The sequence below is a fragment of the Drosophila eugracilis genome, unplaced genomic scaffold, assembly GCF_018153835.1.
Source record: "Drosophila eugracilis isolate 14026-0451.02 unplaced genomic scaffold, ASM1815383v1 contig_1, whole genome shotgun sequence".
Lineage (NCBI taxonomy): Eukaryota > Metazoa > Arthropoda > Insecta > Diptera > Drosophilidae > Drosophila > Drosophila eugracilis.
Genome location: NW_024571763.1, coordinates 3752 through 147930, shown reverse-complemented (window position 1 = coordinate 147930; position 144179 = coordinate 3752). Strand labels below are relative to the sequence as shown.

Genomic DNA, 144179 nt, shown 5'->3' with positions numbered 1-144179 from the left:
CGTGCGTGAAATCATGGTAATAGGTCTTTTATTTTTGGATAGTACCGCGCCTTTTCCACTCGCTGAGGCATCGGTGGTTAAGTCAAACGGTAATTTAAAATCAGGGTATGTCAAAATGACGTCTTCCGATGCCAAAATGTTACGAAGGTGGTCGAATGCATTTCGCTGGGTTTCATTAAACCTGACAGCTACTTTTTTCGACATATTCTTGCTGACCGTCCCGTTTTCCCCTTTGAGGATGGCGGTCAGAGGTCTAGCAATGCAAGCAAAGTTTTTTAAAAAGCTCCTGTAATAGCTCGCCAGGCCTAGGAAGGACCTGAGGCTAAACAGATTTTTTGGTTCTGGGAACTCTTTTATTGCCCTAACTTTTCCTGGGTCTGTTCTTGTTCCTCCCCTGGTGACAATGAACCCTAGGAACTCAACGCTTTCTTTAAAGAACTTAGTTTTTTCCGTGCCACCGTCATGTTGGCATCGAGTAGGCACTTAAGCACCGTGTCTATATGCTTGACATGTTCCGTCTCATTCTCGGAAAAGATGATAACGTCGTCGACGTAGACGTAGCATATTTTGCCGATTTCTTTCCGCAGCACATCGTCGATGGCTCTTTGGAAAATGCTCCCTGCATTTTTTAGGCCGAAGGGTAATCGGCAGAATTCGTATTTCCCACCATTGACTGAGAACGAGGTCCTCTCTCGGTCCTTTTCAGCCAGGTATATTTGGTGGTACCCTGACTTCAGGTCTAGGGTGGTAAAGAATTTGGCTTTCCCCAAGTTCGCTAGAATCATGGGTATGCTCGGCATAGGGTAGCGGTCGGCTATTGTTCACTCGTTCAGCTTCCTGAAGTCGATTACTAATCGCTTCTTCTTGCTGCCATTGTCATCGGTCCCTTTTTTGTCAACCACCCAGGTAGGGCTATTGTATGGGGATCTGGACGGCCTGATTATGCCATTTTGCAGCAGCTCTTTGATTTCATTGTTTACAAAGTCTGCTGCCCCCATAGGGTAGGGGTATAACTTGGAGTAGACAGGTTCGTCACTCGTAGTTCGAATACTAGCGATGACCGATGTGTTGAAGGTGAGCGCCTCGTTAGAGGTCGAAAACACCTTGTTAGAGGTCGAAAACACCTTGATTCTTTTCAGAATAATTTTTTTGAAGTCGGCTTTAGCCGACTTGTAGTCCAAAAATGCGCATTATACACTTGTTTTTGACATCACTGGAGCCGTGAATAGAGCTCGACGAACGGAAGTCGGGAACGCTCCCTAAAAAATGTAGGAGGTCGTTAAGCTCGGCTGTGTCGCTATCTTCCTCAATGGTGGCGACCTCTGCCTCAGCTTTGGTGTCATAATCTGTTAGTTCCTGTTGGGGTTGGGCTATATTGTTGACGCGTTGGCGTCTTTGGCCCGATTGACGCTGGGACGAGTTCTGCCTTTTGTAATTGTTGTTACTTTGAGGCTTTCCCCAGTTTGTTCCCTGTCTGAACTTAGCCGTTGAGGGGTCTACCTCCATGGGCTGAACCGTATTGTGGTCTAAGGACTCGGGATCTCCGCACTTCGGCCAGTGATTGTCCTCATGAGGCTTACTTTGGTTCTGCTTAGAAACAAAGTGCGGATTCTTATCCTCACCTCTCCACTGCTTTCCCTGACCCTTATTATTGCGCCTATTGCCCTCATTGAAATGGGACTTGTCTTCTAAAGCTTTCGCGTAGGATGCCGCGAACGCACTTCTTTCAATGCTTTTCTCGGCTTCCCGCGCTAATGCCAGTGCAGATGGAAGGTCTTTGGGTTGTGCTGGTAGCACGAGTGTCTTGAATGGCCTCTTACGCCCTGCAATGAATGCATGAAGTGCATCATCCCTAACCTCCTTATTCAGGATTGCTGCTGTGTGCCTGCCTCCACGAAACGTACTCGTAGTGGCTTCCATTTAACGTCGGAAGGGATTTTACTATGTCCAACTTGACATCGCATCTTACTGCAGGGTCCGGTACTACTCTTTGGTAGACCTCCACCTGCGGCGCTTGCACTGACAGCGCACTAAACTGTGCTCTAACCGCTCTTAACTCTGTGGCAAAATCGTTTCTTAAGCGTGCTTCCTGCTCGACAAGAGCGGCGCTGACCGCATTTGCGACAAGCGCTTGGACCATTTCTGCGTTGTTTTCTGGTTGATCTATGTCCCTAACTTCGGGGCGAAATGCTACCTCTTCGCTATCGTCGCTATCGTCACTACGGATTTCCTGTTTTACTTCCCTATACTCCCAACTCATTGGCAGTTAAAGGGCGCTGGGTAGATACGAGGTATTTGACGATTGGGGCTCAAGACAAAAGGTTTCGGCGGGCCACTTGGTGATATAAAAGGCGAAGAGAAAAAAACAAAATGGATCGTCACCTAAAACACAAAAATGTTGGATTAATTTGTCTCAAAAACAAAATTAAAATACAGAACGGTGACAACAAGCATAGGTCAATTCGACTGGGTGTATTATTAGCACAGATACACTGGATAACCTTAGTTAAAAATTAAATACAAGCACAGTGGAAAAAATTGTAGCAAAATACAAGAAGAAAAACGACTGGCAACCTCTGCATGCGTACAGAGACCAACCGAAACAAAGAAATAAAATATTCCTTTGCATAATTAATTCATGCAAATGTTGACTGCCTTGGCACCAATGTGCGTTATATGAGATATATGTTTTTTTTACTGTTATTTTTTATTTATGGCCGCGCGGAAAGTGTAATAATAATAATAATATAATATTAATAAGGGGAATAAGAATTTGCCTGCTCAGCCTAAGCTGGGAGTTGGTTGTTAACTTACATTGTTAGAAGAAACAGAGAAGCGCAATAACGAGTACAGAATGCAGAGGGAAAAAATTTTCGCGTTAAACGTGAGCGCGTTAAAGGAGCAATTATCACTGCTTAAGTTTGCTACAAGCGGTAGGAAGCAGACACTGCAGGACAGACTTCTCGACCACACAACTTGTCAGCTGAGGTATTTAAGGATGAGGAATCTTATTACATGTATGCAACTTCATTGCATGGCTCAAGATCTACACCAGGCGGAGGCCGCAGTTTATTTACATTGCGCGACATAGAAGACTCCCTGTCTCGGTTCAATGGTTCGATAGCGCCGTCTGTACACAGCCGTATCCAGGAGTTTGAAGATAATGCGGCAGCAGTCCAGTGGAATAATCTTCAAATGTTTATTTATTCGAAGCAATTGTTAAATGGCGCAGCTAAAATATTCGTTCGAAGTCATCCAGGCATTTCCAACTGGTCATCACTTAAGCGAGCACTAAAAGCTGAGTTCGGATCAGACGTATCGGCAGACGTATCGGATCAGACGTATCGGATCAGACGTATCAGGGCATGCTGAAAAATCGACGAAAAAGCCCAAATGAGGATTACAAGGAATATCTGTGAACGAATATGGAAATAGGAAAGCCTGTTAATTTAGATGATGCCAGTCTAATAGAGTACTTCATCGAAGGTATACCCGACTCGAGAGGCATCAAAAGCAACTTGTATCAGGCCAGGACTCTGCGAGAACTTAAGGAGCAAATAAAGGTGTATGAGAAAATTCGTAGCAGTCGCCCTTACACGGCTAAATCTTATATTACCAACGAAGACAAAAACCAGATGTGAAAAAACAGCATTTCAAAAAATTTTTTAAGTGTGGAGATCTTTTACATTTCGCAAAAGAGTGTAACAAGCCCATCAAATGCTACAAGTGCGAACAGTCGGGGCACAAGGCATCGAATTGCACAGGTACTAGGGTAGCTAAAAGAGAGGAGGGAAAAAATTCCAACACAATGACGACCCATATTAGCAGCAGTGGCAAATGCATTTTTAAGGACATTTTCTGTAATGGTGTTCGATTTTCCGCTTTGATCGATACAGGCTGTGATATCCGCCTTGTCCGTGATGACGTGGTTGAGATGCTAGGAAATATCGAGCTTGTTAACGAAAAGCACTGTCTGGTCGGTATTTGTAACAGTATGTTAAATACGCTTGGCAGTTTTGTAACCCAAGTTGCGGTAGATAACATTTGTTTGGACGTAGACTTTCATGTTGCTAGTATAAATAATATCAAGTATTCAGCAGTCATCAGGAATATCATTTTGAATCAAGTGGACTTGATTTTCTCGGAGAAGCCGGTAAAATTTCAAGCAAAAGAGAACCAGAACAGCCACGAGTCCTTTAGCCGTTGAGTCAGAGCTACAGATACTCCAGGAATACCCTCAAGTGTGTCTTTTTGCTGAAAGCGAGAAGCTTGAGGTCGACATCGTTCATTTGGAGAGACCAATTGCAAAAACTGTGAAAATGGACTGTCGCATAGATATGAACATTTTGCTAAATGACGAATAACCAGTCTATGAACGCCCTCGACGCATTTCACATGCAGACAAGTCTATCGAAGATAACCAGGTTGAGAAATGGTTATCAGAGAAGATTATCCAGACAAGTTCATCTGAGTATGCGTCACCTGTTGCCTTGGTACCGAAAAAGGATGGCATGAAACGGCTTTGTTGCGACTATAGACGGATAAACGCGGAGATTGCCAAGGATCATTTTCCGATGCCACTTTTAGATGATGTCATTGAAAGACTTAGCAAATTGATTTTTCCATGTACCAGTTAAGCAGAATTCGAGACACATGCAGGGCAATTTAAGTTCCTATATGTCCCGTTTGGAATATCTAACTCACCAGCCGTATTTTCCAGATTCATTTATGCAATTCTACTGGATATGGTTCCAGACGTACAGTCGTAACATACATGGATATCATCTAAGGATGTAAGCGAAGGAATCCACAAGCTAGAGCGTGTCCTTAACCGAGCTTCAGAGTTTAATTTGAAAATTATGTAGAGCAAATGTCAGTTTCTCAAGGAAAAGGTTGACTTTAGGTTATATTGTCGAAGGAGGAACTATAAGACCGTAAAAAGCCAAATCGCATTCAGTCAAAAACTTTTCGCTTCCACATGATCGAAAGATTGTTCTGCGTTTCCTCGGATTAACATCCTACCTTAGGCGATTCATTGCAGACTACGCGTTAAAAGCCAAAACCCTTTGTGATTTGCTTGGTAAGGACATTCCATTCCGATTCGCCGAAGAACAATAGCTCTGATATCTGCACCGGTGTTACGTTTATATAATCCAAAAGCCCAGACAGAGATACACACAGACGCTTCTATGCACGGCTACGGAGGAGTTCTAATGCAAAAGGATCCGGTCGATCAACAGTTGCACCCTATACAATACTTAAGCTGAAAGACGAAGCCAGCTGAAGAAAAATACCACTCTTACGAACTCGAAGTGTTGGCTATAGTCGAAGCTTAAAAAAAAGGGGGGGGGCTATTTACTTGGGATAAAATTTAAGATCATTACCGACTGCAATCCATTCGCTTTAACGATGAAAAAGAGAGGCGAAATCCCTTTAAGAATTTCACGTTGGGTATTGTTTCTCCAGGATTACGACTATGTCATCATGCATCGAAGTGGCAGCAAAATGAGGCACGTGGACGCCTTGAGTCGAGTTTCATGTCTAATGCTGACAGTTGCAGGATGAATGGGTTCGGGCAGTAATGGCGGTCCTTGAGAACAGTACGTATGATGACTTCTTCGTTAAGCATGGCATACTGTACAAGGATCCCATCAAAGAGTTGAACTAAAGAGGCAGTTGAGAAGACATTTTTCATACCGGATTTATCGAAGGAAGTAATAAGAGTTGTCAAGAGATGCGTTGAATGTATTATTTCCGAGGTCAAGGCAGTTAAAAAGGCAGGTTACTTGACACCCATCAGTAGGGACGGGAGGCCGTTGGAAACATATCATGTTGACCATGTGGGACCAATAGAGCAGACCAGCAAGAACTACAATTACATATTCGTTTTGATTGATGCGTTTTTCAAGTTTGTCTGGCTCCACCCGACAAAAAATACAACGGCTGAAGGAGTTATTGATCGACTAACTCGTCAAGCGGCAGTGTTTGGAAACCCGTATAATATCGGTCACAGGAGTCCGTCGGTATGAACGCTGAGATCTCCGGAACTATAACAGATACAAAGTTGGGATTAGGCATGAATATTCTTGATATCCCTACTCAGCGCAAGTTTATTTCAGCATCCTGCCACGCCCACTCTTACGCCAACCAAGCTCAAGAGACGATTTTCGCATTTTCTAGGAAGCCTGACATCTCGGTAACTAGCCCCAAATGCAAACTAATATTTTCCCATCTAGCCACGTTGACCCTAACGCCCACAAAACCCGGAAAACCAAAAATGCAAAAATCTTGGGACCTATACGAGCTAGGCTTAAAAACACGTATTTAAGAGATGCCACTGCAACTTGCCACAAACCACGAAAACCTTTGGCATCTATAATATTATTATAAAATCCTTCGTTTGACCTTGTATAACTTATTTCTGTCAATATCTATGGATATACGAACAATTTTTAAAATCGGAACATTATTTCGCTATTAATGAAGAAATTTAAGTTATAAGGCCTCTCATGAGTCGTGACATCACTATCAGTTACTCAACATGCTTTCTCCGAAACTAGGTGGCGCTTTGGGAATTTCTCCAAGCAAAATAAATATTTTAAAATTGTGTAAAACAGTAAAGGGTATATTTTAGTCGCGGCACTCGACTATAGCGTTTCCTCTTGTTTTTAGATTATTTTCTGCGAATACGAACTGCACAGATTTTCTAGAACGGATCTTGATTTTTAATTTTTGTATGCTCTAGGAAAACTTGTTTGTCCTCAAGCCATTAATAAAAACTATTACTTAAGTATGTAATGCAAAAGAGATCTTTTTCTGGGATGTTCTCAACTCAACTCAAGAGGGAGAAGCTTTGACCTTTTACGCTCCGCCTTGAGGATGGGGATTTTTATATTATCAGTCATCCTTGGCTTGGATAAAATTGTTTTCTTCATTGTTTTCAAGCCATATTATCTACATCAATAGGGACGAAACTCGTTGCAGCGGTATCTTTTTTTCATCACTCTTGAACACAATGAAAAAATAAAATAAACTTGTTGAATTAAAAGGTGTTCGCCTGTTATTCTCATTCCATTATTATCCTCGCATTTTACGGCTTATCATGTGAAAGCGGCACATCACAAAAAGAGCCGTGGAGTGCCCAATGCCCGTCCCCCGACCCCAATGATCTGCTTATTATTACAACGACCAGCACAATGCCCTCGTTTAAAACGTCGGCTTCGACATTAACGACGACAACAACCACCAACCACATCAACTGCAGTTTCTGTTTAGTCAGCTTTTACTGACAAAGTTCCCCTATCCAACCCAGAAATACAAAGAATAACGGACCACTAATGCAATCGATCAGTACGTGCAAATCAAAAGAAAATTAAGCCCACAATCAAAACAAATACATTAAAAGTTAACAAGAAAATTGTAGCCACTGCAAACACACAATTGCCTAACGGCCAAGAAGCAATGCTGGTAACTATAACTAACACAATGAAAGCAATTCAGCAAACTCTGCAGGAACTTACGCGCTCCCTAAATCTCCTTTTGGAGCTATTAATATGTTTCTGGAATGCGAATGGCATCTCACGTCACAAATACGAGCTCTCGAAGTTCCTAGATGACATTGACGTCCTGCTTATATCAGAGACACAACCAACAAACAAAAACTATTTGAAACTTAATGGATATACATTTTATAAAACAAACCATCCTGATGGAAGGCTCATGGCGATACTGGAATACTGATCAAGAAACGTATCAGACACTATGAGTTGCCATCATTTGCAACAGCCTGTATACAAGCTACATAAAAACACATCGATACCAGAAGCCGTATACTGCCCACCACGCTTTCTCATTTCCGAATTTCCCAGTTCTTCGACCTATTAGGTGACCGTTTTCTAGCGGCTGGTGATTACAACGCAAAACACACCCACTGGAACTCTCGACTCACCAACCCCAAAGGAAGACAGATACGCTATAATTACACCAAGAAACAAGCTTGGCCTTATGTCTCCTGGTAAGCCTACATATTGGCTAACAGATCCTAATATGAAGCCTGACTTAATAGATTTTGCCGTCACAAGAAGAGTGGCTAGAGAGCATGTCCCCGTGGAACACTGAAGAGATCTGTCATCGGATCACTCGCCTGTTTTACTTCACCTCTACGACCATCCTCAGCTGCCAGAATGCATACATGCTCTAACCTCCTGTAAAACAAATTGGCTTAAATACAGAAAGTACGTAAGTACGCACATTGATGGCTTCCCAAACATGTAAAAAAAAGAAGGGATTGACAGCTCAGTTGAAGAACTAGTGTCTGTTATGTCGCTAGCTGCACAACACTCCACCCCTATTACACCGGCTTGTAATCCTGATAATACTGGCGGGCTTTAGCGTATATTAACGATCTGCTACGGAATATAAGAAGGCTTAAGAGGAAGTGGCAAGCCCATAGAACGCCTTCTGCAAAGAAAGAAACAGTAATCTAACTTCTACGCAAAGGCTTAAAAGATTAAATCGATCTCAATTATCCTATTTGCAGCATCTCTCCCCAAACAGCAAACGATATCCACTATGGAAAGCTAGATCAGGTTAATGACCACCAATCGAAAGTGAGTCGCCACTAAATACAGAAACAGGAGAATGGGCTCGCTGCAACGAAGAGAGGGCAAATGTATTCGCCGCACTTCTAGAAAACGTTTTCAAACCACTCCCATCAATAAATAGCTTTGTGCTCCCAACAAACATCTTTTCAGAGGCTACCGTGCCTATCATATTCCAATCAAGAAAAGTGATGAGAGTGACAGGGCTCATGAAAAAAATAAAGCACCATGACAGACTTTATCTCCCCTAAAATAATTATAGAATTGCCGAACTGTGCTTTAAATCTTCTCACCACAATATTCAACAGCATAATAAAATTGAGTTATTATCCGCAACAAAGGAAAAAGTCTGTCATCACTATGATTCACAAAGCTTAAAAGGCCAAGTATCAGCCTTCATCATATAGGCCAATCAGTCTCCTGCCGTGCCTGTCAAAGATATTAGAAAAGCTACTCCTGAGTCGTATAAAGCAACACCTACAGTCCCATAATGCCATTCCAAGCCACCAATTTGGTTTTAGCGAGAAACACGGAACCATTGAACAAGTAAATCAAATTAACTCCGAGATACAAAATACATTTGAAATTCAAGAGTATTGCCCCGCAGTCTTTCTGGATGTCGCCCAGGACTTCGACCAAGTCTGGCTGGACGGCTTAATTAAGAACACCCATAAAAAATTGGAATCATATCTTGTACATACAACTATCGCAGTACGATGTAAGTACTTCTTCTCCGAATAACATATAATAATAATGCCCAGCAATACCTCTGAACAATATGTATATGCCACAAGCAACTGATGTGACATATCTTGGAGTTCACCTTGACAGACGACTTACTTGGCGAAAGCACATCGAAGCTAAGAAAACAACTTAAATTAAAAGCAAAAAGCCTACATTGGTTAATAAATGCCCGTTCTCCGCTAAAATTGTAGTACGAGGTACTTCTATACAATGCAGTTCTCAAGCCAATTTGGAAATATGGCTCCGAGCTATGGGATAACGCATGCGTTAGTGACCTAGAAGTAAATCAGCGAGCTCAATCAAGGGTACTGAGAACTATAACTGGTGCACTGTGGTACATACGGAATGGAAACATTCACAGAGATTTAAATGTGGCATCTGTTAAAGTCGAAATCGAAAGCGACATATACGACCATACTACAGGCTCATCCAAAAATGCTTGCGGAGTCTTTGATCTGGAACATTAGCCATTTACGACTCCTAAAAAACCTAATTTTTAAATTTTTGTATTGGGTCTAGATTTGAGTACTTGTCGTCAGTCTCCAAAAGAGAAGAAGGGATAAATAAATACCCTTTTCGCATTTTCTAAAAAAGCTTATATTTCGGTAACTATTAAAGAAAGTACGAATTCCCATCTACCCACTCCCACTTTAACGCCCACTTTTAATATATATCGATTTACAAAGATTTTTTAAATCGTAACAATATTTCGCTATGAAAAAATTAGGTTATAAGGCCCCACATGATTTGTGACGTTACTATCAGTTACTTAACATGCTTTCTCTGACAATAGGTGGCGCATTGTGAATTTCCACTAGCAAAATTAACATTTTAAAATTGTGTATAACGGTATCTTATAGTCGCGGCACTCGACTATAGCGTTTCCTTTTTTTTTAAGCTAATTTCGCACAGTTTGCAAAACTTGTGGTGGCTTTAGTTGCTTCGCCTTAGATGTTTGAGCGTTATTATTATTATCATCTTTAGGGTCAGTAAGAATAGAAAATCGGTTTCCTGTCAGCGCATTGTTTGGCATAGTGGCTACAGTTAACTTTCTTGTTAACTTTTGGTGCATTTGTTTTATTTAGGTGATTGTGGGCTTAAATTCTTTTTATTTGCACGCACCGCTCGATTCCTGTTTGTGTTAGTGTTCCGTTAGTTTTTGTATTTCAGGGTTAGGTAGGGGCTACTTTGTCAGTAAGAGCTGACGAAACAGAAACTGCAGTTGATGTGGTTGTTGTAGTGGTTGTTGTCGTCGATAGTGTCTAAGTCACTTTTTTAAACCAGGGCATTGTGCTGGTCGTTGTTGTAATTAGCGATCATTGGTTGTGTTGTAGGGGTCGGGGGACGGGCATTGGGCACTTCACGGCTATTTTTGTGACGTGCCGCTTGCACTTAATAAGCCGGGAGAGAGTGAGCGTGCTCTCTCTGTATTCGCTTTAGTGTTGCTGTTATTGTTGGTTCAGTTAATTCTTTCGCTCTTATGGAGAAGTAAGCGTTATTTCTGATTGACGAGAGCTGACGTTCGACTTGTTGCTTGCTGCCGAGACAGTCTCGGCGAGACTTCCTCATTATGGTTTTTCTAAAGAGATTTGAAACAAAATTTATTATCGCTTGTATTAGTAATTGGAACACTTTATATTGGACATTTCTAATGCACATGAGCACAAGTAGTTGTACACTCTAAGCGTCTTTTCTCGAAATCGGCTTTTGTGGTGTGTCTTAATTATACGGCAGAGCGAAATAAAAACACGTCTGTTGTCATTGACTGTCATTCAATCTGAATCTGATCTAATCAACATTATATTTCATACTTGTTGATTTGGTGTCCCCTTGATCAATTTCTTTTTTTTTTCATTAGGGGACAAGCATTCAAACCCTTTGTGTGTAGGGGGATATTAATAAGAATGCTTCTTTTGTTGAATCATAATCTGTTAAGTACTTATTATTTGCTTTTGTATATTTATGGCAACATTGTACTAAACAATGGTATTTTGAATAAATATCTACTAATAATTTTAGTTGAATATTTGTTGTTCTTAACAGGGCTGCCCAGACCTACACCTAATATAGTGAAAAACTGAGAATTTTCCAAAATTTCTCAAAAGTAAAACATCAGTTTTTAAATATAACTCCATTTAATCCCTTAGACTTGTGCGGGAAAATTGTAACCAGACGTTATGCGCGTGTTTGTAATGATCTTGAGAGCATACCTTTTCCGCCAAGTACTATAGAATGATGCTTTTGATGGTTGGGAAGTTTCCTTAAGTTGACTAGGTGAATCTAAATATTCATAAGTAAAGATACGCACTTTACGCATAAGTCTGAATATTTTTTCATTAAAAAAAAAGATTTTACCGTATTTGTCGGATCATCAATTAATTTAGAAGCAAGGGTATCTAAACTTGATGCCATAAATCTGAATGTGTTAAGAAATCAAATTCAAAAATTATTTCCGTTTGAAGTTTTTATGCTATTAAATAACGAATGTTGTGTTCTTTATTTACTGGAATTGCAGTAATACTACATACCGTATGTTTCGGCCAAGTCTTCAATAAATTACAATCATATTTAGAATTGTTATAGAAAAAACTTTGTTATTAATTTACATAGTATAAAACTTATATAATGGTGTAACAGTGGTCCCACGCTGCACTATGTCGTCGTGGCGCCGAGGTCAATGTCCGGTGAACAGCGGGTTATAACAGGGCCGGCGGATCCTGCGACACACATCGTCTCCTGGCCGATGCTCGCCAGGTGCAGTGTGACTTCTTGGTCAGCGGAAGGCGGTCCGGGTTGCGGCGCTTTCGAAGGTGACCGGCGTCAGTTAGCCGTCTTTCAAGAATATGATGAAAGGCTCTCAAGGCGCGATAACCAAAATCAGAAAATATAACGGGAGAAACTTTATCGAGCACTTCATTGGAATACAAAAGTACTGACTGAAAACTAATAGCCAAAGCACACCAAATTTCGGCCAAGCGGTACGTTACATCGATTTATCTACATATGTCAGGGCCCGAAAACAAAGCTTAAGCAATTCTGCATGTCGGAAAGCCGACACTTACATCTACTCTAGGGTGAACCACGAACCACAATGGAAAGGTACGACCTTCTGTTACCTCTAAACTTATACTGTTAGTTGCATTTGGAATGAGCTGAATCCCTAAAGAAATCTTTTAAATGACAATGATCCCCACCTCTATCATTTAATAATATTTTTTATAAATATGATAATGTAACGAATCCTGAAATTTAAACTCATCTTGGATATATGATATATGGGTATATGATAGTTTAAATGAAATCATTTTCGGTTAGTTCAATATTTCTCAGCTCTAGTGCGCATCCAAAGTCGGCGTACACGACTAATGGAACCTAAAGCTCATAGCTATGTTTGGCAAACTCCAGAGTGCATTTGTGTAATTCCGGTAGTCGTTTCCGCTATAAACAGTTTTATATCTTAAAGTAACATCATCAGTTTAAAAATTTGTTTACACATTTTATTTCTATAGGGAAAATTAGATTGGTTTCAGCGGATATATCAATATTATATAAGCTACGAGTTGGGGATTTTCTTTACATTTATTAAAGCGATTTCAAGGCTCACTTAAAACAGTTAATAATAGTTTTTTTTCAAAGCAAGGAATTTTGGTAGAGGGATATATGATGAATGTTCATTATTATTTATATATGTACAGTTATTGAGTGGAAAAGAGAATAACAAAAATACTCGTAGTGGCCGATTCTTTTAATTTATCGGTTATCGGAACGTAAGCACTGGCCAAACTTCAACGTGAGGTAGTGAGAGAGAGCTAGGGAGTCAGTCGTCATATTGAGAGAGTTGTAAACGGTCATTGGGTGCAAGATCGCGATGAACGCATTTATGTTTGTAAATGGAGCAAATTAACTTAACTATTTTAACTTATAACATCTCTATAAACTACTTAATAACCAATAATAAAAAAATAAACAACTAATATATGAAAATGCCTACAAATGGGGGCTCATTCATCCAAAATAAATAATTTGCCATAGACTACAAGATAACTATTAGTGTGTGCGGTGAATTGCTATTAAAAGTTGAAAACACAGTAACTGGTGAAAATTCGTAAAGCTAAACGTCGATTGGTGAACTATACTAAAATTTGCTAAAAGTTGTTAACAATAATTGTTGAATTGTGGTTTTTAAAAGAAAAAGCATAAACAAAATTCGCAGAAATGGTTTGAATGATTGGCGCCAATAGTTGCTACCATAGGGTAGAATTCAAACGAAACGCACAAGACGATCAGCAGAAATCAGACGGCGATGAGATGAAAAGCAGCAAGAAGACATCCAGCACCAAACGAAACTAACGGAATTCCTCGGAATTCGGCGAGGCGACAAATTTTACGAGGAACGTAATTTAAGTTGGCTAAGGCGAAAAGTAAGCAGATAAGTGGCTACAGTGAGCTACAGACGAGCGTGTACGTTGCATAGTTTTGGTGGCTGCAAGGATTGACTTTGTGCGTCACATATACATACACACGCAAGTTGGCAAATTGACGGCGACGAGTTGGGGAGTTGTGCGAATCGACGGCGACGAGTTGACAACGCCGTGGTAAAACGCCAAAAGTAAAAGAGAGCTGCGGAAGCAGATCGAAGTCACGGACGGTGATTCGATCAGCTGAGTGAATGCAGAAAATGTAGGGTGTAATTAAGAAAGCTTTAAGCTGAACATTCTACTTTTATTTCATTTTTGATTCTTAATTTAATAATTTCATCTTACTATCGATTAAGAGCGTACCGAGATTTTGCAGCTGCGTGTGAAAGAGTTAAAAGAAAAGTTGCCCGACCACAGTTGAATACCCAGGGTAATAAAGTTATATTACAGGAGAGAATTTTTAATCATTATGGTGTTATGAAAGATGAGCAGAAAGAAAACTTTAGATCAGTTGACAGCTTGAACAGAAACAGTGTACGTTCGTGTTTCACCCTTAAAAATGTTAAGGCCACTGTCTCAAAATTTCACGTGTCAAGCCAAGTTGATATTGATCAGTGGATAATTTACAATTGTATATGTACGGAAAGAAACTTCTTAAAGGTGCAGCCAAGGCTTGTACTGTAGTCAGCGTGGAATTTCGAGTTGGAAAAGACTGAATGAATTAATAGAAGAATTCCAAGAGAAGTTATGATTGGAAGAATTACACAAGCGTTTAGGTAAACGTGAGCAGATGAAGAGAGAAAGCCTACATGAATTCTTATAAGATCTTTTAGAAATAGCCAAGCCAATTCTTTTGGAAGAGGAAAGCATTATTGAATATTTTGTGGAAGGCATACCGGATTCTAGATCCAATAAGATAATGCTCTATCAGGCAAAAACTATTAAAGAGTTGAAGGAGTATATAAGAACATATGAAAAAATAGAGTTGTAAGGAATTCAGAGAAAAATAAATGTTCAGTAACAGGCACAAAAGAATCTGTAGGTGGAAAAGATTCAATGTCGAATAAACAAATAAGGAAATGCAGCTCAGTGTAAAGGAGAAAATCTAGAAAATCAGAAGAAAACCTCGAACATCACACAGGACAGGAATCGGTTGATTATGCCATCAGGCACTTTCACAGTTTCTGGCCTTGAATTAAAAAATATCAAATGTGGTTCTCATTCTTCCAAAGGACTAGTAGATACCAGTGCGGATTTCTGCTCTGAATTTCGAATCTCCTTTGGCTGAAACAATGGTGGTGGGAAAATAGATTCAGATTCGGTTTGTGGTAGAACAAATGAACCAGTGGCAGGGTTCGGATGAAAGTCATTTCTGAGATGTAAAGCAAAAGTTTCGGCTCTATTCGCATCGCTGCGGACCCAGCTGCCAGATAAATTTCTTATCGGAGTGACTGTTTTGATTGCGGAGCTCAGATTCGGGGGAGCCCTCCACAGAGGATGTTTTGAACTGGTTGGCGAAAGTTATTTAATATACCGCAGCTGTGCCTTTTCTGTTTCTTCCTAAAGACGTTGTTTTGATGACAGCGATCTGTTGGTTTTCCAGGCACGTCGCAGGCAGGACTAGCCGTTCAATTTGCAGATTAGTTCCGAAGTGGTTGGTTTGCACCTCCCTGCCTTGTGGTATTGAGATAGTGGCTGCCTCCACGAATAAATTTACTTTGATGTGTGAGCTAACATATTTTTTGTATTTTAAGCAGTTGGTTCTGTGCGACGTCAACCTGTGGGGCTGATCTGTAGTTTTTTGCTTTGGAGCAAAGCTGTTTTTTGTCACCGCAAAGTCTATTAGGTCTGGAAATTTCCTGAGGGCTGTTGGCCAGTATGTGGGGCTGCCAGGGGAAACGAAGTTTAATTTGTTGTTTGGTTTTATGATTGGATTGTATAATTGCTTTCCTTTGGGAGTCACAAGGCGTGATCCCCAGTGCATGTGTTTGGCATTATAGTCTCCTGCGGCTATAAAGCGATCTCCAAGCAAGTTGTAGAAGTCAATGAATTGTCCTTCAGAAATTGTAAAGAGAGGTGGGCAGTAGGCAGCGGCTATGGTGAAGCTTCCATTGCTTGACTGCTCTTGATAGACGTAGCTAACATATCATATGTTGCAAAACTTCGGTGGAAGTGGTGCCTGATGCGTTCCCTGATTAGGATGCTGGTTCTATTATTTGGACTGCTTAGCTACAAGTAGCTGTAGCACCATGTTCTGGGTATGTTTGGTCATTTCCATGAATGACATGAATTCCATCATACTTTGTTGCATGGTGACCATCATAGATTCTAGAGTGCCTTGCGACTGAGCTTGGATCTGCTGGGCGTTTCCTTGATTAGACTGGAGTGATCGAAGGGCATCGGCGTATGAGATGCCCTTAACCAAGTGAGGATCTCGCAGTCGTGTCGAAAAATACTTCCGGCGTCGTACGCGAGTAATTGTACACATTTTGGGTATTCTGATGAAGCATTGCTGTCACTTTACGCATTCGGTCCTTTATTTCCGTGTAGATCAGAAAGCCCCTGTAGTTTGTCGTGTGGTTACCTTCGCAGTTAACGCATTTTTTCTTTTTGGGGTCTTCTTTGTTGGCAGCGCAGTTGGCCGAATTGTGGAAGTCTTTCTTTTTTGTGGCTCTTCAACATTAATTATTCGGAGCAATAAGTATTGCAGATTATAAATGGGGTGCACTTCATTTTTCTTCAGGACTTTGCTGTCTGGCTCAAGCTTGACCCTTGAGAGTGGTTGCGGCTCGTTTTTCCTCTTCACAATGTTACTAACGTTCTTTGCAGAGAACCCTTTTTCCTTGAGAGGATCGATAACTTCCTTGGCGGTTACGTCGGGCTCGATTCCTTTCAGTACCACTTGCTGGCCCTTGCTGCTTTTAAGTTGGTACGTGTAGTAGCTTTTCTTAGCTTCCTCCAGATATTTTAATACTGCTCGGAAATATTCTTCAGATTTGGTCTGAAGCCTGGTTTCATGCTACGGTATTCTGCGGGCTAAGCTTGATATGAACGTACCGATCAAGTCCGGTCTGTAAGGCCGAACCCGCTTGCGGAGTTTTGTTTAGGTTTTGATTTGTTGTCGTAGTTTTCGTTGCCTTTTTTACCGAAATAATAGCTTTAGCTGTTTTTGTTGTTGAATAAGCTTGCTCTGAGAGAATTCGCTGGAGAATCTACGACAACGTAGACGCAGTTGTTGTTGTATTTGCAGAAACGGTAGTAAGTGCGTCGATTGTGGAGAGGGGGGAAGGGCATTGTGAGCTCCAAGACTGAGAATCCGCAACGCTGTTTGGGGTTAGGAGTCGGGGCGAAAGAGAGCGGACGTCTTCGGTCGCGGTCAAAGATATTGCACTACTATTTGGCTCCGGAGAGACATACGAAAAATACGCGTTGTTTCGAGCAACAGAATGTCGGCGCTCGTCTTGTTGCTGTTGTTGTCTTTCGCGGCTTTGAGTCGTTTGTTTTCCGGGCATTTATTTATATATTTATATATATTTATTGCCGGCATTTATTAGGCATTACAGCGTTTCTTAGACTTAACATCGTATTTCCGTCAGTATGAGGAAGGGTTTGCACAAATAGCGAAATTGTTATCGAACATGTTGCGGAAACAAAATGACTTTAAGTTCACGGATTTGTAAAAAGTAGCATTCGAACAGTTGAAAATGGCTTAAACTTGTGGTTCCGTTTTAAGCTTGTATGATGCCAGTAAATTTGGATTTGGACCCAGATAGACCCCAATGATACCAAATGACACCGAGTTTAGTACATGAGTCGCAAAACAACTGAGATTAGTATGAGTTTGAATTATTGCTGCTGTGGAAGCAGTTGTTAAGTGGCGAGTTTATTTGTTGGGTATTAATTTCAAGATTGCTAGATTGGCAGTGTATTTGCAAGATTTTCGTTATACCATAGAACATCGTTTAGGTTAGAAAATGCGCAACGTAGATGCCCTGAGCCGTATGACTTGTCTGATCGTTTCTGATAGTGTTGTTCTTGGGTTAAAAAAACTCAGTAAAAGGACGACTGGACAAAAGTCAATCGTGACATTGTTAAAAAGAACGGTCTTTATAAGAATTTCAATATTTAAAACTAAATTTTGTATAAAAATCCCGATTTGAAGTTGTTGGTCGTACCCTGTCACATGAGATTATCCAAGTCGCACAAAAGCAAGGTCATTTCTTATCAAAAAAGACGCAAGAGTTGGTAAAAACATTTTAAGCTAAAAGGGAGTTAGTACGTCGTATTGAGAATTGTTTAGAGTGTGTTATTGCTTATAGCAAGGTCGGTAAACCTGAGGGGTTCTTATCGCCAAGAGATAAAGGGCATACCCCATTGTCCACATATCACATAGATCACGTTTTAAACTTGTATGCTGCCAGTAAATTTGGATTTGGACCCAGAAAGACCCCAATGATACCTTATGACACCGAGTTTAGTACATGAGTCGCAAAACAACTGAGATTAGTATGAGTTTGAATTATTGCTGCTGTGGAAGCAGTTGTTAAGTGGCGAGTTTATTTGTTGGGTATTAATTTCAAGATTGCTAGATTGGCAGTGTATTTGCAAGATTTTCGTTATACCATAGAACATCGTTTAGGTTAGAAAATGCGCAACGTAGATGCCCTGAGCCGTATGACTTGTCTGATCGTTTCTGATAGTGTTGTTCTTGGGTTAAAAAAACTCAGTAAAAGGACGACTGGACAAAAGTCAATCGTGACATTGTTAAAAAGAACGGTCTTTATAAGAATTTCAATATTTAAAACTAAATTTTGTATAAAAATCCCGATTTGAAGTTGTTGGTCGTACCCTGTCACATGAGATTATCCAAGTCGCACAAAAGCAAGGTCATTTCTTATCAAAAAAGACGCAAGAGTTGGTAAAAACATTTTAAGCTAAAAGGGAGTTAGTACGTCGTATTGAGAATTGTTTAGAGTGTGTTATTGCTTATAGCAAGGTCGGTAAACCTGAGGGGTTCTTATCGCCAAGAGATAAAGGGCATACCCCATTGTCCACATATCACATAGATCACGTTTTAAAATTGTATGCTGCCAGTAAATTTGGATTTGGACCCAGAAAGACCCCAATGATACCTTATGACACCGAGTTTAGTACATGAGTCGCAAAACAACTGAGATTAGTATGAGTTTGAATTATTGCTGCTGTGGAAGCAGTTGTTAAGTGGCGAGTTTATTTGTTGGGTATTAATTTCAAGATTGCTAGATTGGCAGTGTATTTTCAAGATTTTCGTTATACCACAGAACATCGTTTAGGTTAGAAAATGCGCAACGTAGATGCCCTGAGCCGTATGACTTGTCTGATCGTTTCTGATAGTGTTGTTGGGAGTTAGTACGTCTTATTGAGAATTGTTTAGAGGGTGTTATTTCTTATAGCAAGGTCGGTAAACCTTAGGGGTTCTTATCGCCAAGAGATAAAGGGCATACCCCATTGTCCACATATCACATAGATCACGTTGGGCCAATATAAGTAACCCACAAAGGCTATAACCATATCCTCGTTGTTGCTGACTCGTTTTCAAAGTTTATCTGGCTTTATCGGACTCAAAGCACAGGGGTGAATGAACTCATATTTTGATAGCTAAAGGTGTTCCAAGTTCCCAAGTTCCCAACCTGAGCTAAGTGGGTGAAATGCCAGCACCACTGGTATCCCCCTTCTTACAGCAGCAGATCAATTGGCTTCAGCTCCACACTCCATTATGAAATTTAAGTGCAAGGTTACTTCAACAAAAACAACGAGTTTCCGTGGCACTTTTAAACTGATCAAAAAGGGGTGCGATCACGTCGATTACCAAAATGTTGAGCAACTAAGAGTTCTTAATAGCTGTAGAATAAATAAGCCGGGGCAGTTCAATTTCCAACTTTTATTCCAAGTTAAAATCAAAACCAAATCAACTCCGAAACAAAACTACGACGAATTCAAGAAGCAAAGCTTAACAACAAAAGCTTCGAGCTACAGACTTCGTGGCTTGTGTATTGAAAGCGGGTTGCCGTATCGCCGCCATATGTTGTAGGCAACTCTCACGCGAATGACTACAGAAGCTTTTATTCGCAGTCAGGCGACTGGCGACATTGGAAGTGCACCCTGGTGAGAAGTGTCTGGACGAGATGATCCAGCAATCGCCCAGAGTGCAGGGACGTCGCAGGATCGCGGCCGAGGCATCTGCTCAGCCGGCAGGTACTGGAGCCGCCAAGAAACCAAAGACGGCCGACCTCTTGGAGAGCTTTGCCGAGCTGGAGAAGGATTTCGAGTGCGCTAATATGGAGCGTACCCATCCCGTTACGCTGCCATTTTCAATAGGCCTGACCGCCATTTTTAAGCGGATCTCAAACGGTACCATGCACAGAGCTGTACCACAAAGAACAGTAACTCATCGCCTTGGACTTATTTCCTGAATTATTAAAAACAATACTTCATACTAGAGAGTACCTCAGGATCTATTAACCATGCGGTATGAAAATAAGATAAAAATATTCTCTGATCAGCTGAAATGGTGCTCCGGGGAAAAAAAAATAAAGTATTCAATAATATCCAAAAAAGTGCAGTGACTGGTTTCGTTTCAGCGATGAAAATCGCTAATGTTTATATTGATTAATTAATTAATTAATATAAAACAAAACACTAATTCTAACAAGCTCAACCTCGACCGCAATGAGTTTAAACGACGTTCGCACACAACGTCAACGTGAGCAAGACGAGAGACGGCTCTCAGTACAAAGAAACAACGCTTACTTCTCTTTCAAACCATCCGAAAGTAATGCAAGCTCTTCCCAAACACGGTCAATTACCCCAAACTTGACCGAATTCTTAAACGTAGAGAGCGAGAGAGCGCGTTTTTGCTCCCCCTCGCTACCATCGATGTCTCTGCAGCCAAAGAGCGCAGCAACTAGCACCTCAATTTCTTTGACAACGTCAACCATGACAACAACAACAACCGCAACTGCAACGACAGCGCGATTAACGACGTCATCAGCTAGCAGCGCAAACATTAAGACTTCTGCCGCTGCGCTGCCCGAAAAAGAGAACAAAAACAAAGAAAACATTAAGCCGGCTGTGCAGACTGGTATGGATCGCTACATCCAAATCAAAAGGAAGCTAAGCCCCCTAAGCTCGCAACGCAAAATAACCCGTGGCAATGCTAACATAGCTGCAATAGAAACGCCCTCTATCTCAAACCGTTTTAAAATCTTGGCAGACTATGAGGATGATGCCGAATCTACTGAAGTCGAAAAATGGAAGACTAAGCCCCCGCCAATTTACATACGAGAAAAAAGTTTCAACGTTCTTGTCAAGAAAATTATAGAGCTTATTGGCAAGGACAACTTCCACATAATACCACTCGTAAAGGGCAACATCCAGGAAACAAAAACTCAAAAGAAGTCTGAAGCTCTATCAGCCAAAAAGCAGCAAGGGCCTGCAAGTCGTACTTAAGGGCGTAGAGTCCGAAGTATCGCCTGCAGAGATAACAAAGGCTCTACAAGAGAAGGGACTTAGCGCTAAGACAGTCTTCAATATGCTTAACAGGGCTAGAAGGGCTAAAAGACGCAGCAACTCTTTAAGGTTGAGTTCAAACCAGAAATTAAGCCCCTAAAGAAATACGAAATGCACCCTATATACAATCTTCAGTTCCTGCTGCACTGCAGAATTACAGTTGAGAAGCAGCACAAGCGCAATGGCCCGGTACAATGTGCGAACTGCCAAGAATATGGCCATACAAGGTCTTACTGTAAACTGCGCCCGGTGTGTGTAGTTTGTGGTGAGCTTCATGACTCCGCACACTGCCCAGCGAGCAAAGATGACCACAGCTCGAAACAGTGCGGCAACTGCGGTGAAAATCACACTGTTAACTATAGAGGTTGTTCAGTTTATAAGTCGTATCCACCAGAGGGGAATTACTGCCCGCACCCAAAATAAACAGTTGATAGCCTCCAGGTCAAGCCCTGAAGTCTTCTTCTCGACTGCAGCCAGATCCACACTAGAACCATAAACTCTGCCAAAAATGTCACATACGCAAGTGCTTTAAAATCAGGACTGGCTACCCCAGCCTCAAAAAGCTCATTACCGCAATCATCATACAATGACCGAACACGGGTCAGCAGCATCAACCGCCAGAGCAGCCAAAAAGTACCTTTGAAGCTATGATATGCAGTCTACAACAAAGCCTTACGGAGTTTATGTCGTTTATGCGTACAACAATGCAAGATGTGATGCGAATCCAAAATCTATTAATACAAATGCTGGTTTCACAACAATCCAAATAATGACTTCCCTACGAATATCTACGTGGAACGCTAACGGCGTTTCGCAGCATAAACTCGAGTTAGCGCAATTCCTACTAGACAATCAAATCGACGTAATGCTCCTTTCAGAAACACATCTTTTGCTAAAAACTACCTTCAGGCCACATCCATAAATATACACCGAAATACTGGCAAGCAATTAATGCTAGCCGCCGTATACTGACCCCCCACGCTTCACCATAGCCGAAGATGAGTTCATGCAGTTTTTCAACTCACTCGGAGACCACTTCATAGCAGCAGGAGACTACAATGCCAAGCACACACACTGGGGATCTCGTCTCGTGACTCCAAAAGGAAAGCAGCTCTATAATGCAATTATCAAAGCCAAGAACAAGCTCGACTATGTTTCTTCTGGCACACCAACATACTGGCCGGCAGACCCAAAGAAACTTCCGGATTTAATAGACTTTGCGATTACCAAAAACATTCCTAAAAACATGATAAGCGCCTAATGCCTTTCGGATCTTTCATCTGATCACTCGCCTGTCCTTTTTACTCTACTCCGACATCCAGGAACATGGGATCAACCATTAAAACTGACCTCATATAAAACAGATCGCCTTTTGCTAAGCAAAGCCTAAAACAGGCCTCACGTCACCTTGCTCAAGCTCTACAGCAAGAAGAAACATATGTCCACCGCCGCTACCTTGAGCAATTGTCAACTAATAGTACAAAACACTTACTATGGAGAGCTCACCCAACTCTGAGCTCACCGAAAGAAACCGTGATGCCTATTAGACAGAGCCAGCAAGTTTGCAAACCACCTTAAAAATGTCTTCCAACCAAATCCTGCCACTAATGCGTTTACATGCCCTAGCCTCAACATGAGCCAATTGAGTTTCGCCCAAACGAAATCGTAACCGTCATCAAAACACAGCTGAATCCGAAAAAATCCCCGGGCTGCGACCTCTTAACTCCCAAAATGATCATTGAGCTCCCATACTGCACCGTTTGCACTCTCACCCAGCTCTTTAATGCCATTACAAGACTTGGCCACTTTCCAGTGAGATGGAAAAAGTCAATTATAATAATGATAGCAAAACCGGGGAAGACCACACTATCCCCACGTCATATAGACCTATAAGACCTACTCTCTTGCCTATCTAAACTCTTTGAAAAATGCCTAATGACTCGGATAAACGCATACCTGAGAATCCAGGAAGGAATCCCGTCACACCAATTTGGGTTTCGTGAAAAGCAAGGAACAATTGAGCATGTCAACCGGATAACATCCGAAATTCGGAACGCTTTCGAAAAACGAGAGTACTGTACTGCCATATTTTTAGATGTCTCTCAAGCATTTGATAGAGTCGGGCTAGAAGGTGCAAGATCAAGACAATGCTCCCCTACAGCACCCACAAGATTTTAGAGTCTTACCTTCACGACAGAAAATTGGTTGTGAGGTGCAACACTGCTATATCTGTTGATTACACTGTTGGAGCTGGAGTTCCTCAAGGTAGCGTGCTAGGGCAACATTTTATGTCTTCTACACAGCAGACATCCTGACAAGCACACGACTAACAACATCTACGTTTGCCGATGACACAGCTATTCTTAGCAGCTCTAAATGCCCGATTCAAGCAACTGCCCAGCTAGCTCTTCATATGGTCGATGTTGAAAAATGGCTATCAGATTGGCGAATTAAAGTGAACGAACTAAAATGCAAGCACGTTATGTTCACTCTGAACAGGAAAAACTGCCCGCCGATTACGTTAAACAACACTCTACTCCCACAAGCAAACGAAGTAACTTACCTAGGAGTACATCTCGACAGAAGACTCACATGGCGCCGGCACATTGAAGCCAAAAAAATACACCTAAAGCTAAAAAAGCCAGCAGCCTTCATTGGCTTATCAACACCCGGTCACCTCTTAGCATTGAATATAAAATCATGCTGTACAACTCGGTACTAAAACCTATATGGATGTACGGCTCCCAGTTATGGGGGAACGCCAGCAATAGCAACATTGACATTGTTCAGAGAGTTCAGTCGAGGATCCTGAGAACAATCACCGGGGCACCGTGGTACGTTCGCAACGAAAACATACACCGCGACTTAAACATTCAACCAGTCAAAGAAGTGATCGCAGAACAAAAGGTAAAGTACTTCACCAAGCTATCGGTGCACCCTAACCACCTGGCGAGAGGTCTAACAAGGTTGAGCAACCAATCACGCCTTCGTCGCAATGACCTACCCACCCAGCGACCGACCTGAGGGACACGCAACCAGAATGCAGTCTTAGTATACTGTTAGTTAAATTTTAATGTTAAGATTCGTCAACTTATTGTTACTCTCAAAATTAAGAGTAGATTCAATAAATAAATACAAAGATATAAAAAAAAAAAAAAAAAAAAAGCTGAAATGGTTGATAGATTTGTCCATTTTGGTTAACGATTCAGCAAAACAAATGGTTTATATGGTTTATTGACTCAATAAATGAATCCGTTCATTTAATAAAGTTGATGTTGTTATTTTTGCACACATCATTATCCGAAAATTTAATATAGAAGCGGTTTAACTTTTTGAAACGAATGTAAAAGAAGAAGAAACGCTATAGTCGAGTGCCGCGAGTGTGAGGCCCGTTACTGTGAGGCCTTATAACCTATATATCTTCATAAATAGCGAAATAGTGTTCCGATTTGAAAAATGGATTGATGGATTTCTTGGAACAACGTTTTAGTTCTCTCAGGAGTAAAGGAAATCTTTTAAAAGAATGGTAAAAAACTCCGTAACTAAAAACTGTCTATTATGTAAAATAGATGGAGACTTACTAATTGTTATAAATTTAGATGAAACAACGTTTAAAAGATAGGTGTTTTAAGCATTTGTCGTTCAAGGGCAAGAAACCTCATCACACTATGCTCCACGACCCAACTGAAAAACGGGAAAGGGTAATTACTTGAGTCACAAAAAAGCAAGCGTTTCGAACCACAGAAACAAGAAGAAACGCTGTAATCGGGTCGAGTGACTATAAGATACCCGTTACTGTATTACACAATTTTAAAGTATTCATTTTGCTAGTGGAAACTGATAGTGACGTCACTGCCCATGTGAGGCCTTCTTCTTCTTTCTTCATAAATAGCGAATTGTTTTTATTTAAAAAATCTTTAGTTAAATAGACCAAAATATATTATTAAACAGTGTGCTACATGTGCAAGATACAAGTAAGTTACAGCAAAACAAATTATGGTAAATTTACTGATTCATAGAATTACTTTGGCAAATCAGGTTTAAAATACGGGGGTAGACTGAGCTCGGCCGTACAATATAAGACGCCCAAAAGGTCGAGGCCAAAAGTTTTTCAAGGGTTACATTGCTGTATTTTAATGCATGGGAAAGAAAGCTATCCAATTTATACAAGTTTTGTAAGTGCTTCCAAAAAAATTGGATGTCGAATTGCAAAAACCACGAGTAACACACTAATTTTATTTCCATATTAGAAAGCTAAGAAATTGAATGACATTTTATCCTCCGGCATGAAGATATGGTCACTCTATTATGCCAAATTGAAGCTGTAATAAAATCAAGACCTTTATATACAGTCGGACATTGACGATCTAAAAGTTTTAAACCCAGGACACTTTCTGATAGGAACGCCAACTATAAAACCTATTGAAATAAGTTCCGAAAAAAAAATTGGGACTTTAGAAAGATGGAAAATAATTAAAAAAAAATAGGAGAGAATTTTGGCCTAAATAGAAGAATGAACAACCTTAAACACTTTTCAAAAAATAAATAAATGGAAAATAGCAGGTCAAAATATTAATAAAGGCCAAGTAGTCCTAAGATAGAGACAACAAATTTTACACCGCTAGATGGCCCTTGGCAAAAGTAGAATAAGTACATAGGGGAAAAGATGTCCGAGTCTGAGTAGTGATCTAGAGGGTTCAATTTTAAGACCAATTACTAAAATGTTCCTCTTCCTGGAATTGAGTCTGAAGAAAACAAAGATCCAACTCCTCTCCACATTTTTTCGCGGCTTGTGGGCGTGGCTGGATGCTGTAATAATCTTGCCCTGCGTAGGGACCCCAAGAATCTTCATGGTTAATTTCAATTTTGTATCTCTTATAGTTCCTGAGATCTCAACGTTCATACGGACAGACGGACATGGCTCAATAGTCTTCGCTTTTCATCCTGATCAAGAATATATATTCTTTATAGGGTCGGAAACACTTCCTTTTACCTGTTACATACTTTCCAACGAATCTAGTATACCCTTTTACTCTACGCTTAACGGGTATAAAAGTCTGTTCCACAATCAACGATATACTGAAGAGTCAGTTAAAAAGCAAACATCAGTGGTGGAGTCAAAATTAAACATCCTTAACGAACAAAGGAGGAAGTAAATTAAAATTGTTATTCATGACTGAAGCAACTTTGAATAAATGTCGAAAATGGAAAGCCGATAACGTTATATGTGAAGGTACCTAGACTTGGAGTGGCGCGAGTGACAGCTACCCCTTTTGAGCTCAATAGTCACTCTTATTGCATTTATAAGAAAAGAGAACTGAAAAATCCATACTGGATAGCGTTGCAGAACAAAGGGCTATTCAAGGTTCCAGAGGCCAGGATAATAATTTACCGCAAGAAATAATAGATCTTCCTGATCAAGTAATTCTTACTATTGTGTCGGGGGTGCACTATAAGAACAGACAACCGGAAAGTTACGAGCCGATATCAGTTTCTTATGTAAGTAATATAAATAAGATTCCAAGTATTGTTTGAAACCCATTGTCATTACCTTTCATTGGTCATAAGGAAGAAATAAATGAATTTAAAAACAAGAGGAAACGCTATAGTCGAGTGCCGCGACTATAAGATACCCGTTACTGTTTTACAAAATTTTAAAATATTATTTTGCTAGTGGAAATTCACGAGGCGCCACCTATGGTCAGAGGAAGTATGTTGAGTATGCTTATAGTGACGTCACTGCCCATGTGAGGGCTTACAACCTTAATTTCTTTATAAATAGCGAAATAATGTTCCGATTTGAAAAATAAGTTATACAAGATCAAACGAAGGCATTCATAATAATATTATAGACGCCACAGTTTTCCGCGGTTTGTGGGCGTTAGAGTGGGCGTTGCCAGATGCAACTTCGTGACAATTTGCAGAAGCATCTCTTAAATACGTGTTCCTAAGCAAAATTTTGTAGCTCTTATAGTTTTTGAGATTTTTGCGTTTTTGTTTTTTCGGGTTTTTTGGGCGTTAGAGTGGGCGTGACTTGATCGAAAAAAAATCTACATGCTTAATCCGAACGTTCTATCTCTTACAGTTACCGAGATATCAGCTTTTCTAGAAAATCCGAAAACCGTCATTTGAGCCTTGTGGGCGTATGGGTGGGTGTGGCCGGATAGTAGTACCACTATAAGATGCGCTGGCACCTAAAGATTATAATTTCTGAATTTCAACTTTCTAGCTCCAATAGTTCTTGAGATTTCAGCACTTTTAGTTTTTTGCGATTTGTGGGCGTTTGAGTGGGCGTGGCAGGATGCTGTAATAAACTTGCACTGTCCCGGGACCTCAATAATCTTCATGGTTAATCTCAGCTTTGTATCTGTTATAGTTCCTGAGATCTCCGCGTTCATACGGACGGACGGACGGACGGACGGACGGACATGGCTTAATCGACTTCGCTATTGATCCTGATCAAGAATATATATACCTTATAGGGTCGCAAACGCTTCCTTCTATCTGTTACATAATTTTCAATTTACTCTATGAGTAACGGGTATAATTAGCTAAAAAAACTAAGATAAAATCATTATGAATTAAAGGCCCTTAATTTACGTCATTTATCAGGCCATGCGACTCTGAATAATCATGTTAATAATCATGTTAATATTAATTGTATATATTTTAAGACGAATAAAAATATTTAAACGCGGGAGTTACCGACCAGTCGGTAGGCAACGTACCCCCAGCCAAACCTCCCACAGCTACCCTAGAAAGAGTACGCTGACTGGGCAACCACTTGGACCCCCACATTTGGATGCAAGTATGTTGCAAGTATGTCCGAAACATTGTTTAGACCCGGCAACGACCCACTCGAGTCGTTGCCCCGCTAACATCTTGATGACATCGCAACAGGATGCCCCGACCCCTCGCCACAGGAAATATGACACAAGCGAACACTTCGAACGGATTGCTGCATAAACATTTCTTTATTTTATCTTGTATTAGTCTATAAGCCCTTATGTATAGTATATAAGATTTTTATGCACACTTTTGGCAGCGGCGGCTCCTCGGCCACCACTGAACAATATATGAATTCAGTCTAGAAATTTACTTCGAAACTTTAAGACGTTGTTTTTGATTTCACACAAACTAACTCCCAACGAAACTAAACCTTTGGTATCAAACCCTGAGGACAACTGGATCTAACTAATGACTAATCTGCAGGACTCGATACTATAACTGGCGCAGCCGCACAACGAACCAGGATGGATCCTATCTTCATAACTATGTTGTAAGAAAAGTACACACACAAAACTAAGGTGAAGTCTTGTGAGATATACATAACACAGATGCCAAGCTTTGTTTTGAAATTAAATAAAATATACAGCCGTGACAAACACAAAATGGGAAGCAAGCATAAAAACAGTCAAAGAAAATAAAACAAGAAGAATATAAGGGCAGTTTTTTTTGTCAAAAAAAAATATAAAAAGAATTTTAAAACAAAAAAATTAATAATAAAAATAAAAAAAAAAACGAGCACTCAGTGAAATAGTTCCACAATCCCATCGCGAGTTTTGTAAGAACGTCAGTTACAAGATTTATGGAAAATATTGTAAGCTAGTTTCATGTCGGAGTAACTCTAAATGATAATGAGAAGAAGTATGTGAAAAAATCAATTATTGAGAAAATTAGTACCCATTGAAATAGTTCTACAATCCCATCGCGTGTTTTTTAAGAACATCAGATACAAAATGGCAAATGTTGTAAGCTGGTTTTATGCCGCAGTAACTCTAATCGATAAAGAGACGAAGTATGTGAAAATAAAATTATGAAGAAAATGGGTATCCATTGAAATAGTTCTACAATCCCATTACGTGTTTTGTAAGAACATCAGTTACAAAATTTATGGCAAATGTTGTAAGCTGGATTCAAGTGATTTTCATTGAAGTTGGTTTCAATTGACACTTAAGTGTCAATTATATATATATTATATATGTAAATATATATAAAGGTAAGTAAGTGATATAGCAACACTACTTAAATACATACTAAATTTATACAAAAAAATGAGAATGAGAAATACTAATTTTTATATTCTCGCAGGTAAATTGCCACAAGAGTACAACACCTGAGAGACAATACACACCACAGACGCATCAACACATTAACTACTTAAGTATCTTACAAATATTTCAAAAGTTAAAAGCCTACTGCCAGCTAACAGAATTACTACTAAAGGCGGTAGCAAGAGACAGAACCCTATCGAACCAATACCCCAGGAAAGTTCTCTATCCCTAAGACCGATTATCACACCCTCACCCGTGACCATGGACAATAGTATCAATTCTTCGCCTTCCCACCTCAACAGGGCGGTGGTCAACCCTGTCGATTTATTTAATTCAATGAGGATCCCAGACGTAATTCACTTTTTGCCTCCATACTCAGGGGACCCATTTACACTTATCGAATTTGTCAACAACGTAGTGGAAATAATTCTGATGATCAGGGGTACGGATCAGACTCCGTACGGTCAGACGTTGCTTAGGGCTATTAGGCAGAAAATAGAAGGGAAAGCTAAGGAGGCAGTCATCGCGACGGGATTAAACCATTTGGGATGACATTAGATACGCGCTAATTAGACACTGTAGGGACAGGAGAGACAAAGAAACTCTGATGATGACTCTGTATAATTTAAAACAAAAACAGTTACCTTTGTAAAGAGAATCACGGACCCCTTGCAATTAGAGTTAGGCAGAGAGTTGTATCGCAAACTTGCTTGACAACTTTCCTTGGTGGACTTAGAGAAAATTTGAGCTGCATAGTTCGAGCTTCTAGGCCTACAGGATTAGAGGAAGCTTATGACATGGCAGTAAAAGAGAGGAGTTTATACTATGCGGAAAAAGCAAAAAATGGGTTGCAAAACAAACAGTCGAGTAGGCAGAGCGATCGCTTCCTGTCAAACCAATACCAATACCAAAATAGGGACAATAACCAGCACCAGAACAGGGACTATAATCGTTACAATCGAAGTAACGAGACTACTTATAACCGGTCGAATTACGATAGTAATTACCGTAATCAAAGATTCCCGGCTATCACGGCAAGCGATGACACAGCTAGTACATCGAATGCCGCAGCTAAAATAAGTCCGAATAATAACAGATTCCAGACTAACAGACAAAGAATGTTTAATATAGAAACAAAGGCAGACGAAACTGAGGCGACACATAACATTGACGAAGAAAATGTTTCAGTCAGAAACATAAACAAGATTCTTGACCAAATTTTCGATTGGACGCCCAACTACCATTTATAGAACTCTCATTTCAAGACAAAAATAATTTAAATTCCTGGTAAATTCCTATATACATAACAGACAGAGAAAAGATTAACGATCAAAAAAAAATTCCTTTTTCTACTATTTAAGCTTAACCAGTTCTTTGACGACTACTTGGCATGAACATACGTACTGAACTCCCGGCAATAAATGATATTTCCCGGCTAACCTTCACGACACCAACGGTGGAAATGCCCTTGCGTATTAGACCAAATTGTTCCTCTGAGATAATGGAAAGATAATTAAAGAGATAATTTACAGCGACATTAAAGCAAGATTTGACAATATTACGGATCATATTAATAAAGAACAACAAATAATTATTAATTTTTTGAACAATTATAAAAATACTATTTCCAAAACTGTTAACTCTAAACACCATATCCTACACACATTACAATATATATCCCGAATTAATATGAATATATAATGTCTAACTACTTAAGTAATATAGAGGGAAGCCTGTTATTTGCCAAACTAAATATTGTACCAAATTCCATTGTATCAAAAGTAAAATTTACTGTAATCAGACAAGAGTTGGATGACCCCCAATTACGTAACATGTCTGATGAACACATCCTCGAAATGTTAAAACTAGATAGTTTTATAAACGGATTTAAAATTAATTTTAGAACTAAGATACCCAAATTTAAACAAAATATTTACCAATTTCCGCATATTATTCCGCTATCTATAAATGGTTTAAATTTCTTAATCTTACCTAACTATATGGCATACTATAATGCGAAAGACATATATTATTTTATGAACAAATGTAATAAGGCTTATAAATATTTTATTTGCGAAAACTCTATATCAACCACGAATAATGTTGAAACTGATTGCCTCGATAATATATTGACGCTGACTACTGCAAATTGTAAAGTCAAAGATGTATGAATCCAACAAGTATTTACAGAAATAGAACCAGCACACATCCCAATTTTAAATACAATTAACTCTACCATTGAATCCAATTGTACGACTAAGATTTCCATAAAGGTTTCTGCTCTAATCACTTTTAAGCTCTAATCACTTTAATAAAATTAAGTTTATATCAACGGAATCCCTTATGATAAAGAACTATTACAATTTGAAGAGAAGATAGAAGCTGCAATTCCTATTATCCAAAACATTAACTTCACAGGTCACATTGAAGATATTAATTTATATAATCTAAATTTATGATCCATCAATGCTTCCAATTCAATTATATATTGGAAAAAGTTTACGACCACCAATTTCGGAGCTGTATATCTATTATTAATAGTTGGAGTCTTGACATCAATCCTATGGACCAACACGAAAAAGAAGAAAGAGCACGCTCCCTGGGCAACCACTTGGACCCTAACATTTGGATGCAAGTATGTTGCAATCCGAAACATTGTTTAGACCCGGCAACGACCCACTCAAGTCTTTGCCCCGCTGAACAATATATGAACTCAGTCTAGAAATTTACTTCGAAACTGTAAGACGTTGTTTTTGATTTCACACAAACTAACTCTCATCGAAACTAAACGTTTGGTATCAAGCCCAGAGGAAAACTGGAACTAGCTAAGAACTAACTGGAATCTCCCTTGGACCACATCCGCAGGACTCGATACTATAACTCGTGCAAGCTATAATTCTTCCTTCCTGAATGTTCACACTTGAACATGAATTCATATAAGATAATATTGTCACCTCACCTGTAAATCTATAATTATCAATTGAATTCTGTAGACCATAAATATGTCCACTTGACTCGCCCAAATAAGAAACTTGTTGCACCACCTATTAAAAGATAAGTGTTATTAAAGTAGCAACATAAAGTAGCCACCAAAGGGTCACAGCAGCGTGTCGGCCTAGAGATAATTAATTTTAAGAAGCTCATGTCAGAAACATATACTAAATAAAATCAGTTTGAAATTATAACTCAACAAATGTAGTCGTCTTTTATTTAGACTGATCTTTCTGCCTGTGATTACGTTGGAAAAGGCATGCAAATCGTAAAGGACGCGGCTGCAAACATATCATGCGGCAGTAGTGATCAGAACTTTAATGGTAATAGAATCGCCATGGGGTTCCGAGAAAATCACCGGCCGTGCCAGATATGGCTAAAATCTAAATTTCTGACTACTCCTCATGAATAAGACCAATGCCATATGCAGCGAATGGCAATCTTACCTATGGCGCTGTCTTCAGCTTTAAGTTGTGCTTTGCCCTCTTATTCCTGATCTGTCGCCGAAATGACATGAAGAACCGGAAAAATACTGAGAAACATTGAGGACAGCCTTAACTTAATACTGGGAGGAGTTATCCCAATTACGGTCATCAATATGGGGTCAACACCGCGTGCGTGTTTTTGGCACCACGGAGCTGTCGAAGAAGCCCATCATGCTGTCCGCCTTCTACTACTGCCCCGATATCACATACAGTCAATACTGTATCCAGCTACATAAACACTTTTGCATTTCATGTCAGTTTCTAAACATAGTTCTAACTGCTCAAACAACAGCTAGCAACAAATAAAGATCAAAGTATAAGAAATCAACATATATTTTTAATTTACATACATATAGTAAAACACACAGTTATTTTGGCCAAGTTTCCGTGCCCTTTGTAATGTTAACTTATTTACTATAAGCAAATTATTAAAAAAAATTATAAATTATTATTAATGCTACATAATTGGTTGTTATATTTTTCTTTGTAGAATCTAAAAAATCAGATTATGACTACAAATCTTTGGGTTGAGCAGGTAAGTAATGAACAATTCAACGAAAATAAAGGCCTTTGAAAGTTAAATTTTAAGATCAGGTTATTTTGTTAGCTCGTTAGTTGAATAAGGACAAGATATTCGGACGATTGCCATCTAAGCAGAACTCTACTGAGTCAAGCGTACTCAAAAGATTTGATGAATTGTGAAATTGAAAGGAAATCATTTCTTAATTAAGCCTTTCAACATACCAACATACCAAAATTCGAAAAAGTAAACTGCTCCGAAACAAAAGAATTCATCAAATCAAAGATAAACAAAATATATTTTCATTTTGTTCATTTGTAAGTTTTAAATTAAAAATTAATAGAAGCTTCATAGTAAGATACCTTGCCCTGATCTTAAAATAAACACTGTGTTCAAGAAGCATTTCAGATCCCTTAGTAAATTCGTTGAAAGGCATAAAATTCATTATCAGGACCAATATCAGAGCGATGCGTAGATAGAAGACAGGTTCTGTTCCATTCTAATATGTTTTTCTGCTTTTCGGGCCATACAAAGTTTGCCTTAATTTGTTTCAGAGTATATCTTCCGCTTGAAAACGAGAGCCTCACAGGAGAGCCTCAAGAGAGAATTTTGTTTTTTGCGAAAATCAGTGGGTATGTACGGACGAACTGTGTTCGTTGAAGCTGAATATGCGACGATCGGGGCAGGCATATTCAGCGATTCTTGAGACTCTTACGCCCACCAAGCTCAAAAGACAGTTTTCGCATTTTCTAGAAAAGCTGATATTTCGGTAACTATAAGTGAAAGAAAAGTCAAATTAAACGTGTATATTTTAATTATGCTCACAATGCGAATTGTTTTTTCCGATCAAGCCACGCCCACTCTAACGCTCACATAGTCCGAAAAACAAAAATGCAAAAATTACGGGAACTATAAGAGCTAGAAAGTTGTACTTAAGATTACATATTTAAGAGATGCCACTGCAACCTGCCAACATTTTTCATCAGGCCACGCCCACTCTAACGCATACAAGCCGCGGAAAACTGTTGCGGCTATAATATTACCTTGTATAACATATTTTTGTCCATATCTATCGATTTGCTATCGATTTCGCGGCACTCGATTATATCGATTCCTCTTGATTTAAATTGCTTCTACTCGATGACTCGGCGGCTTAATCCCATGCTCGTTGTTAATGTATCAGAAAAATTGCACCTCTACCTGGCCCAGTTGACACTTGCTGAGATTGATGGCGAGTCCATGGCTACGAAGGATCTCAAGATGGCACGAATGTGTTCCTTGGGTAGTGTCTAAAAAGAAATAATGAATATTCGTATATGTAGCAATAAACTAAATCGAAATCACGAAAGACTGCTTTCACCAAATTTTTCTTGTAGCTGTTCCAAAAAATCGTGGATGTGCGCAATTGGCTAACAGTTTGGAGCCGTTGTAGCATTCAGCTTTTCATAATCCAGGCAAGAACGCCAACCACCATCCTTTTTGGCAATCCTTGTAGTCTAGGCGTAGGGGAGAACGTGGACGTTATGTGTTTGCTTTTTTGTTCGTTGATTTTAACACGCCGGTCAGATAGCCACCACTCGGCTAAGACTAGGTGATTAGCTAGTTGCTCAAGTGAGTCTGCATTTTAAGCGACTCAAGCTGGCAGTGTCGTCAGCAAACGTTGATGTAGTTAGGGACTCGTTTGTGGGGAAGTCAGCTGAGAAAAAGACGTTCGCTAAAGCCAAATTGATGTGGCGGGATAATGTTTTGGGCACTGAGGTAAAGTGTTAAGCGACATAGAAGGTTTGTCTTAAAGAGCTTTGAAAGACCTCATGATAAATTTATTGATCTGTACGATGATGGATAGGTTTTATCTTTTCCAGTTTTCGGGATCATTACAATGGTCGATCTTTTCCATTGTTCTAGGAAGTATCCAAGATTGGTAATCCCGCTAAAGAAATTGCAAATAACTTCTATAGCACACTTGGGCAGTTTTATTATCATAGTTGAAGTTATTTTGCCTGCACCCTGTCCAGAATGTTGTTGTCCGGTCTTCTGCGCCCAATATCCTTTAAATTGGGGTGATAATTTCGCTCTGATATCTTTTCTTTGTACTCGCGCTGTGTATTCTCAGCATCTTGTTTTAGGACCTCGGAGAGTCGATGACTTTCTTGAAGTTAAGCTGTGGGACCAAGTCAAGATGTGTGGCTATCTAGTTCGTTTATCACATTTATTATTATATTGCATAACTGTTTTCCTTTGGGGGTCACGAGTCGAGAGTCACACAGTGCGCATAATTCGCGTTGTAGTACCCAGCTGTTTAAAATCGGCCCCTGAGAGAGTGGAAGAAGTATACGAATTGTGCCTCAGATATTGTAAAGCGAGGCGGACAGTAAACGGCTGCAATCTTTATATGTAACTGTAGGGTTATCGATGAGGCTTTTGAATAGTTTGCTGCAAATTTAAGTGAAAATTATGTGGTCGGTTCCATCTTGTACTTTGAGGTCTGTTCTGTATAGCGTATAGCATCTTATATCAAGGTTGTATTTAGTTGTTAGATGTGTTTCTGATAGCAAAATAACGTTGATAATATTTTCCTGAAGGAATTGTGTTATTATACCCGTTACTTGTAGAGTAAAAGGGTATACTAGATTCGTTGAAAAATATGTAACAGGTACAAGGAAGCGTTTCTGACCCTATAAAGTATATATTCTTAATCAGTATCAATAGCGAAGTTGATTAAGCCATGTCCGTATGTCCGTCCGTCCGTCTGTCTGTCCATCCGTCCGTATGAACGGTGAGATCTCAAAAGGTACAAGAGAAAGTTGAGATTATGCATGAAGGTTCTTGAGGTCTAGCGCAAGTTTATTTCAGCATCCTTCCACGCCCACTCCAACGTCCACAAATAACGGAAATCTTAAAAGACGGTTTTCGCTGTTTTAAGAAAAGATGATATCTCAGTAACTATAAGTGATAGAAAGTTCGGACGTGTGGGTTTTTATGAGGCCCACAATGCGAATTGTGTTTTTTTTCATCCAGCCACGCCAACCCTAACGCCCACAAAACCCGGAGAACCAAAAATGAAAAAATTTCGGGAACTATTGGACATAGAAAGTTGTGCTACAGAATTTACCATCGATTTAAATCGGAGCATTATTTCGATATTTATGAAGAAATGTAGGTTATAAGGCCTCACATGGGCAGTGACGTCACTATCAGTTACTCCATGATAAAAAATATAGGCTTTGCATGACAGTGTTTTAAACACAATGGTTCTGAAATTGCGATTTTCAGTGCCACTCATGAACGAAGTGCTTGACAAGATGCAAGGTGCGAAGTATTTTTCAGTCTTCGACCTTAGGAATGGCTTTTTCCACGTCGATAACATTGTTTGCGACAAAGCAGGACTTTTCGAATTTAAGAGAGCACCATTTGGGTACTGTAATTCGCTGGCATTATTTGTGAGGTATGTCACATAAATTTTCCAACTGCTGATCATTAAATATTTAAATATTTAATATTTGTTGGTTATATGATATTTTATTTATTGTGGAACTCGGATAAGAAGCTGTATGTTTAACATGAGTAACTTATAAGTTTATATGTTTAATAAGGCTGCGCGACAATATGTGGTGACGTCTTCAAAAGCAGATACAAGAAGAAAGAATACATAAGAAAATATCGCATAAAGCAATAAAAGGGTAGCTTAAGAGTGACCAAAGTTTGTATATCGATTGTTGCCCGACAAATCATATTTCAACACTCCTTCTCAACAATCATATACTTTATACATATTAATAACAATTCATTTCATTAATACATTTTACATGTTTGTTCTTTTGCAAGTTTTTAGTTAACACATCTGAGACCATATCATTAGTACTTATATACTTAACATCTATTTCATTTTTAGTATATAACTCTCGTACATGATGAAACTTAATATCAATATGTTTACTACGTTTATGCAAAATCGGATTCTTAGCTAAACATTGTGCGCTTTGATTATCGCAATACAACAAAACGGACTTGGTTTCTAAGAAACCCATTTCATACAATAGTTTCTTCAGATATATCGCCTCTCTAGCTGCCGTGGATAAGGCAATGTACTCGGCTTCGGTGCTGCTAAGTGCCACCGAACTTTGCTTTTTGATTCCCACGAAATTGCCCCGCCAGCAGCAATGAAGACGTACCCGCTATACGATTTGCGATCTGTAGTATCGTTAGCCCAGTCAGCGTCCACGTATCCATGTATCTCCTTTCCAGTAGCCTGATAGTGAAGCTTCATGTTAGCCGTGCCTTTAAGATATCTCAGCACGCGCTTTGCCGAAACTTCATGCTCCTTGTGAGGATTGGCGTTGCGCTGCGCCAGTTTCACTACCGAGTGTAGTATGTCTGGCCTAGTTGTTATAGCCAAATACATCAGGGTGCCTATTAACGATTGATAGCCTTTCTCGTCAATGGCCTTGCATTTGGCGTCATCACATTTGACTTGATGACCCGCCTCCAGTGGTGTAGCTACAGGTTTGCATGTTGACATGCCCCAGGCATGAAGCATCTGCTCGACATACTGCTTATGGCCGATAGCTATGCTGCCAGTTTCGCCATCGCGCTCAACTTCGATGCCCAAAAAGTGATTGAGCTGGCCGCCATCCACAACATCAAACTTATTAGCGATTGATGCTTTGATGCCCAAAAGTTCATCTTTATTTGAGCTGGCAAGTAAAAGATCGTCAACATAAACTGCTATTATATTTATACTACCTTGTCCATTGCGTACATATACGCACGGCTCGCTGACACACGGTGTAAAACCAAGTTTTTTCAATACTGCGTCGAGCTTAGTATTCCATTCTCTGCCGCTTTGTTTAAGCCCGTACAGAGACTTCTTTAGCTTTAGGACCTTCTCGGGAAACTCTTCGCTTACGAACCCATCTGGTTGCCGCATGTACACGTCCTCCGATAGCTCGCTGTTCAAGTAAGCAGTAGATACGTCCATCTGATGCAAATGCAGCTTCTTCTCAACCGCCAATGCCATGATCATTCTAACGGACGGGTATCTGACCACAGGTGAGAATGTTTCCCAGAAGTCAACACCATAGCGCTGAGCACATCCTTTGGCAACTAGTCTTGACTTAAAGCGCTCTACATAGCCTTCCTTGTCAACCTTTACGCCAAATACCCACTTGCAGCCTATAGCCCTTTTATCTTGTGGCAGATCCACTAGATCCCACGTGTTATTGGCCTCTAGCGCATCCATCTCCTTCTGAATCGATGCTGACCATTCCTGCTTCATTCCTGACTGATTAACCTCACCCAAATTTGCTGGAATGTGTATATCCTCTGCCTTCAGCATATTCAGACAGTTGTATTGCTTACGTGGTCGCCCCGGCTTGCCAGTTTTAACGAGTCTTGGACGCCCTGGTCCACGGGTTTCAGATACAGCAGGCTGCTCTGCCTCATCGCTGATAGCACTCTCGTATTCATCACTGTTCTGATCATCTCCTGTGTCCAAGTCATCCTCTCCGACGTCCAAATCATCCTCTGCCTGAAGCTGCTCATCATTGTTGTCTTGTGCCTGCTGATTATCTGCTACAAAATCATCAAACAATGCCATTTCCATTTTATCGCTTGAGATCCACCTACATTATTTTCCATGAAAATAACATCTCTGCTTTCAATAACTTTCCTTGATTTAGGACAAAACAAACGATATGCTTTTGCCGTTGCTGAATAGCCAATCATAACGTATTCATTACCTTTTGGCTAAACTTTTTTATGGGCTTTATTCAATACGATTGCCTTTGAGCCAAAAACCTTGAGGTGCGACACATACGGTTTCTTGCCAACCCACGCCTCATATGGTGTCATGTTGCACAACGCTTTTGTTTCTGACCTATTGCGCAGATATGCTGCAGTCTGTACTGCCTCAGCCCACAGGCTCTCATCTGCGCTTGAATGAATCAACATACTCCTGGCCATTTCTACCAGAGTGATTTGCTCTTTCGGCAACTCCATTTTGCTGTGGAGTATAGGGTACTGTCAGCTGTCTTACTATACCGTTTTCAGTAAGAAATTGTCCAAATGCGTGGCTCACGTACTCGCGCCCGTTATCGCTTCGAATTGCTTTTACTTTCTTTCCGCGTTGTTTTTCTGCAAACACAACATAGTCTTTGAATGCGCTTAGTATTTCATCACGAGATTTTAAAAATAAACAGCTGTATAACGCGAGTGATCGTCAATGAACGTTGCAAAATAACGCGCACCCCGACAGACGGTTTGTTCATTGGTCCACATATGTCCGAATGAATCAAATTCAACACTTCTTCTGAACGACTTTCAGATTTCTTTGGAAATGGTTTCACACTAATTTTACTTTTGGCGCAAGTCTCACACGCATTGCTGTTTGAGTCAATTTTTGTATTAACTGTTTTTAAACCATTCACCATTCCACCACTCGCCATTTTAGTTAAGCTTGACAAATTTATATGGCCAAAACGATAATGCCATTTCCACATTGCACTGCTGTTTGTATTAGAATACATACACTGCTTCATTTTTATGTCAATCATAAACAAGTCACCATATCTGCACGCTTTCAATATGTCCACATTTTGTTTATCCCTAATCACTGCTTTGTGGTTATCAAAAATGACTTTATATCCATTTTCAACTGCTTTAGCCACCGATATAAAGTTTGTCTGTAACTCTTTTGCATACAACACATTTTTCAGTTCTATTGTGAAACTTTTTACACTAACACACACAGTGCCAATGCCATCGGCCAACACAAAATTGGCGCCAGCAAGAAATATTTTTTCTTTGTGCTCTCTCATTTCTACGAACCACGACTTATCACAACACATGTGTACAGTCGCGCCACTGTCCAGACACCACATTGATTTGCTCAAATTGTCAGTTTTCTTCACATTCGCCAGAATAGCAAGGGCTCTCTTCTTCTCAGTGCTTGTGTCTTTGTCATTTTTTAATTCTTCTTTGCACTGAGCTATAAATGACCTTCGCGTCCGCACCTATAGCACTTCTTTTTCTTTTTTGTATTACCCTTTTGGTATACATTCTTCGCGCGCGACATAAATGCTTGCTGCACACTGCTGTCCGCAACTTCACTTTTCACTTGTTGTCTCTGTCCTTCTTCAATAATTTTTATTTTCAAGTCAGATAAGGACGGCAACATTTCTCGCGTCTCGATTGCCACAACGAAATTTTCAAATGATTTGCCTAAGCCGGTTAGCAACAAAATTGTAAGCATGTCTTCACTTATGTTCATTCCTATTTCGTTTAACTTTTCCACTATGTCCGAGAATTCACTTATATAGCTTTGCACACTTGTACTTTCTAGCAAGCTCATTCGCAGCAATCTTTTAAACAATGCTATTTTTCTAGCTGGTCCGCGCGGCTGGTACACACTCATTAATTTCTCCCATGCCTCTTTTGACGACGTGCAATTCTTTATGAAGTTAATTTGCGACGACTTTACACCCAGCAATATGCTTGCTAATGCCTTTTCGTCCCGTGTATCAAACAATGCGTTTTGTTCTTGGCTATCCCCTTCATTTTTCACAGTTCTCCCGCACACAATTGGCCACAGATCACTTTGCACCAGAATGCTTTTCATCTGTACCGACCATACCGCGTAATTTTCCTCATCCAACTTTTCGATGGAACATAACCCGTGTCCACTCATGTTCATTAATTTTTTTCGCAATCACACACAGTAATTTAAATTAATGTCACAGTTTTTTATCCACACGAGCCCTGGGCCCATAACCTGTTGGTTATATGATATTTTATTTATTGTGGAACTCGGATAAGAAGCTGTATGTTTAACATGAGTAACTTATAAGTTTATATGTTTAATAAGGCTGCGCGACAATATGTGGTGACGTCTTCAAAAGCAGATACAAGAAGAAAGAATACATAAGAAAATATCGCATAAAGCAATAAAAGGGTAGCTTAAGAGTGACCAAAGTTTGTATATCGATTGTTGCCCGACAAATCATATTTCAACATAATATTTGGTTTTTTTTTAAAAAATTTTTAAAGAAAAAAATTTTTTTTATAATAAATAATTTTTTTATTTTTAAAAAAAAAAAAAATTAAAAAAAATCAAAAATATACAAATTATAAAAATAAAATGAAAAATATATTTATAAAATATAATAAATTTTTTTTTTTTTTTTTTTTTTTTATTTTTAAGAAGTAAAAACAAAATATTATATATAAAAACCTAAATATTATTTAAATTTTAATAATTTTTAAAATTTTAACTTTATTAATATTAAATATTTTTTAATTTATAATTTTTATAAAAATCATATTTCAAAATTTTTTTTTTTTTTTAGTTTTTTTTTTGAAAATATTCCAAAAATATCATAATAATTATTTTATTAAAAAAAAAATAATTTTTTTATTTTTATTTTTTAATTATTTATTTTATTTTAAAATTAAAAAAAAAAATTTAATTTTTGTTTTTTTTTATTTTTTTAAAAAATAAATTATTTGAAAAAAAAAAAAAAGAAAGAAAAAGAATTATTTTCTCTTTAATATAAAAATATTTTTTGTTTAGGATCAATGGCGACGACGATTGAGCCATGTCCGTCTGTCTGTCGGTATGTCCGTATGAACGCTGACATCTCAGGAACTAAGAGAGATACAAAGTTCAATCTGAACATGAAGCATGAAGATTCTTGAGGTCCCTACGCAGCGCAAGTTTTATACAGCATCCTGTCACGCCCACAAATCGCGAAAAACTAAAATCGCTGAAATCTCAGGAACTATGAGAGCTAGAAAGTTGAAATCCAGTAAGTATAATATTTAGATGCCAGCGCATCTTAATTTTTTTTTTAACTTTGCTTTTATTTATTGAATCTACTCTTAATTTTGAGACTAACAATAAGTTGACGAATCTTAACATTAAAATTTAACTAACAGTTAAAAAGTGCATACTGGTTGCGCGTCCCTTAGGTCGGTCGCTGGGTGGGTAGGTTTTTTTTTGCGACGAAGGCGTGATTGGTTGCTCAACCTTGTTAGACCTCTTGCCAGGTGGTTAGGGTGCGCTGATATCTTGGTTAAGTACTTTACCTTTTGTTCTGCGATCACTTCTTTGACTGGTAGAATGTTTAAGTCGCGGTGTATGTTTTCGTTGCGAAAGTACCACGGTGCCCCGGTGATTGTTCTCAAGATCTTCGACTGAACAATGTCAATGTTGCTATTGCTGGCGTACAGCAGGACTTTATATTCAAGGCTAAGAGCTGACCGAGCGTTGATAAGCCAATTAAGGCTGCTGGCTTTTAGCTTTAGGTGTGTTCTTTTGGCTGCAATGTGCCGGCGCCATGTAAGTCTTCTGTCGAGATGTACTCCTAGGTATGTTACTTCGTTTGCTTGTGGGAGTAGAGTGTTGTTTAACGTAATCGGCGGGCAGTTTTTCCTGTTCAGAGTGAACATAACGTGTTTGCATTTTAGTTCGTTCACTTTAATTCGTCAATCTGATAGCCATTTTTCAACATCGACCATATGAAGAGCTAGCTGCGCAGTTGCTTGAATCGGGCATTTTGAGCGGCTAAGAATAGCTGTGTCATCGGCAAACGTAGATGTTGTTAGTCGTGTGCTTGTTGGGATGTCTGCTCTGTAGAGGACATATAGTGTTGGCCCTAGCACGCTACCTTGAGGAACTCCAGCTCCAACAGTGTAATCAACAGATAAAGCAGTGTTGCACCTCACAACCAATTTTCTGTCGTGAAGGTAAGACTCTGAAATCTTGTGGGTGCTGTAGGGGAGCATTGTCTTCATCTTGTACATTAGACCTTCTAGCTAGACTCAAATGCTTGAGAGACATCTAAAAATATGGCAGTACAGTACTCTCGTTTTTCGAAAGCGTTTCGAATTTCTGATTTTATCCGGTTGACCTGCTCAATTGTTCCATGCTTTTCACGAAACCCAAATTGGTGTAACGGGTTTCCTTCCTGGATTCTCAGGTATGTGTTTATCCGAGTCATTTGGCATTTTTCAAAGAGTTTAGTTAGGCAAGAGAGGAGGCTTATAGGTCTATATGACGTGGGGATAGTGTGGTCTTTCCCCGGCTTTGCTATCATTATTATAATTGACTTTTTCCATCTCACTGGAAAGTGGCCAAGTTTCGCGATGGCATTAAAGAGCTGGGTGAGAGTTCAAACGGAGCATTATGGGAGCTCAGTGATCATTTTGGGAGTTATGAGGTCGCAGCCCGGGGATTTTTTCGGATTCAGTTGTCTTTTGATGATGTCAATGATTTCGTTTGGGCGAAACTCAATTGGCTCATGTTGAGGCTGGGGCTCATATGATAGAGTCGGCAAAGTAGCAGGATTTGGTTGGAAGACATTTTTAAGGTGGTTGGCAAACGTGCTGGCTCTGTCTGCGTCATTGCGCGACCAGCCGCCCGTGGAATTTCTAATAGGCATCACGGTTTCTTTCGGTGAGCTCAGAGTTGGGTGAGCTCTCCATAGTGAGTGGTTTGTACTATTAGTTGACAATTGCTCAATGTAGCGGCGGTGGACATATGTTTCTTCTTGCTGTAGAGCAAGTAGAGAAGAAACATAGTCGAGCTTGTTCTTAGCTTTGATAATTGCATTATAGAACTGCTTTCCTTTTGGAGTCACGAGTTGAAAAACTGCATAAACTCATCTTCGGCTATGGTGAAGCGTGGGGGGCAGTATACGGCGGCTAACGTTAATTGCTTGCCAGTATTTAGGTGTATATTTATGGATGTGGCTTCTGATTAAAATTCCAGTCCCACCGTGTACTTTACCATCTGGATGGTTTGTTCCATAGAATGAATATCCTCGTAGTTAGAAATTGTGTCTGTTTGTCAGTTGTGTTTCTGAATGCAGCATTACGTCGATTTGATTGTCTAGTAGGAATTGCGCTTACTCGAGTTTATGCTGCGAAACCCCGTTAACGTTCCACGTTGATATTCGTAAGTAAGTCATTATTTGGATTAATGGATTTTGGTTTTGCATCAGATCTTGCATTGTTGTACGCATGAACGACATAAACTCCGTAAGGCTTTGTTGTAGACTGCATATCATAGCTGACTTTTTGGCTGCTCTGGCGGTTGATGCTGCTTACCCGTGTTCGGTTCTTTGTATGATGATTGCGGTAATGAGCTTTTTGAGGCTGGGGTAGCCCGTCCTGATTTTAAAGCACTTGCGTATGTGACATTTTTGGCAGAGTTTATGGGTCCTAGTGAGGATCTGGCTGCAGTCGAGAAGAAGACTTCAGGGCTTGACCTGGAGGCTATCAACTGTTTATTTTGGGTGCGGGCAGTAATTCCCCTCTGGTGGATACGACTTATAAACTGAGCAACCTCTATAGTTAACAGTGTGATTTCCACCGCAGTTGCCGCACTGTTTCGAGCTGTGGTCATCTTTGCTCGCTGGGCAGTGTGCGGAGTCATGAAGCTCACCACAAACTACAAACACCGGGCGCAGTTTACAGTAAGACCTTGTATGGCCATATTCTTGGCAGTTCGCACATTGTACCGGGCCATTGCGTTTGTGCTGCTTCTCAACTGTAATTCTGCAGTGCAGCAGGAACTGAAGATTGTATATAGGGTGCATTTCGTATTTCTTTAGGGGCTTAATTTCTGGTTTGAGCTCAACCTTAAAGAGTTGCTGCGTCTTTTAGCCCTTCTAGCCCTGTTAAGCATATTGAAGACTGTCTTAGCGCTAAGTCCCTTCTCTTGTAGAGCCTTTGTTATCTCTGCAGGCGATACTTCGGACTCTACGCCCTTAAGTACGACTTGCAGGCCCTTGCTGCTTTTTGGCTGATAGAGCTTCAGACTTCTTTTGAACTTTTGTTTCCTGGATGTTGCCCTTTACGAGTGGTATTATGTGTAAATTGTCCTTGCCAATAAGCTCTATAATTTTGTTGACAAGAACGTTGGAACGTTTTTCTCGTATGTAAATTGGCGGGGGCTTAGTCTTCCATTTTTCGACTTCAGTAGATTCGGCATCATCCTCATAGTCTGCCAAGATTTTAAAACGGTTTGAGGTAGAGGGCGTTTCTATTGCAGCTATGTTAGCATTGCCACGGGTTATTTTGCGTTGCGAGTTTAGGGGGCTTAGCTTCCTTTTGATTTGAATGTAGCAATCCATACCAGTCTGGACAGCCGGCTTAATATTTTCTTTGTTTTTGTTCTCTTTTTCGGGCAGCGCAGCGGCAGAAGTATTAAGGTTTGCGCTGCTAGCTGATGACGTCATTAATCGCGCTGTCGTTACAGTTGCGGTTGTTTTTGTTGTTATGGTTGACGTTGTCAAAGAAATTGCGGTGCTAGTTGCTGCGCTCTTTGTCTGCAGAGACATCGATGGTGGCGAGGGGGAGCAAGAACGCGCTCTCTCGCTCTCTATGTTTAAGAATTCGGTCAAGTTTGGGGTAATTGACCGTGCTTGGGAAGAGCTTGCATTACTTTCGGTTGCTTTGAAAGAGAAGTAAGCGTTGTTTCTTTGTACTGAGAGCCGTCTCTCGTCTTGCTCACGTTGACGTTGTGCGAACGTCGTTTAAACTCATTGCAGTCGAGGTTGAGTTAGTTAGAATTAGTGTTATGTTTTATATTAATTAATTAATTAATCAATATAAACATTAGCGATTTTCATCGCTGAAAACGTCTTTTCGCGTTGTTTTGGTTTACGAAACCATTCACTGCACTTTTTTGGATATTATTGAATACTTTATTTTTTTCCCCCGGAGCACAATAAAAATACACGTCTGCATACGGCGACGGTCGCGAATATTGATTGAATGTTAATGGATTCCAAACAATACTTGGAGTCTTACTTATGTTACTTAAATAAAAAACTGCTATTTGCTCATAATTTTCTGATTTAATACTATAATGGGCTCATAATAATTTGTCATCTGTTTTAAATATTGCAGCGAGATACTGTAGTAAGAATTCCTTGAAAAATGATTACATTTTATCCTAGCCTTTGTTGGTTCTGAAACCTTAAATATCCAACTACCTTTCTTTTGTAACTCGACTCAGTAAGAACTTTTTTGAGTCATTTTTTTATAAACACAATTAAAATGACTATTTAGTTATCTCGCACGTATTGTCTTTTACGCCAATTCAAGGCCATTTACCTTCACATATAGCATTATTAGTTTTCCATATTTGGCACTTATTTAAGGTAGCTTCTATGATTAAGTGATAGGAATCAATTTCAAAATTGTAAATATTTTGAACTTAAATCTGCAAAAAAAATATATAATTATCGAATTACCCTAAAAAATGGGAAGGGTGTCGACCAAACAAATAAACAAAAAATAATTTTCCATTCAAAATTAGTTTAATATCTACAAAAATTTCCTTCGCCGTTAGTAAAGAATAAATTTCATTTATATCCGTTCCAGCTCGTTTACCTGGTAGTACTAGAGTTTCTATTAATGCATCCTTTTTCAGAGCTATTTCGGATTTCAGTTGAACATGCTTGAATGTATTTGAATTAATAACTCCTGCTTGAATATTTTTGCATTCCTCAATTAAATAACCTAACTGTTTAGTTACCATTAAGAAATTAATTGACTCTTTCAAGACCTGTATTATATTTTCTATTCTCGTATTCATGATTCCGTTGTTCTTTTAAGGATATTTAATGTCGACTCTAGAACAGAAGGTTGCCTTTTTACTAAATCTGACGTATTTTCTTGATTCTCTAAGAGGTTTTTCATGTTGCTCTCTAGGTTTTCCCTATCTTCAGCGTCCATTACAGCAAACAATATGTGATAGAGAGAGCCTATAAACTCAATTGGAGCTCGCTTAAATCTCTTTTTATCTTGGGATCATAAAAAGTTTATTATTTCCTTCCAAATCTTAAATTTGTCGTTGAGTGTTATCAAGGACAGTATTACATTGATCTTCAAATCCATCTTTCCCTTTTTTATCATATCAAAATACGGCTGCATGTTATAATACACAATTAGATCCCAAGATGATGACTAAGACTTCGACGTTTCCCATCGGATCTAAATAGATTGATGAAGTGTTTTTTAATTTTTCAATTGACCACTTGTGTTGCCCTTGTGCAGGTAAACTTGCATTAGACACTTGGCAAACCAGCATTAGGAGTAACATTATTGCCATTACTCCAAGTTTATGGATTCTAGGGCTTTTTCGAGTCCTGCTTGTCTGTTTCAAAAGACTAGGTGATTCACTTCCTTCGGCCTCTATCCCAGTTAAAGGGCAAACTTTCGTAATCGGTCTTAAAATTGAACCATCTTGAAGATTAATTTTCACTACTCTGACTCGGTCGTCTTTTTCTTTATGTACCTCTTTTACTTTTCCCAAGGGCCATCTAACGGGGTGGCAATTTTCACCTTTTAATAATACCATTTGACCTTTGTTAATATTTTTCAATCCTATTTTCCATTTATTTCTCTGTTGAAGAGTGTTTAAATAGTCATTCTTCCATTTATTCCAAATTTCCAAGTTTTTGCTCGGAAATTTCTTCAACAGGTTCTATAGTGGGCCTTCCTATCAGGAAATGACCTGTTGTTAAGACATCTAAATCGTCAATGTCAGTATTGGCTGCATACAAAGGCCTAGAATTTAATACAGCTTCAATTTGGCATAAGAGAATTGCCATCTCTTCATAAGTTAGATTATTAACCCCTATTATTTTTTTAAGTTGATATTTTACCGATTTTACTCCGACTTCCCATATACCTCTAAAATGAGGTCTTGCCGGGGGTATAAAATGCCATTCAATTTGTAACATTCATTTTCTAACACGGGAATAATTTTAGTATTTTCGCATCACATGTATTCCGCCGTGTAATGTTTCTCCATGTGAAGTTTTGATAATTAGTGAAGTTAAATGACACTTATCTAGAATTATCGGATGTTTTGTATGAAATTCGGCGCTGGAGTTCTGTAATCTACCTCCTACTCTTAATAGTTCATCCAGAAATGGATTCAATCCTAATATTTTGTTTTAATTTGAATATCTTTTTTAAGCTTTAAGCAAATTATCTAAGAACTAAACTGAATTTCTTGTTGTTTTTTAATTATTAATACGCTTGCTAACTTTATTTCATTTACTGTTAGATATGCCGGAAATTATTTATTTTTATACCCTTGCAGAGGGTATTATAATTTTTTTTTATAATTATAAATTTTAAGATATTTCTCACAGTGTAAAAGCTATTGACATGAATCTTTCCAAATCGTATTTCTTTGTGCATACCTTGATCAGGGTAAAAGCGCGTGCCGATCGGACGTCTATATCCTTTAGCTCCCATAGGAACAATCGGATATAACTTGCAAAATTCAAGATATTTCGCACAGTGTAAAAGCTATTCACATGAATCTTTCCAAATCGTATTTTTTTATGTATACCTTGATCAGGGTAAAAGCGCGTGCCGATCGGACGTCCATATCCTATAGCTTCCATAGGAACAAAATAGTGAAAACTGTATTTTAATTCCTGTTGCTAATTTAGTCAAATTTTGCATTCGGGAAAATTGCAAGGGTATTAAAACTTCGGCTTGCCGAAGTTAGTTTCCGACCTCGTTTAATTTCATTTCAATAAATCTTAGGGTATGTGCAATAACTCTTTCCAGTATACGCATACAGGAGTACCTTTTCATTAGTGATGGTATAAAGTGGCTTGGTTTCTCTGACAATAATATTATCTGTTTTATCTTCCATTGGCCAGTATTTTTCCGACTTGGTTAACCATTGAGGTCCTTTTTTTAATCCATGCAAGTGTGATTGTATAATCACTCCAACCATATGCCTTCGTTTGACTTCCAATTGCTGTCCTAACTCTATCTATTAATTTCGAGAGGAGATGTGCAGCACAAAGTTGTAGTTTAGGGATAGTTTTTCGATTTTTCTTTGGATTAACTTTGTTTTGCTAGCTAAAATCATCGAACAGGTTCCCACCTTAGCATATACAACCGCTGCGTATGCTTTAACGGACGCATCAGAAAATCCATGAATTTTAACTGGCAGTTTATCTGGAGATTTCACCCACCTTGGGATTCTTATACTTTCAAGAAGTGTTAAAATTTCTTTAAAGCCTTTTCATTTACTGGCATCTGAATCTGACAAGTTCTGATCCCATTTTTGCTCTGTTAACCAAAGCTGTGGCATAAATAATTTTCCTACCATTGTCACTGGAGATAACCAGCCTAAAGGGTAATACATTTTTGCAAGTGGTGATAACACTATTCGCTTATTAATTTTAGTGAAGAGTTCACTGTTAAAATTGAATTTACATTCATCTTTAACAGGTTCCCATTGAACCCCAGTGTTTTTATGGATTCATTTTCTTGAATCTGTAATGTTTTTTTTTTGCTTTCTAGTGTTTTTTGTTTTTATACCCGTTACTCGTAGAGTAAAAGGGTATACTAGATTCGTTGAAAAGTATATAACAGGTAGAAGGACGCGTTTCCGACCCTATAAAGTATATATATTCTTGATCAGGATTAATGGCGAAGACGAATGAGCCATGTCCGCCTGTCTGTCCGTCTGTCCGTATGAACGCTGAAATCTCAGGAACTATAAGAGATACAAAATTGAGAATAACCACGAAGATTCTTGAGGTCCCTACGCAACGCAAGTTTATTACAGCATCCTGCCACGACCACTCTAACGCTCACAAATCGCAAAAAAAAAACTAAAATTGCTGATATCTCAGGAACTATTAGAGCTAGAAAGTTGAAATTCAGAAAGTATAATCTTTAGATGCCAGCGCATCTTATAGTGGTACTACTATCCGGCCACACCCACCCATACGCCCACAAGGCTCAAAAGACGGTTTTCGGATTTTCTAGAAAAGCTGATATCTCGTTAACTATAAGAGATAGAAAGTTCGGATTAAGCATGTAGGTTTTTATAATACTCCCAATGCAAATTATTTTTTTATCGAACAAGCCACGCCCACTCTAACGCCCACAAAACCCGAAAAACCAAAAATGCAAAAATCTCGAAAACTATAAGAGCTACAAAATTTTGCTTAGGAACACGTATTTAAGAGATGCCTCTGCAACTTGCCACAAAGCTGCATCCGACCACGCCCAGTCTATCGCCCACAAGCCGCCGAAAACTGTCTATAATATTATTATGAATGCCTTTGTTTGACCTTGTACAACTTATTTCTGTTAATATCTATCGATTTACCAAGGATTTTTCAAATCGGAACAATATTTCGCTATTTATAAAAAAATTAAGGTTATAAGGCCTCACATGGGCAGTGACGTCACTATAAGCATACTCAACATACTTCCTCTGACAAAAGGTGGCGCCTTGTGAATTTCCACTAGCAAAAGTAAAAAAATTAAAATTTTGTAAAACTGTAACGGGTATCTTATAGTCGCGGCACTCGACTATAGCGTTTCCTCTTGTTTTGTTTGGAGAGTATCTCCAAATAATGTGCAAATAAGCTTGATCTTCTTCACCCATTTATTTGCCGGTACATTTTTTCAATGTCCGCTGATAATACGAATGACCATTTACGCCATTTGACGATGATATCAAAGATATCTTTTTGGACTCTTGGTCCAACCCACATAATGTCACTTAAACTTTTATTGTTTGTAGTTTTCGCTGAGGCATCGAAAACTACCCTTAATTTTGTTATAAGGCTAGATTCCCTTTCAACACCTTGATGGGGTAAATAATATTTTCCTTCTTTCTTGGTTTCTATCATGTGTCCCAAGTCAATATATTCATGCATGAATTTTATGTATTTTTCTTTAAGTTTTATATTTTTATTTAGTTTTCTTTCTAAGTTATAAAGTCGCGCTATTGCTTGCGCTTTGAAGTTTCCAAATTCTTTTTCATTTTTAAATGAAATTTTGACCACATAACTCCCATTTCTATCTATTTTGTGGTCTCGAAGAAATATCTTTTGCAAATTTCTTCCTCAATGTCATTATCATCATTTTCCATATTCCGAAACCTCTCTAAATCTCCTACTTCCATAGTAGTAGCCACAATAAATTTTGCACCTTTAGATTTTTTACAACCCGATATAATCCATCCAAAGTCATTGTTCTGTCCTAGTAGTTCGTCTATTTTTACTACTCCATCTTTTACGATATAGGGATATGAATCAACTCCTATTATAATATCTACCCTTAATTGGATTATTAAATTGAGGGTCCGCCAACGTATATTTCGTCCATTTTGGTTTGTAAACATCTAAAGTTTTGATCGGTAAAGCCTTCATTAGGTTTGGAAGAATGATGACTTCAATATTCAGGGGATTTTTTGTATAGTCGCGCATCTTTATACTTAAACTAAATTTGGACTTTGAAGAACAAGTGTCTGAACAGGACATTCCACTAACCTCGGTAATAGTTTGTTGACGAGATAAATTTAATATTTGCGCAGCTTCTTCTGAAATAATGGTGCACTGCGATCCACTATCAATTAATGCCCTTAGGTTTTCATAGCCACCTTTATTTGATTTTACCTTTATCAATGCGGTAGCTAGAAATGCTTGTTCTTTAGTAACACAGGTGTTTACTTTTTCTCTTTTTTCAGTCGAAACATGGAGCATGGTGTGATGGGGTTTTCTGCAAATTGAGCATAAATATTCCGAGTTACACTTCTTGAAAACAGAATGCTTAATGCGCTGTTTTCTGATAAACTTTTTCTGTCGGACTCATTCCCCTAAACTTATAGCAATTTGTTACAAGGTGTCCAACCATTTTACAGAGTAGACAACTTTCCTTAACAGTGGTATTTACCACTTTTTTAAAAACTTTCTTTTTCTCTTTAATTGTTGTGCTATGAAAATTCACACGTTGCTCAAAAAATTCCATTAGTAATTTCCTTAGTTTTTATACCCGTTACTCGTAGAGTAAGAGGGTATACTAGATTCGTTGAAAAGTATGTAACAGATAGAAGGAAGCTTTTGCGACCCTATAAAGTATATATATTCTTGATCAGGATCAATAGCGAAGTCGATTGAGCCATGTCCGTCTGTCCGTCCGTCCGTCCGTCCGTCCGTCCGTATGAACGCTGAGATCTCAGGAACTATAGCAGATACAAAGTTGAGATTAAGCATGAAGATTCTTGAGGTCCCGAGACAGTGCAAGTTTATTACAGCATCCTGCCACGCCCACTCAAACGCCCACAAATCGCAAAAAACTCAAATTGCTGAAAACTCAGGAACTATTGGAGCTAGTAAGTTGAAATTCAGAAAGTATAATCTTTAGATGCCAGCGCATCTTATAGTGGTACTACTATCCGGCCACACCCACCCATACGCCCACAAGGCTCAAAAGACGGTTTTCGGATTTCCTAGAAAAGCTGATATCTCGGTAACTATAAGAGATAGAAAGTTCGGATTAAGCATGTAGGTTTTTATAATACTCCCAATGAGAATTGTTTTTTTATCGAACAAGCCACGCCCACTCTAACGCCCACAAAACCCGAAAAACCAAAAATGAAAAAATCTCGAAAACTATAAGAGCTACAAAATTTTGCTTAGGAACACGTATTTAAGAGATGCCATTGCAACTTTCCACGAAGTTGCATCCGGCGTCTATAATATTATTATGAATGCCTTCGTTTGACCTTGTATAACTTATTTCTGTTAATATCTATCGATTTGCCAACGATTTTTCAAATCGGAATATTATTTCACTATTTATAAAGAAACTAAGGTTATAAGGCCTCACATGCTTCCTCTAACAATAGGTGGCGCCTCGTGAATTTCCACTAGCAAAATAATATTTTAAAATTTTGTAAAACAGTAACGGGTATCTTATAGTCGCGGCACTCTTCTATAGCGTTTCCTCTTGTTTTGTTTTTCGTTTAATATTAAATATTCATCCTGATTATTCGAAAAAAAAAGAATGGCGACATTTGGAACTTGACATTCATCAAAAACACGGGATCTAAGTAAACTAATATCTTCAGACGATATTTGCCCGGACGCCATGTTATTAAGTGCTTATGCAAAGGGTTGGTTAGCTCGCTGTCGCTTTACCTCTGTGAGTTCAAAAACCTAAAAAGACTGTATGGACTATGCGACGGGCCTGGAAAATCCAACGATAACAAATACGATAACCGAAATACTCACAAGTGGAGCTTCTACGTAAGAAAAAATATGACGTAGGCGAGAAAATGTGAAACAAGAAGAAACGCTCTAAACGAGTGCCGCGACTATAAGATACCAGTTACTGTTTTACACAATTTTAAAATATTAAGTTTTCCAAATGAAATGGAAAAAGCAAACAATTTTTTCAAAAAGCATGATTACTAACTGTTGGTAACGTCACTTTCCATGTCAGGCCTACAACCTACATTTTTTTTTAAATAGTGAAATAATGTTCCGATTTGAAAAATGTTTGGTATATCGATAAATATTCACAAAAATGTTATACAAGGGCAAACGAAAATATTTTTTATACCTTTTATTTCTATCTGAGCCACCGAGATATCAGCTTTTCTACAAAAACTGAAAACCGTCTTTCGAGCTTAGTGGTCGTAAGAGTCGGTGTTGCCGGATAATGGTACCACCATAATACCCGATAATAGTTCCTGGGATTCTGAGATTGCTGAAATAAACTATCTCTGCTTAGGGACCTAAATTAACATTTATTCTCTAATAGTTCCTGAGATCTCAGCGTTTATACGGACAGGCGGATATTGCTTAATCGACTCGGGTATTAATCCTAATCAAGAATATATATACTTTATAGGGTCGGAAACGCTTCCTCCTACCTGTGACGTACTTTTCAACGAATTTAATATACATATACATACAAGTTAACACCGGCCAAGCGCCCCCTTCCCTTCACCGCCTCTCGACCCGGATACCAGACACCGCGACTTTCCTCATCACCCCACTCAGCCAACCCGACGACCAGCAGAGACACAGCAGCGGTAGTGCAGACACCAAACGTCAGCGGCGTCAGAGCGACAGCGCAGCGACAGAACGTCAACGGCAGAATTGCAACGGCAGTAGCGTGCAAGCCATGCAAATTATGATTGAGAGGAACTTCGATTTGTACCCCCGAGGCAACCAGACAACTGTTCTTTATAATAATAAAACCATTGGAACGTATGAAAACGCTTACAGTTTTATTTTAACGTAGCTGCGTAGAAAGAAAAGTCTAAGTTGTGGAGGAAGGAACTGGAAACCCAAGTTGTGGACGAAGGAACTGGAAACCCAAGATACGAGGATGGTCATAACGTTAACTAGGTAATATCAGGGAGAATACTCCCCCCTCTGGTCATGTCTCGCCATAACTTACTTACAGACATTATTGCGCCGACTATACAAATATCGTCTATTATAAGTACTGTAAGATCAATAAATCTCGACTTAAGCTCCTAAATGCGGACCCAGCTTGGGAAAGAGAACCTGGATTGAAGAAAGGAGCTTCGGAACCCGAAATCAGCTATGCCTGTGGGAGCACAAAATAAAATCTTTACCAAAGATGGTCGCATCCTACTCTAATATTATATTATACTCCTTGGGAAGGGATTGAAATAAAGTGGATATAAGTATACTCTTGCCGACACCTGTCATGCCTCCTACAAACTCGTAAAACACAGAATGTTTTGCATTATGGAAACATGTGTTAGGTAAGTTTTTTGCCTTAAATTAAGGGATCTAAGGGAAATAATTGGCGTGAGATTTATAGCGTTGATATTGTTATCCGATTATACATCTGAAACATTGTTGTTTAAGTTTAAGACTCTTTATTAAGAGTATACAACTGGTATTTCTTATTCTAATATCTGCCATTTCGCAGTGCAAAATATCCTTCTCTTAAAATTTACTTTTCCCTGTCATCGTTACTTGTTGCCCTTTGGCGAGTTCTTCCACCGCTTTTACAGAACTTTTACAAACATGAACACATCTAAATATAAGTATTGCAGCCATTTGTATAAAACAAAATATACACACATAACATGTAAAATGACCTCCTGCAGAACGGTCACAGAATGTCTTTGAGTATACATAAATGCTATCAGGGTATTTGTGATCTCCTTTATCGCACTTAAGAATGTTTTCCCAATTTAGGGGTAAAAAAACCACTGCGTGGGTTATCAGAAATAAGATAATAATCCCAATTGTAAGATTCTATGATCTCTTGCACGTCACATTGTAAATAGATCCAGAGCCATAATATTCGATCTGTTACCTAAACCATGCGAGGGAACAGTTATTTGCACTTGTAGCCTCTAAATATAATCACTTGAAATGTTTCCTACTCTACACAAAGGACTTGTGCGTAGGTCAAAGATAAGAATAGAATACGAATCCCACCAATGTTATTTGTTAAGAAACTTTATGAAATAAAAATAGTTTGAAATTATAACTCAGCAAATGTAGACGTCTTTTATTAGAAGGTTCTAACAATCAGTTAAGCACAGGCTATCATGATTATCTGGTCTTTGTTCGTACCTATCTAGGAATCCTTTCAAAAACATGTCAGTTGAATTCTGAGACATAATTTAAGGACCTTGTATAGGTTTTAACATACGAAGTCGTTGTTTTGGTGTGAAAGTGTTAGTGTAAACGCATTTATTGCTAGTTTCCGATAATGCCATTCACCGACAACAATATACGGCTTCCTGGGCTGATACTTCATTGATAATGGACAAAGTTCCAACACTGAACGTTTCATCTGGCATTGCTTTTGAGTGTTTTTGAGTGGGTGTAACTCGACGACGCGACCCTGTGCCCATTGTGACAACGGAAATCGTTTGTCCTTGACTATGACGTGGTCGGAACCTCTGGAACTCGGGCGTAAATGTGCCAGCCTTCCAGAAATGGCGTATCCTTGATTGCTTGATAAGCAAGTGCCCTGCAAAGGACTTGAGCTGCGAACGTTTTTTCTTGGCTTTCTTCTTTGTGGAGGTCTTCTTCTGTATGGCACACACTTGGGGGTTGGGGTGAGTTCGCAGCTCCGCGCACAAGCAGACCCGAGCGCACACTTGAGGGTAGGGGTGAGTTCCCTGGTGGACTCGCCCAAGAGATAGCAAAGGGTCATGTCTTTCAGAAAACCAATGGAGGGAGGATCTTATAGAATACCTGACTCAGGCGCACACATACATACCGAGTATCCGTGCATATAAATATTTAAAATTTTAAAATCAATTCAGCTTAACATACAACTGATGTATTATAATCAGCTTATAATCCTATGTTCTAGCTACTAGAAATATCTTAGAAACATGTTTTCAGAAAACAATTACTGCAACGTTACATGTATCCCTTTTCTCCTTACTTACTGAAATTTAAAAAATCTGAAATTTGAATAAATAACATGAAACATTGACTTATACTTGACTATGCACTTGACAATTTTATTATAGCGCGTCCATGAACGTATATCGATTCTCCATATCGTTACATTTTATTACTTCTTTAAACACGTGCACTGACTTTAAAAACTATAATTTATGGGTTTATGATTTCTGTGCCAGCATCAATACTGACTAAAAGGGTGAGGGGGAATCCTTATCACAGGAGACGACGGATATTGGGTTTTGTGGTGGGGGAAACCATGTTTTTATCACTAATGTGACAGCTTAATAGGCCATAAATCTGTGCCAGAAGCAGCTTTATCAAACTTTTAGCGGGCACAAATACTGAAATAACAAAAAAACAATAGTCCGCTGCGGCGATAAGTCCATAGCATTGGGTAGCTAATTCGCGATCGTAAAAATACCAATTTTAGCGAAATAAACACAGATATCCGTTGTGGCAACTATTTTGCGAGCGGAAAAAATTATAAACATGTTTTAAAGATGCAAAAATTAATTAAAAATTCGGGTAAGTGGCAATCTGCTGGAAAGGCTAACGGATGTGGAATGCATTCAGAAAAAGCTGCCAAGTGGATTGTGTGGCAACCGTACCTTAGTAGGCACAATGCCAAAACGGATAAATACGGACCACCGCGCCGATAAACACAATTACAATTTTTTTTCCCAAACAAAAAGAAAATCACATACTAATTATAATCTAATTTCAGAATAATAATCCTGTAAGAAGAAAACAGAAGACTTCGAAAGACTAGAAACACTGAAAGATTACAACCACATAAACAAGAGAAAGGAGGAAAATACTGAGGGTAAGTGAAACGATTCTTTAAACGCACGTCTGTTATTACTAATAAAAAATACAAATAAAATAGAAATTAATTAACAAAAACGCGGAAAACTGTTGCTAAATTCCCTGCTTCGACCCAAAATTAAATAAAGAAAAAAACCTGAGAAAAATTTAACTATAAAAATGGAGGAAATGAAAGAAGTTTTAAACCGCCTTGATGCTACCATTTCGGCCTTAACCAGTCAGATGGTGAGCAAGAAGGAAGAGGTTAGGAAAATAGGAAATATGGTGAACGTTTTAGAAACTGACTTCGAGCGACGCAACCCGGTGCCAGAGATACCGCTACCATTAATGCGTCCGCGTACGGAGTACGAACTCAAGAAGTCTTCTGCCGTACCGGATTGCGTAAGGGAGCTTGTGACTTTCGAGGGAGATTCCGAGAAATACAACTCTTGGATTAATAGGGCTCAATCCATCATTAACGATTTCGAGGTCGTACGGGAGAAACCCCTATATAGGTCAGTCCTTATTCAGATTAGGCAAAAAATTAGGGGCAACGCTGACATGGCACTCAATGCCTATAACGTGCGGGAAGACGATTGGGCAGAGGTCAAACGTGTATTGGCATTACACTTTGCCGATAAACGAGATGTTGGTACGCTTGAGTACGAACTAGCTCAAATGACCCAGGGAGGCCAAAAACTGGACGATTTCTACTTTAAGATCAATAAACATGTCTCGCTCATAATGAATAAAATTAAGAGCATGAATTATTCTACAGAGATAACCGATGTTTTTCTTGCCGGTCAAAGGGACAAAGCCCATAATGCTTTTATAAGGGGAGTAAACGGCGACGCTTCTAGGCTACTGATAATCCGTAAGCCTGCGGACGTCCACGAGGCATACTCTATTTGCCTAGAGTTACAAAAAATGGAACCGAGGAACCCTGCACCAAGGGCGCCTTTTTTTGGACAGACCTTTAGCCAAAGTCCCCAGAACTATAGACCTATCACACCAAGGTTCCCCCAGACGAATCGGTTTAACAATAACCATTTAAATCATAGGGTACAGATTAATTCGGGACACAACTTTGCTCCCAGCGGAAGCCCGCAGAGCCCGCCAAGATTCCAGGGAGCTAGAGCAATCAAACATGAGTCAAATCATTCAGGCCAAAGTTACAGATCAAATTTTAACTCGCGTCAAGGAGAGGCCGGTGGCATCAAGCGAAGCCCGAGCACTAATTCCAATTTAAACCCCTTCCGTAAAGCCCAAAGGCTTTACCATATCCAGTCCACTCCATCATCAGACCCCGTTCCCAACGAGTGTTATCAACAACATTCTGGTAATAAGGGGGGAGGAGATGGAACACCCATCGCAAGGGGTAGAACATTGCTCTCCCTTGGAGGAGATACAGTGTATTGGCGATGGTGAACAAAATTTTATGACCGACGCCTCTCTAGTATACCATACATAGAGTATGAGACCAAAACAGGGGCCAAGCTACAATTTTTAATAGACACTGGCGCTAACAATAATTTTATAAGCCCCAAGAACTCCGCCGGCTCTATAGCACTACCCACACCGTTTGTCGTTCAGTCCGCAGGGGGTAATGTTAAAATAACGCATTGCATCACTGGACAATTTTTTAAGCCGATTGGGAACAATACCGTTCTCACCTTTTTTGTCCTTCCCGGACTAACATCATTTGACGGCATCATAGGAGACGACACCCTAAGAACTTTAAAGGCCCTGATCGACAGGAAAAATGACCTCCTGACAATAGCACCCGAGTCTGCAAAGGAAGCTTTAAACGCTCTTATTAGCGAGTATTTCAAAATCTTCGAGCCACTCTCACAAGGAGAGGCCGTAGACACAAGCGTTAGGGCTGAGACTCGCACAAGCACCTCAGACCCTATATACACAAAGAGCTATCCCTACCCTACCAACATGAGAGGGGAAGTGGATAGACAGATAGAAGAACTCTTGCGGAATGGGGTCATCAAACCATCTAAAAGTCCCTATAACTCCGCGGTCTGGGTAGTACCAAAGAAACCCAAACCGAACGGAGAGAAACAATACCGCATGGTTATCGATTAAAACAAAAGAAAAGCAGCGATTCAAAGCGGAGGAGGTTGAAGATGACCGAAAGGTCACTATCAAAACAAGGTTGGGAAAAATCTTTCATAAATCCCATTTAAGAAATTAAATTTTTTTTGATCAACAATGCAGTTTGTATTTTTCTCGACAGGGAACACTGGCAACAGTGTATCATAATTCCTCAAAACATTGAAATTTATCTATATAAAAGTGCGTACTGAGCGTTTCACTGACCCATAACCTCCTTTAAACACAAACAAACAATTAAACATTAGTAATAAACAGAAAAACTCAATAATTCAATTCTTAGTTTAAGTTAAACAAAAACGAAAAAAAACCTCTGATAACAGGGGAACAATTAATTAAAACGATATTTAACCACATCAAATAAATTTTTTTTAGTAATAAGAACATACGAATAATACAAGAAAATACCAAGAACACGAACACAAACATTAGGCTTTAGACAAAGAAACTATTTTATTATAAGAATCTACATTTCATGTGCACGTAATCCCCTGCCGACGTTACAAGTGCGTCCACAATCTACGTGGCGACAACCCTCCACATTTTCAAGTATGATGCACCGGTTGTCCCCTTGCAACAAGGTACCGTCTGGAGGACCAATGGCGTTTTCAAACTGGCTCACGTCATCAACCTAGGCCACATGCAGCAACTCATCGACCAGGTGGCAAACGAGGCTATGGTGGTAACCGACCAACGTATCAACGCACTAGTTGGCCACTATCTGCAACACGCTTCAGAAGGAATATCGGGCATGGTTGGCGCACCAACACGAAGACAACGCTCAATCGACTGGCTAGGATCAGCCTGGAAATGGGTCGCGGGATCGCCGGACAAATCGGATTGGAATGCCATCTTGAAAGAGGAGGACAGCTTGGCAAAAAACAACAATCAGCAGATTCGCAAAACACTAAGTTGTTTGACACAACACACGAGTCGCTCCAGAAGTTGAACGATGTTATCGGGAGAGTCAACGCAATAGATGGAGATTTCCACGTGACGACGGCCGTTCTCCATAAAGCAATTATAATAGCGGACCAGGTCAATGAAATACTGAGGGCCTGCCAACTTGGAAAAACTGGAGTGGTCAACACGAATCTCCTGGACCACGACGAGATCGACACAATACTAGCGAAGGTGGACAGCCTCCCTTATCAAAACGTTGTCGAGGCCGTCGAATTCTCTAAACCAACAATCCTGACAAACGGGACTGCTATCTTGTACATCTTGGCTATGCCCAAGGTAGTGGATAGGAGGTACAGACTAATGAGGATCTACCCAACGATATCCGATGGGAAACAAGTTGTTCTGAAATACAACACATTGGCGATGGATCGCCTGGAAACATACGCCCTCTTCGGAAAGTGTATATCCATCGGCAACACAACGGTCTGCCGAGAAAAGGACTTGTTGAAATTGGAGGAAGACGGTTGCATACCCAGACTGTTAAAAAGAGGTCAGGCCGAATGCGACTATCTGATGATCAACCAGGAAAAGGTGGACCTAATCGATGACGGCACACTCTTCCTAACCAACTTCAATGGAACGATATCCACACCAGCCAAGAAGTACAAATTGGAAGGATCGTACGTCATACAATTTGACAACGAAACAATCTCAATCGGCGACCGGAACTACAGCAGCTACTCTTCAGCACACCTTATGGCAATGCCCGCCGTGCTAACCCAGGTAAAAACAACGGGTTACGAGCTCTCGCTGAAATATGTCCACGAATTCAGCATGGAAAACCTAAAGAAGTTATCTGTGATGTCAGATGAGATTTGGATGTCCTTTTGGAGATAGTCATAGCCCTCTCCATTATGACAACGGTATTCATCGTTTGGAAGAAGATAACGCCGACCAAAGGAATCCCCAAACTTCGAGACCCGCCTGCAAAGCTGGAAGCGCAGGATACTCTGGAACCCGCAACCAAAGCCTAATAATCTGTGTGACACAGATCTTGTGGTGGGGAGGAGTTAACACCGGCCAAACGCCCCCTTCCCTTCACCGTTTCTCGACCCGGATACCTGACACCGCGACTTCCCTCATCACCCCACTCAGCCAGCCCGACGACCAGCAGAGACACAGCAGCGGTAGTGCAAACACCAAACGTCAGCGGCGTCAGAGCGACAGCGCAGCGATAGAACGTCAACGACAGAATTGCACCGGCAGAATTGCAACGGCAGTAGCGTGAGAATGGAAGAGCACTGACCGCCCGCTAGCTGCCTCAGCAATACCTGCCGCTACCCCTTCCCATCGCTGCGGCCAACCCAAAATGCAGAGCTAGCACCTGGAGGTTAGCAACTCGTTGGCCCAAATATCCAGAACCGCTGCTATCAGCAGCGCGACAATGGAAGAGCACTGACCGATCGCTAGCTGTCTCAGCCATAGGTTCCCCTACCCCTGCACACGGACGGAAATGCAACACCAGCACCTGGAGCATAGCAACACTTTGGCCCAAAACCCCCAAAACCGCTGCTGTCAGCATCAGACCGCTGCAACCGCTCTGCCAGCGTTATGCAGCCAACAAGCCAGCCAAAGTTATGTTTTAGATTTACTTCGATTTGTACCCCCAAAGCCAGCACACCTTGATCAATTGTTAATAAAACCATTGTAACGTGTAAACACGACTTACTGTTCTATTTTAACGTAGCATCGTTGAAATTAAATTGCGAGCTGCGAAGGACGAAGGGACTGGTAACTGGAAACACGAGAATGCAGATATCACTAACTAGGTAATATCCGGGGGAATACTCCCCCCTCTGGCCATGTCTGGCCATAACTTATATATTCTGATTGATCAGGATCAATAGGGGTCCGTCTGCTTTAATACCGTTTGCGAGCTTAATTTAAAAGCTAGCGACTTAAAACTTTCACAGTCATCCTAAAACATGTGTACGCAGATCAAGTTTGAGAATCGACCCAATCGGACGTCTTTATCCTATAGCTCTCATAGGAACAATCGGATATAACTTACAAAATTCAAGATATTTCGCGCGGTGTAAAAGCTATTGACATGAATCTTTCCAAATCGTATTTCTTTGTGCATACCTTGATCAGGGTAAAAGCGCGTGCCGATCAGACGACTAAATCCTATAGCCCCCATAGGAACAATCGGATATAGCTTGCTAAATTCAAGATATTTCGCACAGTGTAAAAGCTATTGACATGAATCTTTCCAAATCGTATTTTTTTGTGCATACCTTGATCAGGGTAAAAGCGCGTGCCGATCGGACGTCCATATTCTACAGCTCCCATAGGAACAATATAGTGAAAACTGTATTTTAATTCCTGTTGCTATTTTAGTCAAATTTTCATTCGGGAAATCTGCAAGGGTATTAAAACTGCGGCTTGCCGAAGGTGCTGGTTTCAGAAAAACTTTCTCTTACCACTGGTGGGGGAAAATTACAGAATCCGGCTCGAAGGACTAAAATGTTAGAGCCTTCTAATAAAATACGTCTACATTTGCTGAGTTATAATTTCAAACTGCTTTTATTTCAATAAATTCGTATTCTATTCTTATTTTCTTTGTGTAGAGTAGGAAACATTTCAAGTTATTATATTTTGAGGCTCAAGTGGCCTGCACTTACAGTTTACAAGTGCAAACAACTGTTCCCTCGCATGTTACCTAAATAACAGATCGAAAATTATGGCTCTGGATCTATTCACAATGTGACGTGCAAGAGCTCATAGAATCTTATAATTGGGATTATTATCTTATTTCTGATAACCCACGCAGTGGTTTGTTTACCCCTAAATTGAGAAAACATTCTTAAGTGTGATAAAGGAGATCACAAATACCCTGATAGCATTTATGTATACTCAAAGACATTCTGTGACCGTTCTGCATGAGGTCATTTTACATGTTATGTGCGTGTATTTTGTTTTATACAAATGGCTGCAATACTTATATTTAGATGTGTTCATGTTTGTAAAAGTTCTGTAAAAGCCGTGGAAGAACTCGCCAAAGGGCAACAAGTAACGATGACAGGGAAAAGTAAATTTTAAGAGAAGTATATTTTGCACTGCGAAATGGCAGATATTAGAATAAGAAATACCAGTTGTATACTCTTAATAAAGAGTCTTAAACTTAAACAACAATGTTTCAGATGTATAATCGGATAACAATATCAACGCTATAAATCTCACGCCAATTATTTCCCTTAGATCCCTTAATTTAAGGCAAAAAACTTACCTAACACATGTTTCCATAATGCAAAACATTCTGTGTTTTACGAGTTTGTAGGAGGCATGACAGGTGTCGGCAAGAGTATACTTATATCCACTTTATTTCAATCCCTTCCCAAGGAGTATAATATAATATTAGAGTAGGATGCGACCATCTTTGGTTAAGATTTTATTTTGTGCTCCCACAGGCATAGCTGATTTCGGGTTCCGAAGCTCCTTTCTTCAATCCAGGTTCTCTTTCCCAAGCTGGGTCCGCATTTAGGAGCTTAAGTCGAGATTTATTGATCTTACAGTACTTATAATAGACGATATTTGTATAGTCGGCGCAATAATGTCTGTAAGTAAGTTATGGCGAGACATGACCAGAGGGGGGAGTATTCTCCCTGATATTACCTAGTTAACGTTATGACCATCCTCGTATCTTGGGTTTCCAGTTCCTTCGTCCACAACTTGGGTTTCCAGTTCCTTCCTCCACAACTGTAGTAACTGTAACTGTAAGCGTTTTCATACGTTCCAATGGTTTTATTATTATAAAGAACAGTTGTCTGGTTGCCTCGGGGTACAAATCGAAGTTCCTCTCAATCATAATTTGCATGGCTTGTTGACTGCATAACGCTGGCAGAGCGGTTGCAGCAGTCTGATGCTGACAGCAGCGGTTTTGGGGATTTGGGCAAAAATGTTGCTATGCCCCAGGTGCTGGTGTTGCATTTCCGTCCGTGTGCAGGGGTAGGGGTAGCTATGGCTGAGACAGCTAGCGATCGGTCAGTGCTCTTCCATTGTCGCGCTGCTGATAGCAGCGGCTCTGGATATTTGGACCAACGTGTTGATAACCTCCATGTGCTAGCTCTGCCTTTTCGGTTGGCCGCGGCGATGGAAAGGGGTAGCGGCAGAGATAGTTTATTTCAGCAATCTCAGAATCCCAGGAACTATTATCGGGTATTATGGTGGTACCATTATCCGGCAACACCGACTCTTACGACCACTAAGCTCGAAAGACGGTTTTCAGTTTTTGTAGAAAAGCTGATATCTCGGTGGCTCAGATATAAAGAAAAGGTATAAAAAATATTTTCGTTTGCCCTTGTATAACATTTTTGTGAATATTTATCGATATACCAAACATTTTTCAAATCGGAACATTATTTCAACATTATTTAAAAAAAAATGTAGGTTGTAGGCCTGACATGGAAAGTGACGTTACCAACAGTTAGTAATCATGCTTTTTGAAAAAATCTTTTGCTTTTTCCATTTCATTTGGAAAACTTAATATTTTAAAATTGTGTAAAACAGTAACTGGTATCTTATAGACGCGGCACTCGTTTAGAGCGTTTCTTCTTGTTTCACATTTTCTCGCCTACGTCATATTTTTTCTTACGTAGAAGCTCCACTTGTGAGTATTTCGGTTATCGTATTTGTTATCGTTGGATTTTCCAGGCCCGTCGCATAGTCCATACAGTATTTTTAGGTTTTTGAACTCACAGAGGTAATGCGACAGCGAGCTAACCAACCCTGTGCATAAGCACTTAATAACATGGCGTCCGGGCAAATATCGTCTGAAGATATTAGTTTACTTAGATCCCGTGTTTTTGATGAATGTCAAGTTCCAAATGTCGCCATTCTTTTTTTTCCAATAATCAGGATGAATATTTAATATTAAACGAAAAAAAAAACTTCTGAAATGCAGGGCTTTAATAACTACTTCCGAATTAGCGAATTTATTAACAACGAAAGGGAACGATAGGGAGTTCAAACGTTAACTATTTTATTCGACTTAAATATTCTTATGCTATGGACAGAGATAAAGACAAGCGAAAAGCTTTATTGTGTCCCGCTGAACGAACACCGCCCCCTCTGAAGGGACGACGTCCTTCTGGACTGTATCGTTAGAAGCGCCAGTCTATGGATGGCACGCCGGTACGTTCCCTCCGCTGTATTCACGTCCACCACTTGGACCTTACCATCAACGCCGTCGTGCACCGCCACCACATGTTGTCTTCTACTCTGCTTGTGACACAAGACATAGCGCCATCGCGCCATCGCGCCATCGCCGCAAGCCGGTTGGGTTGATTTGGTCCAATAGCGACGACGTTGGAGGAGCCAACAGCGGGCCGCCGATCAGGAAATGCCCGGGGGTTAGGGCCTCACCGTCGCTGGGGTGGTTGCCGACCGTCCGAAGGAACAGGTGCTTTGCAGACTTCACACCTGCTTCCACACCTTCTCCGGAATCCCGCGGCGACTCAACTTTGAAAAGCCAATAAAAAAGCATCAGTGGTGAGGTAAGACACTAACTCTAAGTGGATCGCTTTGGACTCAAAATAGACAAACAAGGCCATGAACGACTTGAACGGTGGCTTGCCACGAATACGATAGGTTAAAAGGCCGGAGAGCTCGAAGTCTGTCTGTTGGCAAGTTCCCCATTATTTGCGTCAAGAGTGGCAGCTTGTATCGAAAGCAGCGCGTGCACGAACGAAATGTTCGGCGACATACTTCTTGAGCTTTGACTAGACATACTTTTCGCGCAGAAGACTTACAAGAGCTCGAGGACAAGCGTGACAATTCGTGCACAAATTCAGTTCTCTTGGCTTAATAATTTCTTCGAAAGGCTTTGAAACTTTCTTACACTTTCGAATGAATCGGAAAACCCACACGAAAACATTCAGAAGCTACAGGTGCTACGAAAAGGACTCTCTTTTCTAAAGCAAACCATTAGGCTCTGTTGTAGCGATCACTGTTAACGCCGACTTTCGTAACTGCATAGACACAACTTCTGAAGCTGATGGGATTTAATCCAAGGCAAAGTGATGTTGGAGTCCGTCATAGGACAACTGTATTTATTGGGTAATTAATTAATGGCCGATGGCACGATTAAGAAGATCTGCTAAAAGGTGAGCTGCACACAACTCAAGGGGAGCTACTATTGATTTGGCTGTCAGTAATGACACTTTTAAACCATATGCTCACATGGAAGCGTCAGAGAAACCGTGTATCTCAACCGCGGCCCTGCGGATCTGTGTGAACGAATCGCGGTACCATAACTTTCGCAGTTGGAGCACAGTTGCCTTAAAGGCCGCAAGGCATTGGTAGCGACTCGACCCAATCTAATTTTCGAAACCACAGCTCATGTAAAATCATTTTTGGACAATAGGGCCACGTAAATGTAATGAAAAGCCGCGCAGTCACCGAGAGTATGTTTCGTTTTGTCGCACGAAGATCCAGAAAAGAATCATCCAACCGAAATTGAAAGTAATCTTTGCCAGGTAACCAAACCACTCCAAGGGTTTTTGTTACGTCTAAGTCAGCCAATAATGCCATAACAGCGCTGTTAGATGCGCAGATCTCTGGGCAGCTTGAAAACCACTTTGCCAATTCAAAACCTGCCTCTTGCAAAACCAGAGAAACATCATCAGGAAGGCTTTGCAAGTTCTCGACGCTTTCGGCGCACATAGAAATCTTTCTCAGCATTTGGATACTTAGATTGCGCCGTCTCTCCAAGTTGCATTAAAAACCGGATCTCCAAAAAAGAAGCTGTCGAAGTTCCATATGTTACGGTATTCAACTTGAAGATCTTCAGAGACTCAGAAGGATCCCGCCTCCACACTATGAATTGGAAGTTTCGGTCAGCTTCGTCGACCATCACATGGCAGTATATCTTTTTAATGTCCGCTGCAAGGGCAAACTTGTGCATTCTAAGCCGAAGCAGCGTAGAATATAGCTCCTCTTGAATAGTGGGGCCTACCTTTATTTTGTTTTAAGAGGCGCATCTCCCTGACTCTATCCAGCCGAGAATAGTTTTTTGTAAGATGGGAAGTTCAGGCCCCAGCTTCATCTGGCCAACTGATTTTTAAATTTTAAATTAAATTAAATTAAATTAAATTTTTAAATTAAAATTTAAATTTTTAAAAAATAAATCTGCGCCGATAAGCTACAAATTTCTTGGGGTACCCTCCACCCGCTGGTGTTCATTACTTGATCCGGATGATTACCAGAAATATTTTGTAAAGCATAAAAATCGGACCACAACTGACTGCTTCCTATTTGCGACTTTACTATTGTGGGACTTTTTTTGTTGCTTGAGCACTAGTTTCATCATTTACTTGTGAACCAGAGTCAAGCAACGTTCGAGCCATCGCAAATTCGCTACTTTTCGTTGATACGCTCAAGATAGCTGTGGCAAGAATAACTCTATCAGATACAGATGAAGACTGTTGCGTGAGCTCGGGCTGCGGAGGAGGCGGCAACGCGAGATTTGTATTAACAAAGAAGATTTAACGAAAATCGAAATTGAAACACACATTAGACAGGGTCGTCCCTGGCAGCGACCAACGAAAAACTTTTATTTCCACTTTTCTTCGGGAACGTATTGTTGGGCTAAACATTTTTTGACTTGCAAGCCTATTCGCCGACGATTTGCTGGAATCGCCTATCCAAAGCCGAACACATTCTCTCCAAATGGGAAACGAAGAATAGTCCGTTACGTGGGAAGTGCTAGTGTCAGCACTTTCTCATAGCTTGACAACGCACATATATAACATGTGCATATGGATCTCTCTCGCGCTCTCGCCTTATGTGTGAGTATAAATATTCTTATATACATAGCCGCTGCTGCCACTCTGTTGATGTATTTGTAGACAGCGCAGCGCGAGCTCTTAGCTTTAGGAATATATTCATATCAAACATTCAATAAAATATAGTCAAACGGAGCACGACGTTTTGTTACTGGAATAATTACTTGGCGACCATGACAGTCCTGTCGTGGTCGCCAGACAATATGGCGACCGTGACAGAACCCGTGAAACTACAAAACTATTTTTGAAACAAAAATAACGAGAAAAAGAAGAAGTTAAAAAGTGCAACAAAAGGCACTGGAAGCGCAGCCGAAGGATGGACCAAGACCCTTGACCATTCCCGAATACCTTCTACACCGGGAGAAGAAGAAGCGGACTAAGTAATTAGTCCACCGCTTCATTTTTTTTAGCACTTGCAACGCGTTTACGCGGGGTGCGATAATTAAGTTCATTAACAACCTATTTCTTTTTCACATAAACTCATCTACTAACGCAACAATTTTTGGTGTAAGCTTAATATAAGTAAAGCTATTGTACCTTGAAATTTGATGATATGTAAACTAAAAGTTGTGCACTTATTAAATAAGTGCTCTCTAAATATCTTATCCTATCTACATTCATAAAAATCTTAATCAAAATCAAAAAGTAAAAATGGGTCTGTGGAGCTCAAAAGAGGAAGAAGTAAAGGACAATACGGCTAATGTGGTAAATAATGTCATAGTTGACAACTCTCCTCTTTTTACCTACATGTATATTTTGTTTATAATAATAACTGTAATTCAGAAGTAGGCATATTCCTCAAATGACTAGCTGAATAGCTAACTAAATATAAATTTAAAATTTTGAAAATGAAAAAAGCGAATAAGAGTTTTCAGTTCAGTCAGTATAATTACGAATCAAAAAAAAAATGTTGTATAGCTGTGTTTATTTTTTCGTTGTTTTTGTTAAAAATAAAAATTGTCTCACAATTATTTTTTGCAAAAATAAGTCTACCTTGATCTATTGACGGTTTAATTCAATTTTTCTTTCGAAAAAATTACTTTGATCTATAAAATTGTTCTTTCAAAAATTACTTTGATCCATTAACAATTCTTTTAAATTTTCAACACAATTATTATGCAAAATCCAAACTGGAAATTATTGAATCGAATAATAAAAATCTGAAGGCACTACCAGAAATTAGTAAATAGAAAATTCCTGCGCAGGCAAAGAAAAATATAAAGTAGATTTGCTAAGGCATAAACTTACTAAAGCTTCTAAGCCCAACGTATACGAAGTCATAAACAATGACGAAATACGTAAAAGAAGTGACCTTGCATGTATTTTCTTACTGCAAGATATGATGTTAGCCATTTATATATTAATGGGATTTTTGACTTATGCCAGTTTCTCCAAAGTCTTGAAAAGCTGGCCGGTATACTAATCAGCAAACACAAATTGGCACCTAGCAAAAAGATCTATGAAATCATTTCAATAGAATCTTTAAAATATAATTGGCATAAATTTGAAAATATACATGTAAGAGAAGCGCTACTCAAGCCGATGACCCTAAAATAAAAGATAGCAACTGTTTACAATACAAAAAAAAAGATTCAATACAATACTCCTTTAAAGATAACTGACATTCCTATTAGTGATTTCGACAGAGTGATAGTAGACACTATTGGTCCACTACGTCCACTATGTGATCTAGCAAAATATGTAGTTACCAATTGCAAATAAATTTACAAAAACTACATCAAAAGCTGTCTTTGAAGATTGTATTCTAAGTGCATCCAATGAAGACTTTCATTACGGACACTGGACACTGTCTAAGCAAAAACAACGGGAAAAAACACACACACACAGCTATAACATATTATCACCAGACCGTAAATAAAACAAAGGAAATAAGCAAAAAAATAAATAAAAATAAAAATAAAAAATAAAATAATAAAAACAAACAGTAAATAAAGTTTCGTTAGTTTTAATTTTATAAACAATTTGTACAAAAATTTTATATAATAATTTATAAATCCCATATCTAAGATAAATGGCCATGCTTGGAATTCATACGGCAAATAAGACAAGTATAAAAAAAATGATAAAAAATTATATCAATGTCAATTTTTGGATTCTAATAATCATTTTTACATTTCAAAATATGTAAAAAAAAATGTTTACTATCATATTATATACTATTGAAAATACCTACATAATATTGCGTTATTTTTCAAAAGGATGGAGATGTAGTATGCACATATTGGCCGACAGAAATACGATCGGTCCAAACGCGCCACAGAGCCCGTTATGTGGGAAGTGCAGGTGTCAGTACTTTCTCATAGCTTGACAACGCACATATAAAACATGTGCATATGGATCTCTCTCGCGCTCTCGCCTTATGTGTGAGCATAAAATATTCTTATATACATAGCCGCTGCTGCCACTCTGTTGATGTATTTGTAGGCAGCGCAGCGCGAGGTCTTAGCTTTAAGAAGATATTCATATCAAACATTTAATAAAATATAGTCAAACGGAACACGACGTTTTGTTACTGGAATAATTACTTGGCGACCATGACAGTCCTGTCGTGGTCGCCAGACAATATGGCCCTAAATTTATCACACTTCATTCTAATTCAACTGGATTTAGAGGTAGTCGACCCTCTTGTAAATACTGCTGTGTTCCGGATATACTCATCATATTCATAATATTCCATCTCTTTTATTTTTAAGCACTCCGATTTCTTTTCAAGCCATGTTGTTGATAAACCCAAGGGGGTTTATCCGCCATAGCCGGATAACGCAACGGAACAAAGCAATCAACAATTAAGTTTAATGTTCTATAAAATATATAAAAAGCAGTCGACATATTGGTACATGTGTAAAAATCGGACCAGTCAAATTCTGAAATAAATTTATTAATTTTTTAAAGGCGACTTTACGAAAACATCGAATTTTCTTATCAGCGTAATTGTTCTTAGGCTTAGTACATAGTCCCATATCGATCGAAAGACCTAATGTTGGATGATAAGGATCTTCAGGGTGTGTGAGAGGTGGAGCTCTGGATATGGATACGGCGTCCGTATTAGAGAGGAAGCACAGATCAAGCAAACGACCTAAAGAAATTGCTATATGATTTATTTGAGCCAGTGACATGTCCAACATGCCAGCAGTAAAGTCGTGATGCGACATAGGTGTTAAAGCTAAAGTGTTATCGTTCATGGACCATCCCACCTGGGGTATGTTGAAATCACCCAACACCACCAGCTGATCCATGTCCGATAACATTGAGAAGACAGACTGAAAGGCTGATAGGTGCCGCTCATATGTCAAGGAATCGGACTTAGACGAAATATAGAAACAAGTGATATACAAATTTAACCTAGAGAATGAAATTTTTACTGTGATAATTTCTAAGTCTCCAGTTTGAAGATTTATCACCTCGGAAACGAGATTAGAGTCCACTAAAATTAGGACTCCACCACCATTTCCGAGGGATCGGTCAAGCCTATTAATTGTGTACCTACAGGGGAAAACTTCAGAATTAAAAATTTTTGGAGTTAGCCAGGTTAAGGTAAACACAATGACCTGTGATGCAAACGAGAAGCAGTAGTTAGTTTTCGCTGGTTCTGGCACACATTTATGGGCTATTAATCAGTCACATTAGTGATAAAAAAAATGGTTTCCCCCACCCCGAAACCCATTATCCGTCGTCTCCGGTGATAAGGATTCCCCCTCACCCTTTTAGTTAGTATTGATTCTGGCACAGAAATCATAAACCCATAAATTATAGTTTTTAAAGTCAGTGCACGTGTTTAGAGAAGTAATAAAATGTAACGAATATGCACGTCAAGTGCATAGTCAAGTATAAGTCAATGTTTCATGTTATTTATTCAAATTTCAGATTTTTTAGATTTCAGTAAGTAAGGAGAAAAGGGATACATGTAACGTTGCAGTAATTGTTTTCTGAAAACATGTTTCTAAGATATTTCTAGTCTAGCTACTAGAAATAGGATAGGATTATAGGCTGATTATAATACATCAGTTGTATGTTAAGCTGAATTGATTTTAAAATTTTAAATATTTATATGCACGGATACTCGGTATGTATGTGTGCGCCTGAGTCAGTTGGTCATTGGTTTTCTGAAAGACATGACCCTTTGCTATCTCTTGGGCGAGTCCACCAGGGAACTCACCCCTACCCTCAAGTGTGCGCTCGGGTCTGCTTAAAAAAAATATACATGTAAGAGAAGCGCTACTCAAGCCGGTGACCCTAAAATAAAAGAAAGCAACTGTTTACAATACAAAAAAAAAGATTCAATACAATACTCCTTTAAAGATAACTGACATTCCTATTAGTGATTTCGACAGAGTGATAGTAGACACTATTGGTCCACTACGTCCACTATGTGATCTAGCAAAATATTTAGTTACCAATTGCAAATAAATTTACAAAAACTACGTCAAAAGCTGTATTTGAAGATTGTATTCTAAGTGCATCCAATGAAGACGTTCATTACGGACACTGGACACTGTCTAAGCAAAAACAACGGGAAAAAACACACACACACAGTTATAACATATTATCACCAGACCGTAAATAAAACAAAGGAAATAAGCAAAAAATAAATATAAATAAAAATAAAAAATAAAATAATAAAAACAAACAGTAAATAAAGTTTCGTTAGTTTTAATTTTATAAACAATTTGTACAAAAATTTTATATAATAATTTATAAATCCCATTCCTAAGATAAATGGCCATGCTTGGAATTCATACGGCAATAAGACAAATATAAAAAAAAAATGATAAAAAATTATATCAATGTCAATTTTTGGATTCTAATAATCATTTTTACATTTTAAAATATGTAAAAAAAAATGTTTACTATCATATTATATACTATTGAAAATACCTACATAATATTGCGTTATTTTTCAAAAGGATGGAGATGTAGTATGCACATATTGGCCGACAGAAATACGATCGGTCCAAACGCGCCACAGAGCCCGTTATGTGGGAAGTGCAGGTGTCAGTACTTTCTCATAGCTTGACAACGCACATATAAAACATGTGCATATGGATCTCTCTCGCGCTCTCGCCTTATGTGTGAGCATAAAATATTCTTATATACATAGCCGCTGCTGCCACTCTGTTGATGTATTTGTAGGCAGCGCAGCGCGAGGTCTTAGCTTTAAGAAGATATTCATATCAAACATTTAATAAAATATAGTCAAACGGAACACGACGTTTTGTTACTGGAATAATTACTTGGCGACCATGACAGTCCTGTCGTGGTCGCCAGACAATATGGCCCTAAATTTATTACACATCATTCTAATTCAACTGGATTTAGAGGTAGTCGACCCAAGGGGGTTTATCCGCCATAGCCGGATACCGCAACGGAACAAAGCAATCAACAATTAAGTTTAATGTTCTATAAAATATATATAAAGCAGTCGACATATTGGTACATGTGTAAAAATCGGACCAGTCAAATTCTGAAATAAATTTATTAATTTTTTAAAGGCGACTTTACGAAAACATCGAATTTTCTTATCAGCGTAATTGTTCTTAGGCTTAGTACATAGTCCCATATCGATCGAAAGACCTAATGTTGGATGATAAGGATCTTCAGGGTGTGTGAGAGGTGGAGCTCTGGATATGGATACGGCGTCCGTATTAGAGAGGAAGCACAGATCAAGCAAACGACCTAAAGAAATTCCTATATGATTTATTTGAGCCAGTGACATGTCCAACATGCCAGCAGTAAAGTCGTGATGCGACATAGGTGTTAAAGCTAAAGTGTTATCCTTCATGGACCATCCCACCTGGGGTAAGTTGAAATCACCACCAGCTGATCCATGTCCGATAACATTGAGAAGACAGACTGAAAGGCTGATAGGTGCCGCTCATATGTCAAGGAATCGGACTTAGGCGAAATATAGAAACAAGTGATATACAAATTTAACCTAGAGAATGAAATTTTTACTGTGATAATTTCTAAGTCTCCAGTTTGAAGATTTATCACCTCGGAAACGAGATTAGAGTCCACTAAAATTAGGACTCCACCACCATTTCCGAGGGATCGGTCAAGCCTATTAATTGTGTACCTACAGGGGAAAACTTCAGAATTAAACATTTTTGGAGTTAGCCAGGTTAAGGTAAACACAATGACCTTTGATGCAAACGAGAAACAGTAGTTAGTTTTCGCTGGTTCTGGCACAGATTTATGGGCTATTAATCAGTCACATTAGTGATAAAAAATGGTTTCCCCCACCCCGAAACCCATTATCCGTCGTCTCCTGTGATAAGGATTCCCCCTCACCCTTTTAGTCAGTATTGATGCTGGCACAGAAATCATAAACCCATAAATTATAGTTTTTAAAGTCAGTGCACGTGTTTAAAGAAGTAATAAAATGTAACGATATGGAGAACCGATATACGTTCATGGACGCGCTATAATAAAATTGTCAAGTGCATAGTCAAGTATAAGTCAATGTTTCATGTTATTTATTCAAACTTCAGATTTTTTAGATTTCAGTAAGTAAGGAGAAAAGGGATACATGTAACGTTGCAGTAATTGTTTTCTGAAAACATGTTTCTAAGATATTTCTAGTAGCTAGAACATAGGATTATAGGCTGATTATAATACATCAGTTGTATGTTAAGCTGAATTGATTTTAAAATTTTAAATATTTATATGCACGGATACTCGGTATGTATGTGTGCGCCTGAGTCAGGTATTCCATAAGATCCTCCCTCCATTGGTTTTCTGAAAGACCCTTTGCTATCTCTTGGGCGAGTCCACCAGGGAACTCACCCCTACCCTCAAGTGTGCGCTCGGGTCTGCTTGTGCGCGGAGCTGCGAACTCACCCCAACCCCCAAGTGTGTGCTGATATCTGCTTGTGCGCGGAGGTGTGGACATTTATTTTTAAGCGTTTTAATGAAAAGTTGCAGTTTTTAACTTACAATCGTATAAAGCATACTATTGGAAAGGGCTTGAAAAATGCTTTCCAATGACACAAAACACACCAAACGTAATGTAATGATTTTGTACTTATATCATCTATACCCGAAAGACAGGAATTGGGAAGCATTTTGTCTGGATTCTCTGGATCTGCAGATGCTGCTCTAAGACATAAGACTGTTATTATATAATATTAAGTTTGCCATTGATTCTAAGCTAGATAAATTTGTAATAAAAACAGGTAGTAACGCAGGATCAAATTTTGTAGACTCTCTTGTACAATTTTAAACCAATCATAATGACTCCTGAAGACGAGTTTGAATTTCAGGATTCATTAAATTGTCACATTTGTAATAAAATATTATTAAATGATAGAGTTAGGGATCATTGCCATTTAACAGGCTTATTTAGGGGTGCAGCTTATTCTAAATGTAACTTGGGGTATAGACTATATAAATTTATTCCAGTGTTTTTCATTGTCATTGGCATTTTATTATTGAAGACTTGGCTAAAATTCCTGGTAGTATTAATGAAATCCCAGTAAATAAAAAACAATATATTTCGGTTTCCAAAACCATAAAAAAACCATTCAAATTAAAAAAATTTCGAAATTCGATTTCTTGACACATTCAGATTTATGCCATTAAGGTTAGATTCCCTTGCTTCTAATTTAATTGATGATCAGTTAAATACAATAAAAACATTTTTTTTAAATGAAATAGAATTCAGGCTTATGCGTAAAAAGGGTATATTTCCTTATGAATATTTAGATTCAGCTAGTCGGCTTGAGGAAACTTCCCTACCATCAAGAGCAGCATTCTATAGTAACTTGACAGAAAAGGAATGATCTCAAGATGATTATGAACACGCACATAATGTCTGGTCACAATTTTCTTGTTCAAGTCTAAAGGATTATCTAGAGTTGTATTTAAAAACTGATGTTTTCCTATTGACTAATATATTTCAAAATTTTAGAAAAATATGTTTACAAATTTATTCATTACACCCTCAGTTGCTCAGTTTTTACTACACCAGGTCTATCTTGGGCAGCCATGTTTAAGACCACAAATATTCAACTAGAGTTATTAGTAGATAATAGCATTTGAGGGGTCTTAGTACAATGTTGTCATAGATATATAATGGCAAATAACAAATACTTAACAGATTTTGATCCAACAAAGGAATCATTTTTTATAATGTATTTCTTCCGTTTTGTCCGTCAAATAGATTTGCATCTAAAGAGGATAAAGTTAAAAAATTAATAGCTGACCTATGGGACAAAAAAAAATTATGTAATCCATTACAGAAATTTTCAGCAATGCATACAAAATGGGTTAATATTAAAAAAGATTCATAGAGGGGTTCGCTTTTTAGAAAAACGTTGGCTAAAGACTTATATTGACTTAAATACTTTACATAGACAGATGGCCAAGAATGAATTTGAAAAATATTTTTTTAAATTCATGAACAACACGATCTATGGGAAAACTATGGAAAATTCTGAAAAACGTGTAGAGGTTAAATTAGTAACTACATGGGAGTCTACAGATGTTCATAAACACGGTCGAAAAAAACATGCTAAAAATGAAATTTCAAAATTAAATACAAAAAAAAAAAATTATACAACTAAAATAAATGAATGAATGAAATAAATAAACTACCATCCAAATGAAAAAACTTTCTGTGGTATTTGATAAGCCAATGTATTTGGGTTTCGCTGCATTGGTCTTATCAAAATGGAAAAATTATGATTTTCACTACCAATAATTTCAAGAAAATTTAGTTTTAAATTACATGGATACAGACTCATTTATCTATACTATAAAAACTGATGATTTTTGTAAAGATATTCGTGCTGATATTGAATCAAAATTTGGTACATCCGATTATTCATAAAGAAGAAGCTATTTATATAATTTTAAAAAATAAGAAGAGGTTAGGGTAGTTTAAATATGAGTTGAATCGAAAACCAATGAGTACATTTATAGGTCTATGCTCCAAAGTTTATAGTTATAAAATAGATGAAGTTGAAAACCCTTATAATAAAGCAAAAGGTTTGAGTTCCAGAAATTTAACTATGGATCATTATAAAAATGTATTAATAACTGGAACTCTACTGTATGGTAGTAGGACAATGTTTAGATCAAGGGCACACAAAATATCAACAAATGGGGTATATAAGAATGTGCTTTGTGCTAATGATAGTAAAAGAAAACGAAAACATAATGAAACAGAGTTTGCAATGTTAAATCACGATGATCATGGTTATCAATATCAATAAAACATCAAAGGTTAAGGGAAAAGGACATTGTGGATAGTATCAATTTCTTAGAACTTGAATATATATTCTTAAGAAACTTATTCTTATTCTTAAATGAACTTAGAAATAAGCTAGTAAATATAGAACAAGAATTATTTTATAAGTCAATTGAATTGGAAATGTTTTATTTTGATCGAGATTGTGGTAAATATAAGTAAAACAAAAATAAATTGTAAAAAACATATAATATTTTATTAAAATTGTTAGTATACACATTATGAAATTGTACATTTATGAGTATGTAAATATATTATTAAATTTTATTATATGTTATACAAGAAAAAAAAAAAAAAAAAAATTAAATATTACATTGTCTTTTAACTTGGTATTTGTACTATAAAATTTCATCTTTATTTACCCAGCTGGCTTCGTCCATTGGAAAGCCAAGCCATTTTACCAAAAACTTCGCTTTAAAATTTTCTCAACTAGAAATGTGTTCGGGAATTCAGTCTTTTTGAGTTCTTCTTTATAAAACCCACCCTGAATCGGATTACCTTTATAATCTTCCATACACCACCAGCTTCAAGATCGACGTCGAAATATCCTACGGTCACAAGTTCGCCCTTGCCGATACCTCTCAGGTGCTTAACTACTGGCTTTAGCTTCAAGCCGTCAAAACTTCTGAAAATGTCCTCTCTCATCAAACACAATTCACATCCCGAATCAATCATGGCTATGAATGTCACTCCTTCAGCTTTCATCTTTTTGTAAATGAGTCCCTTCGCAGCTTTTACTTCCAGTATGTTTGCAAACTCTTTTTAACGGAAATAGATTCTTTATTCTCATCGCAATTTTTAGAGATATGTCCTTTTTTGTTGCACTTGTAACACATTACTTCGCCTTTGCAATCCTTAGCAATATGGCCTTCGCTGTTACACTTGAAGCATTTCCTTTGAAAATTGCTCTGAGTCGGTTTACCTGTCGATTCCCTGTTCAAATTGTCTTTAGTGTTTCCCTTACCCTTCATCTTTTCGTAAATGCTTAATTCGGCTTTAAGTTTCCTAATGGAATTCGCCCGATACGATAAAGAAGAATTCAAAAAGACTGAATTCCCGAACACATTTCTAGTTGAGAAAATTTTAAAGCGAAGAAGTGATAAGGTTTTGGTAAAATGGCTTGGCTTTCCAATGGGCGAAGCCAGCTGGGTAAATAAAGATGAAATTTTATAGTACAAATATATATATATATATATTATAACATACAATTAAATTTAATAAATATATTTGCATACATATAAATGTACAAATTTATAATGTGTATACTAATAATTTTAATAAAATATTATATGTTTTTATAATTTATTTTTGATTTACTTATATTTACCACAATCTCGATCAAAACAAAACATTTCCAATTCAATTGACTTATAAAATAATTCTTGTTCTATGTTTACTTGCTTATCTCTAAGTTCATTTAATGTATTGACATCTGTATTTCTCCCATTTATTATATCTCTTAAGAGTATATTTTTAAGTTTTAAGAAATTGATACTATCCACAATGTCCTTTTCCATTAACCTTTTATGTTTTATTGATAGAGAACCATGATCATCGTGATTTAACATTGCAAACTCTGTTTCATTATGTTTTCGTTTTCTTTTACTATCATTAGCACAAAGCACATTCTTATATACCCCATTTGTTGATATTTTGTGTGCCCTTGATCATAAATATCACTACCATATAGTAGAGTTCCAGTGATTAATACATTTTTATAATGAACTATACTAAAATTTCTGGAACTCAAACCTTTTGCTTTATTATAAGCAATTCATTCATTATTCATCTATTTTATAACTATAAACTTTGGAGCATAAACCTATAAATTCACTCATTGGTTTTCCATTCAACTGATATTTAAAATATCCTAACCTCTTTTTATTAACTTTTTTAAAATTATATAAATCGCTTCTTCTATCTGAATAATTGGATGCATCAAATTTTGATTCAATATCACCACGAATATCCTTATAAAAATCATCAGTTTTTATAGTATAGATAAATGAGTTTGTATCCATGTAATTTAAAACTAAATTTTCATAAAATTTGGGTTTCATGTATTGATAATGAAAATCATACATTTTCCATTTTGATAAGTCCAATACAGCAAACCCAAATACATTGGCTTATAAAATACCACAGAAAGTTTTTTCATTTGGATGGTATAGAACTCGTCATTTATTTTATTTGTACTATGAAAATTGAATTTTTTAAATTTCATTTTTAGCATAATGTTTTTTTCGACCGCGTTTATGAAAATTTGTAGACTCCCATGAAGTTACCAATTTAACCTCTACACGTTTTTCAGAATTTTCCATAGTTTTCCCATAGATCGTGTTGTTCATTAATTTAAAAAAATATTTTTCAAATTCATTCTTGGCATTTTGTCTATGTAAAGTATTTAAGTCAATATAAGTCTTTAGCCAAGGTTTTTGTAAAAAGCGAACCCCTCTATGAATCTTTTTTAATATAAACCCATTTTGTATGCATTGCTGCAAATTTCTATAATGGATTACATCATTTTTTTGTTCCCGAGGTCAACTATTAATTTTTTAAATGTATCCTCTTTAGATGCAAAACTATTTGACGGACAAAACGGAAGAAATCCATTATAAAGGATGATTCCTTTGTTGGATCAAAATCTTTTAAGTATTTGTTATTTGCCTTTGTATATCTATGACAACATTGTACTAAGCCCCCTCAAATGCTATTATCTACTAATAGCTCTAGTTGAATATTTGTGGTCTTAAACATGGCTGCCCAAGATAGACCTGGTGTAGTAAAAACTCAGCAACTGAGGGTGTAATGAATAAATTTGTAAACATATTTTTCTAAAATTTTGAAATATATTAGTCAATAGGAAGACATCAGTTTTTAAATACAACTCTAGATAATTCTTTAGACTTGAACAAGAAAATTGTGACCAGACATTATGTGCGTGTTCATAATCATCTTGAGATCATTCCTTTTCTGTCAAGTTACTATAGAATGCTGCTCTTGATGGTAGGGAAGTTTCCTAAAGCCAACTAGCTAAATCTAAATATTCATAAGGAAAGATACCCTTTTTACCCATAAGCCTGAATTCTATTTCATTTTTTTTTTTTTTTTTTTTTTTGTTGTACTTTGCTATTTATTTTATTGAATCTTCTCCCTATGGAGGCTAGCAATAAGTGTATCAAATCCTAAACCTAATTACTCTAACTAACTGTCATATGACTGATATTATGCTATAGGGGGCCCGAAAGTTATTGCTGGCTGTGCAGGTCGTTGCTTTGTAGACGGGATCGGCTGGGAACCAGGCTTCTTGCGAGGAGATTGGGGTGCATAGAGAGTTTTTCATTGTAGGACGCTTTTTGTTTGTCTATTTCATCTTTTACGGTAAGAATGCCTAGGTCCCTGTGGATGTTTAGATTGCGAATGTACCATGGTGCCCCAGTGATAATTCGGAGGGTTTTTGACTGGACGCGCTGTATAATGTCTATATTCGTTCTGCTGGCGTTCCCCCATAGCTGGGAGCCATATGTCCAGATGGGCTTCAGGGTAGAGTTGTAGAGCAAGACCTTGTATTCCAGACGCAGGGGTGAACGGGCATTAAGAATCCAGTGGAGGCTGTTGGCTTTCAGTTTTAGTTGTTCTTTTTTGCATTGGATGTGTCTTCTCCAGGTTAGTCGTCTGTCTAGGTGGACGCCGAGGTACGTTACATCGTTAACTTGGGGAATCTGCGTGTTATTTAATGATAGTGGATGTTGCTGTGTTGCACCTTACTGCGAAGGTTCTGTTGTATAAATACGACTCAAGAAGCTTATGAGTGTATCCAGGCAAGTGTGTTTTAATTTTGTGCATGAGACCATCTAGCCATACTCTATCAAAGGCTTGACATACGTCGAGGAATATTGCGCTGCAGTATTCCCGAAGCTGAAAGGCTGTCCGAATTTCTGATATTATTCTGTTTACTTGTTCGATTGTTCCATGGTTTTGACGGAAGCCAAATTGATGGGCAGGGATAACATTATGTGCTTCTAGATATGGTATTATGCAGGTTAGAAGACATTTTTCGAACAACTTAGACAAACACGATAATAGACTGATTGGTCTGTAGGATGACGAAATTGTACGGTCTTTTCCGGGCTTCGGTATCATAATGACAGTAGATTTTTTCCATTTTTTTGGGTGGTAGCCGAGTGTCATGATCCCATTGAAGAGCTTACAAATAACCTCAACGGCAGAGTTTGGAAGTTCGGTTATCATTTTTGGGGTTATTTGGTCACCGCCAGGGGCCTTTTTCTGTTTCAGTTCCCCAATGACTTTCGCGATCTCCTTCGGCTGAAACAATGGTGGCAAGGAAATAGATTCAGATTCGATTTGTGGTAGTACAAATGACCCAGTGGCAGGGTTCGGCTGGAAGACGTTTCTGAGATGTAAAGCAAAAGTTTCGGCTCTATCCGCGTCGCTGCGTACCCAGCTGAATTTGAATTTCTTATCGGCGTGACTGTTTCGACAGGGGAGCTCAGATTTGGATGAGCCCTCCACAGAGGATGTTTTGTACTCGTTAACGAGAGTTTTTTAATATACCGCAGTTGTGCCTTTTCTGCTTCTTGCTTTAGAGCGCGATTTAGTAAGCGAGTGGATTTAATAAGACGTTGTTTTGATGATGGCGATCTGTTTGTTTGCCAGGCCCGTCGCAGGCTCCTCTTTTCTAGGACCAGCCGTTCAATTTGCAGATTAGTTTTAAGGTGGTTGGTTTCCATCTCCCTGCATTGTGGTGTTGCTGCCTTCACGAATACTTCTTCAAGAGCATCGGTGGAGCCGTCGATGTCAGCTGCGAGGTTAAATTGAGGGTTTAGTTTGATGTGTGAGCTTACATACTTTTTGTATTTTAACCAGTTGGTTCTGTGCGACGTCAACCTGTGGGGGTCATCTGTAATTTTTGTGCCTTGAAGGAGAGTTATTTGCACTGGAGAATGGTCTGACGACAGGTCCGAAAGTGCTCTGCCGCTTATTAAATTTCGTGGAATATTTTTTGTCACCGCAAAGTCTATTAGGTCTGGGACTTTCCGGGGGTCTGTTGGCCAGTATGTGGGGCTGCCGGGGGAAACGTAGTCTAATTTGTTGTTTGGTTTTATGATTGCATTGTATAATTGCCTTCCTTTGGGAGTCACAAGGCGTGATCCCCAGTGCGTGTGTTTGGCATTATAGTCCCCTGCGGCTATAAAACGATCCCCAAGCAGGTTATAGAAGTTCATGAATTGTCCTTCAGAAATTGAAAAACGAGGTGGGCAGTAAAGAGCGGCTATGGTGAGGTGTCCGTTGCCTGACTGCACTTGAATAGACGTGGCTTGCATATAATTAGTTGCAAAACTTCGGTGAAAGTGGTGCCTGATGCGTTCCCTGATTAAGATGCCGGCTCCGCCGTGGGCTTTACCATCCGGATGATCTGTGCGGTAGAGAGTGTATCCTCTTACTTGGAAGTTGTATTTGTTTGTGAGGTGCGTCTTTGCCAGTAGCATAATGTCGATATGATTATCATTCAGAAACTGTGTTACTTCATGGTTGTGCCGTGAAACGCCATTGGCGTTCCACATCGTTATTCGTAGATTTGCCATCTGTTATTTGGACTGCTTAGCTAAATGTAGCTGTAGCACCATGTTCTGGTTAGGAACCAGTGTTTGCATAGTCGTTTTCATGAATGACATGAATTCCATCATACTTTGTTGCATGGTGATCATCATAGATTCCAGAGTGCCTTGCGACTGAAGTTGGGTCTGTTGAGCGTTTTCTAGATTAGGCTGAAGTGGGTGTTTATCAGTTGACGCATTTTTTCTTTTTTGGGGTCTTCTTTGTTGGGAGGGCAGTTGGCCGAGTTGTGGAAGTCTCCACAAGCTACACAGACTGTTCGAAGTGAACAGTAGGCCCTGGTGTGTCCATACTCCTGACAATTTGTGCATTGCACTGGGCCGTTTCTTTTATGTGGCTCTTACACGGTAATTCTTCGGTGCAATAAGTATTTCAGATTATAGATGGGATGCACTTCATTTTTCTTTATGACTTCGCTATCTGGCTCGAGCTCGACCCTGAAGAGTGGTTGCGGTTCTTTTTTCTGTTCACGATATTATTAACGTTTTTTGCAGAGAACCCTTTATCCTTAAGAGCATCGATAACTTCCTTGGCGGTTACGTCTGGCTCTATACCTTTTATTACCACTTGCAAGCCCTTGCTGCTTTTAAGTTGGTACGTGTAGTAGCTTTTCCTAGCTTCCTCCAGGTATTTGGAAACAGCTCGGTACTGTTCTTCAGATTTGGTCTGAAGCTTGGTTTCATGGATATCCCCTTCTGTGACCGGAACAACATGAAAGTTTCCGTCCCCAGTCAGCGCAACAATTTTGTTTACCAGGGCGTTCGTAATTGGTGGGGGCTTAGGTTTCGGTTGGGTCTCCTGAGCCCGTTCTGATTTATTTACTGCTAGGAGCGCAAATCTATTGCTGTTCGAATTCCCAGGTATTTTATTTTCAGTTTGGACACGGTTTATTTTTGACTTGTTACATACGGCGTTATTCTGCGGGCTGAGCTTACGCTTGATATGAATGTACCGATCAAGTCCGGTCTGTATGGCTGAACCCGCTTGCTGAGTTTTGTTTTGGTCTTGGTTAGTTGTAGTTTCATTTCTATTTCTATTTCATTTTTAAAAAATGTTTTTATTGTATTTAACTGATCATCAATTAAATTAGAAGCATGGGTATCTAAACTTGATGGCATAAATCTGAATGTGCCAAGAAATCGAATTTCGAAATTATTTCCATTTGAATGGTTTTTTTGTGGTTTTGGACACCGAAATATATTGTTCTTTATTTACTGGGATTGCATTAATACTACTAATAATTTTAGCCAAGTCTTCAATAAATAAATGACAATCATATTTAGAAAAAATGATGGAGAAGCACTGGAATAAATTTATATAGTCTACATTTATATATATAGTATACATTTAGAATGAGCTGCACCCCTAAATAAACCGATTAAATGGCAATGATCCCTAACTCTATCATTTAATAATATTCTTTACAAATATGACAATTTCATGAATCCTGAACATCAAACTCGCCTTCAGGACTCATTATGATTGGTTTAAAATTGTACAAGAGAATCTACAAAATTTGATCCTGCGTTACTACCTGTTTTTATTACAAATTTATCTAGCTTAGAATCAAAGGCACACTTAATATTACATAATAACAGTCTTATGTCTTAGAGCAGCATACGCAGATCCAGAGAATTCAGACAAAATGCTTCCCAATTCCTATATTTCGGGTATAGGTGATAGGAGTCCAAGATCATTACATTACGTTCGTAATTCATTCCGTTTTCCCCAAGTGCTCACTACTACCCTAAAAAGGCAAAAATTTCGGTAATTGGGGGTCTCAATATAGACCCTCCCTAAATATTTCGAAAAATTATGGAAAATCACTGGTATAGTTTACATAGTCTACACTCCAAGTTACATTTAGAATGAGCTGCACCCCTAAATAAACCTGTTAAATGACAATGATCCCTAACTCTATCATTTAATAATATTTTATTGCAAATATGACAATTTAATGAATCCTGAAATTCAAACTCGTCTTCAGGAGTCATTATGATTGGTTTAAAATTGTACAAGATAGTCTACAAATATATCTAGCTTAGAATCAAAGGCACACTTAATATTATATAATAAGCAAAAGCTATAGGTATATGAGAAATTAAATTGAATAATTTTGGGCTTACTTCAATATTTCTGGGCTCCAGTACACATTCAAAGTCGGCGTACACGTCGAACGGAACCTCAAGCTGCAGTATTGGGTAAACTCCAGAGTTCGCTTGTGTAATTCCGGAAGCTTGGGGACAAAATGCTTTCCAATTTCTATATTTCGGATATAGGTCATATGAGTCCAAGATCATTACATTACGTTTGGTGTGTTTGGTGTCATTGGAAAGCAATTTTTAAGCCCTTTCCAATAGTATATTGAATATTGAATACGATGAATATTGAATATATTATACGATTGTAAGTTAAAAACTGCAACTTTTCATTAAAACGCTTAAAAATAAATTTCCACACCTCCGCGCACAAGCAGATATCAGCACACACTTGAGGGTTGGGAGTTCGCAGCTCTGCGCACAAGCAGACCCGAGCGCACACTTGAGGGTAGGGGTGAGTTCCCAGGTGGACTCGCCCAAGAGATAGCAAAGGGTCATGTCTTTCAGAAAACCAATGGAGGGAGGATCTTATAGAAACCTGTTCTCAGAAAACAATTACTACAACGTTACTTGTATCCCTTTTCTCCTTACTTACTGAAATCTAAAAAATCTGAAATTTGAATAAACAACTTGAAACATTGACTTATACTTGACTATGCACTTGACAATTTTATTATGGTGCGTCCATGAACGTAAATCGGTTCTCCATATCGTTAAATTTTATTACTTCTTTGAACACGTGCACTGATTTTAAAAACTATAATTTATGGGTTTCTGTGCCAGAATCCATACTGACTAAGAGGGTGAGGGGGAATCCTTATCACAGGAGACGACTGATAATGGGTTTCGGGGTGGGGGAAACCATGTTTTTATCACTAATGTGACATCTTAATAGCCCATAAATCTGTGCCAGAACCAGCGAAAACTAACTACTAGAAGCTTACCGAGAACAAATTAGAAAACTTAATGCGTAAGCCTCTTGTGTTCTGGTACGAAAAATAATGGATGATGTTAGTTTTTTAGGTTGGCAGGAGCGTTTACTTGTGGAAGCTTTACTCGTAAAGGGGGACTTTTTTTCTTTCTTTTTTTTGAACGAAAATATGTTGCGGCCAGAAATTGGTCGAACAGATATTGTCAAAAGCTATCGGAGGAACACGGATCTTAAAAGATGCCACGTGATATTTTCCACCCTAATATCGACTTTTAGTTAAGCTCGAATGTAAGCTAAGATGTCCGATTCGGTCGTATCAGGGGAAAGCCGGGAAACAAAAATGTGTTTCTCTAGAGGAATACCAATCAAGGGCTTTAGTGGGGCGGGTGGTTTACCCACGCTACCAGTGGGTGCCGGTAAACTGGACCCTAAGTTCCTCTGGTGAGTCAATGGTAAATTCTTTTGAGCTTGTAGAACATTTGGCACATTGCGACTACCTCGGACTGCTCATCGGACAAATGCCTACGCACCTTAGCAACATTTTCGGGGTCCGAAATATGGGCTGTTATGACGATTGAAGTGGTGGATGGCAGCGGTGACAATGAACATTGAATTGTTGAGCATCAGACGGAGGGAGAAGGTAGTTATTCGCATTACTGGCGGTAACCGCCAGCGGCAAATGGGTCGTTTTTTTGCGCTTAGGAGACTCATTCAACAGTTGTAAATTGTTGAACTGGGTGTCCAGCGCAGAAAACATGTCGTTAGCTTTGCGAAAAGCAACCAATACCTGACCTAACCGATTTTTAGTCAGCCGCATAAACGATCTAATTTCCCTCTGGGCCTCACGATATCTGTCACAACAGTAGTGCAATCCAGAGTCGGAACGACGATCCGGAATGGTGCACACTTGGAGTGGGCAATGCTATCACACAGCCAACAGTGGACGCTTACTTGGTCAACTGACACAATTTTATTGCATTTTTTAACGCAACAGATAATATCGGACATTTTGGCAAATAATTAATAAAATGTAAACCACTGTGCCAGAAAAATATTATAGGGAAGGGGAAAGATACTTTGAAAGAAAAAGTTAGAAGCTAGAGAGTGTTAGCGAGGGAGTGCTAGCGATAGTTACGAGGCGTTATAAGAGAGTATGAGTTGTATAAGAGCAGTAAGCAGTGTAAGTTACGGGGAGAGAGGGAGAGAGAGTGTGTTTTCAAGAGCTACAAGCCGGTGGGAGATGCAGAAAAGAGATATGGAGGTGTTGTGCTAGAGAGGTAAGCGGTGATAGTTCCGTTACTATTAGGACAAAGTAAAGTAAAAATATGTTAGAATACAGACCACAATTGTTGTAATTCGCTTGGAATAAAAGTATTATGCAACCAGATAACAATAAATGCACTGCACGACGCGGAATCGAAAACAGATTTTTGAAGTAGATAAACGTTTGCAAAACCGTAACAAAAACGAGGTGATTTGAGAATAAATGCAAAGATTAAATGGCTCGAGAACACGCAAAAGCCAACAACACAACCGTTCGTTTTGAAAGAGAAGTGAAGTGTCTTGTGACGCAAAAGTACCTATACAAACGTATGTTCCACCAAATTCCACATTCTAGCAACATTTCTGGTTGTATCCCTCTTGATGCAACGTCTGCTGGGTTGTCTTCGGATTTAACATGTCTCCTTTCTAAGCTTTCGTATCTCATCAGTTCGTCGTCGAATAAATTTGTCTATTTTATTCCCACTTTTAATCCATGACAGTGTGACTGTTTAACCCGCCATATGCATTTATTTATTCTTACTGGAGACAACCAGCAGGGGATCATAAATCTTTGCAAGATTTGCATAATTAAAATTAAATTCGGGGTTTTCTTTAAAATTTATTTATTGAATCTTCTCTTATTTTTTAAACTACCAATAAGTTTACGAATCGTAACATTAAAATTAAAAATAAGTCTGCATTCTGGTTGCGCATGCCTCAAGTCGGTCGCTGGGAGGGTAAGTCATTGCGACGAAGACGTGATAGGTTGCTCCACCTTGTTAGAGCTCTCGCCAGGTGGTTAGTGTCCAACCATAGCTTGATAAAGTAATTTTCCTTCTGTTCTGCGATCACTATTTTGATTGATAAAATGTTTAGGTCGCGATGTATGTTTTCGTTACGAACGTACCACGGTACCCCGGTGATTGATTTCAAGATCTTTGACTGAGCTCGCTGGACTATGTCATGCCGTGTGCTTGTCGGGATGCCTGCTGGGTAGAAGACATATAATCTTCGCCCTAGCACGCTACCTTGAGGAACTCCAGCTCCAACAGTAAGACTCTAAAAGCTTGAGGATGTAGTCTTGATCTTGTACATTAGATCTTCTAGCTAGACTCTATTAAACACTTTAGAGACATCTAAAAATACAGTACAGAAGTAGTTGTACAGAAGTACTGTTGTATTTCGAATCCGTTCGACCTGCTGAATTGTTACATTCTTTTCAAGAAACCTAAATTGGTGTGACAATGTGTGTCAATAATTATTTTTAAAAAGTTTAGATAAGCATGAATGTAGGTTTATAGGTGAATACGACGTGGGAATTATGTGGTCAAGTGCAAGTGCAAACAGCGCAATATGGGAACTCAATGAGTTATGAGGTCGCAGCCCGGGGATTAGATAGGATTCAGTTGATTTTTGATGATGTTAACGATTTCGTTTGGGCGAAACTCAATTGGCTCATGTTAAGGCAAAAGCTCATATGGTAAAATCGGCAAGGTAAACGCACTAGTGGCAGGATTTCGTTGGAACAAATTTTTAAGGTGGTTGGCAAACGTTCTGGCTCTTTCTGCATAGCTGCGCGCCCAGTCGCCTGTAGGATTTCGCATCCCGGTTTCTTTCGGTGAGCTCAGAGTTGGGTGAGCTCTTCATAGTGAGTATTTTGTACTTGAAGATGACAATGTTCTATGTAGCGGCTTCTTTTTGCTATAGAGCTTTAGTAAGTTGACGTGAGGTATGCATATCACAGTATCAAAGTTGCTTTTCGGCTTCTCCGGCTATTGATGCTGCTGGGACGTGTTCGGTACGGAGGCAGGGGTAGCCACTCCTGATTTTAAAGCGCTTGCGTATGTCACATTTTGTCTGAGTTTATGGGTCATAGTGAGGATCAATCAAACCTGCCTTCGAACTAAATATATCATCTGCAGTGACAGTCTTTCCACCCTGCAAGGAGTCCGAAACTTCTACAAAAACAGCAATCTCCTATGTGAAATTCGTCACCTCTGCATACAAAATAGCGCCAAAATAAAGCTACTATGGGTCCCAGCGCATATAGGAATATCTGGAAACAAGTTAGCCGACAAAGCAGCACCGAAATATCCTGCGTCGTGCGACAGAAGGGAATGCGCCATTATCACTGGATTAAAAACACGAAACTCACACACAAGCACATATTAAACGGCGAAAGACGGCAAAGCTGTCCTAACTGTGGGGAGGAACTATCAGTCAAACATATACAAGATTCATGCAGACAATATCATAAGCTTAGGATCAATTAGATCTTTCCGATTTATTTGTTATTTCCCGGGGGGAAGGTCGTTACGCTGTAATCGAGTATGGGCGCTGAAACTAGTTTATATTTTTTGCTTTCAATTTCTTCCTTAACGGACGACGTTCTGTGTGAGTAGATCGGAAAAACTTGTTACGTCTATTTGGACGTACGGAATATTAACACAGATCTTAAATGCCTGGCTGAGGCCAACATGAAAGTGGCACCAGTGCAAACAAAATTCATTAGGGAAAGCGGTACATTTTTGGGGTTTAATGTTACATGCAGTGATGCCAGAAAAGGTACGCACCAGAGAACGGGAATGGAACACCGAAACATTAAGTGCACCCGAATCATTTGTGCATTTTCGGCACTTAGAGTGTGATCGGCACCCAAAAATAAGGGTAAGTGCCTTGCACTGCTCATTTCGAATGTGCTCTTGCGCACCAACTATTCTATTGCGCAGACACCCAAAACACTTATAGCAAAAGAAGGGAGTGTCTGAAACACCCATGTTTCGGGATGAGTCATTCGGGTGTCTTCAACTGATATGAGTGTTTCGGGTGCCTTTAGCTGTACTGCATAAGCAGGTCATTAAGGATTGACCAAATAATTTCGGGTGTGTTACTCTTTTCTTGGTGTTCGTGCGACAAACACTCGAAATGTATAAGTGTGATTCGGGTGCCGAAAAAAGACACCCTTGACGTTTTCTGGTACTCACCATTCAAGAGTACACTGAACCAAAAAATGTTTTCAGCCTCAGGTTTTTTTTAGAGTTGACAAGTTTCTATAAAAGTTTTGAAAGAGATTTCGCATCCATAGCTAGACCACTTACCTCTGTACTCAAGGGTGAGAATGCCACGGTTACCAAACACGTGTCAAAAAAGGTGTCTAGTGAAGCTTCTGAAAGGTCGCCCATGAAAAATTTTGTCATCAGAGGAAGCTATACTATCGTAATCAGAATTTAAACTTTCTTCCGACTTGACCACCGATACGCCTGCGAACGGTATCGGTGCAATCGTGTCTCAAAATGGCAGCTGAAAACCACAAACCGCTACCATTGATCCAACAACTGGGTATCCGAAGCGGTCACAGAAAGAATTCGTATGAACTACACACGCATCGCTTTACAGCCTGGGATCCCACGATACTTGCGCCCAAAAGCCTACGCGCGGGAGGTGTAGAGAGATGCAGAACGTAAGCCAGCGGGTGGCTGCTAGCCTTCTAGAGCTATCGAAGTGAACGGAACCCTATTAATCAGCGAGAGCCGGGAGCAAGTAAATGCGTATCTCCATCGGTGGCTCCGGTCTATTCCAGCGAGTGTTGAGAGGTCAACGAGTTGCACAGGAAATACCACGCATGACCGATGGATTCAAGATGACCCAAAACGGTCATGGTTATAAAGGGATAGTAGTCAAGGGGTAACAGCAGGTCGTACCTTTCCCTGGTTGTTTTTGGTTCCCCCTAGAGTACAGCTAAAACTTCGGGTACTTGCACTCGAACAATCTGGGCTTATTTCACGTGTGACGCAGATTCCGCCGGCACTGTTACATAACCCGCCGGCCATAGGAAAGGCGCCCCCGAACGGAGCGTCTGCTGTCAATCAAAAACAGGCCATTCACCGGACTTTGACCCGGTCGCACCACGGCGATATAGACGACAGCGTGGGACCGCCTTTACGAACATTATATAATTTATTCATTATTTAATGTTCAAGAATAATTTATATTATATAATTACTTTCAATAGATGAGGAATTTGGCCTCGGCATACTTTCAAACAAGCCACGGATCTACAATGGTCAATGTAGTCGGGAGAGCACCAGTAGACGACATTTATTTATTTTGCAGTTCATCAAATTTATAAATTCATCCATAGTCGTTTAACAATTTAGGAGCTGGACTCAAAAATCTAATAGGTTAGCTAAATAAGGACCGTTAATAAGGCTGTATGTATTCATCTGTAAAATGGTATAATGTATATGATCGAAAACACTGATCGGTAACTATAGGAGTTAACTTTGAAAGGCTTTTCAATAAGGTATATTTTTTAACATTTAATTTATTTATTGGATCTTCTCTACGTGCTAACAAAAAGTATACAAATCTTAACTTAACAATGGTATTTAAATTGTATAAATGTCCATGGTGTGGCAAGGGGGAAGGTAATTTCGCTGTAATCGGGTATGGCCGATGAGCCTACTGAGCTATCTAACTAGTAGGTTTGAGTGTGATGATAATCTTGTTCTTTTAGTTCATTTTTTTGCTCTCAATTTCTTCCTTGACGGGTTTTTGACCAGATCATTGTGGATGCTGGTATTGCAAATATATCAAGGGTACCCAGTGATAATTCTCAGAAGTTTTGAGCGGAAGACAAAGTGTTGTCAGCGAAAGGTTGATATGACTGTTTGGTGCATCGTGGAAATGTCTACTGTGTACATAAGGTTAGGACTTGATTTAATGGTAATGGCAGATGGGGTTTAATGATATTTTGTAGGGGAAAGGCAAAAATGTTGTCATTTTCTTTGTCGCTGCGCGCCCATTCACCTTAGGGTGTCCCAAAAATCATATTTTTTTTAACGCATACCCTCTTGTTTGAATGATTTTGAAAAAAATTTAAAACGCAATTTGGATAACGATAACCCGAGCCGGCTTGCATTTTAACTTTTCGATACTTTATTACTACGGTCGACTCGTTCTAACGGTCAATGTGCAATTGCTTATATAGACATTCTTTCACATTCTTCAAACACATAGTTTTCGTTCGGTCAACATGTCAGCGGAATTACGCAGTTCTAAAAAGAATATATTCTTAATAGGTGATGCAAAATACCAATCGACAGATTCACATATTATTATTATTTTTATATTATTATTATTTTTATATTATTATTATTTGTATATAATTATTATTTTTATATTATTATTATTTCTATGTTTGGAGGAGGTTATGTTTTTTCAAAGCTGATTCGTTTTTATTTGATACAGGATTATTATTCTGAAATTAAATTGGAATTAGTATTTGTGTCATTTTTTTGTTCAAAAAGAAAAAACAAAATATTGTATGGAAAGTTCCGTTTGGGCGTTGTGCTTTTTTTTTAAATTAATGATTTTTCTCTTTTTTAATTTTTGTGTAACTGTGTTTATCGGCGCAGTGGTCCGTATTTGTCCGTTTTCGCGTTTCGCCTACTAAGGTACAGTTGCACCACAATCCACTTGGCAGCATTTTTTTTGATTGCATTCCACAACCGTTAGCTATTCTAACAGATTGCCACTTACACGAATTTTTACATATTTTAATTAATTTTTGCATCTTTAAAACATGTTTATAATTTTTTCCGCTCGCAAAATAGTTGCCACAACGGTTATCTGTGTTTATTTCGTTAAAATTGGTATTTTTACGATCGCGAATTAGCTACCCAATGCTATGGACTTATCGCCGCAGCGGACTATTGTTTTTTTGTTATTTCAGTATTTGTGCCCGCTAAAAGTTTGATAAAGCTGCTTCTGGCACAGATATATGGCCTATTAAGCTGTCACATTAGTGATAAAAACATGGTTTCCCCCACCACAAAACCCAATATCCGTCGTCTCCTGTGATAAGGATTCCCCCTCACCATCCTTTTAGACAGTATGGATTCTGGCACAGAAATCATAAACCCATAAATTATAGTTTTTAAAATCAGTGCACGTGTTTAAAGAAGTAATAAAATGTGACGATTGTGTCATGATTCGTTTTCCGACCCCCCTATCCGTTATTTGGGAATATTGACCCTAATTAGGAGGATTGGGAACGTCGTAAGATGTTGAACTTTCTGAAAACACACTGTCAAATTCTATATATGTAAGCCCCTGTCTACGTGTGTGCGTGTGTATGGTTGAGTGGGAACCCCAGATGTGTGTGGAAACATGACATGTGGAACCGACATGAGGAAGATCCATGCTCGCACCGTAATAAAATGTATGTTTTAGTATTTCTCTCTCTATTCCAACACATAGATAAAAAGGATACAAGAGGTTGCGGTTTTGTGTGTGTAGTCATTGTTTCACAGCGCTAAGTAATTTCACCCCTAATAAAGATCATGTTACGGCACCAGGGTGAGTTCCAGGGGTAGTGTACATCAGAATAGATGAGTGTATATGTGTACGTGCCAAGTGAGTCTATATATATGTATTTCCCTTCCCTTATTCATAAAAAGTAAGAAAGCAAGTTTTTTTTTTCATTTCACATAATACGTTTACCATATTTTATTTCATATTTATTTATTTTGAACAACTTTTAAAAAAAATGTAGAATTTTGTATGCATTGTTTAAAGCACAAACACCACCTTTGACATGATTTTTACAATAGGGAAATCTGTTTCCTCTAAACTGGTTTAATGACGGACAGTGTATGTCCTCAAAAATGTCCTTTCCAAAAATTGATTGTAGAAAACGTTTCTTTTTCATTCCCTTACAGATAATTTGTTTTCCAATAGTTATTGCCTTAAGATATCGTCGCGTTTGCGCAAAACTTTCGCCTCCATCGTTCCAACAAATTATATGATGCGTTTTTGTTAATTAGTTTGCAGTGGTTTGAGATTTTGTATTTAATAAAGTGAAATCATATGGTGGTTCTATAATAAAAATATTATTCAAGTTTGGTTCCTTTTCAACTACTATTCCAATTAAGAATAAATTTATTGTTACTGTCAAAGAAACCTTGAATATCAATTGATATAATATCTTTAATCATTTTTAAACAATATCAAACAACTCGTTGTACTAATCCGTTTAAGGGATTATATTCAACTAATCGATCGTGTATGAATAGGCAATAAGCTTGGGTATTTTCGTCACTTGGTGTCTTCAGTTCAGTTGAAATTCTCACGTCAATAGGACCAGATTTTACTGTATTTTTTCTAATAATTCCTTGAAAGTTGAGGTAACTTTCATGAGGGAGTACATACAAGTCTTGATTTTGGATAGTAATTCGAAATTTGTTTCATTAAATTTTTTCGAAATACTCTCATCCGAGTAAACTTTTCCTCGAATATTTAAAATTTCATTCATTGTTTTCTTCTAGTATATTTTTATTAATTTTTAACTTTGAAGCCTAGAGACTTTAAAAATAATTTATTTTTTAAAGTTAGTGATCTTCTTTTTAGAGTTGATCCTCTTCCTATTGCTTTACAATTAGTAATGCTTGGTTGAGTGTATGAACCAGGTCTTTTATTATAAAGAATATGCATCCGAATTGATACGTTTTCACCACGTAAATTTACCAAATCTCCGTTTTGATCTACGATGCGTATGGAGAGTGTGCTTATTTCATCACAGTTGATTGGCAAGAAAATAAGATTATGTGGTGTCACATACATTTTATAGCCAGGAGGAACATTTATACTGAATTCGTGTGACGTACGTGTAACATTCCAAACGAATAGTATTAATTTTTAAAATTTTGACAGTCTGATGTGATATATATGTTTTTGTTGGGTGCGGCTCTAGAACTCTTTCATCAAAACCAAAAAGTTGACCAATTGATCGTGTGCTGGTTAATTCTAGTTGAAAAGTATTGTTGTTGCTTTCAATTTTAAAAGATTTTTCAATACTGTAATCTTTAAGTTTTTTATAAATATAATCAGTTATATGATTTAGTTTATAGGATCCAGTAGGAATTGCGATTACATTAGTTCCAATGTGGAAAAGATTGTTTTTCGTCTATATTGTCTAATTGTACATATTAAAATCAATTAATGCACACTCAAAACGTCCATCCAATTCGATTGGTGGAAAGTAGTTTGTATTTATAATAGAACTATTTTCATTCAAAGACAAGGTGACTGATCTAGACATAATGAAATCTGTTACTAAACTGTCGAAATGTTTGTTTTTTAGTCTATTTTTATACCAAATCTAATAACTTTTTAAATCAAAATAAACTGATCAAAACCTTTTCTATATCTTCCATTATCCATATCGTTATCTTTACTTGTAAGCAAGTATCCAAATTTATCCTCCCAACATCTTTTACAAATTTCCACGAATGTGTCGTCTGTATTAATATGATCTCTATATATGTGTCGATCAACAATATTCTTATGACGACCCATACAAATACGATCTTATGTTGTCTTCATTTTCACAAGCTACATAATCAAATAGCATTATAGAATTATTTTTTGCTTCACTGGAGTCTAATACACAATCGTCATGAGAAAAAGAATGATATCCCATTCCTTTAATAGGTTTTATTAATTTTACCAAGTACTAATATTTAGGTTGATATAAACTCTTAGAAAGCACATAAATATTCTCGAATAATTTATACTGAGCATAATGTTGGTTTTACCACAATTTGAAGGTCCAACAATAAGAGCTCTTATTGTATTTGGTAAGAGAGAACTTTGTCGTGGAGGTTGTTTATTATCGTTTTCATCGTTGATATTTCTAAAGATAATTGTTTGTTTTTGACTTATTTAACGCATTCTTTAAGCTAATGCACCTCCATCGATGAGAAATCTGTGATGATTTAATATATAATGGAGGATCGTTTTTATAATCAACTCATTAGTCTTTTTAATTGTAAACGAGGTGGTGAACCACCACTCAACCCCTTAATTAATACAATACCATTTGAAGCCCATATACCAGGATATAAATTTTGTGGGCCAGGTACACCGCTAGAAAAACGTTTGAAACGAGATCAAGGAATAAATAAACTGGATGAGGCTTGTAAAGAACACGATATAGCACATTCCCCTATATGAATTTACATGAACGTCACATTGCAGATTCTATATTAATTGACAAAGCTTTGCCACGTCTAAGAGCACCAGACACTACTCTTGGTGATGTTGGTGGCAGCATATTTGGTGACCAACATTATGAAAGCAAAGAAAAAATTTAGGAATGGGAATATCAAAAACAAAAAAGAAATGTAAAGAGAAGACGACGGGAAAAAAGTAAAAATGACGAATCTTTCGACTGTTATTAACGCTGCTACTAGAACATTAAAAAAACAAAAGTCAGTTCAATCGATAATGGGTTCACAAAAAACCTGAAAGTAGCAAGAATAATAAATGTACCAAACATGGGTGTTTTTTTTACCAATCGTACCTTTTTGACTGCTCTAAGTGCCCTCGGTAGTTTAGTGGAAGTGCAGCCATTGCAAAAACAATAAATAATGCTAGAATGGCGAAAGAGGATATGGGGAGAAGAAACGACATAATAGAAAAATTGAAAGTGTTGCTCTAGAAGAAGGGTTATATTTCAAACCTTATAGAACAGGTTATGGATTCAACCTAAAACCATATAGTAAGGGAAATGGTATTAAGAAGCGAAAAAACTAATATGTCAGCCACCTAATTGACCACTTTCAAATATAAACAAAAATATAGCCCAAATTTTGGTATAAAAATCGGGACGGCTTACTTCAAAACGTAACAATGCAGAAGTTGTACAAGTAAACAAAAAACAACTGATTAACAACAACAAAAACAACTGAACAATAACAAAAAAACTGATTGACAAACAAAAACAACTGCAAAACAACAAAAAACAACTGTTTAACAGTAAAAACAACAGAATAAAAACAAAAAAAAAATAATGCAAATAATTGTAAACCTGAACTTGTGCTAATGCTTACTAAAAACCTAGATGATGTCTTTGAAAAAAGAGATTGGAACAAACATTTAAATTAGAAATGACCAATATAAGTTGGAAAATTCCTCATGTGACACCTAGTGACATTGCAAAAATTAAGATGTATGATATTATTAAAAGTGGTGTAAACCTACCTATTGCATTTCGTAGTTGGGACTCCTACGTTAACCCAAAGTTAGGACAAGGAACACAACACTGTTGGAATAAACTTTCACCAAGTGACGAAAATACCCAAGCTTATTGCCTACTCATACACGATCGATCAGTCGAATATAATCCCTTAAAAAATTTAGTACAACGAGTTGTTTGATATTGTTTAAAAATGATTAAAGATATTATATCAATTGATATTCAAGGTTTCTTTGACAATAACAATAAATTTTTTCTTATAGAAATTGGAATAGTAGTTGAAAAGGAACCAAACTTGAATAATATTTTTATTATAGAACCACCATATGATTTCACTTAATAAATACAAAATCTCATACCACTGCAACAAAAAAGCATCATAAAATTTGTGGGAACGATGGAGGCGAAAGTTTTGCGCAAGCACGACGAAATCTTAAGGCAACAACTATTGGAAAACAAATTATCTGTAAGGGAATGAAAAAGAAACGTTTTCTACAATCAATTTTTGGAAAGGACATTTTTGAGGACATACACTGTCCGTCATTAAACCAGTTTAGAGGAAACAGATTTCCCTATTGTAAAAATCATGTCAAAGGTGGTGTTTGTGCTTTAAACAATGCATTCAAAATTCTACATTTTTTTTAAAAGTTGTTCAAAATAAATAAATATGAAATGAAATATGGTAAACGTATTATGTGAAATGAAAAAAAAAAAACTTGCTTTCTTACTTTTTATGAATAAGGGAAGGGAAATACATATATATAGACTCACTTGGCACGTACACATATACACTCATCTATTCTGATGTACACTACCCCTGGAACTCAACCGCATGCAACGCGTGCGCAACGGGTCCCGTAACATGATCTTTATTAGGGGTGAAATTACTCAGCGCTGTGAAACAATGACTACGCACACAAAACCGCAACCTCTTGTATCCTTTTTATCTATGTGTTGGAATAGAGAGAGAAATACTAAAACACACATTTTATTACGGTGCGAGCATGGATCTTCCTCATGTCGGTTCCACATGTCATGTTTCCACACACTTCTGGGGTTCCTACTCAACCATACACTCGCACACACGTAGACAGAGGCTTACATATATAGAAATTGACAGTGTGTTTTGAGAAAATTCAACCCCTTAAGACGTTCCCAATCCTCCTAATTAGGGTCAGGAATACATTTCAATATTCCCAAATAACGGATTGGAGGTCGGAAAACTAATCATGACACAATCGTCACATATTATTACTTCTTTAAACACGCGTTTTTCAACCGGACCACACACGACGGTTGCGCCCTCGCTCTCAGAGCCAACACTTCGGATAACAGCAATTGGTCATCTTCTGGAATTGTGGCATCAGCCTCGATGCCCGCCAATCATGACAAAAAATTCTAGAATTCAACAATTCTAGAATTTCTAGAATTCAACAATTCCAAGAACTGTGTCATGTCTCATTTTTCATTCTGTCTGTGTGCGCATTTTTTGGCAATTCTGAATGTCATTTTGAACAGAAAGAAAAAATGTTGTTTTTCTTTGCAATCCTTTTGAAGTATTTTTGTGTACTTTTGGTTTCCATGGTTTTTATGCAGTTTTTTCGGGCGCGTTGCACACCTCTCAGCGTTTCTAGCAGACTGCCACACTATTTTATTAGTTTCTTTCTTATTTTGTTTGCCGCTCGCAAATTAATTGCCGCCGGTTGTTTATATAAAACGACATCTTACTCTCTCAAAGTCAGCTGCCGCAGTGCATAATCATTTTGTTATTTTTATTAAATTGAACATTGGAAACATTTTGTATTGACAGTGTGTTTATTGTGATTTAACTCTGATTGAATCGTAGCATAGGCAACTTTAGCACTCGCGGTCATGCCATCGGTAACCCGCCGGTCACCGCTTAGATTTTTGTTCTTATTTGCTTTTCCTTCACATACACAGCAAAAATTCTTAACGCACACTGAAAAAAAAGTGGTTAGTTAAAGTAGTTGTTCCTTTGGTTCCTGGTTCTCAGTTAACTCGTCTCTTCCCGTCTTGACCTAGGTTTTTCTATTTAAGGTTTTATTGGTTGAGATCAAAAGTCGTCCTCTTATGTCGGGGGTACGATTTTAAGTGACTCGCAGAATATTCCTGGCAGGGCGGCTGCGGAATTGCCGGTACCCAATAATTCTGCCGCCGTCGTTCTGTCGCTGAGCTGTCGTTCTCCCGTTCGGTGTCTCCATCGCTGTCGCCGCGGCGTTGTCGTTGTATATCTGCTGCTGCCTCGCTGCCGGTCTCATAGCTTGACACGTGGATTATGGTAGCCTTTTGAGTGGCCGAGAAGGGTGAAGGAAAGCCGGTGTTAACTTACATAATAATAAATAGCAATAAGTTCCGTGTATATAAATATTTTTTGACCTAAATAAACTCGATTTTTTAGTAATCTTCAATACTTATTGTTTACAGAAATTTAGGTATTATGTTCGATATCAAGTTGGCACGGTTTTCCTGATTTAATCGCTTTAATATTTGTGTTCTAAGTTCATAAGGCCATTTGGAAAGAAAGGTATGCGATTATAATTAGAAAACAAAATCCCACCTGTTACCTTGGGACAACCTAAACACCTAGATCGGGTTCGACTGGTGGCTGTATTTCTGGCCGAGTTCTCCAAAGCTGAAATTTTTTGCAGGTAGGAAAATATTTTTCTATGTGGGCCAATTTATCTTGGTTTTTTAATTTTTTGATTGTTCTTAACAATTGACGGGAAGCTGGCTTAAGTCTTTCTTTAGAAGCTGTACTTGGCAACAGCCGTATAAGCCGTCGGTGGACCTGGCGATCTCTACAGAGTCGGCGGTTTTCCTAAAGGAGCGACTCAATCTGCCTATATAAGCGTATGTTTCTCCGGTTCGGCGTAGGCACTTTGGCGGCAGAGGACATGACCTCCGTAAATTGATTAAGTGAGTTTTCGATATGAGTTTCGCAAGATATATTTGGTTCGAGCTCAATGTGAGTGCTTACATGTTGTAGTACTCGTAACTCGTAGAGTAAATGGGTATACTTGATTCGATGAACAGAATCTGTATGTAACAGATAGAAGGAAGCGTTTCCGCCCCTATAAAGTATATATACTCTTGATCAGGATCAGTAGAGAAGTCGATTACGCCATGTCCGTTTGTCAGTCCGTCCGTATGTCCGTCCGTCTGTCCGTATTACCGCTGAGATCTCAGGAACCATAAGATATACAACGTTGAGATTAAGCAGGCAGATTCCTGAGCTTATATATTGGTAACTATGGGTGATAGAAAGTTCGGATTAATCATGTAGGTTTTTGTGATTCCCAACTACCCATGCCTACTCTAACTCCCACAAAACCCAGGAAACCAAAAAGCGCATATCTCAAAAACTATAAGAGCCAGAAAGTTGTACTTAAGAATACGTAATTTAGAGATGCCACAACTCGGCACGACTTTTCATCCGGCAATGACCACTCTAACGCCCATAAGCAGCGAAAAACAGTAGCGTCCATAATATTATAATGATTATCTTCGTTTCACCTTGCATAATAAAATTGTTGTAAGAAAATTGTATAAAACTGTAACGGATATCTTATAGTCGCAGCACTCGATTATAGCTTCTTGTTTATACTTCAGTCACTTTGTTATTGGGCTCCTTTTGCAAGCTGTGGCTGGTCAAAAACGCATAATAGAACAGGTGAGTGGTCAGATGACTGATATGCCAATGTTTCAGCGCATATTACGTTAAGCTGCACTCTTCTTGTTACAGCGAAGTCAATAATGTCTGGGTGTTTGCTTAGGTCTGCTGGCCAGTAGGTAAGCTTACCCGGTGAAATCAAAATTTAACTTGTTAGCTGGGGAAATTTTAGCTTTATAAAGTTGGTGACCCTTAGGGTTCGTGAGGCGTGAGCCAAAGTATTGATGTTTTACGTTATAGTCACCGACTGCTAAAAAGCTGTAATTCATAATTGTGCTGGGAAACACAGTTGACGTTCCAAAAACAAATTTTTAGTGAAGCCATTTGTTTGACATCTGTTTTATTAGTATTACCAAGATAAGGTTTCGGTTTCGTGCCACCTCTTGTAGGGTACTTTGGATCAACAACATAATGTTTGTGAGCGTAGCTGAAGTAGCTTCGAGCTCGCTCGGTTTTTGTGAGCCGTAGTATTTTTAGGTGGACGGGTTTTTTTTTGTTGTTTGAACTTTTTGAATTGACAGCGATTGATCTGCTGATTGTAGCAGAGGTGGGAAACTTACAAAAGCGGATGGGGCAGTCTCGAGGGGTGGTCGTTTTTTGGAAACCACCATTTGATTAATGCTGAGGACATACATTGTCCGTCATTAGGCCGGTTTAGAGGAAACAGATTTCCCTATTGTAGAAATAATGTCAAAGGTGGTGTTTGTGCTTTAAACAATGCATACAACATTCAAAATTTTTTTAAAAGTAGTTCAAAATAAATGAAACATATCTATTTGCATTCACTTCATTTTGAAGTTGAGACCACTTGTGACAAGGCCTGTTTCACAAAAATATATTTCGATAAACAATGAAATTTCTTGAATAAATTCATAATTTTTTTCTACAATTTAATGGGAAGATATTTGAAAATCCTTTCCAATACCTTCTTAAAACCAAAATTATGTCATGAATCAAGGTGCACAAGATCTAAAAACAATGAAATATGGTGAACACTTTACGTTCTGTAACACCAATTTGATTGGAAGCATGCGCATGCCTCTTTTACGTAAATTGAAGGAATGAAGCTCGAAAAATAATTTCATTCTATCAATAATTAATAAATAAACGTATTATGTGAAATGAAAAAAAAAAACTAGCTTTCTTACTTTTTATGAATAATATAAATATATATATATATATATATATATATGAAATACATATATATAGACTCACTTGCACACGTACACATATACACTCATCTATTATGATGTACACTACCCCCGGAACTCAACCGCATTCAGCGCGTGCGCAACGGGTGCCGTAACATGCTCTTACAAGATGTTTACAAATCAGATGCATGCGTGTGAAGTGACATTTTATTAGGAGTGAAATTACTTAGCGCTGTGAAACAATGACTACACACACAAAACCACAACCTCTTGTATCCTTTTTATCTGTGTTGGAATAGAGAGAGAATGGATCTACCTCATCGGTTCCACATGTCATGTTTCCACACACATCTGGGGTTCCTACTCAACCATACACACGCACACACGTAGGCAGAGGCTTACATATATAGAAATTGACAGTGTGTTTTGAGAAAATTCAACCCCTTAAGACGTTCCCAATCCTCCTAATTAGGGTCAGGAATGCATTTCAATATTCCCAAATAACGGATTGGGGGTCGGAAATCTAATCATGACACAATCGTCACATTGTATTACTTATTTGAACACGCCGTTGCGCTCTCTCTCTCAAAGCCAACCCTTCGGATAGCAGGAATTGCTTATCTTCTGGAATTGTGGCATCAGCCTCGATGCTCGCCAATCATGACAAAAGTTTCTAGAATTCAACAATTCTAGAATTTCTAGAATTCAACAATTCCAAGAACTGTGTCATGTCTCATTTTTCATTCTGTCTGTGTGCGTATTTTTTGGCAATTCTGAATGTAATTTTGAATAGAAAGAAAAAATTTTGTTTTTCTTTGCAATCCTTTTGAAGTATTTTTGTGTACTTTTGGTTTCCATGGTTTTTATGCAGCTTTTTTGGGCGCGTTGCACACCTCTCAGCGTTTCTAGCAGACTGCCACACTATTTTATTAGTTTCTTTCTTATTTTGTTTGCCGCTCGCAAATTAATTGCCGCCGGTTGTTTATATAAAATGACATCTTACTCTCGCAGACGTGCCAAAGGCAGCTGCCGCAGTGCATAATCATTTTGTTATTTTTATTAAATTGAACATTGGAAACATTTTGTATTGACAGTGTGTTTATTTAGATTTAACTCTGATTGAATCGTATCATAGTCAACTTTAGCACTCGCGGTCATGCCATCGGTAACCCGCCGCAGTATGTAAATCACCGCTTAGATTTTTGTTCTTATTTGCTTTTCATTCACATACACAGCAAAAATTCTTGACGCACACTGTTTTATCTTCTCTAATAATTCCTTGAAAGTTGAGGTAACTTTCATGAGGGAGCATTTACAAGTCTTGATTTTGGATAATAATTTGAATTTCATCGTTCGGTTTAAATGTTTGATTATACGACGAATAGGTATGAAACTCTTTTTTCGAAATACTCTCATCCGAGTAAACTTTTTCTCGAACATTTAATATTTCGTTCATTTTTTTCTTCTTTTAATTTTTAACTTTGAAGCCTAGAGACTTTAAAAATAATTTATTTTTTAAAGTTAGTGAGTTTCTTTTTAGAGTTGATCCTCTTCCTATTGCTTTACAATTAGTAATGCTTGGTTGAGTGTATGAACCAGGTCTTTTATTATAAAGAATATGCATCCGAATTGATACGTTTTCACCACGTAAATTTACTAAATCTCCGTTTTGATCTACGATGCGTATGGAGAGTGTGCTTATTTCATCACAGTTGATTGGCAAGAAAATAAGATTATGTGGTGTCACATACATTTTATAGCCAGGAGGAACATTTATACTGAATTCGTGTGACGTACGTGTAACATTCCAAACGAATAGTATTAATTTTTAAAATTTTGACAGTCTGATCTGATATATATGTCAAAATAAAATCAAAATAAACTGATCAAAACCTTTTCTATATCATCCATTACCCATATCGTTATCTTTACTTGTGAGCAAGAATCCAAATTTATCCTCCCAACATCTTTTACAAATTTCCACGAATGTGTCGTCTGTATTAATATGATCTCTATATATCTGTCGATCATCAATATTCTTATGACGACCCATACAAATACGATCTTTTGTTGCCTTCTTTTTCACAAGCTACATCATCAAATATCATTATAGAATTATTTCTTGCTTCACAGGGGCTTAATACATAATCGTTATGAGAAAAACTATGATATCCCATTCCTTTAATAAGCTTTATTAATTTTTCCAAGTACTCACATTTAGGTTGATATCGAATTTTTATCCGTTTGGACTCTCTATTAAACTGAGAATAATGTTGGTTTTACCACAAATTGAAGGTCCAACAATAAGTGCTATTATTGTATTCGGTAAGAGAGAACTATGTCTTCGAGGTTGTTTTTTATCGTTTTTGACTTATTAAACGCATTCTTTAATCTAATCTACCTCCATCGATGAGATATCTTTGATTATTAAATATATAATGGGGGACCATTTTTATAATCAACTCATTAGTCTTTTTAATTGTAAACGAGGTGGTGAACAACCACTCAACCCCTTAATTAATACATTACCTTTTGAAGCCCATATACCAGGATATAAATTTTGTGGCCCGGGTACCCAGCTAGAAAAACGTTTGAAACGAGATCAAGGAATAAATAAGCTGGATGAGGCTTGTAAAGAACACGATATAGCATATTTCCATACATGAATTTACATGAACGTGACATTGCAGATTCTATATTAATTGACAAAGCTTGGTCACGTCTAAGAGCACCAGACAGTACTCTTGGTGAAAAAGCAGCAGCATATTTGGCGACCAACATTATGAAAGCAAAGAAAAAATTTGGAATGGGAATATCAAAAACAAAAAAGAAATGTAAAGAGAAGACGACGGGAAAAAGTAAAAAATGACGAATCTTTCGACTGTTATTAACGCTGCTACTAGAACATTAAAAAAACAAAAGTCAGTTCAATCGACAATGGGTTCACAAAAAACCTGAAAGTAGCAAGAATAATAAATGTACCAAACATGGGTTTTTTTTTACCAATCGTACCTTTTTGACTGCTCTAAGTGCCCTCGGTAGTTTAGTGGAAGTGCAGCCATTGCAAAAACAATAAATAATGCTAGAATGGCGAAAGAGGATATGGGGAGAAGAAACGACATAATAGAAAAATTGAAAGTGTTGCTCTAGAAGAAGGGTTATATTTCAAACCTTATATAACAGGTTATGGATTCAACCTAAAACCATATAGTAAGGGAAATGGTATTAAGAAGCGAAAAAACTAATATGTCAGCCACCTAATTGACCACTTTCAAATATAAACAAAAATATAGCCCAAATTTTGGTATAAAAATCGGGACGGCTTACTTCAAAAAGTAACAATGCAGAAGTTGTACAAGTAAACAAAAAACAACTGATTAACAACAACAAAAACAACTGAACAATAACAAAAAAACTGATTGACAAACAAAAACAACTGCAAAACAACAAAAAACAACTGTTTAACAGTAAAAACAACAGAATAAAAACAAAAAAAAAATAATGCAAATAATTGTAAACCTGAACTTGTGCTAATGCTAACTAAAAACCTAGATGATGTCTTTGAAAAAAGAGATTGGAACAAACATTTAAATTAGAAATGACCAATATAAGTTGGAAAATTCCTCATGTGACACCTAGTGACATTGCAAAAATTAAGATGTATGATATTATTAAAAGTGGTGTAAACCTACCTATTGCATTTCGTAGTTGGGACTCCTACGTTAACCCAAAGTTAGGACAAGGAACACAACACTGTTGGAATAAACTTTCACCAAGTGACGAAAATACCCAAGCTTATTGCCTACTCATACACGATCGATCAGTCGAATATAATCCCTTAAACAATTTAGTACAACGAGTTGTTTGATATTGTTTAAAAATGATTAAAGATATTATATCAATTGATATTCAAGGTTTCTTTGACAATAACAATAAATTTTTTCTTATAGAAATTGGAATAGTAGTTGAAAAGGAACCAAACTTGAATAATATTTTTATTATAGAACCACCATATGATTTCACTTAATAAATACAAAATCTCATACCACTGCAACAAAAAAGCATCATAAAATTTGTGGGAACGATGAAGGCGAAAGTTTTGCGCAAGCACGACGAAATCTTAAGGCAACAACTATTGGAAAACAAATTATCTGTAAGGGAATGAAAAAGAAACGTTTTCTACAATCAATTTTTGGAAAGGACATTTTTGAGGACATACACTGTCCGTCATTAAACCAGTTTAGAGGAAACAGATTTCCCTATTGTAAAAATCATGTCAAAGGTGGTGTTTGTGCTTTAAACAATGCATACAAAATTCTACATTTTTTTAAAAGTTGTTCAAAATAAATAAATATGAAATAAAATATGGTAAACGTATTATGTGAAATGAAAAAAAAAACTTGCTTTCTTACTTTTTATGAATAAGGGAAGGGAAATACATATATATAGACTCACTTGGCACGTACACATATACACTCATCTATTCTGATGTACACTACCCCTGGAACTCACCCTGGTGCCGTAACATGATCTTTATTAGGGGTGAAATTACTCAGCGCTGTGAAACAATGACTACGCACACAAAACCGCAACCTCTTGTATCCTTTTTATCTATGTGTTGGAATAGAGAGAGAAATACTAAAACACACATTTTATTACGGTGCGAGCATGGATCTTCCTCATCGGTTCCACATGTCATGTTTCCACACACTTCTGAGGTTCCTACTCAACCATACACTCGCACACACGTAGACAGAGGCTTACATATATAGAAATTGACAGTGTGTTTTGAGAAAATTCAACCCCTTAAGACGTTCCCAATCCTCCTAATTAGGGTCAGGAATACATTTCAATATTCCCAAATAACGGATTGGGGGTCGGAAAACTAATCATGACACAATCGTCACATTTTATTACTTCTTTAAACGCGCGTTTTTCAACCGGACCACACACGACGGTTGCGCCCTCGCTCCCAGAGCCAAGACTTCTGATAACAGGAATTAGTCATCTTCTGGAATTGTGGCATCAGCCTCGATGCCCGCCAATCATGACAAAAGTTTCTAGAATTCAACAATTCTAGAATTTCTAGAATTCAACAATTCCAAGAACTGTGTCATCTCTCATTTTTCATTCTGTCTGTGTGCGCATTTTTTGGCAATTCTGAATGTAATTTTGAATAGAAAGAAAAAATTTTGTTTTTCTTTGCAATCCTTTTGAAGTATTTTTGTGTACTTTTGGTTTCCATGGTTTTTATGCAGCTTTTTTGGGCGCGTTGCACACCTCTCAGCGTTTCTAGCAGACTGCCACACTATTTTATTAGTTTCTTTCTTATTTTGTTTGCCGCTCGCAAATTAATTGCCGCCGGTTGTTTATATAAAACGACATCTTGCACTCGCAGACGTGCCAAAGCCAGCTGCCGCAGTGCATAATCATTTTGTTATTTTTTATTAAATTGAACATTGAAAACATTTTGTATTGACAGTGTGTTTATTGTGATTTAACTCTGATTGAATCGTAGCATAGGCAACTTTAGCACTCGCGGTCATGCCATGGGTAACCCGCCGGTCACCGCTTAGATTTTTGTTCTTATTTGCTTTTCATTCACATACAGAGCAAAAATTCTTAATGCACACAGAAAAAAAAATGGCAAAAATGTGGTGCCAGGGTTTTCCTCGTAGAAGAAAAGCTGTTCGGGCGCCAATTTTGCTCGGACACGGCCAGAGGGACTATTCTCCCAAATATCACCTATGTACATAGTTAAAGTAGATGTTCCTTTGGTTCCTGGTTCTCAGTTTACTCGTCTCTTCCCGCCTTGACCCAGGTTTTTCTATTTAAGGTTTTATTGGTTGAGATCAAAAGTCGTCCTCTTATGTCGGGGGAACGATTTTAAGTGACTCGCAGCATATTCCTGGCAGGGCGGCTGCGGAATTGCCGGTACCCAATAATTCTGCCGCCGTCGTTCTGTCGCTGAGCTGTCGTTCTCCCGTTCGGTGTCTCCATCGCTGTCGCCGCGTCGTTGTCGTTGTATATCTGCTGCTGCTTCGCTGCCGGTCTCATAGCTTGACACGTGGATTATGGTAGCCTTTTGAGTGGCCGAGAAGAGTGAAGGAAAGCCGGTGTTAACTTACATAATAATAAATAGCAATAAGTTCCCTGTATATAAATATTTTTTGACCAAAATAAACTCGATTTTTTAGTAATCTTCAATACGTATTCATTACAGAAATTTAGATTTTATGTTCGATATCAAGTCGGCACTGGTTGCCCTGATTTAATCGCTATAATATTTGTTTTCTATGTTCATAGGTCCATTTGGAAAGAAACTAGAAGGTATGCGATTTTAATTTTAAAAAAAATCCCACCTGTTACCTGTTAGCTTACATGTTGTTGTACCCGTAACTCGAAGAGTAAATGGGTATACTAGATTCGATGAACAGAATCTGTATGTAACAGATAGAAGGAAGCGTTTCCGCCCCTATAAAGTATATATACTCTTGATCAGGATCAATAGAGAAGTCGATTTCGCCATGTCCGTCCGTCCGTATGTCCGTCCGTCTGTCCGTATGTCCGTCCGTCTGTCCGTCTGTCCGTATTACCGCTGAGATCTCAGGAACCATAAGATATACAACGTTGAGATTAAGCAGTCAGATTCCTGGGGTCCATACGCAGTACAAGTTTATTTCAGCATCCTTGCAAGCCCACTATAACGCCTGCAAATCACGAAAAACTGAAATCGCTGAAAGCTCGTGAACAATTAGAGCTAGAAAGTTGAAATAATCTAGACAACGGATCTTTTGAAGGTACCATTATCCGTCCACATGCTTTCTAACGCCCACCACGCTCGAAAGACGGTTTTAGCATTTTGTAGAAAAGCTTATATCTTGGTAACTATGGGTGATAGAAAGTTCGGATTAATCATGTAGGGTTTTGTGATTCCCAACTACCCATGCCTACTCTAACTCCCACAAAACCCAGAAAACCAAAAAGCGAATATCTAAATATTTTTTTACCAAAATAAACTCGATTTTTTAGTAATCTTCAATACTTATTCATTACAGAAATTTAGATTTTATGTTCGATATCAAGTCGGCACTGGTTGCCCTGATTTAATCGCTATAATATTTGTTTTCTATGTTCATAGGGCCATTTGGAAAGAACATAGAAGGTATGCGATTTTAATTTAAAAAAAATCCCACCTGTTACCTGTTAGCTTACATGTTGTTGTACCCGTAACTCGTAGAGTAAATGGGTATACTAGATTCGATGAACAGAATCTGTATGTAACAGACAGAAGGAAGCGTTTCCGCCCCTATAAAGTATATATACTCTTGATCAGGATCAGTAGAGAAGTCGATTACGCCATGTCCGTCTGTCCGTCCGTCCGTATGTCCGTCCGTCTGACCGTCTGTCCGTATTACCGCTGAGATCTCAGGAACCATAAGATATACAACGTTGAGATTAAGCAGTCAGATTCCTGAGGTCCATACGCAGTACAAGTTTATTTCAGCATCCTTGCAAGCCCACTATAACGCCCGCAAATCACGAAAAACTGAAATCGCTGAAGGCTCGTGAACAATTAGAGCTAGAAAGTTGAAATAATCTAGCCAACGGATCTTTTGAAGGTACCATTATCCGTCCACATGCTTTCTAACGCCCACCACGCTCGAAAGACGGTTTTAGCATTTTGTAGAAAAGCTTATATCTTGGTAACTATGGGTGATAGAAAGTTCGGATTAATCATGTAGGTTTTTGTGATTTCCAACTATCCATGCCTACTCTAATTCCCACAAAACCCAGGAAACCAAAAAGCGAATATCTCGAAAACTATAAGAGCTAGAAAGTTGTACTTAAGAATACGTAATTTAGAGATGCCACAACTCGTCACGACTTTTCATCCGGCAATGACCACTCTAACGCCCATAAGCAGCGAAAAACAGTAGCGTCCATAATATTATAATGATTATTTTCGTTTCACCTTGTATAATGAAATTGTTGTAATAAAATTGTATAAAACTGTAACGGATTCGATTAGCTTCGATTATAGCTTCTTGTTTATACTTCAGTCACTTTGTTATTGGGCTCCTTTTGCAAGCTGTGGCTGGTCAAAAACGCATAATAGAACAGGTGAGTGGTCAGATGACTGATATGCCAATGTTTCAGCGCATATTACTTTTAGCTGCACTCTTCTTGTTACAGTGAAGTCAATAATGTCTGCTGGCCAGTAGGTAAGCTTACCCGGTGAAATCAAAATTTAACTTGTTAGCTGGGGAAATTATAGCTTTATAAAGTTGGTGACCCTTAGGGTTTGTGAGGCGTGAGCCAAAGTATTGATGTTTTACGTTATAGTCACCGACTGCTAAAAAGCTGTAATTCATAATTGTGCTGGGAAACACAGTTGACGTTCCAAAAACAAATTTTTAGTGAAGCTATTTGTTTGACATCTGTTTTATTAGTATTACCAAGATAAAGTTTCGGTTTCGCGCCACCTCTTGTAGGGTACTTTGGATCAACAACATAATGTTTGTGAGCGTAGCTGAAGTAGCTTCGAGCTCGCTCGGTTTTTGTGAGCCGTAATATTTTTAGGTGGACGGGTTTTTTTTTGTTGTTTGAACTTTTTGAATTGACAGCGATTGATCTGCTGATTGTAGCAGAGGTGGGAAACTTACAAAGGCGGATGGGGCAGTCTCGAGGGGTGTTCGTTTTTTGGAAACCACCATTTGATTAATGTTGAGGACATACATTGTCCGTCATTAAGCCGGTTTAGAGGAAACAGATTTCCCTATTGTAGAAATAATGTCAAAGGTGGTGTTTGTGCTTTAAACAATGCATACAACATTCAAAATTTTTTTAAAAGTAGTTCAAAATAAATGAAACATATCTATTTGCATTCACTTCATTTTGAAGTTGAGACCACTTGTGACAAGGCGTGTTTCACAAAAAAATATTTCGATAAACAATGAAATTTCTTGAATAAATTCATAATTTTTTTCTACAATTCAATGGGAAGATATTTGAAAATCATTTCCAATACCTTCTTAAAACCAAAATTATGTCATGAATCAAGGTGCACAAGATCTAAAAACAATGAAATATGGTGAACAATTTACATTCTGTAACACCGATTTGATTGGAAACATGCGCATGTCTCTTTTACGTAAATCGAAGGAATGAAGCTAGAAAAATAATTTCATTCTATCAATAATTAATAAATAAACGTATTATGTGAAATGAAAAAAAACTAGCTTTCTTACTTTTTATGAATAATATAAATATATATATATATATATATATATATGAAATACATATATATAGACTCACTTGCACACGTACACATATACACTCATCTATTATGATGTACACTACCCCCGGAACTCAACCGCATTCAGCGCGTGCGCAACGGGTGCCGTAACATGCTCTTACAAGATGTTTACAAATCAGATGCATGCGTGTGAAGTGACATTTTATTAGGAGTGAAATTACTTAGCGCTGTGAAACAATGACTACACACACAAAACCACAACCTCTTGAATCCTTTTTATCTGTGTTGAAATAGAGAGAGAAATGATCTTCCTCATCGGTTCCACATGTCATGTTTCCACACACATCTGGGGTTCCCACTCAACCATACACACGCACATACGTAGGCAGAGGCTTTTACATATATAGAAATTGACAGTGTGTTTTGAGAAAATTCAACCCCTTAAGACGTTCCCAATCCTCCTAATTAGGGTCAGGAATACATTTCAATATTCCCAAATAACGGATTGGGGGTCGGAAAACTAATCATGACACAATCGTCACATTTTATTACCTCTTTAAACACGCGTTTTTCAACCGGACCACACACGACGGTAGCGCCCTCGCTCTCAGAGCCAACCCTTCGGATAACAGGAATTGGTCATCTTCTGGAATTGTGGCATCAGCCTCGATGCCCGCCAATCATGACAAAAGTTTCTAGAATTCAACAATTCTAGAATTTCTAGAATTCAACAATTCCAAGAACTGTGTCATGTCTCATTTTTTCATTCTGTCTGTGAGCTCATTTTTTGGCACTTTTGAATGTAATTTTGAATAGAAAGAAAAAATTTTGTTTTTCTTTGCAAGCCTGTTAAAGTATTTTTGTGTACTTTTGGATTCCATGGTTTTTATGCAGCTTTTTTGGGCGCGTTTCACACCTCTCAGCGTTTCTAGCAGACTGCCACACTATTTTATTAGATTCTTTGTTATTTTGTTTGCCGCTCGCAAATTAATTGCCGCCGGTTGTTTATATAAAACGACATCTTACTCTCTCAAAGTCAGCTGCCGCAGTGCATAATCATTTTGTTATTTTTATTAAATTGAACATTGGAAACATTTTGTATTGACAGTGTGTTTATTGTGATTTAACTCTGATTGAATCGTAGCATAGGCAACTTTAGCACTCGCGGTCATGCCATCGGTAACCCGCCGGTCACCGCTTAGATTTTTGTTCTTATTTGCTTTTCCTTCACATACACAGCAAAAATTCTTAACGCACACTGAAAAAAAAAGTGGTTAGTTAAAGTAGTTGTTCCTTTGGTTCCTGGTTCTCAGTTAACTCGTCTCTTCCCGTCTTGACCTAGGTTTTTCTATTTAAGGTTTTATTGGTTGAGATCAAAAGTCGTCCTCTTATGTCGGGGGTACGATTTTAAGTGACTCGCAGAATATTCCTGGCAGGGCGGCTGCGGAATTGCCGGTACCCAATAATTCTGCCGCCGTCGTTCTGTCGCTGAGCTGTCGTTCTCCCGTTCGGTGTCTCCATCGCTGTCGCCGCGGCGTTGTCGTTGTATATCTGCTGCTGCCTCGCTGCCGGTCTCATAGCTTGACACGTGGATTATGGTAGCCTTTTGAGTGGCCGAGAAGGGTGAAGGAAAGCCGGTGTTAACTTACATAATAATAAATAGCAATAAGTTCCGTGTATATAAATATTTTTTGACCTAAATAAACTCGATTTTTTAGTAATCTTCAATACTTATTGTTTACAGAAATTTAGGTATTATGTTCGATATCAAGTTGGCACGGTTTTCCTGATTTAATCGCTTTAATATTTGTGTTCTAAGTTCATAAGGCCATTTGGAAAGAAAGGTATGCGATTATAATTAGAAAACAAAATCCCACCTGTTACCTTGGGACAACCTAAACACCTAGATCGGGTTCGACTGGTGGCTGTATTTCTGGCCGAGTTCTCCAAAGCTGAAATTTTTTGCAGGTAGGAAAATATTTTTCTATGTGGGCCAATTTATCTTGGTTTTTTAATTTTTTGATTGTTCTTAACAATTGACGGGAAGCTGGCTTAAGTCTTTCTTTAGAAGCTGTACTTGGCAACAGCCGTATAAGCCGTCGGTGGACCTGGCGATCTCTACAGAGTCGGCGGTTTTCCTAAAGGAGCGACTCAATCTGCCTATATAAGCGTATGTTTCTCCGGTTCGGCGTAGGCACTTTGGCGGCAGAGGACATGACCTCCGTAAATTGATTAAGTGAGTTTTCGATATGAGTTTCGCAAGATATATTTGGTTCGAGCTCAATGTGAGTGCTTACATGTTGTAGTACTCGTAACTCGTAGAGTAAATGGGTATACTTGATTCGATGAACAGAATCTGTATGTAACAGATAGAAGGAAGCGTTTCCGCCCCTATAAAGTATATATACTCTTGATCAGGATCAGTAGAGAAGTCGATTACGCCATGTCCGTTTGTCAGTCCGTCCGTATGTCCGTCCGTCTGTCCGTATTACCGCTGAGATCTCAGGAACCATAAGATATACAACGTTGAGATTAAGCAGGCAGATTCCTGAGCTTATATATTGGTAACTATGGGTGATAGAAAGTTCGGATTAATCATGTAGGTTTTTGTGATTCCCAACTACCCATGCCTACTCTAACTCCCACAAAACCCAGGAAACCAAAAAGCGCATATCTCAAAAACTATAAGAGCCAGAAAGTTGTACTTAAGAATACGTAATTTAGAGATGCCACAACTCGGCACGACTTTTCATCCGGCAATGACCACTCTAACGCCCATAAGCAGCGAAAAACAGTAGCGTCCATAATATTATAATGATTATCTTCGTTTCACCTTTGCATAATAAAATTGTTGTAAGAAAATTGTATAAAACTGTAACGGATATCTTATAGTCGCAGCACTCGATTATAGCTTCTTGTTTATACTTCAGTCACTTTGTTATTGGGCTCCTTTTGCAAGCTGTGGCTGGTCAAAAACGCATAATAGAACAGGTGAGTGGTCAGATGACTGATATGCCAATGTTTCAGCGCATATTACGTTAAGCTGCACTCTTCTTGTTACAGCGAAGTCAATAATGTCTGGGTGTTTGCTTAGGTCTGCTGGCCAGTAGGTAAGCTTACCCGGTGAAATCAAAATTTAACTTGTTAGCTGGGAATATTATAGCTTTATAAAGTTGGTGACCCTTAGGGTTCGTGAGGCGTGAGAACAAGTATTGATGTTTTACGTTATATTCACCGACTGCTAAAAAGCTGTAATTCATAATTGTGCTGGGAAACACAGTTGACGTTCCAAAAACAAATTTTTAGTGAAGCTATTTGTTTGACATCTGTTTTATTAGTATTACCAAGATAAGGTTTCGGTTTCGTGCCACCTCTTGTAGGGTATTTTGGATCAACAACATAATGTTGGTGAGCGTAGCTGAAGTAGCTTCGAGCTCGCTCGGTTTTTGTAAGCCGTAGTATTTTTAGGTGGACGGGTTTTTTTTTGTTGTTTGAACTTTTTGAATTGACAGCGATTGATCTGCTGATTGTAGCAGAGGTGGGAAACTTACAAAAGCGGATGGGGCAGTCTCGAGGGGTGGTCGTTTTTTGAAACCACCATTTGATTAATGCTGAGGACATACATTGTCCGTCATTAGGCCGGTTTAGAGGAAACAGATTTCCCTATTGTAGAAATAATGTCAAAGGTGGTGTTTTTGCTTTAAACAATGCATACAACATTCAAAATTTTTTTAAAAGTAGCTCAAAATAAATGAAACATATCTATTTGCATTCACTTTATTTTGAAGTTGAGACCACTTGTGACAAGGCCTGTTTCACAAAAAAATATTTCGATAAATAAAGAAATTTCTTGAATAAATTCATAATTTTTTTCTACAATTCAATGGGAAGATATTTGAAAATCATTTCCAATACCTTCTTAAAACCAAAATTATGTCATGAATCAAGGTGCACAAGATCTAAAAACAATGAAATATGGTGAACACTTTACGTTCTGTAACACCGATTTGATTGGAAACATGCGCATGCCTCTTTTACGTAAATCGAAGGAATGAAGCTCGAAAAATAATTTCATTCTATCAATAATTAATAAATAAACGTATTATGTGAAATGAAAAAAAAAACTTGCTCTCTTACTTTTTATGAATAAGGGAAGGGAAATACATATATATAGATTTACTTGCACACGTACACATATACACTCATCTATTATGATGTACACTACCCCCGGAACTCAACCGCATTCAGCGCGTGCGCAATGGGTGCCGTAACATGCTCTTACAAGATGTTTACAAATCAGATGCATGCGTGTGAAGTGACATTTTATTAGGAGTGAAATTACTTAACGCTGTGAAACAATGACTACACACACAAAACCACAACCTCTTGTATCCTTTTAATCTGTGTTGGAATAGAGAGAGAATGGATCTTCCTCATCGGTTCCACATGTCATGTTTCCACACACATCTGGGGTTCCCACTCAACCATACACACGCACATACGTAGGCAGAGGCTTACATATATAGAAATTGACAGTGTCTTTTGAGAAAATTCAACCCCTTAAGACGTTCATAATCCTCCTAATTAGGGTCAGGAATACATGTCAATATTCCCAAATAACGGATTGGGGGTCGGAAAACTAATCATGACACAATCGTCACATTTTATTACCTCTTTAAACACGCGTTTTTCAACCGGACCACACACGACGGTTGCGCCCTCGCTCTCAGAGCCAACACTTCGGATAACAGGAATTGGTCATCTTCTGGAATTGTGGCATCAGCCTCGATGCCCGCCAATCATGACAAAAGTTTCTAGAATTCAACAATTCTAGAATTTCTAGAATTCAACAATTCCAAGAACTGTGTCATGTCTCATTTTTTCATTTTGTCTGTGTGCTCATTTTTGGCAATTCTGAATGTAATTTTGAATAGAAAGAAAAAATGTTGTTTTTCTTTGCAAGTCTGTTAAAGTATTTTTGTGTACTTTTGGATTCCATGGTTTTTATGCAGCTTTTTTGGGCGCGTTGCACACCTCTCAGCGGTTCTAGCAGACTGCCACACTATTTTATTAGATTCTTTGTTATTTTGTTTGCCGCTCGGAAATTAATTGCCGCCGGTTGTTTATATAAAACGACATCTTACTCTCTCAAAGTCAGCTGCCGCAGTGCATAATCATTTTGTTATTTTTATTAAATTGAACATTGGAAACATTTTGTATTGACAGTGTGTTTATTGTGATTTAACTCTGATTGAATCGTAGCATAGGCAACTTTAGCACTCGCGGTCATGCCATCGGTAACCCGCCGGTCACCGCTTAGATTTTTGTTCTTATTTGCTTTTCATTCACATACACAGCAAAAATTCTTAACGCACACTGAAAAAAAAGTGGTTAGTTAAAGTAGTTGTTCCTTTGGTTCCTGGTTCTCAGTTAACTCGTCTCTTCCCGTCTTGACCTAGGTTTTTATACCCGTTACTCGTAGAGTAAAAGGGTATACTAGATTCGTTGAAAAGTATGTAACAGATAGAAGGAAGCGTTTCCGACCCTATAAAGTATATATATTCTTGATCAGGATCAATAGCGAAGTCGATTGAGCCATGTCCGTCTGTCCGTCCGTCCGTATGTCCGTCCGTCTGTCCGTCTGTCCGTATTACCGCTGAGATCTCAGGAACCATAAGATATACAACGTTGAGATTAAGCAGTCAGATTCCTGAGGTCCATACGCAGTACAAGTTTATTTCAGCATCCTGGCAAGTCCACTATAACGCCCGCAAATCACGAAAACTGAAATCGCTGAAAGCTCGTGAACTATTAGAGCTAGAAAGTTGAAATAATCTAGAGAAGCCAACGGATCTTTTGAAGGTACCATTATCCGTCCACATGCTTTCTAACGCCCTCCACGCTCGAAAGACGGTTTTAGCATTTTGTAGAAAAGCTTATTTCTTGGTAACTATGGGTGATAGAAAGTTTGGATTATTCATGTAGGTTTTTGTGATTCCCAACTACCCATGCCTACTCTAACTCCCACAAAACCCAGGAAACCAAAAAGCGAAAATCAAACATATTTTTAGTGGAGTCATTTGCACTGACATTTGTTTTATTAGTATTTCCAAGATAAGGTTTTGGTTTCGTGCCACCTCATTTAGGGTACGTTGAATCAACAGCATAATGTTTGTGAGCATAGCTGAAGTAGCTTCGAGCTCGATCGGTTTTTGTGAGTCGTTAGTATTTCTAGACGGCCTGGTTTTTGTTTTTGGTTGTTTGAGCTTTTGAACTGACAGCGATTGATCTGCTGATTGTAGCAGAGGTGGGAAACTTACAAAAGCGGATGGAGCAGGCTCGAGGGGTGGTCGTTGGAGGTGTAGGAAAGTTTGGTTGGGTGGCATGTTGGGCAGTAGATGCTTGTTTGTTTTTCGGTTATGTCGGTTTCTGGGCTTTTTGTAGACTGGGCAGTATGATTCCCGCCACAGTTATTACTCTTCCTTAGTTCAGTATCTTATTTATTTTCTGGTCATCATTTTGTGTTGTGAAGATCACTGCAGGTAACGAAGATTGGGCATAGAGTGAAGTAGCTTTTCGTATGTCCATATTGGGAACCATTTCATTTTTTAAGGCTCCTCAACGGTAATTCTACGATGGAGAAGGTCTTAAGCTTAAATGTGGGGTGAACTGAGTTATTCTTGGAGCTTGCGCACTCGGACGCAAGCTCGATCTTAAATGGTGACTATTCGATTTTGGCCCTGGTAATCATGTTCGTAATAAGCTTGACTTCGAAACCCTGTCTTAAGACCTTTCGCAATGTCAGATATCGGGACGGATGGCTCTATTCCTTTTATAACAACTTGTAGTCCCTTGCTGCTTTTCAGCTGGTAGGTGTTGTAATTAACAGATAATTTCATATCAGAGCGGATATTTTCTTCATTGTTGATCTGCAGTTTTTTTTCTTGGACATTTCCTTTTTTAGTACTTTTAATGTAAAAGTGGTTGGGACCAATCTGATTCTTGTGCGTACATATTAGGTCAGAGCAGTTGTGTTCCCTAATATAAATTGAGAGCGATTTTACAATTTTCTAGCGTGCAGAGCGCTGTTTTCCTTTTTCTATAATATCGCTAAGTACGGTACGGTACGGTATTTGGGCTTAGAAGTCGGGGCGTCAGAGAGCGGACTTCTTTGGGCATTGGGCATTGGTCGATGGCATTGCATTACTTTTAGACCCCAGTGATATATACGAAAAGAACGCGTTGTACGTAAGTAAGTACGGAGAGTCTGCGCTCGGCTGGTTTCTGTTGTAGTCTAAATGTTGTAAAATGTTGAGTAACACATGCCCAATTGCTGAGAACTCCTTCTCATTAACTTTGGACGCTACGACTGCAATATTTTCTTCTGTGCGTACTGTACGCATGCGAGTCGATTGTTTAATGTCCTACAAAGTAAATTTAGTGCAATTAATAAACCTATATATTTATGGATGGTCATAATTTCGTTAGTTTGAAAAAGATAGTTAACTTAATGTTTTACGTTTGCTAAAATAATAAAAACAATCATGTTTTTTTTAACAGTCTTGGTATGATTACAAACTTCGATGGGAACCAAAAGAATATGGTGGAGTTCATATGCTGCATGTTCCTTCCGATCATATATGGAGACCTGATATTGTCCTTTATAACAAGTGAGTAAACAATAGATATATTAAAAATTTATGCGTTTCCATAAGTTACAAATTATTTAGGCTCTGCAAAGAAGTTAATATAAGTTATTATTAGTAACTTTTGTCTAAAAGCATATAGTATTTTAAATTTTGCTAATGAGCTAGTATTCATAACCCCTTAAATACGTAAGCTTTCATAGGTATACATTAAAAAATTGTTTTTCTAATATAACAATTTTGTTATTATACCCGTTACTTGTAGAGTAAAAGACGGGTATATTGTATTTTTTGGAAAGTATGTAACAGGTAGATCAGGATCAATATCCGAGACGATTAGGACATTTCCGTCTGCGTTTAAAAAGCTACGCTACTCCCATAGTATTTCGTTTTGCTATTGATACCGCTCTCACTTTGACGCTATAGAAAAACGACAAATTTCCTTATCTGCTCTGCTGGATGTTTCGAGGAGTTGCGAACTACAGTTATAGGAATAGCAGAAAGTGATATTTTGTGCTCTGCGAAGCCGTAGCTGAAATTTTTTCTGTTTCTGTTTTTTTTTTGGTACAATAAAATGAATGTTGCCATAATAAAATTAATTGAAATAAATTATAATATGTAATAAAAGTTTTTTCAGTAAAAAATTAAAATAAATAATTTCAAATTAAATAAAAATTAAACATTTTTATTTCTGGTTTTTGTTCTAATTATTCTGGCTCTTATCGACGGTAAATCTAATCGACCGGAATAACCAGAACAAAAAGACGCGAAAGCCGTAGCACAGAAAAAGTATAATTTGAACCGCTCTCATCTCAGCGTATTCTAGAGATGCCACCGCAGTTAGAGGTGATTTTCAATTCGCCCACGTCCACTTTTACGCCCACAAACTGCAGAAAACTGTGGCGTCCATAATATTAAAATGTATGTATTTGACCTTGTTTGACCTTATATAACATTTTTATTTAATTAACATTATTTTGCGATTTATTAATGGGCACATGGGCTATGACGTCACCACAATTAATTAATTAATTAATTTTAATCAATTAATTTAATTTAATATTTTAAAATTAAATAAAGCAGTTACGGGTATCTTATAGTCGCGACACTCGGCTGTAGCGTTTTTTCTTGTATTTTTCAATATTATATGTTGTTTTTTAGTTTTTAGCTGATCTTCCCCATCTTATTTGCGTTTATGCCCGTTGCTCGTAGAGTGAAAGGAAGTATTGTATTCGTTGAAAAGTATGCAACAGGTAGAAGGAAGCGTTTCCGCCCCTATAAAGTATACATATTCTTGATCCCGATCAATACCCCAGTGGATTTAGCCCTGTCTGTCTGTCCGTATTACCGGAACTATAAAAGATAGCTATATATATATTATATATTGGCATCACAACTTATGCTTCAATTTTTGCTATCCAGCTTTTCTACAGCCACGAGGTTTTATATGTTTTCTCTTCCTGTATTTAGAGGCTTAGGATGAGGAGGTTGATTTAATCGTTAGTGGGCTTGTAGGAAATTCTGAGTTGTACAGAATGTACAAGATTGGTCCAAGTGCGCTTCATTGAGGAACTCCAGAGCCATAGTTGTGCTCGTCCCTTGTGAAGAGCCGGCTTGTGAGTGTTTTTCGGCAGGATTTTGGGTCTGTAAGAAGACGATTGACAGTCATCGTCATGACTGGCTCTTTTCATTGGGGGGAAGTAACCCCATTTGGAATAAATATGGTATTGATGATATAACATAAGTTCACAATTGGGCGAAATTTGATGGTGTTTTTAAGTGTGCATGTGAAAAGTAATCGGGGAAGAAAGCTCCAAGATTCGAAGATTTCGTGCTGCTCAGGATGTCGTTTTGCGTATACTCTGTCACTTGGGTTTTGGTTTTACGCATGAGGTCACCGAACCAGACTCTGTCGAATGCTTGGGAGACGTCGAGGAATATCGCACATTAATACTCACTGTTTTCGAAGGCGGTGCGTATTTCAGATAGCCAAATTTATGTGTCTGAATTGTGAGACATATAAATTATAAACATTCTTGATCTGTACCAATTAGACCTAGAAAATGTGACTTATTATGTATAATCTTGTGATGCCTGCACATCTTAAGGTGAACCCATTATCTGACCACGCCCACCAAGCTCGAAAGACTGTTTTCGGTTTTTGTAAAAAAGGTGAGACTTCGGTAACTGACTTGACTTGACTTGATCTCGGTGTTCAGTACACACAGGGACAGCAAAAGCTCGGACTATCGATCCTTTTGGTTTAAAGAGCTTTTAACAAGAGGTGTCAGAAAAGGTACCATAGGGATAACTGGCTTGTGGCGGCCAAGCGTTCATAGCGACGTCGCTTTTTGATCCTTCGATGTCGGATCTTCCTATCATTATGAAGCAAAATTCACCAAGCGTTGGATTGTTCACTCATGCAAGGTAACGTGAGCTGGGTTTAGACCGTCGTTAGATAGGTTAGTTTTACCCTTCTAATGACAAAACGTTGTTGCGACAGTACGAGAGGAACCGCAGGTACGGACCAATGGCTCAATACTTGTTCGAGCGAACTGTGGTATGACGCTAGGTCCGTTGTAATATGCCTGAACGCCTCTAAAGTCGTATCCGTGCTGGACTGCAATGATAAATAAGGGGCAATTTGCATTGTATGGCTTCTAAGCCATTTAAAGTTTATAATTTACTTTATAAACGACAATGGATGTGATGCCAATGTAATTTGTAACATAGTAAATTGGGAGGATCTTCGATTACCTGATGCCGCGCTAGTTACATATAAAAACATTATTTAATACAATGACAAAGCCTGGAATCAATTATAAACGACTTTTGTAACAGGCAAGGTGTTGTAAGTGGTTGAGCAGCTGCCATACTGTGATCCACTGAAGCTTATCCTTTACTTGATGATTCAATTTTGATGATATGATGGATCCACATCCATCATTTGTAAAAAAAATATATGTGGTATATGGGTATATTAAGGTATTAGGCAGCCTATTTAATTTCATATGGGGACACACTGTTCGGAATACCACAACCTCGTAGCTTTTTTCCATCAGCCAAAACGCCATATAGAACTGTCTCTTTTCATCAAAGAATGTCTATAGCCATCACCCTGTTCCTAATAGATATGGCGCCTTACTAATTTAAGTTGAAGTCAGTCGATTGCGAATATTGAAGAGAGCAAGTGTCATTCATAGAGTGCGGAAGTCGTGAAGTTAAATACAAAACCTTTGTTTCTTTAATTTACCTTTATATATATCCGAAATAAACATTATCAATTCGTACTACCCTAAAAATTATTGGGGGCTCGTCCGGGAATATAAAAGGAAAAAAGAACAAAGAGAAAACTGTGCGTTAACACATCGAAAACTGTCGCGACGAAGAATAAAGTGAAGACTGAGAAAAAAAGAAGTAAAAACTGCAAAGAGTTGGATGTAATTGCTTAACAAGAACAGATAAAGACGAGGAAAATCTAAAAAAATAAAAAGATCAACTAACGTTGAAGCAGCGAATTGGTGTACACAGACTACAAAAGTGCCAAAAATTTTGCAAAAACTTTACTGTGAGCGTACCCAAAATCTAACTCGAAAAAAAAACTTGCAACGCAAAATCTGCGTAGTATAGAAAAGAGAACGACGACATACAGCAGCGGACTGGCCACTTGCTATTTTTGCGACAACTAAAAATTCCCTGTGGAGAAAAGAGGAGCTTCAAGATCTGCAAACGACGCAATCCGCCAAAAAATTGCGAGAGAAGAGCAAGAAGTGGCAACGAGACAAGCAAGCAGTGCAGCGTGACGACATCGTAGAGTACGAGCTGGAGTAGCAGAGTGGACTGGATTGGCAAAATTCAAGCAGACGTAGAAGACAGCAAAATCCCATTGGGTGTGGTGAGCGACTGAGGCGATTTCATATATTTAATCTGATTTAAATTTTTTTTGAATACACGAATTGTTTAACGTCAATTAAATTCTTACTTTGTTGTATCAAAACAGTTAAATATTGAATTGTACCACTGCTTGTAAACGGCTTGAACGCATTACTATGGATGCTAGAACGATAGATCTGGCTGAAAAGGAGCTTTGCAGGATCGGTTGTTCGATTATTATGCATTAGATGTGGATGACGATGATGATGAGGACGGCGAGGCTGATGGGGAAGTTGCGAGTATTGGTAGTGCTTCCAATTACCAAGAGGCGGCTCAACCTAGTAGCTCGAGATTTACACTACGCGATATTCAGGACAGTGTTTCATCATTTTCAGGCTCCGAACAGGAAGACGTCAATCACTGGCTGTCTAAATTCGATGACGTTGCAGTTACCGTGGGTTGGGATAATTTGCAGAAATTTATTTATGCTAAGCAACTTCTGATTGGAGCAGACAAGCTTTACATTAAAAGTACAAGGGGAGTTAAGGGTTGGATTGAGCTGAAAAACGCGTTAAAGGAAGAATTTGGTAAAAAGCTTTGTTCGGCAGAGATACACAAGATTTTGCGCAAAAGGCAAAAACAACCAAAATAGACATGCCTCGAGTCAACAAGGCAGGGTTGTATCGGGCGAATTCCATTAGGGAACTTAAAGCCGAATTAAGCATTTACGAAAAGATGTAAGGGAAACACTAAAGACAATTTGAACAGGGAATCGACAGGTAAAGCGACTCAGAGCAATTTTCAAAGGAAATGCTTCAAGTATAACAGCGAAGGCCATATTGCAAGGCTTGCAAAGGCGAAGTAATGTGTTACAAGTGCAACAAAAAAGGACATATCTCTAAAAATTGCGATGAGAATAAAGAATCTATTTCCGTTAAAAAGAGTTTGCAAACATACTGGAAGTAAAAGCTGCGAAGGGACTCATTTACAAATAGATGAAAGCTGAAGGAGTGACATTCATAGCCATGATTGATTCGGGATGTGAATTGTGTTTGATGAGAGAGGACATTTTCAGAAGTTTTCACGGCTTGAAGCTAAAGCCAGTAGTTAAGCACCTGAGAGGTATCGGCAAGGGCGAACTTGTGACCGGAGGATATTTCGACGTCGATCTTGAAGCTGGTGGTGTATGCTTCGCCGTAACTTTCCATGTCGCTAAACAGAACGAACTCGAGTACTCTGCGGTTGTGGGAAACGATGTGCTACAGTTAGTCGACGTAATGTTCAGTTCCAACGGCGTCGAGTTCAGGGCAAAAGAGAGAGACTGTGCATCGACATTTAATGGAATGTGTTTCACGGAGATGGTCGAGAAAAGTTCCGTCCTATACAAAATTAATTTATCTCACCTGGCCGACAATCAAAAACTAAAGGTACAGGAAGAGGAGAAACAGATCGCAGCTACCCAGTCGCCCTCCAAAAAGACCAGGAAGCAACCAGTGAAGGAAGTTCCACCGTCGAGAGAGGAAGAGTCCGACGCTGAGGAGCAGATCGACGACAGGTTGAGGACGATAGCGACTCCGAGGCAGATGATGAAGATGAAGATGAGAATAATGACGAAGAGGAAGATGATGACGAGAAGGTGGAGCTAGGAGAGGTTTCAAAGACCTCAGACGCGGTGAAGGAAGAAGACTCCGACGAAGATGATGAAGCTCCTGTAGAGGACGCTGTTTCCAAGAAAGGCAAGGAAAGTAAGAAACCCGAGGAATCCAACTCTGAAGGATAAAAAGAAAAGAGCGGAATTCCTAAAGTGTCCGTAGGTAGGATTCCCATAGGAACGCCAAAAAATCAGATCGTCTATGCCGCGAATTTACCAAATGAATACAAACACAAGGATGTGGTCACCTTATTAGCCAAGTTCGGACCGATCTATGCAGTGCACCGTATCACTAATAAGTTGGGTTCCAATTCAGTCATTGTGGCCTTTGATACGCCGGCTGGAGGAGAAACCGCTTTGCAAGTAGTTGCCCTGTTTAGACCAAATGTCAACAAAGACGATATCAAGAGCTTTATCGAGAAAGTAGCTCCCGTGGAGGACGTAACTGTAACTGCTAACCGCCTTATCCCCAGAGCATTTGTACGTTTGGAGTCAGTAGATGATATTCCCAAAGTCCTAAAACTGCACAGCACAGAGCTCTTTTACGCTTTATTACGGTGCGACCTGTTTCGTTCAAGGCGTTGTCAAAGTCCAATGAACTTACCCTGGTCGTCGAAAATGTAGGCAAGTGCGAGTCTTACTTGGAGAAGATATTCAAAAAATATGGCGAATTGGACTATGTTGACGTTGTGTGCAGCAAGACAGTTTTAGCTTTCGCCACATTCAAGCAACCTGAAGGAGCTACAAAGCCAAAAGCTGAAGCCCTATCATGTCAGGGAGGGCTATTCTAGTGACAAACTTGACATCAGATACTACTGAAACTGACCTTAGGCAATTGCTTACCAAGAGCGGCGAAACCGATAGCATCCAGATGTTAGGCATTAAGGCCTTAATAAAGTTCACAACCGATGAAGGCTTCTGTAAATCACTCTTGGGCAACGAAACTATCGTCAACCGCGTACCTATTTTTATCGAACCCAACTCTCTGCTGAAGCACAGATGAATGAATATACGCACTGCAAAAAGCCACCCCCCGGAAAGTTCCAGAAGAACACATTTGGCCAAAAACCTTTTAATAAGCGTCCGTCACATGAAAATCGAGGCAATCCGTTTATAAAAAGGTATTAATTTCATATGGGGACACACTGTTCGGAATTCCACAACCTCGTAGCTTTTTTCTATCAAGCCTCTATGCAAGCCTCTGTCTACGTGCGTGCGTGTGTATGGTTAAGTGGAAACCCCAGATGTGTGTGGAAACATGACATGTGGAACCGATGAGGAAGATCCATTCCAACACATAGATAAAAAGGACACACATTAGTGATTAAAACCTGGTTTCCCCCACCCCGAAACCCATTATCAGTCTTCTCCTGCGATTAGGATTCCCCTCACCACCCCGCAGGCCCTTTTAGTCAGTATGGATTCTGGCATAGAAATCATAAACCCATGAATTATAGTTTTTAAAATCAGTGCACGTGTTCAAAGAAGTAATAAAACGTAACGATATGGAGAACCGATATACGTTCATGGACGCACCATAATAAAATAGTCTAGTGCATAGTCAAGTATAAGTCAATGTTTCAAGTTGTTTATTCAAATTTCAGAATTTTTAGATTTCAGTAATTGTTTTCTGAGAACATGTTTCTAAGATATTTCTAGTAGCTAGAACATAGGACATAGGCTGATTAAAATACATCAGTTTTATGTTTAGCTGAATTGATTTTAAAATTTTAAATTCTTATATGCACGGATACTCGGTATGTATGTGTGCGCCTGAGTCAGGTATTCTATAAGATCCTCCCTCCATTGGTTTTCTGAAAGACATGACCCTTTGCTATCTCTTGGGTAAGTCCACCAGGGAACTCACCCCTACCCTCAAGTGTGCGCTCGGGTCTGCTTGTGCGCAGAGCTGCGAACTCACCCCAACCCTCAAATGTGTGCTGATATCTGCTTGTGTGGAAATTTATTTTTAAGCGTTTTAATGAAAAGTTGCAGTTTTTAACATACAATACATATAAAGCATACTATTGGAAAGGGCTTGAAAAATGCTTTCCAATGATACCAAACACACCGAACGTAATGTAATGATCTCGGACTCCTATGACCTATACCCGAAATATAGAAAATGGAAAGCACTTTGTCTGAATTCTCTGGATTTGAGCGGAAAAGTATCCAAGCTCCCGGAATTACACAAGCGAACTCTGGAGTTTACCCAATACCGCAAGCAACTTGAGGTTCCGTTCGTCGTGTACGCCGACTTTGAATGTGTACTGGAGCCCAGAAATATTGAAGTAAGCCCAAAATTATTCAATTTAAACTCTCATATACCTATAGCTTTTGCTTATTATATAATATTAAGTGCGCCTTTGATTCTAAGCTAGATAAATTTGTAATAAAAACAGGTAGTAACGCAGGATCAAATTTTGTAGACTCTCTTGTACAATTTTAAACCAATCATAATGACTACTGAAGACGAGTTTGAATTTCAGGATTACTTAAATTGCCATATTTGTAAAAAAATATTATTAAATAATAGAGTTAGGTATCATTGCCATTTAACAGGTTTATTTAGGGGTGCAGCTCATTCAAAATGTAACTTGGAGTATAGACTATGTAAATTATACCAGTGTTTTTTCATAATTTTTTTTAAATATTTAGGGAGGGTCTATATTGAAACCCCCAATTACCGAAATTTTTGCCTTTTTAGGGTAGTAGTGAGCACTGGGGGAAAACGGAATGAATTACGAAAGTAATGTAATGATCTTAGACGCCTATCACCCATACCCGAAATATAGGAATTGGGAAGCATTTTGTCTGCATTCTCTGGATCTACGGATGCTGCTGTAAGACATAAGACTGTTATTATATAAAATTAAGTGTGCTTTTGATTCTAAGCCAGATACATTTGTAAAAAAAACAGGTAGTAACGCAGGAGAAATTTTTGCCTTTTTAGGGTAGTAGTGAGCACTGGGGGGAAAACGGAATGAATTACGAACGTAATGTAATGATCTTGGACTCCTATCACCCATACCCGAAGTATAGGAATTGGGAAGCATTTTGTCTAAATTCTGCGGATGATGCATATTTAGGGAGGGTCTATATTGAGACCCCCAATTACCTACATTTTCGCCTTTTTAGGGTAGTAGTGAGCACTGGGGAAAAACGGAATGAATTACGAAAGTAATGTAATGATCTTGGACTCCTATCACCCATACCCGAAATATAGGCATTGGGAAGCATTTTGTCTGAATTCTCTGGATCTGCGTATGCTGCTCTAAGACATAAGACTGTTATTATATAAAATTAAGTGTGCTTTTGATTCTAAGCTAGATACATTTGTAATAAAAACAGGTAGTAACGCAGGATCAAATTTTGTAGACTCTCTTGTACAATTTTAAACCAATCATAATGACTCCTGAAGACGAGTTTGAATTTCAGGATTACTTAAATTGTCATATGTAAAAAAATATTATTAAATAATAGAGTTAGGGATCATTGCCATTTAACAGGTTTATTTAGGGGTGCAGCTCATTCAAAATGTAACTTGGAGTAGAGACTATGTAAATTATACCAGTGTTTTTCCATAATTTTTCTAAATATTTAGGGAGGGTCTATATTGAGACCCCCAATTACCGAAAACTGGGGGAAAACGGAATGAATTACGAACGTAATGTAAATCTTGGCTCCTATCACCCATACCCGAAGTATAGGAATTGGGAAGCATTTTGTCTAAATTCTGCGGATGATGCATATTTAGGGAGGGTCTATATTGAGACCCCCAATTACCTACATTTTCGTTTTTTTTATGTTTTTAGTGGAGCACTGAGGAGAAAACGGAATGAATTACGAATGTTATGTAATGATCTTGGACTCCTATCACCCATACCCGAAATATAGGCATTGGGAAGCATTTTGTCTGAATTCTCTGGATCTGCGGATGCTGCTCTAAGACATAAGACTGTTATTATATAAAATTAAGTGTGCTTTTGATTCTAAGCTAGATACATTTGTAATAAAAACAGGTAGTAACGCAGGATCAAATTTTGTAGACTCTCTTGTACAATTTTAAACCAATCATAATGACTCCTGAAGACGAGTTTGAATTTCAGGATTACTTAAATTGTCATATTTGTAAAAAAATATTATTAAATAATAGAGTTAGGGATCATTGCCATTTAACAGGTTTATTTAGGGGTGCAGCTCATTCAAAATGTAACTTGGAGTATAGACTATGTAAATTATACCAGTGTTTTTCCATAATTTTTCTAAATATTTAGGGAGGGTCTATATTGAGACCCCCCAATTACCGAAATTTTTGCTTTTTTTAGGGTAGTAGTGAGCACTGGGGGAAAACGGAATGAATTACGAACGTAATGTAATGATCTTGGACTCCTATCACCCATACCCGAAGTATAGGAATTGGGAAGCATTTTGTCTGAATTCTCTGGATCTGCGGATGCTGCTCTAAGACATAAGACTGTTATTATATAAAATTAAGTGTGCTTTTGATTCTAAGCTAGATACATTTGTAATAAAAACAGATAGTAACGCAAGATCAAATTTTGTAGACTTTCTTGTACAATTTTAAACCAATCATAATGACTCCTGAAGACGAGTTTGAATTTCAGGATTACTTAAATTGTCATATTTGTAAAAAAATATTATTAAATAATAGAGTTAGGGATCATTGCCATTTAACAGGTTTATTTAGGGGTGCAGCTCATTCAAAATGTAACTTGGAGTATAGACTATGTAAATTATACCTGTGTTTTTTCATAATTTTTTTAAATATTTAGGGAGGGTCTATATTGAGACCCCCAATTACCGAAATTTTTGCCTTTTTAGGGTAGTAGTGAGCACTGGGGGAAAACGGAATGAATTACGAAAGTAATGTAATGATCTTGGACGCCTATCACCCATACCCGAAATATAGGAATTGGGAAGCATTTTGTCTGCATTCTCTGGATCTACGGATGCTGCTCTAAGACATAAGACTGTTATTATATAAAATTAAGTGTGCTTTTGATTCTAAGTTAGATACATTTGTAATAAAAACAGATAGTAACGCAGGATTAAATTTTGTAGACTCTCTTGTACAATTTTAAACCAATCATAATGACTCCTGAAGACGAGTTTGAATTTCAGGATTACTTAAATTGTCATATTTGTAAAAAAATATTATTAAATAATAGAGTTAGGGATCATTGCCATTTAACAGGTTTATTTAGGGGTGCAGCTCATTCAAAATGTAACTTGGAGTATAGACTATGTAAATTATACCAGTGTTTTTCCATAACTTTTATTGAGACCCCCAATTACCTACATTTTCGCCTTTTTAGGGTAGTAGTGAGCACTGGGGAAAAACGGAATGAATTACGAAAGTAATGTAATGATCTTGGACTCCTATCACCCATACCCGAAATATAGGCATTGGGAAGCATTTTGTCTGAATTCTCTGGATCTGCGGATGCTGCTCTAAGACATAAGACTGTTATTATATAAAATTAAGTGTGCTTTTGATTCTAAGCTAGATACATTTGTAATAAAAACAGATAGTAACGCAGGATCAAATTTTGTAGACTCTCTTGTACAATTTTAAACCAATCATAATGACTCCTGAAGACGAGTTTGAATTTCAGGATTACTTAAATTGTCATATGTAAAAAAATATTATTAAATAATAGAGTTAGGGATCATTGCCATTTAACAGGTTTATTTAGGGGTGCAGCTCATTCAAAATGTAACTTGGAGTATAGACTATGTAAATTATACCAGTGTTTTTCCATAATTTTTCTAAATATTTAGGGAGGGTCTATATTGAGACCCCCAATTACCGAAATTTTTGCTTTTTTAGGGTAGTAGTGAGCACTGGGGGGAAAACGGAATGAATTACGAACGTAATGTAATGATCTTGGACTCCTATCACCCATACCCGAAGTATAGGAATTGGGAAGCATTTTGTCTAAATTCTGCGGATGATGCATATTTAGGGAGGGTCTATATTGAGACCCCCAATTACCTACATTTTCGCCTTTTTAGGGTAGTAGTGAGCACTGGGGAAAAACGGAATGAATTACGAATGTTATGTAATGATCTTGGACTCCTATCACCCATACCCGAAATATAGGCATTGGGAAGCATTTTGTCTGAATTCTCTGGATCTGCGGATGCTGCTCTAAGACATAAGACTGTTATTATATAAAATTAAGTGTGCTTTTGATTCTAAGCTAGATACATTTGTAATAAAAACAGGTAGTAACGCAGGATCAAATTTTGTAGACTCTCTTGTACAATTTTAAACCAATCATAATGACTCCTGAAGACGAGTTTGAATTTCAGGATTACTTAAATTGTCATATGTAAAAAAATATTATTAAATAATAGAGTTAGGGATCATTGCCATTTAACAGGTTTATTTAGGGGTGCAGCTCATTCAAAATGTAACTTGGAGTATAGACTATGTAAATTATACCAGTGTTTTTCCATAATTTTTCTAAATATTTAGGGAGGGTCTATATTGAGACCCCCAATTACCGAAATTTTTGCTTTTTTAGGGTAGTAGTGAGCACTGGGGGGAAAACGGAATGAATTACGAACGTAATGTAATGATCTTGGACTCCTATCACCCATACCCGAAGTATAGGAATTGGGAAGCATTTTGTCTGAATTCTCTGGATCTGCGGATGCTGCTCTAAGACATAAGACTGTTATTATATAAAATTAAGTGTGCTTTTGATTCTAAGTTAGATACATTTGTAATAAAAACAGATAGTAACGCAGGATTAAATTTTGTAGACTCTCTTGTACAATTTTAAACCAATCATAATGACTCCTGAAGACGAGTTTGAATTTCAGGATTACTTAAATTGTCATATTTGTAAAAAAATATTATTAAATAATAGAGTTAGGGATCATTGCCATTTAACAGGTTTATTTAGGGGTGCAGCTCATTCAAAATGTAACTTGGAGTATAGACTATGTAAATTATACCAGTGTTTTTCCATAACTTTTCTAAATATTTAGGGAGGGTCTATATTGAGACCCCCAATTACCTACATTTTCGCCTTTTTAGGGTAGTAGTGAGCACTGGGGAAAAACGGAATGAATTACGAAAGTAATGTAATGATCTTGGACTCCTATCACCCATACCCGAAATATAGGCATTGGGAAGCATTTTGTCTGAATTCTCTGGATCTGCGGATGCTGCTCTAAGACATAAGACTGTTATTATATAAAATTAAGTGTGCTTTTGATTCTAAGTTAGATACATTTGTAATAAAAACAGATAGTAACGCAGGATTAAATTTTGTAGACTCTCTTGTACAATTTTAAACCAATCATAATGACTCCTGAAGACGAGTTTGAATTTCAGGATTACTTAAATTGTCATATTTGTAAAAAAATATTATTAAATAATAGAGTTAGGGATCATTGCCATTTAACAGGTTTATTTAGGGGTGCAGCTCATTCAAAATGTAACTTGGAGTATAGACTATGTAAATTATACCAGTGTTTTTCCATAACTTTTCTAAATATTTAGGGAGGGTCTATATTGAGACCCCCAATTACCTACATTTTCGCCTTTTTAGGGTAGTAGTGAGCACTGGGGGGAAAACGGAATGAATTACGAACGTAATGTAATGATCTTGGACTCCTATCACCCATACCCGAAGTATAGGAATTGGGAAGCATTTTGTCTGAATTCTCTGGATCTGCGGATGCTGCTCTAAGACATAAGACTGTTATTATATAAAATTAAGTGTGCTTTTGATTCTAAGTTAGATACATTTGTAATAAAAACAGATAGTAACGCAGGATTAAATTTTGTAGACTCTCTTGTACAATTTTAAACCAATCATAATGACTCCTGAAGACGAGTTTGAATTTCAGGATTACTTAAATTGTCATATGTAAAAAAATATTATTAAATAATAGCGTCATTGCTATTTAACAGGTTTATTTAGGGGTGCAGCTCATTCAAAATGTAACTTGGAGTATAGACTATGTAAATTATACCAGTGTTTTTCCATAATTTTTCTAAATATTTAGGGAGGGTCTATATTGAGACCCCCAATTACCTACATTTTCGCCTTTTTAGGGTAGTAGTGAGCACTGGGGAAAAACGGAATGAATTACGAAAGTAATGTAATGATCTTGGACGCCTATCACCCATACCCGAAATATAGGAATTGGGAAGCATTTTGTCTGCATTCTCTGGATCTACGGATGCTGCTGTAAGACATAACACTGTTATCATATAAAATTAAGTGTGCTTTTGATTCTAATCTAGATACATTTGTAATAAAAACAGGTAGTAACGCAGGATCAAATTTTGTAGACTCTCTTGTACAATTTTAAACCAATCATAATGACTCCTGAAGACGAGTTTGAATTTCAGGTTTACTTAAATTGTCATATGTAAAAAAATATTATTAAATAATAGCGTCATTGCTATTTAACAGGTTTATTTAGGGGTGCAGCTCATTCAAAATGTAACTTGGAGTATAGACTATGTAAATTATACCAGTGTTTTTCCATAATTTTTCAAAATATTTATGGAGGGTCTATATTGAGACCCCCAATTACCGAAATTTTTGCCTTTTTAGGGTAGTAGTGAGCACTGGGGGGAAAACGGAATGAATTACGAACGTAATGTAATGATCTTGGTCTCCTATCACCCATACCCGAAGAATAGGAATTGGGAAGCATTTTGTCTGAATTCTCTGGATCTGCGGATGCTGCTCTAAGACATAAGACTGTTATTATATAAAATTAAGTGTGCTTTTGATTCTAAGCTAGATACATTTGTAATAAAAACAGATAGTAACGCAGGATCAAATTTTGTAGACTCTCTTGTACAATTTTAAACCAATCATAATGACTCCTGAAGACGAGTTTGAATTTCAGGATTACTTAAATTGTCATATTTGTAAAAAAATATTATTAAATAATAGAGTTAGGGATCATTGCCATTTAACAGGTTTATGTAGGGGTGCAGCTCATTCAAAATGTAACTTGGAGTATAGACTATGTAAATTATACCAGTGTTTTTCCATAATTTTTCTAAATATTTAGGGAGGGTCTATATTGAGACCCCCAATTACCGAAATTTTTGCCTTTTTAGGGTAGTAGTGAGCACTGGGGGGAAAACGGAATGAATTACGAACGTAATGTAATGATCTTGGTCTCCTATCACCCATACCCGAAGAATAGGAATTGGGAAGCATTTTGTCTGAATTCTCTGGATCTGCGGATGCTGCTCTAAGACATAAGACTGTTATTATATAAAATTAAGTGTGCTTTTGATTCTAAGCTAGATACATTTGTAATAAAAACAGATAGTAACGCAGGATCAAATTTTGTAGACTCTCTTGTACAATTTTAAACCAATCATAATGACTCCTGAAGACGAGTTTGAATTTCAGGATTACTTAAATTGTCATATGTAAAAAAATATTATTAAATAATAGCGTCATTGCTATTTAACAGGTTTATTTAGGGGTGCAGCTCATTCAAAATGTAACTTGGAGTATAGACTATGTAAATTATACCAGTGTTTTTCCATAATTTTTCAAAATATTTATGGAGGGTCTATATTGAGACCCCCAATTACCGAAATTTTTGCCTTTTTAGGGTAGTAGTGAGCACTGGGGGGAAAACGGAATGAATTACGAACGTAATGTAATTATCTTGGACTCCTATCACCCATACCCGAAATATAGGCATTGGGAAGCATTTTGTCTGAATTCTCTGGATCTGCGGATGCTGCTCTAAGACATAAGACTGTTATTATATAAAATTAAGTGTGCTTTTGATTCTAAGTTAGATACATTTGTAATAAAAACAGATAGTAACGCAGGATTAAATTTTGTAGACTCTCTTGTACAATTTTAAACCAATCATAATGACTCCTGAAGACGAGTTTGAATTTCAGGATTACTTAAATTGTCATATGTAAAAAAATATTATTAAATAATAGAGTTAGGGATCATTGCCATTTAACAGGTTTATTTAGGGGTGCAGCTCATTCAAAATGTAACTTGGAGTATAGACTATGTAAATTATACCAGTGTTTTTCCATAATTTTTCTAAATATTTAGGGAGGGTCTATATTGAGACCCCCAATTACCTACATTTTCGCCTTTTTAGGGTAGTAGTGAGCACTGGGGAAAAACGGAATGAATTACGAAAGTAATGTAATGATCTTGGACGCCTATCACCCATACCCGAAATATAGGAATTGGGAAGCATTTTGTCTGCATTCTCTGGATCTACGGATGCTGCTGTAAGACATAACACTGTTATCATATAAAATTAAGTGTGCTTTTGATTCTAATCTAGATACATTTGTAATAAAAACAGGTAGTAACGCAGGATCAAATTTTGTAGACTCTCTTGTACAATTTTAAACCAATCATAATGACTCCTGAAGACGAGTTTGAATTTCAGGTTTACTTAAATTGTCATATGTAAAAAATATTATTAAATAATAGCGTCATTGCTATTTAACAGGTTTATTTAGGGGTGCAGCTCATTCAAAATGTAACTTGGAGTATAGACTATGTAAATTATACCAGTGTTTTTCCATAATTTTTCAAAATATTTATGGAGGGTCTATATTGAGACCCCCAATTACCGAAATTTTTGCCTTTTTAGGGTAGTAGTGAGCACTGGGGGAAAACGGAATGAATTACGAACGTAATGTAATGATCTTGGTCTCCTATCACCCATACCCGAAGAATAGGAATTGGGAAGCATTTTGTCTGAATTCTCTGGATCTGCGGATGCTGCTCTAAGACATAAGACTGTTATTATATAAAATTAAGTGTGCTTTTGATTCTAAGCTAGATACATTTGTAATAAAAACAGATAGTAACGCAGGATCAAATTTTGTAGACTCTCTTGTACAATTTTAAACCAATCATAATGACTCCTGAAGACGAGTTTGAATTTCAGGATTACTTAAATTGTCATATTTGTAAAAAAATATTATTAAATAATAGAGTTAGGGATCATTGCCATTTAACAGGTTTATGTAGGGGTGCAGCTCATTCAAAATGTAACTTGGAGTATAGACTATGTAAATTATACCAGTGTTTTTCCATAATTTTTCTAAATATTTAGGGAGGGTCTATATTGAGACCCCCAATTACCGAAATTTTTGCCTTTTTAGGGTAGTAGTGAGCACTGGGGGAAAACGGAATGAATTACGAAAGTAATGTAATGATCTTGGACGCCTATCACCCATACCCGAAATATAGGAATTGGGAAGCATTTTGTCTGCATTCTCTGGATCTACGGATGCTGCTGTAAGACATAACACTGTTATTATATAAAATTAAGTGTGCTTTTGATTCTAATCTAGATACATTTGTAATAAAAACAGGTAGTAACGCAGGATCAAATTTTGTAGACTCTCTTGTACAATTTTAAACCAATCATAATGACTCCTGAAGACGAGTTTGAATTTCAGGATTACTTAAATTGTCATATGTAAAAAAAATATTATTAAATAATAGCGTCATTGCTATTTAACAGGTTTATTTAGGGGGTGCAGCTCATTCAAAATGTAACTTGGAGTATAGACTATGTAAATTATACCAGTGTTTTTCCATAATTTTTCAAAATATTTATGGAGGGTCTATATTGAGACCCCCAATTACCGAAATTTTTGCCTTTTAGGGTAGTAGTGAGCACTGGGGGAAAACGGAATGAATTACGAACGTAATGTAATGATCTTGGTCTCCTATCACCCATACCCGAAGAATAGGAATTGGGAAGCATTTTGTCTGAATTCTCTGGATCTGCGGATGCTGCTCTAAGACATAAGACTGTTATTATATAAAATTAAGTGTGCTTTTGATTCTAAGCTAGATACATTTGTAATAAAAACAGATAGTAACGCAGGATCAAATTTTGTAGACTCTCTTGTACAATTTTAAACCAATCATAATGACTCCTGAAGACGAGTTTGAATTTCAGGATTACTTAAATTGTCATATTTGTAAAAAAATATTATTAAATAATAGAGTTAGGGATCATTGCCATTTAACAGGTTTATTTAGGGGTGCAGCTCATTCAAAATGTAACTTGGAGTATAGACTATGTAAATTATACCAGTGTTTTTTCATAATTTTTTTTAAATATTTAGGGAGGGTCTATATTGAAACCCCCAATTACCGAAATTTTTGCCTTTTTAGGGTAGTAGTGAGCACTGGGGGAAAACGGAATGAATTACGAAAGTAATGTAATGATCTTAGACGCCTATCACCCATACCCGAAATATAGGAATTGGGAAGCATTTTGTCTGCATTCTCTGGATCTACGGATGCTGCTGTAAGACATAACACTGTTATTATATAAAATTAAGTGTGCTTTTGATTCTAAGCTAGAAACATTTGTAATAAAAACAGGTAGTAACGCAGGATCAAATTTTGTAGACTCTCTTGTACAATTTTAAACCAATCATAATGACTCCTGAAGACGAGTTTGAATTTCAGGATTACTTAAATTGTCATATTTGTAAAAAAATATTATTAAATAATAGAGTTAGGGATCATTGCTATTCAACAGGTTTATTTAGGGGTGCAGCTCATTCAAAATGTAACTTGGAGTATAGACTATGTAAATTATACCAGTGTTTTTCCATAATTTTTCAAAATATTTATGGAGGGTCTATATTGAGAACCCCAATTACTGAAATTTTTGCCTTTTCAGGGTAGTAGTGAGCACTGGGGGGAAAACTGAATGAATTACGAACGTAATGTAATGACCTTGGACTCCTATCCCCCATACCCGAAATATAGGAATTGGGAAGCATTTTGTCTGAATTCTCTGGATCTGCGGATGCTGCTCTAAGACATAAGACTGTTATTATATAAAATTAAGTGTGCTTTTGATTCTAAGCTAGATACATTTGTAATAAAAACAGGTAGTAACGCAGGATCAAATTTTGTAGACTCTCTTGTACAATTTTAAACCAATCATAATGACTCCTGAAGACGAGTTTGAATTTCAGGATTACTTAAATTGTCATATGTAAAAAAATATTATTAAATAATAGAGTTAGGGATCATTGCCATTTAACAGGTTTATTTAGGGGTGCAGCTCATTCAAAATGTAACTTGGAGTATAGACTATGTAAATTATACCAGTGTTTTTCCATAATTTTTCAAAATATTTATGGAGGGTCTATATTGAGACCCCCAATTACCGAAATTTTTGCCTTTTTAGGGTAGTAGTGAGCACTGGGGGGAAAACGGAATGAATTACGAACGTAATGTAATGATCTTGGTCTCCTATCACCCATACCCGAAGAATAGGAATTGGGAAGCATTTTGTCTGAATTCTCTGGATCTGCGGATGCTGCTCTAAGACATAAGACTGTTATTATATAAAATTAAGTGTGCTTTTGATTCTAAGCTAGATACATTTGTAATAAAAACAGATAGTAACGCAGGATCAAATTTTGTAGACTCTCTTGTACAATTTTAAACCAATCATAATGACTCCTGAAGACGAGTTTGAATTTCAGGATTACTTAAATTGTCATATTTGTAAAAAAATATTATTAAATAATAGAGTTAGGGATCATTGCCATTTAACAGGTTTATTTAGGGGTGCAGCTCATTCAAAATGTAACTTTGAGTATAGACTATGTAAATTATACCAGTGTTTTTCCATAATTTTTCTAAATATTTAGGGAGGGTCTATATTGAGACCCCTAATTACTGAAATTTTTGCCTTTTCAGGGTAGTAGTGAGCACTGGGGGGAAAACGGAATGAATTACGAACGTAATGTAATGACCTTAGACTCCTATCCCCCATACCCGAAATATAGGAATTGGGAAGCATTTTGTCTGAATTCTCTGGATCTGCGGATGCTGCTCTAAGACATAAGACTGTTATTATATAAAATTAAGTGTGCTTTTGATTCTAAGCTAGATACATTTGTAATAAAAACAGATAGTAACGCAGGATCAAATTTTGTAGACTCTCTTGTACAATTTTAAACCAATCATAATGACTCCTGAAGACGAGTTTGAATTTAAGGATTACTTAAATTGTCATATTTGTAAAAAAATATTATTAAATAATAGAGTTAGGGATCATTGCCATTTAACAGGTTTATTTAGGGGTGCAGCTCATTCAAAATGTAACTTGGAGTATAGACTATGTAAATTATACCAGTGTTTTTTCATAATTTTTTTAAATATTTAGGGAGGGTCTATATTGAGACCCCCAATTACCGAAATTTTTGCCTTTTTAGGGTAGTAGTGAGCACTGGGGGAAAACGGAATGAATTACGAAAGTAATGTAATGATCTTAGACGCCTATCACCCATACCCGAAATATAGGAATTGGGAAGCATTTTGTCTGCATTCTCTGGATCTACGGATGCTGCTGTAAGACATAACACTGTTATTATATAAAATTAAGTGTGCTTTTGATTCTAAGCTAGAAACATTTGTAATAAAAACAGGTAGTAACGCAGGATCAAATTTTGTAGACTCTCTTGTACAATTTTAAACCAATCATAATGACTCCTGAAGACGAGTTTGAATTTCAGGATTACTTAAATTGTCATATTTGTAAAAAAATATTATTAAATAATAGAGTTAGGGATCATTGCTATTCAACAGGTTTATTTAGGGGTGCAGCTCATTCAAAATGTAACTTGGAGTATAGACTATGTAAATTATACCAGTGTTTTTCCATAATTTTTCAAAATATTTATAGAGGGTCTATATTGAGACCCCCAATTACTGAAATTTTTGCCTTTTCAGGGTAGTAGTGAGCACTGGGGGGAAAACGGAATGAATTACGAACGTAATGTAATGACCTTGGACTCCTATCCCCCATACCCGAAATATAGGAATTGGGAAGCATTTTGATTGAATTCTCTGGATCTGCGGATGCTGCTCTAAGACATAAGACTGTTATTATATAAAATTAAGTGTGCTTTTGATTCTAAGCTAGATACATTTGTAATAAAAACAGGTAGTAACGCAGGATCAAATTTTGTAGACTCTCTTGTACAATTTTAAACCAATCATAATGACTCCTGAAGACGAGTTTGAATTTCAGGATTACTTAAATTGTCATATGTAAAAAAATATTATTAAATAATAGAGTTAGGGATCATTGCCATTTAACAGGTTTATTTAGGGGTGCAGCTCATTCAAAATGTAACTTGGAGTATAGACTATGTAAATTATACCAGTGTTTTTCCATAATTTTTCTAAATATTTAGGGAGGGTCTATATTGAGACCCCCAATTACCGAAATTTTTGCTTTTTTAGGGTAGTAGTGAGCACTGGGGGGAAAACGGAATGAATTACGAACGTAATGTAATGATCTTGGACTCCTATCACCCATACCCGAAGTATAGGAATTGGGAAGCATTTTGTCTGAATTCTCTGGATCTGCGGATGCTGCTCTAAGACATAAGACTGTTATTATATAAAATTAAGTGTGCTTTTGATTCTAAGCTAGATACATTTGTAATAAAAACAGATAGTAACGCAGGATCAAATTTTGTAGACTCTCTTGTACAATTTTAAACCAATCATAATGACTCCTGAAGACGAGTTTGAATTTCAGGATTACTTAAATTGTCATATGTAAAAAAATATTATTAAATAATAGAGTTAGGGATCATTGCCATTTAACAGGTTTATTTAGGGGTGCAGCTCATTCAAAATGTAACTTGGATTATAGACTATGTAAATTATAACAGTGTTTTTTCATAATTTTTTTAAATATTTAGGGAGGGTCTATATTGAGACCCCCAATTACCGAAATTTTTGCTTTTTTAGGGTAGTAGTGAGCACTGGGGGGAAAACGGAATGAATTACGAACGTAATGTAATGATCTTGGACTCCTATCACCCATACCCGAAGTATAGGAATTGGGAAGCATTTTGTCTGAATTCTCTGGATCTGCGGATGCTGCTCTAAGACATAAGACTGTTATTATATAAAATTAAGTGTGCTTTTGATTCTAAGCTAGATACATTTGTAATAAAAACAGATAGTAACGCAGGATCAAATTTTGTAGACTCTCTTGTACAATTTTAAACCAATCATAATGACTCCTGAAGACGAGTTTGAATTTCAGGATTACTTAAATTGTCATATTTGTAAAAAAATATTATTAAATAATAGAGTTAGGGATCATTGCCATTTAACAGGTTTATTTAGGGGTGCAGCTCATTCATAATGTAACTTGGAGTATAGACTATGTAAATTATAACAGTGTTTTTTCATAATTTTTTTAAATATTTAGGGAGGGTCTATATTGAGACCCCCAATTACCGAAATTTTTGCCTTTTTAGGGTAGTAGTGAGCACTGGGGGAAAACGGAATGAATTACGAAAGTAATGTAATGATCTTGGACGCCTATCACCCATACCCGAAATATAGGAATTGGGAAGCATTTTGTCTGCATTCTCTGGATCTACGGATGCTGCTGTAAGACATAACACTGTTATTATATAAAATTAAGTGTGCTTTTGATTCTAAGCTAGATACATTTGTAATAAAAACAGGTAGTAACGCAGGATCAAATTTTGTAGACTCTCTTATACAATTTTAAACCTATCATAATGACTCCTGAAGACGAGTTTGAATTTCAGGATTACTTAAATTGTCATATGTAAAAAAATATTATTAAATAATAGCGTTAGGGATCATTGCTATTTAACAGGTTTATTTAGGGGTGCAGCTCATTCAAAACGTAACTTGGAGTATAGACTATGTAAATTATACCAGTGTTTTTCCATAATTTTTCAAAATATTTATGGAGGGTCTATATTGAGACCCCCAATTTCCGAAATTTTTGCCTTTTTAGGGTAGTAGTGAGCACTGGGGGGAAAACGGAATGAATTACGAACGTAATGTAATGACCTTGGACTCCTATCCCCCATACCCGAAATATAGGAATTGGGAAGCATTTTGTCTGAATTCTCTGGATCTGCGGATGCTGCTCTAAGACATAAGACTGTTATTATATAAAATTAAGTGTGCTTTTGATTCTAAGCTAGATACATTTGTAATAAAAACAGGTAGTAACGCAGGATCAAATTTTGTAGACTCTCTTGTACAATTTTAAACCAATCATAATGACTCCTGAAGACGAGTTTGAATTTCAGGATTACTTAAATTGTCATATTTGTAAAAAAATATTATTAAATAATAGAGTTAGGGATCATTGCCATTTAACTGGTTTATTTAGGGGTGCAGCTCATTCAAAATGTAACTTGGAGTATAGACTATGTAAATTATGCCAGTGTTTTTCCATAATTTTTCTAAATATTTATGGAGGGTCTATATTGAGACTCCCAATTTCCGAAATTTTTGCCTTTTTAGGGTAGTAGTGAGCACTGGGGGGAAAACGGAATGAATTACGAACGTAATGTAATGACCTTGAACTCCTATCCCCCATACCCGAAATATAGGAATTGGGAAGCATTTTGTCTGAATTCTCTGGATCTGCGGATGCTGCTCTAAGACATAAGACTGTTATTATATAAAATTAAGTGTGCTTTTGATTCTAAGCTAGATACATTTGTAATAAAAACAGGTAGTAACGCAGGATCAAATTTTGTAGACTCTCTTATACAATTTTAAACCTATCATAATGACTCCTGAAGACGAGTTTGAATTTCAGGATTACTTAAATTGTCATATGTAAAAAAATATTATTAAATAATAGCGTTAGGGATCATTGCTATTTAACAGGTTTATTTAGGGGTGCAGCTCATTCAAAATGTAACTTGGAGTATAGACTATGTAAATTATACCAGTGTTTTTCCATAATTTTTCAAAATATTTATGGAGGGTCTATATTGAGACCCCCAATTTCCGAAATTTTTGCCTTTTTAGGGTAGTAGTGAGCACTGGGGGGAAAACGGAATGAATTACGAACGTAATGTAATGACCTTGGACTCCTATCCCCCATACCCGAAATATAGGAATTGGGAAGCATTTTGTCTGAATTCTCTGGATCTGCGGATGCTGCTCTAAGACATAAGACTGTTATTATATAAAATTAAGTGTGCTTTTGATTCTAAGCTAGATACATTTGTAATAAAATCAGATAGTAACGCAGGATCAAATTTTGTAGACTCTCTTGTACAATTTTAAACCAATCATAATAACTCCTGAAGACGAGTTTGAATTTCAGGATTACTTAAATTGTCATATGTAAAAAAATATTATTAAATAATAGAGTTAGGGATCATTGCCATTTAACAGGTTTATTTAGGGGTGCAGCTCATTCAAAATGTAACTTGGAGTATAGACTATGTAAATTATAACAGTGTTTTTTCATAATTTTTTTAAATATTTAGGGAGGGTCTATATTGAGACCCCCAATTACCGAAATTTTTGCTTTTTTAGGGTAGTTGTGAGCACTGGGGGGAAAACGGAATGAATTACGAACGTAATGTAATGATCTTGGACTCCTATCACCCATACCCGAAGTATAGGAATTGGGAAGCATTTTGTCTGAATTCTCTGGATCTGCGGATGCTGCTCTAAGACATAAGACTGTTATTATATAAAATTAAGTGTGCTTTTGATTCTAAGCTAGATACATTTGTAATAAAAACAGATAGTAACGCAGGATCAAATTTTGTAGACTCTCTTGTACAATTTTAAACCAATCATAATGACTCCTGAAGACGAGTTTGAATTTCAGGATTACTTAAATTGTCATATTTGTAAAAAAATATTATTAAATAATAGAGTTAGGGATCATTGCCATTTAACAGGTTTATTTAGGGGTGCAGCTCATTCAAAATGTAACTTGGAGTATAGACTATGTAAATTATAACAGTGTTTTTTCATAATTTTTTTAAATATTTAGGGAGGGTCTATATTGAGACCCCCAATTACCGAAATTTTTGCCTTTTTAGGGTAGTAGTGAGCACTGGGGGAAAACGGAATGAATTACGAAAGTAATGTAATGATCTTGGACGCCTATCACCCATACCCGAAATATAGGAATTGGGAAGCATTTTGTCTGCATTCTCTGGATCTACGGATGCTGCTGTAAGACATAACACTGTTATTATATAAAATTAAGTGTGCTTTTGATTCTAAGCTAGATACATTTGTAATAAAAACAGGTAGTAACGCAGGATCAAATTTTGTAGACTCTCTTGTACAATTTTAAACCAATCATAATGACTCCTGAAGACGAGTTTGAATTTCAGGATTACTTAAATTGTCATATGTAAAAAAATATTATTAAATAATAGCGTTAGGGATCATTGCTATTTAACAGGTTTATTTAGGGGTGCAGCTCATTCAAAATGTAACTTGGAGTATAGACTATGTAAATTATACCAGTGTTTTTCCATAATTTTTCAAAATAT

At 37.8% G+C, this 144179-nt stretch overlaps 1 pseudogene; it reads left to right on the top strand.

Moving 5' to 3' along the window:
• Window positions 1-123985: 123985 nt before the first annotated feature.
• Window positions 123986-125926, top strand: LOC108118100 (annotated as a pseudogene).
• The last annotated feature ends 18253 nt before the right edge of the window (window positions 125927-144179 follow it).